The 120,838-nt window shown below is 47.7% G+C and overlaps 22 protein-coding genes across 22 annotated transcripts; 12 read left to right on the forward strand and 10 right to left on the reverse strand.

Annotated features, from left to right (window-relative positions):
* Window positions 1-1,697: 1,697 nt before the first annotated feature.
* On the forward strand, window positions 1,698-4,992 carry PtA15_5A118 (uncharacterized protein; the record flags this gene model as incomplete). Its single annotated transcript, XM_053168847.1, has 2 exons — window positions 1,698-2,139; window positions 4,958-4,992. The coding sequence occupies 2 exons, from the start codon at window positions 1,698-1,700 to the stop codon at window positions 4,990-4,992; spliced, it is 477 nt and encodes a 158-aa protein (XP_053020103.1).
* Window positions 4,993-11,993: 7,001 nt separating this feature from the next.
* Window positions 11,994-15,641, reverse strand: PtA15_5A119 (uncharacterized protein; the record flags this gene model as incomplete). Its single annotated transcript, XM_053168848.1, has 16 exons — window positions 11,994-12,096; window positions 12,210-12,350; window positions 12,418-12,524; window positions 12,656-12,769; window positions 12,881-13,070; window positions 13,144-13,342; window positions 13,438-13,573; window positions 13,654-13,752; window positions 13,855-14,023; window positions 14,136-14,321; window positions 14,516-14,805; window positions 14,884-14,980; window positions 15,046-15,209; window positions 15,278-15,396; window positions 15,469-15,557; window positions 15,625-15,641. 16 exons carry the CDS (start codon window positions 15,639-15,641, stop codon window positions 11,994-11,996), a joined length of 2,220 nt encoding a protein of 739 aa, XP_053020104.1.
* A 216-nt stretch (window positions 15,642-15,857) lies between these two features.
* PtA15_5A120 (uncharacterized protein) lies at window positions 15,858-16,572 on the forward strand (the record flags this gene model as incomplete). Its single annotated transcript, XM_053168850.1, has 4 exons — window positions 15,858-16,083; window positions 16,208-16,283; window positions 16,369-16,463; window positions 16,535-16,572. 4 exons carry the CDS (start codon window positions 15,858-15,860, stop codon window positions 16,570-16,572), a joined length of 435 nt encoding a protein of 144 aa, XP_053020105.1.
* Window positions 16,573-30,231: 13,659 nt separating this feature from the next.
* PtA15_5A121 (uncharacterized protein) lies at window positions 30,232-32,947 on the forward strand (the record flags this gene model as incomplete). The annotated part of the gene is made up of 10 exons (XM_053168851.1): window positions 30,232-30,381; window positions 30,486-30,768; window positions 30,837-30,923; window positions 31,013-31,360; window positions 31,444-31,692; window positions 31,802-31,907; window positions 31,970-32,202; window positions 32,291-32,391; window positions 32,471-32,669; window positions 32,772-32,947. 10 exons carry the CDS (start codon window positions 30,232-30,234, stop codon window positions 32,945-32,947), a joined length of 1,932 nt encoding a protein of 643 aa, XP_053020106.1.
* Window positions 32,948-33,899: 952 nt separating this feature from the next.
* On the reverse strand, window positions 33,900-37,402 carry PtA15_5A122 (uncharacterized protein; the record flags this gene model as incomplete). Its single annotated transcript, XM_053168852.1, has 9 exons — window positions 33,900-33,930; window positions 34,029-34,201; window positions 34,280-34,414; window positions 34,540-34,662; window positions 34,757-34,782; window positions 34,945-36,385; window positions 36,475-37,154; window positions 37,227-37,291; window positions 37,386-37,402. The coding sequence occupies 9 exons, from the start codon at window positions 37,400-37,402 to the stop codon at window positions 33,900-33,902; spliced, it is 2,691 nt and encodes an 896-aa protein (XP_053020107.1).
* Window positions 37,403-37,988: 586 nt separating this feature from the next.
* Window positions 37,989-38,995, forward strand: PtA15_5A123 (uncharacterized protein; the record flags this gene model as incomplete). The annotated part of the gene is made up of 3 exons (XM_053168853.1): window positions 37,989-38,435; window positions 38,517-38,636; window positions 38,732-38,995. The coding sequence occupies 3 exons, from the start codon at window positions 37,989-37,991 to the stop codon at window positions 38,993-38,995; spliced, it is 831 nt and encodes a 276-aa protein (XP_053020108.1).
* Window positions 38,996-39,537: 542 nt separating this feature from the next.
* PtA15_5A124 (uncharacterized protein) lies at window positions 39,538-39,797 on the reverse strand (the record flags this gene model as incomplete). The annotated part of the gene is made up of 2 exons (XM_053168854.1): window positions 39,538-39,585; window positions 39,663-39,797. The coding sequence occupies 2 exons, from the start codon at window positions 39,795-39,797 to the stop codon at window positions 39,538-39,540; spliced, it is 183 nt and encodes a 60-aa protein (XP_053020109.1).
* A 2,248-nt stretch (window positions 39,798-42,045) lies between these two features.
* Window positions 42,046-44,685, reverse strand: PtA15_5A125 (uncharacterized protein; the record flags this gene model as incomplete). The annotated part of the gene is made up of 6 exons (XM_053168855.1): window positions 42,046-42,702; window positions 42,776-44,051; window positions 44,146-44,208; window positions 44,298-44,347; window positions 44,413-44,434; window positions 44,510-44,685. The coding sequence occupies 6 exons, from the start codon at window positions 44,683-44,685 to the stop codon at window positions 42,046-42,048; spliced, it is 2,244 nt and encodes a 747-aa protein (XP_053020110.1).
* A 98-nt stretch (window positions 44,686-44,783) lies between these two features.
* PtA15_5A126 (uncharacterized protein) lies at window positions 44,784-46,212 on the forward strand (the record flags this gene model as incomplete). The annotated part of the gene is made up of 9 exons (XM_053168856.1): window positions 44,784-44,819; window positions 44,879-45,047; window positions 45,131-45,241; window positions 45,333-45,421; window positions 45,507-45,546; window positions 45,623-45,637; window positions 45,730-45,756; window positions 45,831-46,017; window positions 46,125-46,212. 9 exons carry the CDS (start codon window positions 44,784-44,786, stop codon window positions 46,210-46,212), a joined length of 762 nt encoding a protein of 253 aa, XP_053020111.1.
* A 471-nt stretch (window positions 46,213-46,683) lies between these two features.
* On the reverse strand, window positions 46,684-47,359 carry PtA15_5A127 (uncharacterized protein; the record flags this gene model as incomplete). The annotated part of the gene is made up of 4 exons (XM_053168857.1): window positions 46,684-46,689; window positions 46,781-47,117; window positions 47,204-47,237; window positions 47,320-47,359. The coding sequence occupies 4 exons, from the start codon at window positions 47,357-47,359 to the stop codon at window positions 46,684-46,686; spliced, it is 417 nt and encodes a 138-aa protein (XP_053020112.1).
* A 605-nt stretch (window positions 47,360-47,964) lies between these two features.
* On the reverse strand, window positions 47,965-49,437 carry PtA15_5A128 (uncharacterized protein; the record flags this gene model as incomplete). Its single annotated transcript, XM_053168858.1, has 10 exons — window positions 47,965-48,007; window positions 48,080-48,153; window positions 48,232-48,293; window positions 48,376-48,431; window positions 48,507-48,536; window positions 48,606-48,706; window positions 48,780-48,806; window positions 48,893-48,973; window positions 49,056-49,271; window positions 49,351-49,437. The coding sequence occupies 10 exons, from the start codon at window positions 49,435-49,437 to the stop codon at window positions 47,965-47,967; spliced, it is 777 nt and encodes a 258-aa protein (XP_053020113.1).
* Window positions 49,438-51,401: 1,964 nt separating this feature from the next.
* On the forward strand, window positions 51,402-52,115 carry PtA15_5A129 (uncharacterized protein; the record flags this gene model as incomplete). The annotated part of the gene is made up of 1 exon (XM_053168859.1): window positions 51,402-52,115. The coding sequence occupies one exon, from the start codon at window positions 51,402-51,404 to the stop codon at window positions 52,113-52,115; it is 714 nt and encodes a 237-aa protein (XP_053020114.1).
* Window positions 52,116-53,793: 1,678 nt separating this feature from the next.
* On the reverse strand, window positions 53,794-54,723 carry PtA15_5A130 (uncharacterized protein; the record flags this gene model as incomplete). Its single annotated transcript, XM_053168861.1, has 1 exon — window positions 53,794-54,723. One exon carries the CDS (start codon window positions 54,721-54,723, stop codon window positions 53,794-53,796), a length of 930 nt encoding a protein of 309 aa, XP_053020115.1.
* Window positions 54,724-56,616: 1,893 nt separating this feature from the next.
* PtA15_5A131 (uncharacterized protein) lies at window positions 56,617-57,917 on the reverse strand (the record flags this gene model as incomplete). The annotated part of the gene is made up of 6 exons (XM_053168862.1): window positions 56,617-56,707; window positions 56,800-57,028; window positions 57,112-57,197; window positions 57,311-57,423; window positions 57,546-57,655; window positions 57,737-57,917. The coding sequence occupies 6 exons, from the start codon at window positions 57,915-57,917 to the stop codon at window positions 56,617-56,619; spliced, it is 810 nt and encodes a 269-aa protein (XP_053020116.1).
* Window positions 57,918-58,645: 728 nt separating this feature from the next.
* On the reverse strand, window positions 58,646-60,200 carry PtA15_5A132 (uncharacterized protein; the record flags this gene model as incomplete). Its single annotated transcript, XM_053168863.1, has 9 exons — window positions 58,646-58,706; window positions 58,786-58,823; window positions 58,915-59,033; window positions 59,120-59,139; window positions 59,274-59,286; window positions 59,403-59,625; window positions 59,728-59,749; window positions 59,910-59,989; window positions 60,066-60,200. 9 exons carry the CDS (start codon window positions 60,198-60,200, stop codon window positions 58,646-58,648), a joined length of 711 nt encoding a protein of 236 aa, XP_053020117.1.
* A 6,202-nt stretch (window positions 60,201-66,402) lies between these two features.
* PtA15_5A133 (uncharacterized protein) lies at window positions 66,403-67,133 on the reverse strand (the record flags this gene model as incomplete). Its single annotated transcript, XM_053168864.1, has 2 exons — window positions 66,403-67,028; window positions 67,091-67,133. 2 exons carry the CDS (start codon window positions 67,131-67,133, stop codon window positions 66,403-66,405), a joined length of 669 nt encoding a protein of 222 aa, XP_053020118.1.
* A 1,736-nt stretch (window positions 67,134-68,869) lies between these two features.
* Window positions 68,870-69,697, forward strand: PtA15_5A134 (uncharacterized protein; the record flags this gene model as incomplete). The annotated part of the gene is made up of 3 exons (XM_053168865.1): window positions 68,870-69,146; window positions 69,205-69,427; window positions 69,517-69,697. The coding sequence occupies 3 exons, from the start codon at window positions 68,870-68,872 to the stop codon at window positions 69,695-69,697; spliced, it is 681 nt and encodes a 226-aa protein (XP_053020119.1).
* Window positions 69,698-71,088: 1,391 nt separating this feature from the next.
* On the forward strand, window positions 71,089-76,421 carry PtA15_5A135 (uncharacterized protein; the record flags this gene model as incomplete). Its single annotated transcript, XM_053168866.1, has 3 exons — window positions 71,089-71,524; window positions 71,555-75,890; window positions 76,391-76,421. The coding sequence occupies 3 exons, from the start codon at window positions 71,089-71,091 to the stop codon at window positions 76,419-76,421; spliced, it is 4,803 nt and encodes a 1,600-aa protein (XP_053020120.1).
* Window positions 76,422-97,466: 21,045 nt separating this feature from the next.
* PtA15_5A136 (uncharacterized protein) lies at window positions 97,467-98,620 on the forward strand (the record flags this gene model as incomplete). Its single annotated transcript, XM_053168867.1, has 8 exons — window positions 97,467-97,515; window positions 97,615-97,684; window positions 97,768-97,953; window positions 98,030-98,059; window positions 98,135-98,190; window positions 98,272-98,336; window positions 98,427-98,500; window positions 98,578-98,620. The coding sequence occupies 8 exons, from the start codon at window positions 97,467-97,469 to the stop codon at window positions 98,618-98,620; spliced, it is 573 nt and encodes a 190-aa protein (XP_053020121.1).
* A 522-nt stretch (window positions 98,621-99,142) lies between these two features.
* On the forward strand, window positions 99,143-100,830 carry PtA15_5A137 (uncharacterized protein; the record flags this gene model as incomplete). Its single annotated transcript, XM_053168868.1, has 6 exons — window positions 99,143-99,501; window positions 99,567-99,753; window positions 99,858-100,092; window positions 100,161-100,286; window positions 100,370-100,681; window positions 100,769-100,830. The coding sequence occupies 6 exons, from the start codon at window positions 99,143-99,145 to the stop codon at window positions 100,828-100,830; spliced, it is 1,281 nt and encodes a 426-aa protein (XP_053020122.1).
* Window positions 100,831-101,963: 1,133 nt separating this feature from the next.
* On the forward strand, window positions 101,964-104,363 carry PtA15_5A138 (uncharacterized protein; the record flags this gene model as incomplete). Its single annotated transcript, XM_053168869.1, has 8 exons — window positions 101,964-102,048; window positions 102,700-102,860; window positions 102,942-103,157; window positions 103,237-103,646; window positions 103,739-103,848; window positions 103,919-104,043; window positions 104,102-104,209; window positions 104,304-104,363. The coding sequence occupies 8 exons, from the start codon at window positions 101,964-101,966 to the stop codon at window positions 104,361-104,363; spliced, it is 1,275 nt and encodes a 424-aa protein (XP_053020123.1).
* A 12,352-nt stretch (window positions 104,364-116,715) lies between these two features.
* Window positions 116,716-118,123, forward strand: PtA15_5A139 (uncharacterized protein; the record flags this gene model as incomplete). The annotated part of the gene is made up of 7 exons (XM_053168870.1): window positions 116,716-116,938; window positions 117,004-117,210; window positions 117,313-117,526; window positions 117,607-117,739; window positions 117,812-117,838; window positions 117,918-118,008; window positions 118,089-118,123. The coding sequence occupies 7 exons, from the start codon at window positions 116,716-116,718 to the stop codon at window positions 118,121-118,123; spliced, it is 930 nt and encodes a 309-aa protein (XP_053020124.1).
* Window positions 118,124-120,838: the final 2,715 nt, after the last annotated feature.

Raw genomic sequence — 120,838 nt, forward strand, 5'->3', positions numbered from 1 at the left:
GCGCGCGCGCGGTGGGCACGAGGGCCTGTCGCGCAGTCTGTCGCATGGACTGTCACCGACCCCGAGTCTAAGTTCAGCCGAACTTAGAGGAGGGGTCGGCATGGTACCTCTTTCTGATCCAAGAAAGTATCATCAGGATTTTCGAGCTTATTTTCTGGCTGAGTTTTTGCGTGCCCGATACTTCTGAGTTTATTGATCCTATTCGAGCTTCTTTTCGCCGACACCCTTCGCGCATAGTTCCGAGACCCTTTTCCCGCATCTTTTCCAAAGAGATTCTTTCTCCCCTTTTCTTTTTTTCTCTCTTTTTCTCAAACCTCAACACCGCCGAGGGGTATTCCATCCCCCTCGTCCTCTCAAAATCCCTACCCACACGCTATCTGTCTGATTCCACGACTCACTTCCGGATCAACCCCGAGGGCAGCTTTTTCTGCACCATCCCCTCAGCCCGCTGTCTACCGCGCACAGGTAGAAGCGCCACAACGGGCATAGGGGATAGTACTGGTTTGGTAGTTTGGGTGGTGGTTGAGGGTTTCTGCGGCCTGTTCTTTGCTGACAAGCTGTTTGGAGAGGACAGTGGCCCGGTGCCTGGCGGCGGAGGTGAGTAGCTTGGTGGTTCAGGCCGGGCAGACAGAGCAGACGGGGGATCTGGCGGTGTCGCCGGTGTGGTGGAGCGGCTTGGAGGACAAGAGCGAGGAGAGCGTGAGGTAAATCTGGTGGTAGGTGGTCCTGCAGAGTAAACAACTGAGAGCTTTAGCAAGTGTGCGGTCTCTTCAGAAACCAGGGGCTCAAGACCCCGATCAATAGAATATTGGAATGCTCCGGCCAAGGGAGCAGGATGGACAACCACGGATCCGACAGGTGTTGTCCTGGCTAACAAGAGGCGCACAATCCCCTCGAGCTGTCTGATATGGGCCTCGTGTTTGCCAGAGGCGGGGAATTGGCCGGCGGGACGGGCATGTAGAGCGGACGGGATGGACATGGCCGCGCGGGTGGGTCAGAGTGAGCAAGATGAAACCGTCGGCAGAGACAGGGCTGTTGGACAAGGTGTGTTGGGTAAGAAGTATTGGCAAGAAGGAAGTCAGGGAAGATTGGTTGGTGGGAGGCAGTAGGAAGTTTGGCAGTTCAGTAGAAGGGGCTGGGTTTCAGTGGGTTCAGTGGATCAGTGGCAGTGGGCATTTCAGTTGGGCAGTGGGAAGTGCAGTAAGCAGCGGAGGCAATAGGTTCAGTGGCGGCAGTGAGGAGGGTCGGTGGGTACCGTTCCGTCCATGTGAGGTTTCTGTGATTCGTAAAATTCCGGACGCCAAGTCGAAGAATTGGCGGGTTGGGTGGAACTAGAAAAAAAAAAGTGTAAGGACTCCAGTTGGGAGTCCTTCACTGTCCGTCGAGTAGGGCACAGAGGGGGGAGACCTCGAGACGAGATCTAGTTCACGGGGCTGTGAATTGCAGATGGGGGACAATCTAGCCGGGAGAGATGGAGGAAGGCAGATCTCTGCCGGCTAGGACGTGGAAGAAAGTGCGGAATACATCCCTATCTGTGACATGTCTACATCTTAGTTGGTGAAACCCTGCAGAAGGCAGAGGCTTCACAGAATCCTATGGTGTTAGTCCAATATCTGATGTCCATGAATCAAAATACACCCTGATCTCCTATACTTGCCCCCCCCCGCAGATACATCAATCTCGCAATCCTTGCATTCATGCCCATCTTCAATGGCATAGCCACTAGAATCACAGAGAGCTATTACTACAAGCAAAACTTGTATTGGAGCCTCAGATCCAACCTGCCTGAGGATAACTCACAGATCATCGGGCTCATCGGCTTGGCCAACACCCTGCTCACCTACCAGAACATTGTCCCCATCTTCATTGAGTTGGTCCGCACCCTCCAGGCCTACTTCTTCTGGGCCAATGACGATCTCGCACTTGATGGCCGCCAAACCCTTGCCCGCTCCTGGAACCTCTCCAAAAATCTCGCTCAGATCAAATACATCTTCAGCAACAAAACTGGCACATTGACCCAGAACCTCATGCAGTTCAGAAAATGTACCATCAGTGACACCGTCTACCAAGGCTCAAGAAGTCAACCAATAGCTGTTGGCGAGGAGGAGGAGCTGCAGATGGGAAATTTGGACCCAAGAGGTCCAGCAGAAGCGATGATGTGAGCTGCGGTCCTTGCAAACTCACAAGAAGGTTCACAGAGATATCACGGACCATCACCAAGCACCCTACATAGTCCCTCCAGTCCCGCCTCTCCTAGCTTGGCAGGGAAGTACTGAGACTTCCCCCGAGCTAGGTGAGTGACCCTCCTTTCTCCTCCACTTCCATCTCCCTTCTCTCTCTCTTTCTTCCTCCAAATTGTACATAGAGGGAAGTACTGAGACTTCCCCCGAGCTAGCTCCATTTTCCCCTGCAATACAAACAGAGGTTCTAGAAGCTGCTCCGTGCCCTTGAGCCCTTGCCCTCGCCCTCGTACCCTTGTCCTCGCCCCTTGTCCCTCGCCTAGTGGGGCTCTTATTGTCGAGAGCTTACAGATGATTGCAGAATAACAAGCTGTATTTTTTGCTCCATTTGCCTTTGCTCATTCAACCATCCTTTTTTTCTTTTCCACCCCTTGATTGACAAAGTATATAGAATAATAGGATTCACAGATGAAACTTGCATGATCCAATGAAATTAATGATTAGCATGTATTGATGTTTTGTAAAAATGAGTGAACTCGATGCTTAGGTCATTGCTTGTTGTACAGCAATCAACAATGATGTTTATTGTAATTCTTTGTTTGCATAGACTCTGATATAGTTCAAATCAGGAATAGGACTCTCCATATTTTGAAAGCACTCATATCTGTTTTTTCAACTCGGTTGGTAAAAATTTTTATGACTGAGTGTGGTGTTTATAAGTGTTTAAGTCTCAAATTCTATGTTGGTACTTGTAGAAGATACAATGATTATTGGCCTTATCCTCAAGGACCGATTTCATGGTAGATTGAGAATCAAATTATGGGGAAAGAGAATATGTCAATGTGTGACACCCTGGAAGTGCGGTGACGTAGCCGCCTTGAACTCTAGTTTTACTAATTTTTTGCATGTAATACCATTTTTGGGCGCTTTCTGGGGCCAATTCTTATTTATACAATTAGTACATGAAGGAATAGGAATAAGGGGTTACTTTGAGTGGGTGACCCCCCTGAATTTATGATGAGGAATCTGATTCTGCAATAATAATTCACTAATTATTATTATTTACTAAGTTATTGCAGTCTTGTGGATACTTGATGTATCTCTAAGGCTGACACACTCCCAGAATTTGTCGGAAGTTTGAGAGTTTCCCTTGATTGGATCTGTTGAGATGAGCATCCAGCTCTTTGAGAGTTGCAAGTCCTCTTTGGGGAGCCAATTTGGAGCTCTTTTTTTTCCGTCGGTTGTTTGTTTTGCAACTCGTCAGGTGGCACTGAGGGGGTGTTTGGAGCGGTCTTCTTTGGTTTTGGTTTTGCCATATTGTGTTGAGTTTAACCTTCAAGACTTGGTGTAGGTTGTGGAATACAAAGGATCACTTCTGCTAGCCTGGGGGGATTGAGAGCTCCCTAGCCACAAGCTAGGCACGGCTAGATTTAGCTTAAGCTAGCCAGGATTCTAGCTTCTTTCTAAGATAGCCGGGTCTTAGCCGGACCCAATGCGGATGAGATGTGTGGCTAAGTGTCTTAGCTTGAGCTAACTTAGCCACCAATGCGGATGCTCTAAGGCACATGAATTACTTTTCTTTCTTCCTTTTATCAGTCCTCACCTCTTATTTTCCCTTGCATATGTTTGTTTCCCATTTGCATATCTTTGGTTTTGGAAAATTGTTGTATGAATATGTATGATCCTGTTTGCATATCAAAGGGACACATTGTAGATAGTCTAGCTAAATCCCCTCAGTTGTACCTTTTCACCAGCTAAATTCCCTCACTCTGGTCTATATAAGGAGGCCTCTGCCTGCCAGTTGTTCCCTCCTCATGCCATCTGGCAGTCTATATCCCATACTCACTTATCACCACTCATATTATTCTCAACCCCAGATTACAGTTATCAGTTCATATCACCACTCAGTTCACATATCTTTCACACTTTATCTGCAATTTATATCACCACTCAGTTCACATACCTTTCACCAGTAACCCAGTCCCTGGTTCCACTCCTGGTTGAGCTTAGCTCCCTCTATCTCTCATCACCCCTCACTTTTGAAACTTATATACCCCTAGGCCAAGGACCTAGGTTCAAGCCCCACTCAAAACATCAAGTCACCGTCACCTATCTCATACATCATTAACCCAATCAACCACTGACATTGTCAACAATCCTCTTATGTATATCATCTTTGAACATATCCTATCATAAAATAAACTGCCAAGCTTACCTTGGTGCTCTTGTTTTCTGATATACAGAAAGGCAGAGCCTGCACCTCATCCATACCTTTTGGCATTCAGCAGAAGGGTCTCACAACACCTTTTGATTCTTACACCGGGCATCAGCATACGCCTCTTCCACTATGTCTTTGCGAAATACTGGGATGTTGGGTACTGCTTCTTCCCCCTCTACCGTCACCCGGTGTGCAAATGCATTAGTCCTGAGGTGTAGGTCATACCTAAGAGCTACCATGTATCCTTCCTTCAGTTGGATCCGGTCTGTGTTGGCCTTGTGCTCCAAGAGACATCCCACCAGTGTCCGATAGTGGTAAATCACCAGTAAAGACTCATGGAAACCTCTGTGATTAAGGGTCCAGTCACCAAATGTCTGTTCCCATTTGCTTGGGTATTTCAGACCGGTGTACCTATCCTTATCGTCCAAGGATGTATCCAATTGGTGCTTCTTCTCCACAACATGAATTATTGCGGCATCCTGCCACTTCTTATTGAAGATGCTTAATGGCAAGGGGCCTGTTTGAATTTATTAAGCCTCACATTAGCTGAATTCTGCAGAGGTCTCCGTGTTTAGGGGTTTTAGTTCTAAGTAGTCTTGCTTGCCTTTTAGCTCTTTCATATTGCGGTCAAAGAATGGGAGTAAGCCCAAACCCAAGAAAGAGTTGATTCTGGACTTTACAAACACCTTCCTGTTCTCCTTAACCCTGCTCCCAGCTGGTTGGATTTCTTGGGCTCGCTTTGTTACCAACGCTGTCGTTGCCTCTGGTTCACTGGTGGTGGCTTTGGGTTTCAGCTGTATCTTTACCAAGATGCGGTCTGCTCTGGCTGAGTCTCCGGCAATCTGGGCCTCAAGAGCTTCTCTCATTAGCTTTGTCTTTGTCTCTGGGTCTATGCCTTCCAATGAGTACTCTATGTCAACTCTTCTACCCTATGCATGTATCTCTGTCATTTGAAAAGGGGAGTTCTTACTTCTTTCCATCCTCAATAACTCTAGGATCTCTGGCTTGTCTCCTTCTTTAGAGATGGAATATGGCACCCAGGTACCTGTGGCGGGTGCCGGTACCCCCCTGTTTTTTCACAAATTCCTCACACCCGCACCCCCCATGGGAGGTACCCAGGTGCAGAGGGGGAGGTACCCGGGTGCCAGGCACAGGTACCCGGGTATCACCTTCAATTGCCGGCTGAGAGGTGTTGTAGCGCCTTCAATGACTGGCTGACCGGTCATTGAGAGATTTTATCCTCCTCAATGGCTGGCTGATTGGTCATTGAGAGCCTTTATCCTTTTTGATGACCGGTCAGCCAGTCACCAAGAGGTTGTATCCCTTTTGATGACCGGTCAGCCGGTCATTGAGAGTGTAGCCTCTTTGATGACCGGTCAGCCTGTCATCAAGAGTGTAGCCTCCTTGATGACCGGTCAGCCGGTCATCAAGAGTGTAGCCTCCTTGATGACCGGACGACTGGTCATCAAGAGTGTAGCCTCCTTGATGACCGGCTGACCGTTCATTGAGAGGTTGGAGGCTCTTTGATGATTGGCTGAACGTTCATTGAGAGCTTTTATCCTGTTCAATGACCGGTCAGCCGGCCATCAAGAGGTTGTATCTCTTTTGATGACCGGTCAGCCAGAGGTTGTAGGCTCTTCGATGACTGGCTGAACGGTCTTCAAGAGGTTTTATCCTCCTTGATGGCCGGCTGACCAGTCATCAAGAGTTTAGCCTCTTCAATGACCGGCTGACCGGTCATCAAGAGGCTGTAGGCTCTTTGATAACCGGCTGAACGTTCATTGTGAGCTTTTATCCTCTTTGATGACTGGTTCAATGACCGGTTCAGTCAGTCATCAAGAGGTATCCTCTTCAATTACTGGCTGACCGGCGGGTACCCGCCGTCCTTCCCACCAGAATTCTGGGCACCCGCCGGCGGGTACCGGGTACCCGGCAAACAAGTACCCATTTGCCATCTCTATCCTTCTTCTTCATCATTGGATGGCTCAGCCCGTCTGGCGGTAGGGTTCAACTTCTCAGCTGCCATCAAAAGGCGCAACTTGATTGTCCTGCCTTGTTTCTTGCTAGGCGGATTTGCGGCGGGATTAGTGGTTGACGTGAGTTTCTCTGCAGGTGTGGTGCTGTTGGGATCTAGGCTTCAAACAGAGGAGGTGAGGTCATCTATATCAGAAATATTCTAGGTTCTTAGCGAGTAATCTCAGCTTGGTATTGGATAACTTTAATGAGTGTGGTTATGCTGCTGATTTGCTTATGGGTAGATAGTGACTTGGAACAAGTGGTGGTGCAGTTTTTTCAAAAAAGAAAGAGTCTCCTGAAAACAGCAGTGTGGTGATGGCAAGCTGATACAGAGCAGGGATAGATCCCCTGCTTCTTGAACTTGCCAACCCACCTTCCTTAAGAAGGCCGCCTGCTTTCTCATGGAGACAGTTGGCTAGGTGCCTGTGGCCTTTTGGCCTCTCTGGCATGCATTGTGATCCTATGATGTCATCAATTGTGACTGCAGCTGGCCTACTAAATTGCAGGTCTGGCTTTAGCCTGATCTTGTCCATTGACTCACTGATGAACTAGTTGGGCCCTAAACTCTGAGCTCGCTTGCTGGCTCTCTCACTCGGCAAACCCTGTCCTGTGACATGTATCTGTGGCTATGTGGACAGCGGGGACCTCCAAGCTGTGCTCTATGATCACCTAACATGATAGAATCACCAATTAATTCAATAAAAAATGCAAAATTCAACATAAAGCCTCCATTTTTTTGTAGGCAACCTACAGTGCTGGTGTGAGCTGCGGACCTCGCGGACTCACAGAAAGGATCACAGGGGTATCACAGATTGAAACCAAGCACCCTACATAGTCCCTCCAGTCCTGCCTCTCCTAGCTTGGCAGGGAAGAACTGAGACTTCCCACGAGCTAGGTGAGTGACCTTCCTTTTTCCTTTTTCTCCCTTTCTTCTCCCCCAAGTTGTATACACCAGGAAAAATCAGTAGTCATTAGATGACAACTGACATGACGCCTGCTCCAGCTGGCTATCCAGCCTCTAGTGCAATTTTCACCAGCTGCTCCTCAGCTTTGTCCCAGGCACAGCTGCTGCTCAGCCTTGGCCCGGGCCCAGCTGCTGCTCAGCCTTGGCCCGGGCCCAGCTGCTGCTCAGCCTTGGCCCGGGCCCAGCTGCTGCTCAGCCTTGGCCCGGGCCCAGCTGCTGCTCAGCCTTGGCCCGGGCCCAGCTGCTGCTCAGCCTTGGCCTGGGCCCAGCTGCTGCTCAGTCTTGGCCCGGGCCCAGCTGCTGCTCAGCCTTGGCCCGGGCCCAGCTGCTGCTCAGCCTTGGCCCGGGCCCAGCTGCCCCTCAGTTTTGGCACAGGACAAGCCACTGCTCAGCCTTTGCCTGAGCAAGAAAGGGCGTTGATAAACACACACCCGTCCCCCGGGGGCACACCCACGCCCACACCCTTTGAAAAGGGCGTGTGGGACCGCACGCCCTTTATCAAGGACGTGCACGCCCCTGTATGGGCGTGCGAGGGCGTGCACGCCCCCACATAGGCGTGCACTATGCCTGCTCGCCGGGAGCCCCTCGGCGGGCAGGTGCAAGTATACCTGCTCGCCGAGAGCCCCTCGGCGGGCAGGTCCAGATCCCACCTCGCCGAGAGCCTCTCAGAGAGCAGGTATACATGCACCTGCCCGCCAAGGGGCTCTCGGTGAGCAGGCTCGGCGGGTAGGTGTATGTATCCCTGCTCGCCGAGAGCCTTGCCTGCTCGCCGAGAGGGATAACTCTTGGCGAGCAGGTATACAAACACCTGCTTGCCAAGGGCCCCTCGGCGGGCAGGTGCATGTATACCTGCTCGCCGAGAGAAATCCTTGGCGAGCAGGCATACAAATCCCACCTCGCCGAGAGCCTCTCGGCGAGCAGGTATACATACACCTGCCCGCCGAGCTTGCTCACCGAGAGGCCCTCGGCGGGCAGGTGCATGTATACCTGCTCGCCAAGTGAAATCCTCGGCGAGCAGGCATACAGATCCCACCTCGCCGAGAGCCTCTCGGCGAGAAGGTATACATAAAACTGCCCACCGAGCCTGCTCACCGAGAGCCCCTCGGCGGGCAGGTGCATGTATACCTGCTCGCCGAGAGAAATCCTTGGCGAGCAGGCATACAGATCCCACCTCGCCAAGAGCCTCTCGGCGAGCAGGTATACTTGCACCTGCCCGCCGAGGGGCCCTTAGCGAGCAGGCTCGGCGGGCAGGTGTTTGTATACCTGCTCGCCGAGAGTTATCCTTCTCGGCGAGCAGGCAAGGCTCTCGGCGAGCGGGGATATGTATGCCTGCTCGCCGAGAGGTGTATGCCTGCTCGCCGACGATTTCTCTCGGCGAGCAGGTATACATGCACCTGCCCGCCAAGGGGCTCTCGGTGAGCAGGCTCAGTGGGCAGGTGTGTGTATACCTGCTCGCCGAGAGGCTCTCGGCGAGGTGGGATCTCTATGCCTGCTCGCCGAGGATTTCACTTGGCGAGCAGGTATACATGCACCTGCCCGCCAAGGGGCTCTGGGTGAGCAGGCTCGGCGGGCAGGTGTATGTATACCTTCTCGCCGAGAGGTTCTCGGCGAGGTGGGATCTGTATGCCTGCTCGCCGAGGATTTCTCTCGTCAAGCAGGTATACATGCACCTGCCCGCCGAGGGGCTCTCGGTGAGCAGGCTCGGCGGGCAGGTGTTTGTATACCTGCTCGCCGAGAGTCATCCTTCTCGGCGAGCAGGCAAGGCTCTCGGCGAGCAGGGATACATAAACCTACCCGCCGAGCATGCTCACCGAGAGCCCCTCGGCGAGCAGGTGCATGTATACATGCTCTCCGAGAGGTTCTTGGTGAGGTGGGATCTGTACCTGCCCGCCGAGGGGCTCTCGGCGAGCAGGTATACTTGCACCTGCCTGCCAAGGGGCTCCCGGCGAGCAGGCACGGTGTGGCGGCGTGCACGCCCTCGCACGCCCATACAGGGGCGTGCACGCCCTTTGACTCGCACGCCCTTGAAAAAGGGTGTGCGGTCCCACGCGCCCTTTTCGAAGGGCGTGGGCGTGGGCGTGCCCCCGGGGGACGGGCGTGCGTTTATCAACGCCCGTTCTTGCTCAGGCAAAGGCTGAGCAGTGGCTTGTCCTGTGCCAAGACTGAGGGGCAGCTGGGCCTGGGCCAAGGCTAAGCAGCAGCTGGGCCAAGGCTAAGCAGGAGCTGTGCCTGGGACAAAGCTGAGGAGCAGCCTGTGAAAATTCTAGAGGCTTCAGCTGTGCCAAAATGGGCACTGAGCTGTGTGCCAGCCAGCCCTGCACTAGCAGATGGAGTAGCTTGGTAGCTGAAACCAGAGCTGTGTTATGTCAGTTGTCATCAACTGACTACTTTTTTTTCCTGGTGATATAGAGGGAAGTACTGAGACTTCCCCCAAGCTAGCTCCTTTCCCCTGAAATAAACAGACAGAGGTTCTAGAACTCTTGCCCCTTGTGCCCTCGTCCTTGCCCCTCAACCTCATCTAGTGAAGTGCTCTACAGCAAGCGCGTACAGCTGGTCTCTTCAACTGTGAACTCAGAATCAACTTATCCAGCCATCTTCAGCACCATAGTACCATTATATTGCTTCATATTGGCCAAAAAGCAATATAATGGCATTATGGTGCTGAAGATGGTTGAATCAGTTGAATCTGATTTCAAAGTTGAAGAGACCAGCACTGTAGGTTACCTACAAAAATAATTTGGAGGGTTTATGTTGAATTTTGTATTTTTTATTGAATTAATCAGTGATTATACACCAGGAAAAAAATTTAGTCACTTGATGGCAAGTGACATGATGCAGCTTTGGTTTCTGCTCCAGAGGTGCTCCAGCGCTGCTCCAAGTCTGCTCCACCAGCACTTGTAGAGATTGCAGGACTGCACCAGAGCACCTAATGTGGTACAGTCAGCTCAAATTTTTCCCAGGAACAGCTGATGCTCATCAAAAGCTGAGCAGTAGGCATTGAGTGAGCCTGGGCCAAAGCTGAGCATTGGGTGAGCCTGGGCCACAGCTGAGCATTGGCTATTCCAAGCCTGATACAAAGCCAAGTGTCAGTTGGACCAAGGGCCTGTACCATAGGGCATGAAAATTGAAATTTTCCAAATTTGTTTGCCTCAAGATTTCTTGGGGCAAAAACTGAGCCTGGCCAAAATGTAGGCTGGAGCCCAAATTTGAAGAATTTCAACATTTGAACCCTCTGCTAGTCTCAAGGCAAGCTGTGACTCATGGAAGAATCAAGCACTGGTTGATTACATGCAAAGTGCATAATTCATGCAAGAGTGAGTCTAAGCTCCAAAAAACTGAGTAAAGGCTCCAAAATACTGATTTGATACCTGTGCAAATTCCCCTTTCATGTGCACATACCCCTTTCATGTGCACATACCCCTTTCATGTGCACATATCCCTTTTTATGCATTCACCCCTTTCATAATGTGTCCATACCCCTTTATGTGCACATACCCCTTTCATGTGCGTGTATCCCTTTTCCAGTGCATGTATCACTTTCACAATGTGTACATACCCCTTTCATCATGTGTTCATGAAACTTTCATGTTTACATGTCCCCTTTGAGTTTTTTACATCCCTTTCAATACCCCTTTCATGCATACATACCCCTTTCATCATGTGTAAATATCCCTTTTATGTGTTAATACACCTTTTCACATTTCCCTTTCATGCTTACATATTCATTTCTTATGTACATATCCCCAACGGTGAAACAGATGTGATATTGCACATTTATCGGTATCGCATCGTTGGGGCGATGCACCATATTGCTAATCTGCTGTATCGCATCGCAAAACCAATGCATCGCTTGATTGATACAGCGGGTGAGAAAACCTCGCATTGCATTGTAGAGACAATGTGATGCGATGCGGGCAATATATGCAGAGATATACCGATAAATATTGGTATCGCATCTATTGGCATTGCATCAGTTAAACTGATGCACATCCAACAAAAAGCCTGTATCGCAACACTCAAGTGATGCGCTTTGAATGATGCATATTGCATCGGCCTTCCAAGACAATGTGATTTGATGCACAGTATTGGGTGGTATCGTCAATGTGATATGGCCCAATATCAATGCGCGCATCGTATCTGTTTCACCGTTGATATCCCTTTCATGTGTACACACCCTTTTTATGGATTCAATGGCACATGGAGTGTTTAATAAAATAAAATAAAAGGGTGCTTAGGGGGATGCTCATTTTCAAGGTTGAACATTTGCCTCAGCCTACTGCATGATCACTACAGAATGTTCAGCATTGGGATGCTGAACAAGGTATACACTCAAGGTGCACCAGCATGGAATTTGGGTGCTTGACTCCAGCTTAAGCTGAGGCTTGATTCAAGCTTGCTGCATCTCAACTGCAAGCAGTTTCTAAAGTTTTTCTTGCAGTGTAGGTATATTGAGCAAAAAAAACATCCTTAAACTGTTGATGGGACACATGACTGATACAGATTCCTTGAGGTAATGTGAGTTAGAAGGCAAGAGTTGGCTAATTCTTTGAGGTGTCCACTCATGTGGGTCAATTAGCAGAAACTGAAGTTATGAGCGCTTAGTAAGTGAAAATATTTAGCGACGAGATCGGCTGGCAGTCTTTCGTTGGGTGGAAACTTCAATACTATCATCGCTATCGTCCGGTACAGTTTGAGTGTTACTTTGCGTGGCAGTATTGCTGAGAGAAGGAGTCCGTCGATGACAAGCAAATGAAAACAAAATGAACATCATGCTCTCCTCTTTTAGCTAGAGGGGGCGGAAGTAGATTGGGATGAAGTGATTGGAACTGACCGTTTACTGGCGCCCCGCAGCGGGGCTTGTTGAGAAAAATTGAGCGTAGTCTGCGATTGAGATCCACCAGCCTTACTTCGACTAGAAGTCGCAGTGGCTTTAGCAGCAGCTCGTTTAGGGGGTGCTTTTGCTGCCGGTGCGCTGTGGGCAATTCAAATCAATTAATCAATCATTCCCGGATGTCGGTAAGAGTATCACAAAACCTCACGCTTTCTTTGCTGGGGCTTTTTTCACCGGTGCCGCCTTTGCTGGTGCTCTCTTTTTGGGGGCGACAGGAGCAGGCATGCTGTCATCGGAATCCGATTGCTTGTCGCGCTGGGTAAGGGAGGTCACAATAAGCACGTCAACTAAGTCTTCGGAAGAGATCCTTCGGTTGATTATGTTTGCAAAGTGCTTATGACCTTCAAGAATGTATTATTGGTTCTAGAAAATTAAAATCAACTCACGTCGTCATCATCATCAGAATTGGCAGCGTACTGGACATCGGACATTTTCCCAAAATCACTTTCATCGGAATCGTCGTCGTTTCGCTTTACCTTGCGAACAGCTTTTCCTTTGCCCTAAATCACACATCTCAGGAGACGATGAGCAACAGAATACATATATAAACAGCGATATGGCAGCCAAGGGAGATACTGCTTTAAAATGAGACCAATGGTCACAATACTCACTTTCTGTGTTCCAGGTTCGTTTTTTTGTTTTTTTTCCCACGCGTCGGCATAGATTTCTTTTGCTTTTGTCAGCTCCTCAAGAAGCTCGTCGTCCTCACTCTCAGGGTTTCTATCCTGCCGGCTACTTCCAATATCAGCTTTAGAACCCTTCACGTGGGCCTGAGTCGCTTCAAGCGCGCTGTGGTAAAACCTAATGATCCAAGTAGTAAGTTTTCATGCAGGTAGAGAAATTGCCGATCCTCGGAATCAGCCGGTTGGCTCACTCTTTGATAGCATCCTTATCATCTTTCTCGACGAACAACGTCACCGCTCTTTGCATTCCATTTTCTGCTAGCACACCCAAATTCTGAGCCTCCAAGTATTGATGTACCAACGTTGCGACCTGAACCTTTTCAGATACGTTTCCTTGAGAGTCTTGAAGGGGCTCTTCCTCGGGTAAGTCGATATCATTTTTCGGTTTGCCTGTTCCAATCAATTCAAGAGGATCCGATCGGGTGTTGGTTTAGTTGACGGGAACTGCTGAATCTTCGAGATAGCAGTCGCTGAAATGAACATACGAATTCCTATCTTTCTGCGTCGATGAAATTGTACCAAGTCTTTTGGATTAGCCACTTTGCCCAGGAAATCTTGCCCAAATCGTTGAGGGTTACCGACATCGTAGGCCGTCTGGCCGTCTGGGCGGGTATATTCAACCTGTGTCATGGAGTAAAACAAGAGGTATTGTTTAGTCCCTTGGTGATCGGAAGAATTGAGTAGTAGTAAAATTTACCGACTCGGAGTCTTATCAAGGGTAACATCATTGGAGGAGGATCAGGATCATTATCATGTTCCTTGTGCCATTCCACTTCGGCTCGCTCGATCAATTCCTCTACCTAACATGAATATACCGAAATAAATTAGACTGCCAAAACAAGGCCAATACACACTTTGTAGTAGCAAAGTTTTCTTGGATTGATATACTATTGTATACTAACCAATGACTTGAGGTATCGAACAACTTTGGGCTTTTCGTCAAGCTTAAGCTTTTTTTCTTCTTCGTGTTCAGCTAGAGCGATGTCTTCGAAGATGAATGGTCTAACAGTTTTCAGAGGTATTGGAAGCAAAGAGAAGTCCTTGTCTTGAATTTCTAGTATCCCGACATGTCTACCGAATGCAATAATTTCACATATACCAAGTGGTCATTCAGTTCATGCTCAGTCACCAATCAAGAAGAAATGTAAGATCGACTTTGATGCTGAGCAAGAGGTGGCTTCACTTTTTGATAGACTCGCCCCTGGCCAAACTTGTTGCAACGCTAGATCCGGGCTGAGTGATAAAGTAACCCTTCCCGGGAACTTCTTGAGGAGTAATCAGACAATCATGTTCGTGGCCCCAGATTACCAAATCTATGTCGTCGCCAAAGCCGTCTTCTGGGACCGAGTTTTTTGGTCCGTGTGCGACGCTGAGGAGGAAAAGTATGGTAGGATGAGTATCTGAGGGGCGCGACGAGGATGGCGTGACATGATAGAAATACTCTTGTGCGACGATGGGTTTGAAATTTGCATGGGTCGTAAAGATCATGGCTAGTATGTGTCGTAACGCCCACATTGTACTGCCTCGATTGCTGAATTCTGGTGCTTACAACGATCTGCTTACCGATTTTGATGGACCAGCATGAGGTTGAACCACTGATCCTTGAACTCGGCCGGCCTCGACATCCGAATCCGATTGCTCCGCATCTCATAGTTAAATCTTTCGTCTCGAATGTTCCCAATTCCGTACATCGCCAAACGTGTCCTTCCTTTCTGTATTAGTACTGGCTGTATATGTAAGCCTTCCTCCGACGCTTCTTCATCTCGTGTAGCGGCCCCAGGTAGCTCTTGACGGCCAAAGTAATTGATCAGTCCAGATGCCGACAAAACATCTAATGCACAAAGAGCGCCTTCCTTGAGTTTTTGTACCAAAAAAGTGCCGTCAATAAACACAATGGAGATTGCAGCAGCTTGAGAATAACAGGTTCTTACCGGTCCCATTCCCTGTGGGTCATCGTGATTACCATGAATTGAGAACACGGGCAAGCCAACGTTGATGTTTTTGTCTTCGTAGTTTACAGGAGGAAAGCTGAAAATAAAAAGGGGTACTTCGTTGATGGGCTGTAATTGGCTTCATGGGATCGAAGAGCTTACTTGAAGCTGTGCGGTATTCCGATGCCAGCATCTCCGACTAGTTCAATTTGAACCGGGCGATCATTCAAGCAGTACTCTCTCAGAGATGCTGTTGTTGAATACATGGAAGCTCTCGAAGGTCGGTTTTCGTGAAATAGATCACCAGCCAATAAAAGCATGTCGACCTGTGTACAGATAAAAGGCTCGGATGAGCTCGCGTGATGTCTGTTGAATCAAACCAGTTTCTGCTTACTTCATGGTCAACAGCCAATTGTAAAATTTCCCGGAATGTGTTGATAGAATCTTGACCTCTGATAGGATCAGACTCTGCGTAACCTATGTGATTATCGGTGGCGACTAAGATCTTGATAGCTGAGGACCAAACACATGAAGAAGATTCCCGTCAGCTCGAGTTTAACTGTTTTGCAGAATGGAGTTATCTACAATTGGCTTCCTCCTTGTTGGTGATACTTTGAGTAGAGAGACGTGCGTTGGTCCGATTGGTTGGATCGGGGGTCCCGTTTAACGGCTGTCTGCGTGAGTTGTTGCTCAGAGCTCATGTGTTATTTGGTAATGTTGATCCAAGCTGGACCGGCTTACTCGTCTTCATCGGACATGGTGTTCAAGATGGTCGTTATTGCCGGTCTAAAGTTACCTCAATCATATGCTGCAATTTTCTCTTCATGGTGTACACATGTCTTCAAGCTTTCACCAGCCGGGGAAGGGGTTTCACACGTTACCACGAGCGCTGCGGCCGCCAGCTGCTGCTGCTCATCTTGCCGGTCTGGCATGAGCACGGTTGCGGGTGACCAGCAATTCGACCAACAAGCACAATGTCAGCCCCACTATCCAGAGGTATATCTCGCAAGATTGGACACGTCCTAAAGAAGAATCCGCTCAGCGCCGTATCGACCCGCAACTACGCGAGAATAACGTTGATCGGTAACTTAGTCCAGGATGCAAGAGTGATCGAGCGGGGCGGAGACAAAGAACCGATGGTGGCATTGAAGGTGGCCACTGCTGATCCTCTAGGCCGTGAAGCCAGGGAAGCCGGAAAAGGTACGGCACTCTTCTTCGCATTTTCAACAGAACATTCCGCCCATATTAATTTTCCACTCTGACGAAGCAAGCTGTCAACTAACATGATCATACTCTATTTCTTGGTTTCTAACTCGTCACATAGAGCCTACTAGTTCGTTCCACGATGTTCTCTCCTTCAACGCAGGACTGAATAAATACTTAGCTGAGTTTAAGAAAGGGTTTGTCAATGATCCATCGGATTGATCGTTAATTTCGCCGTTTGATCAAGTCTAAGCTTTCTCCATTTCGGGATCTCCTTCACAGTTCTCTGGTTCATGTCCAAGCCGATGTCAGAATGCAACCCCAGGAGCAGAATGACCCCCAAAACTACCAACCTGCTGTTGTCCGACTCACTTTGCGTCAGTGATTTCGCTGATTAATCGAAACCTTGAAAACAATAGTTTTACTAATTAAGAGTTTCCTCCTACAGGCGAAATCAACAAACTTCGGAATCCGAAGTCGGATTAGCTATACCGTATACCATTCACATCACTTTTAGGCATCAACCATAAACGGAATGTTGAATAAAATTCGAAACATTTTGAATTTGCAAAAGAAATCAAAAGAATTTCAAAAACATCTGGAAGCAAGCTCACAACTAACGGGTGCAGAGCATCCCGATGCAAAGCATTGCCCATTCTCAATGGGAGGCTTATTGGTTATCAATGTTCACCTGTGTGAGAGCTTGGCCAGCTTTGTGGGTTTTGAGTTTGACCCAAACTTTGAAAGAAAGTGAGATTACAAAGTGCACACTCATCTTGAGACAAAGGGGTGAAAAGCGTTGGCCAGCTGAGCATTTCAGATTTAAGGTAGTATCAATTTTGCAAAAGCTGTACTTATTGGGGAGTGCTGCCCTTGCCAGCAATGGGTAGTTACAATACACTACAAAAACAGCCATTGTGCACACAGCATGACACGTGCTGTTACTACACTCAGATGTTATCAGTATTAAACTCCTTAAATTCACCGGAACTGTGTCTGGTACAAATTTTGGGCAGCGGTTCCCCCTGTACAGGGTTCAATGCCACGCCCAAAACCCGCACCACACTCAGGTCTGGCAAACTCAAGAGCTTGATAGCCAAACATGGGATGGATGATTATTAGGCCTAGCCATCAATACCACCCCACGGGCTTTGACCGCTTCCCTTTCCACCCCCCTCCTCCTTTTATATTCCAACCCCCTCCGCCCACACCCCAAAGAAATTATCACGGCCGACGCGCATTCAGCTGCCAGACTATTCCGCCCTCAATAACATTGCCATTTTTGGGCATTGACGCAAACATGTTCTAATATCTTTTCGCACAATTCTCACGGCCGGCGGCAATTATTTTGCCTGACTATTCCGGCACCAATAGCATTGCTATTCCCAAACATTGTTCCAAATCCTAATTGGTCAATTTTTATTCCCAAACATTCAGTGAACAAATATGTTGCATCCTTTACTCGCACAATTCTCACACCCGAAGTTGGCAAACTATTCCGCCAGCAATAAAATTACTATTTCCGATCATAAGCCAAATGTGTTGCAAAGATTTACTCACACATTTTCCACGTTCGACGTGCATTTGGCTGGAAGACTATTCCCCCGCCAATCCCTTTGCTATTCCCAAACCAATACATACCTGCCGCAAACAGTTACTCATATTACTTGTATTGCCAAATTTTGTAAACACCCTCACTTTGATCCGTTCCCATACCCGACTATTTATCCCCCCTGCTCCACAGCCAATGCCGCATAGCGGTATAGTATGTCTACCGACGCACATTCTTTGATTTCCTTTTTCCACCACGAAACCATAGCGGACACTCCTGTTCCGCTCATAACAAATCTAAACATTTTTGTGTGTGACCCGACGGCCAGGCCTACACATAGACAGCTGGATATTTCTATCCCTGGGACGGGGCGTCCTTGGCAGTTCACCTCTTCAATATTGTGTAGCCGGATGATGAAGAAGTTGCCATGGCATCAAGACTGGACATTCTCCATGGACGGAAAATCTATCTCCCTACCGTTGAGACTGTACAGTCAGGGTGTAAATGGGTCGGGCCAACCCAAGACCCATCAGGTTTTGGGTTGGGATCGGGCACGTTCTGTACAGTCTTTGTAGGAATACAGGCCCAACAGATCCAGAGCCTCAGCAAAAGCTTGCGCGGTTCCAGATATTACCAACAGACCCAGACCCGCAGCAAAATCTTGCACGGTTCCAGAACTTAGCTGATGAGAAAGGTAAGCCCTTTCTACAGTCCAGACCCCAGACCAAAGCTGACAGGGGTAACACCCGCTGCTTGCAGATGCGAGAACCAATACGGTTGACGCTGAAGGTCAAGAAAGAAATGAAAGCAGACTAGAGTACACACCAGCACAAAAGACTTGTAGATGAAAGTGAAAACTAATCAAAACATCACCGTATGTCTCAGTCCCAAGACATCGGACTTGCTCCTAGACAGGATTTTGGAGAACTTACTTACGGTAAGTTTTTCCTTTCCACAAAAAAGGAAAAAAGACCTCGGATAGATTGCTTTAAGCTAACTTATGCAAACAACGTTTGACAAGTAGATCAAAGCGCTATTCAGCCGTATAGACAGGACAAACTCAAGCTGAGTGTGTACTGTATTGGTAAGCAGAACAAGACAATAACAATACATCAGGAAGATAAAGAAGACTGATTGGGGCCTGATAACTTGCAGATGTTATCTCTTAAAATCAACAAAGGCCTCTCTCTCTATCTCTCTTCAATCCCATATTCCAACTCAATCTTAGAAAAATCACTTGACGTAACCTAGGATAAAGCAATATCCCCAGACAGTTAGGCAAGATCCTGGACTGCTTTCAGGTATCATTCCCAGAACAACTAGATCATACTTGTATTCTCTCTCTAGCTTTGGTTACAAGTTCTGATAAGAAACATCACTTTCAGTTGCTCTAAATCTTTGTAAGGGTCAGGTTCTGGGGGGGGGGGGGGGGAAGGAGACGGGTTCTGGGTCTTCAGTCTGGGTTTCTAGCTATGAGATAAATTGCTAGATGGGGAGAGTATAGAGATCTCCCCCTGGCTCCTCTTTATGATGAGGAGCTGTGACATGTATGTGTAGCTACAAGACATGTCTAGGGATAGGCTATGGCGCGCGGGCGCGGCTCATAACATTATCCCGCCTTTAACGCCCAAGCCCCCGGCTCTGCGTCCTCGTCCCCGGGCAGCATTAAAAAACCCCGTGGGGAAAAAGCTTAACCCTCATCTGAATCTCCTTGACCTGGTGTGCCTCTTCTCCGCCTCTGGGAATTTGATGTCGAAATCCTTGAGTAGCTGTTGACAGTGAGTGAGGTTGACTGCTGGTTCCCATGAGTTGTCCTCCGGCCCATATCCTTTCCACGCAATCAGATATTCCCGTTTCCCTCTCTTTCTCCGGCAATCCAAAATTTCCGCCACCTCCCACTCCTCTTCGCCCTCGATCACTACCGGTTCCGGCTCCTCCCTGGTGCGCCCGTTAATGGTGTCCTGAAGGTGTTTTTTGAGCACTGAAACATGAAATGTTGGGTGTATCCCTTTCATAGAGAGGGGAAGCGTCAGCTTATACACTGACTGCGAGATTTTAGCGCAAATAGGGAATGGGCCTAGCCACCGGTGCCCTAGTTTGGGACTTGGCCTTGTAGTCGAGATATTTTTGCTATTGAGCCACACGTAGTCGCCCACATTCCACTCTGGAGTTGATCTGACATTCCGGTCGAATTGTTTTTTCATCGATTGTTGTGCTTCCTCCAATGATGCGGTTAACTCCTCTTGTACCGTTGCCAACGTCTTGAGCCTTCTTTCCACTGACGGTAAACACTGTTCAGAAGACGGTATCCCTCCTATTGTCACATCAAAGCCGTAATTTGCCTTAAAGGGAGAAATTCCCGTTGATGCGTGTCTGTTGTTATTGTGAGAGAATTCGGCCAACGCAAGCAACGGTTCCCAATCGTCTTGATGGTAGCCGATAAAGTGCCTCAAGTATGTTTCGACAGATTTGTTGGCGATTTCTGATTGGCCGTCCGTTCGAGGGTGATAAGCTGTCGAAGGCTGTAGTCGGATGCCTAATCTCTGACTGAGCTCCTTGGTGATTTGAGATACAAAAACGCTTCCCCTGTCGGACACTATAGACTTTGGTGTTCCATGGAGTTTCCAAACATACCGGAGCATAAGATCGGCTAAATCATCGGCAGTCGTGGACTTCTTACAAGGTATAAAATGGGCCATTTTTGTGAGATGGTCCACGACTGTGAGTATACTGTTGCTGCCGTTAGATTCAGGTAAGTCGGTAATGAGATCATAGGATATGTCCGTCCAAGGGCCCGCTGGTATCGGTAGCGGCTCTAGCGTTCCAAAAGGTTTCTGCGTCGACGACTTGACTCGTTGGCACGATTCGCATCCGTCAACATACCGGTTGACAAACTTCTTCTGTGACGGCCAATTGAAACATCGCCGTACCAACGCCAGTGTCCTGGCTCTCCCCGGATGCCCCGCCGTACGACAGTCATGACGGCTCTGCACAATTGCAGTCCTGATTGTCTCGTCTGCCGGGACTTCTATCAGACCTCTCCGGTAGAGTACGCCGTCCTTGAAGCACCACTCCTCTGTCCCACCCGATGTGTCCTGACACTGTCCAATCAACTGAATTAGTCTTTGGTCTTTTAGAGTGGCTTTGCGGATGGAATTTATCAACTCTACGTCCGTTGGAATTAATTCTCTGTTGTCCTCCTCATGCGTGACCCCCAGTACATCCACTTCGAACCACCGGTCCGCGTCTTGGAGGTCAATTGAGTCGTCAATGAAGCAGTCGTCCACCTCGACGTAGTCGGGCCCCATCTCTGCTATTGCAGTGAACGTCTCCGGAATGATGTTTTCCGGCTTCAACAATTGGCCGAATGTGAGCTTCTCCTCCCCCGTAGGGGCTAGGTCCGGGCGTCTCGATAGTGCGTCAGGCTTAGCACTTTGGCGTCCTGGTCGAAAAACGATCTCGAAGTCGAAGTTGCCCAATGTTTCTGCCCATCGGACCTGGCGGCGAGTGAGGCTTTTGGTCGTCATAAAGCTTTCTAAATTTCGGTGATCCGTGTACACGATAGCTTTCAGTCGATTCGGATTTCCCTCTAAGTAGTGTCGCCACTCCTTAAACGCCGCCACAATAGCCAAAAGTTCTTTATCAAATATTTCGTAGTTCCTTTCAGCTTGTATGAGGGACCGAGAGAGGTACGCTACGGGATGCAATTCGTTGTCCTTATCACAGACTTGCGATAGTACTGCTCCTAGTGCGAAATCGGAGCAATCGCACTCCAGCAGGAATGGTTTGTATGGGTCGGCTATTTTCAAGATTGGCGCCGTGGTAAAAGCGGTTTTCAACGTCTCAAACGCCTCCTGGCACCGTCCGTCCCACAAGAATCGTATGTCCGCGCGTGTTAAATCATGCAGAGGCCTGGTGATCTTGGAGAAATCGCCTATGAAACGTCGGTAGAAGTTGGCAAATCCTATAAACCTTTGCAATTCGGTCACTGTCACTGGGGCTGGCCATTCGGACACCGCAGTCACTTTTGCCGGGTCCATGCGCACTCGGTTGCATGATATCAGTAGGCCTAAGTACTCGACCTCCGAGCGCGAGAATTCACACTTTTCCGGTTTGAGCCAAAGTTGATGTTTGCTGAGAGTATCTAAGACACTACTAACCGCTGCCTCATGCTCCACGCCCTTCTGGGTGTAGATCATGATGTCGTCCAAGTACGCCGCAACGTCCTTCCCAATCCTTCCCAATAGAATATCTTGCATGAAGAACTGAAAGAAGCCCGGCGCCCCTGTGGGCCCGAATGGCATTGTCAACGGCGCGAATTGTCCGGCCCGGCAAACAAACGCTAATTTTTCTTCGTCGCCTTCTGCCACCCGTAGATTACCGTAAGCGTTGCGTAGGTCTAGCTTAGTGAACTTGTCAGCGTCGAGCAAACTATCCACAAGGTCCATTGTAAGAGGTAGTGGATACTTGTTTTTGACTGTCACTGCATTTAATTTGCGGTAGTCGAAACATGGCCTTAGGTTGCCATCTTTCTTCCCAGTGAATAGTACCGGTGCCGCCCAAGGGGAAGTTGTCCGTCTTATGGTGCCGCTTTCCAAGCCTTCTTTAATGAGTGTGTCGAGTGCTTCATTCTCGGCTGGGGATAGGGGGATGATTCTGCTGGTCTGTGGGAGCGTTCCTGGAAGTAACTCTACTCTGAAATCATACTTTCGACGGGGGGGTAGCCGCAGAGCATTCGACTTGTGAAACATATGCAAGTAGCTGTGGTAGCATTTGGGCACTAGCTCTTCTGCCGTCAATGCTGGTGTCGAGGATTTCGCCTCTGCCGCTAATCGAGCCGATGTGGACCACGAAGCCTTGGCCGCCCATACATCCGGCGCCGCTCCGCTGTTTGTCTGTGATAATCTTAGAAAGTGTACCCGCTTGCCAGTTGTTCCTAATTGGTACAGTGGGTAATGAGGGATAGTGGACTCACATCGCGGGGGTGTAATCACGCACGAAACGTGCACCCCCTCGTCATTTAACCTAGCGGACCTCACGGGCTCCTCCCCGTCTCTTGAGGTGTTTGGCGGTGTAGACGAAACCTGTGCGGTTGCGATGCTGTCTTCCACTGAGCCTAGTGTGGCGCCCGCGGTGCGATCCAGGTGGTCTGGTTGTGGTAGTTCTAAAAGGAGATCCTGTTTGCCAGTTGTCCCTACCACATCTGATGAAAGAGAATGGAAATTGGGCTCACATTGCGGGGGCGTTATCACACTAAAAGTGTGCACCCCCTCGTCAATTGTCCTCGCTTTCCCCGCTACAGGCTCCTCCCCGTCCTGCGAGGATTTTTTCGGACAAGACGACACCGCGTCAGCGGTGGCAACCCCTGATGAATCCGTCCGGAACCGGCGTCCACGCCAGTTGATAAGGTGTCCATGCTTCTTGATCCACGGCATGCCGAGGATGCCGTCATAGGAGTCTTTGAGTCTGGTTACTATGAAAGTTGAATGCGTTGGGTCATTGTCGAGAATTAGGTCTATTTCGCGGGATGAAAGACTTTGGGACCCGTCGAATCCGGTGATAGTCCGCTCAATCCCTGCGGGTCTAGTGGTGAGGCCCAGCCTCTTGGTGAATGATTCACTCAAGACATCGTGAGTGGCTCCTGAGTCAATAAGAAATGTAGCGTGTGGGGCGGTTGTGGCACTGGGATGGTGTAGAGGAAGAAAGGAGAGGCATACGAAAAGCCTCGGATCGATTGCATGGGGTACTACAAATCTACAAGCTCCAATCTGAGAAACTACATCCACCCTACCGCTCGGGGGAGGCACAACCTTCACACCCGAGCGTCGCCATTTTTTGATCCCTCCGCCCTCCCCACCTCCTCGGTCGTCCTCCCTTTCTCCGATAATCGTCGTACTTCGTCCTCCAACTCCGCAATCCTGGCCGCTGCCTTGCCTTTCCCCTTCGGTCTCGACGGGCACTCCCTCGCGATGTGGCCTTGGTCGCCGCATCGAAAACACAATCCCGCTCTCATCATGTCAGTCTTCTCCTTGACTGACAGGTGTCCTTTCATCGCCGAGAGGTCCATGGCATTTGGGTCCGGCGTGGGGGGTAGCGTCAATGGGAGCGGAATCAGTGCCGTTGATTTCGTTGTTGATCTTCAATGCGAGGTTGGCGAGGTCGGAGAGCGCCGTGAATTGGGCCCTCGCGATAACTAAGGCAAGCCGAACATCCTTCTTGAGTCCTTGCTGGTATTGGCTCATGAGGGTCGCGGTCTCCCATCCTGTATCCGGGGCATACTGGTTGAACTGGAAGGTGTAGTGGGCGACCGATTTGGTCTGTTTGAGCTGGCGAAGCGCCTTCTCCGCGCGTGGTCGTCGTTCGGTGTCGTAGTACATCATTTGAAAGGCGGTGGAGAATTCGACGTACGAGATTGGCTGACCCGCGAATAACTTTGCCGTGTAGGGTTGCGCCCAGGTGCTAGCTTGGCCGGTCAAGTAGGAGATGGAAAAGATAACCTTGCTGCGGTTGTCCGGGAACAAGCGAGGGTTGGATATGACATAGAGGCCGATCTGAGTCACGTAGACCTCGGCCTTGGCGCCCCTCGTGCCATCAAACTTATCCGGAACGCCTATCTTCGGTCCTTTCGCCGGGACTTTGACCGGGTTCTGATTAGCGGGTTGTTCAGGGATCACTGGAACAACGACCGGGGCGACCATTCCAGCTCGAGCCGCCGCCAATTCTGCCTCAGCTCGTTGACGAAGGCCGCGTTCTTCCTGAATCGTTGTCGACAATTCGTCCAGCCGGGCTCGGAGTGCCGCCATTTCGTCGGCCATGTCAGTGTAAGGATGTGGGGTTTTCTGTTGTCGATCTGTTCGGTCTTTGTTTCTGTGTCAGTTTGTAGTTCAGTGTTCTGGTTCGTTTGCCCGGTTCTGTTGGTGTTCTGGTTCTGTTCTGGTGTTTGGTTCTGGCCTCGTTCCCCGTATGGTGATCTAGCAATATGTAAGGGTCAGGTTCTGGGGGGGGGGGGGGGGGGGGGGGAAGGAGACGGGTTCTGGGTCTTCAGTCTGGGTTTCTAGCTATGAGATAAATTGCTAGATGGGGAGAGTATAGAGATCTCCCCCCGGCTCCTCTTTATGATGAGGAGCTGTGACATGTATGTGTAGCTACAAGACATGTCTAGGGATAGGCTATGGCGCGCGGGCGCGGCTCATAACAATCTTTTAGTCTTGACCCCTGGAAGATGATGTCATTGAGTCAGTACAGGCTTGATGGCCAGAAGATGCCTCCAGCCATCAAGAGCTGCAAGTGTTATGACCTCTCACCCGTCAAGACTCTACAATCTTGAAGGCTGGGAGATAATCTCTGTATTAGACAGAAAGTCTTAAGAGTTTGAGGAGCTCGTGAGCAATAAAGCAGACAGCGGCGGCGACAGGAGCACAACAGACAAATCTTAAACGTTTGAGGAGCTTGTGAGCAAGCAAGGGGACAGCGGCGGCGACAGGAGCACAACAGACAAACCTTAGGATTTTGAGGAGCTCGTGAGCAAGCAAGGGGACAGCCACAGCAACAGGAGCACAACAGACAAACATAAGCAGTTTGCAGTTGAGGCGTGAGTAGAGCAAAAAGGTTTTGAAACAATGTTGAATGAATTTCTTTTATAATAACATTGAGAGTTTGAGGAGCTTGTGAGCAAGCAAGCAGACAGCGGCGGCGACAGGAGCACAACAGACAAACCTAGAAACAAGAGATATTATAAAGGAAAGAAATAAGGACTTGAGAGTTTAGAGAAATAGTGAAACTAGGAAACGGATCTAAGCAGTTTGCAGTTGAGGCATGAGCAAAGGGAACAGGTTTTGAAACAATGTTGAATTAGTAAAACAGTAACAGGAACAGGAACTGGATTAAGCACAATCAACTAGGTTTTGGAGACTGCTGTGTACTACAAACTGTGACTATAACTGGGATATGCTACTACAACAATGAGATGAGAAATCTGCTAATACTCTGCAAGGTCTCGGTGGCCAAGAGGATTTCTTCCGGCCATCAACTTTCCATAAATACTTGATGGCCAAGGAAGCTTTACCCACCCGTCAATGTTGTATATTCTCAAAATCCCAGAGGGAACTATTCCCAAGATCAAGAATTTTCAATCTCCATGGCCGGAAGGAATCCTCTTAGCCACTGAGAGTGCCATCAATGGCCAATAGTATGCCCTCCCAAGCATCAAGACTTTAAAGCCTTGCCCTGAGAAATCCTCTGGTAAAAATCAAGAGGCCAATTCGGCCGCCAAGATGGTGAAATCTTGATGTCCAAGATATTTCCCCAGCCTGGGTGTGCAAGTACTGAGGTGCCCAAGGAGCTGTTGGCCCCCAAAATGGGCGTGAAAAGGGTGCACACACCCAAAGGCTGTAATTTTTGCGACCTGTAACTGCAATAAATATGTTGTATAAACATCAACTGTGGTCAATGTAGATGTAATTGGAGCTGCTGTTTTGGGAATCATGTAAATAGCTGGATTAGTTTTGTTGGTTGATATGAAAAGTTTGAGTCTGTTCCAGTGGTGTGTAGAGCCAGAGGTGGTCTAGGGTAATGGCTGTTCTATAAGAGAAACAGTGTCTCCGGGCATGGCGAAGCCGTGTTGTTCCCTAGTTAGTATGTAATGGATGTCCAAAAAAAATTCCTTGAGGTGCAATATAGTAACGCACTTCCATTACTGTTAGAACTTAGCAGTTACAGTAAGGAGCAGAAAAATGTTGCAATATTGGACCAGGTATGTTACCAATAACCATCCCATTCCACCCCCTCACTGCCCTTCCCCAGCAGGTGAGGTGGATGGAGCCTATGATTCTGTCTTTCAATTGAGTCTATATGGAATAGGGGGTTCACGTTAGCCTGATTTCAACTGCTACTCACGGATGATTTCAAATCTCATGCACACTTCCTGCATAAACTTAAAAAAAAAACACTGGCATAAGCATTCCCTTCAGCAAGGCCTTTACAGGTGAGGCCTGGCTGATAACTCAATTGCTTTTCCAGAATATCCTTGCATTGACCTGCATGAGCAGCCATCAAATTTTTAGCATGGTTTGTAGACTGATTTGAAAATCAGGCTAATGTGAACTCCCCTAATGTTTAGAGAAAATATTTTCATCGTTGTTTTTAAACCAGCAAAGCTTTATAATACTTTCATGGGGATTTCATTTTCCAATTGATTATAAGTGGCTTTGTTATATGACTCTATGACCAATCAAAGCAGAGGTAGATACCTGTGGATTGGCTGGTGCAAAAAAGGCTGTTCTGTCAGGGCATGTAACTTATAAACACATAAAGAGGCTGATGTGAAAAAATGACCTGTTCTGAATGAATGTCACCAAAAACCAATTCTGGCATTGCAATTGTATAATTATCTGCTGATGCGTGCAGAAGTTTACATTTTTATAGAATACATAAACGAATTCACTTCTAACCCTTGACACTTCTGTGATTGAGAAGAACCCTTCTTATTTTCTCTTTTGCCATCACCCAGGTCCCGAGTCTGACATTGAACTTAGTGATCAAGGGTCGAAAACGATGTGAAGAGTGAAACGGTTTTGATCTGATTGGTCTCAGTGTCTCTTGCCATCTGAGGTGTAGCAGTTAGACATAACCCAGGACATATGCCTATATACCCCTTTCTAATATGAAAAAGATACACATCAATTTTTTGATCAAATTTTGCAGGACAAATAGCAGTAGATGGAAAACATACACTCGGTAGCTTTGGACAACACCATCTGTGCAGGGGGTTAAAGGCGGCCAGCGTAACATGAGCGCAGGTAAAGTGTAGTCGCTTGGTTGTTGGATGGGCCAGAAACACTAGATGATCGAATAATTGAGGGGGGGAGGTTCGAGTACAGCAGTTCTCAGTATTAAGATGTGGTTGTTCCCGCAGTAAAAAATGGCTCACAGCTGCTACCGCCGTCTTGATATGGATATACACAATACCCGACGTCCCTGCCAATTTTGGCTCCTTCCCTGCAACCGAACGGGGAATAAGCAGCTTGACTCTGCATCAAGAGCAGAGCAAAAAGGCTGCGAAGATTCCAGTACTGCATGGGTTAGGCGCAGGTGGGGTTTGAAGTAGTAGAGGGTATTTTTGGCCGTAGTACTTGCGATTTAAAACAACATAAATATGTATCGGTGCTGGATGATGGATGGAGGAGCTTGGCTGGTGGGGGCAGGCACTGAACTGGGGATGTAGAGAGCCACATGATTATGTACCTGCAAGGCCTGAAGGGGAGTATGGTGAAGATTTCTTTAAGATAACGAGAGTTAACGGCAAGGCTTGTCGTGCTCAACGGGGCATATCGCCACCGCTGATAGAGAGCAGTCCATATATATGTAACAGCGCGATCGGGCAAAAAAGGTTGGCACGTCGCTGAGGCGCACCAGCCGTACAGGCGCCACCCTTACAAGCTGGTGGCGCAACGGGACGCAAGACAAGTGCGCCACCTTGATCTCATCATGAAGACTGGGGAAAGTCTGTGCGTCAAGGACTCAAGTGTGAACCGGACACGTCGGCCGAGCCGGCGGCCAAGATGCGCGGGATGCAGAGCCGCTCCATTCTCATCTGACACACCGATCACCGCGAACGTATGAAATAGCCCGTGAGCACTGCCGGGACTGGGTGGCGTTGCGGAGGTGCAAGCGAGGGAAACATCGCAATGCGATAGATCTCGACCAGGCCAGACAGGTACTGTCCCCGCCAAAGCAGGTGATTAGTTCGCGGTCACCGGGGTGAACTTAGCCGAGTCCCCAAAGTGGAGGCGCGAACGAAGCCGGGGCGGATGGACGGTTCCGTGCGGCTGCATCGGCGCTGCAGGGCTGCCCAAATGCCCCGGGACCCCCCATCGCCCGGGTGGTTTTCTTCTTGTCGAAATGTTTACATATTTACCACCAGAGTGCAAAGGCATTCGTGTGAGACCATACCCAAACAGACCCGGACCCAGCCGGGTTGCTCGAGTTTCCTTTCTTTCCCCGCTTAAAGGGCTAAATCCTTTAAATGATAAACACATTGTTTGTCTGATGACAGAGAACATTTTCGTCTTGGCTGTTAAACCAGCAAAGTTTTATGAATACTTGCAAGGGGATCTCACTTCCAAATTGATTTATAATCGGCTTCGCCATATGACTCTATGACCGATCGAAGCAGAGGTGGATACTTCAGATGTGGATTGGCTGGTGCAAGCGAAAAGGCTGCAGTTGTGTCATCCCGAAGAGACTTGGCCGAGGATGTCTGGACTCTCGTGTACCCCTGAATTATGACGGGATGGACGCGAGGATCATGGGTTAACTGGACGAGCCCCACATTATCGACGATTTCATAGTGATGATGGTGGCTCTCCACAATGACCATCCAAGAAAATGAAATCCATTCAGGATGGCACTCTGGGATGTTCTTCGGCCGGCCAAACACCTCCAAGTCAAGAAGCCGTTCAGGCCGCGTCGACCAGATTCAGCAGTCTGCGCTCAGTGTCACTCATAACTGAAGCATTTTCACCATGAAACCCATCGAAAGTCGAAATGGGGAAGATCGCCACGCCGAGATCACACAGAATATTTAGATTGGCATTAGAAATTCCTTGCAAGTTTCTTTCACAGATCCACCCTCCAACGGCCAGGAGATGGCCGGTTGTCTTAGCTAAGGGCTGGTCAGTCTGAAATCATCATTCCTTTCAACAACACCCGGCACCCGGCCGTTGGTTTCAAGCGATCGGCCTCAGTCAGCCACAAGCTGTCCAGACAGCTTGTGTTTCGCTCGACTCTCGAATGAGCTGGGCTCGACTCACTGTCGTCTCGCTTTTCACAAGAGCCGAAGACGAATTTCAGAAGACAGCCAGACTAGGTTTTTCCTCATCTCGCTCTCGCTCTTTCTCTCTCTCTCTCAGACGAGCTCAGACGGCTGACTGATCCTCCTTCCCCAGGAAATTCATCTATTTATCGGCTGCGCGTAATGCATCCTCAAACGTGATTGACGCGATGGAAAACCGCAAGCAGAGTTTCGCGGAAACGGGGCCAAGCGATCCTTTCCAATCCAACCAATCGTCATCATCAGCACAATGCGAAGTGAGACGAAGAAAAAAAAAGTTTCCTGCTTTCGTATATAATAAGCGGCTTCGCCCTGCCACAGGCCTTCTTCCTCCTATCCGCCATCCGCTGTCAGTCTACATTTTTATTGGACCGAACCATTATCCCCAAACCAACCCATTCAGACTACCAGTAACGTAAGTACCTCACTGCCCCCTGTTGTGGTGAGAAGCATCTCGCCATTGCTTTGGTGCCTTGTTACTGGTTACTAGAATCATCGTTGTTGGTATCGCTTAAGAAACCGCCTCCCTGCTCGCTTCTTTGGCGCCTCTGTTCTTGGGTCTTTCTGCGTGCATGAATGCAGCTTGTATTTTGCTTGCATGTGTCCACCACAACGTCTTGTTCGAGACCTGCCTCTCGTTGTTTTCTTGCTATCACCATTGGCTTGCATTTGCGCAACCTGCTTTGACTGCTCTTCGATGTGACCTGAACCGATCGATGAATTGACATGGCGCGTGCGACCTTGTTTTTATTCAGTCACCAACATGAAGATCCCCACGATGGACGAGGCCTTGGAGCACTCCAGAACGGACCGTGATGAGTTGCCCGAGGATTGCCCATTCAGGTATCATGATTCCAAACAATGGAAACAAATGAGTAAGGGCGGCGACGACGAGAAGGCCTACTACTTGAATGTGAGCTCGCTTGACTTCCCTCTTATCATTCTGTCTGGCTCTCAACTGTAGAGAATGAAATCATTGGCTCGACGCTGACATTATTCTCCGCTGCGTCCCCAAAGATCTGGAATTCACTTTCCCAACTTCAAAAAGTCGTGCTCTCCCAACACGCCACCGACATCATTCGTGCCAGCAAGAAGCGCCAAACCTTCAGCGCCCAGATCAAGGCCACCCAAACCTACTGCCTGGTCGAATCTGCCGTCTCGCTCGGATGGTCTTCATTCGTCCTTCTCTGTGGCGCTCCATTTGCGTTGATCACTAGACCCTTCAATGTCTTCTACATGGTTGCCTATTTCGGATCCGTCTATTCGTTCTTGTTTGTGGCCAATGTGGCCTTCTTGATCGGTGAGTCGATCTTCTTGTTGAGATTCAGGCTGTGATATAGCAGACGTTAACCACATCTCTGCATTCAGCACACGTCATGGGCGTCGGAAAGTTTATACGCATGCTTGGTGATCGACAAGGAGCCGGATGGAGCCCGATCAATTGGCTCAATATCAGTACGTCTAATTCCTTTCCTTCTCATCTGTCGAGCACTCCATTCGACGTTGCTAATGAGAGCCTGCTCAACTTATCAACTGCACTTCAGACATATTCAACCGCAAGCAAAGGATTATCAAGCACGCTCGCGAAGCGTTTTGCAGCGAACTGCCGAGTTTCGAGCCGGCCACGAAAATCGACGACCTTCACAGTAAACGCCGCAAACTCCAGTTCAACGTTGATGTTGCCCGATCGATCCTGTTGATGTGTACGATCGTCTACGAGAGGGATGTCAGATTTGTCGAAAAGGCTGCCAGCGGTGCCATTTCCAGACCATCACTTGGCGACAGCGACAATCCTTCGGAACCCAACGAGGGTGTCTTGTACTTGTTGAAGAGCGAAGAGTACATGTACCGGGCTGGCTACCTTTGGAACTTGAGATTTGTCTCCATGGCCGGTAAGTCATCAGGGCCTGTGCTGATATTCTGTCCATTTCCTTGGGCTTGGAGATGAAGCTAACGCCCTCACCGATCCAATCAGATTTCCGTAAGCTCACTGGACCATTTGCTGGAGCCTTCTACGATTACGAGAATGTCGGCCCCGATGAGAATCCTTTTATCGTGATTGTCATGAAGGGGACTAGTCCAGACAACTTTTCCGAATGGCTCATGGACTGCGCTTGCAAGTTCGAGTCCGCCGGCGACTTCCTTGCCACTGGTCTTGCTCACAACGGCTTTTACAACACCTTGTTCCCCTCCAAGACCTCTGATGCCCACGTTCTTCCTTACAGTGAGCGTTCCTCTTTCATCATCATCCGGTCGAAGTGATCCTCAAATTATATTCCAAGTTACGATTAATTGACCCCGTGCATTACCCTTATTTAATCTCTTTCAATCAGTGCGCATCGTCGAAACCATCAAGATGATTGCTGGCCAAGCCGCCGAGCACACCCAACAAAAGTATGGAAGGGCCAAGAAGACCAACTTATACGTGGGAGGACACTCGTCAGTAGCCCACTTGACGAACCCCGCAAAGTTGCCAATGCTTACCTATCCTCTTCCTGTAGACTCGGAGCAGGTATCGCCCAATTGTTATATGCAAGGTTTTTGGAATCTCCGGATGACTTGGGAGACCAGGTAGTCTTAAGAGATGGATATGTATTCGGAACTCCTCGTGCATGCGACTTCAAACTGGCATCCCGAGTCGATTTCAACATGAACAAGCCGATGAATCAAGGTAGACAACTCTGGCGTGTAGCTAACCGGGCCCAATCCCCCATTATTGGTGATATCGTCACTCGTGAGTGATTTGGTCGAAGTTGACTACTAGGATGATCTTAGTGCCACGTCCTTATCCACAATTTTCGATTCCTCTTCTTCCGCTACAGGCGTCCCCCCTGGATTTGCTGACAAGAGAGAAATCAGGTGCGGTCTTCAGGAAGGCAGTTACTACGCTTATGCTGCCATTGGAACCCGTGTCGACCTAACTGTAAGTGGCCGGTCTTTAGAACTCGCTATGCCGGACTTGCATTGTATTCACTAAATGTCTTTCCCCACCTCCGCGATAGCCCAACGCATTAGGCCCACCGTTCTACAGCATCGAAGACGCCCCCGTTGGTCACAATATCGAAGTCTACAAGAAGGCCGACGAATCTGAGAACGAGTTTGCTCGCGCGAGAGAGACCTCCAAGTTCATCATTCCCCGAGACATTGTGCAGCTCAGCATGTGGGTTGTCACGCACGTCGTACCGATCTTACACGATCATTGTAAGCTCTTTTCCCGATGGCTATGTGCGAGTTTTACTGGTGGAAGAAATTTCTAACAAGTTGTTGTTACCGAATTAACTATTATTTCTAACTCGATCGTAGTCCCTGCAAGTTACATGGATTCTTTATATAAGGTCCAAGCCAAGACCGCCTACGGCAAACTCAAGGGTAACAAAATCAAGTCCAAGCAGGATCAACACAGCGCCCAGCATTTCAAAGGCGGCCAACACCCTACTGCTGCCGCCCCTACCAGCACCACCCCCGGTCGAGACAAGTGATCTTGTTGAGAGCGTTGTTGATGTTAACCTTTTCAAAACACGAAAATCTGATGCATCGTTGCTGTAGACCTTTAAAAATGTCCTCTTCGTACGAGCGACTTGTCATTCCTTCATTGTACCAACTTTATTCCGTCCGATACAATTATGTACGATAACCATCATAGTACACTTACACAATATCTTATTTTTGTTGTCAAAGCGACTGTAGTTCTTCCTTTCTCAGGGTTCTGAACAAAAAGCAAATATCACCAACATTTCTACCACAAAAAATTGACATTGATGTAATCACCTTGGTCTGATGTACCGCCATTCTTGACACTACGGGTTGATATAACCTCTTTGCCCATCCAGTACTTTGAACCTCAGCGCAAGCATCCCCAGGCTTAGCAGGTGACCTTCGGCCCGATGATAGAGACGAAGAGACCTGCATGCGATGGGGAGCCTGGAGGAGCCGACAGCATGGGCGGAGAGTAATACGAAGTGTATGGAAGTTGGAGAAGCCACTCTGGCAAGTTCTGGGCTCTTGATACCATCAATTGGACGTGATCCAACATGGATGCCTCTGGCGCCAGATCCAGGGTTTCAAGGTGCGACCGTAACGCCAGACCATCATCAAAAGCCAAGACTGTTTGAGGGGACATGTATTTCGTCCAGATTTGCCTTCTGAAAATAAACCATTCCTGCCTTAATTTGATCCAAGACTAACAAGACCTCACAATGCATGAAATGTCCATGATGATTTTCAAGAGTCGTGGATCAATCCAAGCATTTTCTTAACAAGAAAGCAAGAAAAAATGCAGAAATGGTATCCAATTAAGACACGATGATATATGTTTGGACGGTGTAACCGTAGGTATGTTTCCTTATTCCCTCAAGCAAATAAAGAAAATGGACATTAAAAAAGTACACTGGACAGTAAATGAAATATATCTCTTTTTCTGGAACCCAATTTTCAAGATTTCCTAGTGCGGGGACGAAGTTCACTACAAGGATAAATCGGTTAGCAGGGAACAAGCAATCAGTGAGCCAGAAAAATCGGGAAGTAATTGGACGATAGGTGAAGATAGGAGAACAACCATACCGCACAGGGTGAGCAGCAGCTTCGGGGCGATGGTCGGAGGCCGTGTGGTGGAAATGAGAAGTAGGATCGTCGTCGTCGGCTTCTTTTTGACTGCTATCGAGGGCTCTAGCCGGGGGCTGTTTCTTGGCCGACTTTTTGGAGCGAGGCGGCTGGTTTTTTGGCTCCTTACAGTCCTGTCCCGAAAACGCGCAACGCCGTCAATCCATGCCCGAAAACTGGCCCCAAAAGTCGGTCTCGGGTCTGGTACTCACATCGGCTGCATCCTCGGTTGGCGTATCATCTGCATCGTCTGCGTGCAGGCCTTCAGAACTCGATTGGCTTAAATGCTGGGTGGCTCGGTTGAAGATGTCGATCTTCCTGTCTGCCTTGAGTTCCGCCTCTTTAGCCTAATGCCAGCATGGTTTCCGCCGTTGGATTGATTGACAACCAAAGAGGATTATCTCAAAGTCAGTATTTTCCTCTTTTCTGATAGGAAGAGTATATTTGATCAGTGTGCATGGTTGGAGCTGACCTCATTGGCCATGTTTTGCGTGAACAAAGCTTCCATGTCCAACATTTTTTGGTTGTACTCTTGCATGAGTTGTTCTCGGACCTCAGCTTCGATCATTGCCGAGCGGATTTCTGCTTCGACCAGCTTGATTGGATTGAGTAGAGATAATTGTGGGACCAGTCGCGATATTAGAAAAAAAAAACTCCACTAATGTGCTAAGGAAAAAAAATCGACTTACTTTTACACGGAGTGAAGACACTTGTTCTAGCAAGTGGTCCACAAACGCATCGTTGCTATCGTCTGTCAGATCTCCAGCTCCGTCTTCGTTTTCGACGTCATCGTCATCGTCTTCATCCTCTGTGATGCGCAAGAATAATGAATAATGTGAGGGTTAAGATGGCGAGGATCTGGTGAATATCAACTGACCCAAAATAAAGCTCGTCTCATCCAAGACTGGGGGCGCGACTGCGGCTTTGGCTTGGTCCTGAAGAAAGGCGTAGGGGTTTTGATGTTGCTCCTCACGAACCGTGACGACTTCGCTGGCCACTGCCGAGAACTTCATCACGTGAGAGTTCTCATCGAAGCCGGTATCGCAAGGGTTAACGTTCACAATCATCACGGTTTTGCCCTCTCCGGTGAAGAAGCTTTGGAAGAGCTCCGTCAGCTTGGAATGCCGGAACGGAACGATGGTCATTTTGCGGTTTTTCTCCTTCTGCTCTTGGTTCTTGCGCAGCGTTTCCATGCACTGTCCCAAAACCATGAGCGACTTGTTAATGTTTCCGGCCTCCTTCAATCGTTGGCCGGTCGTTTGAGTATTCCGCGTCCGTTCCGAGCCCGCCAAATCAACAATCGAGAGCCTTGAAACCGTCGCTGCGGATAACATGCTTTCTGAAAGCTGCATGTTTTTTGGCAACTTGATCACTTTGATAGTAAAAATTCCGTGGCTACGCGAGCTTGTTCTGTTAGCATAAGTCGAAAACACGGTCCGATTGACCTGGCCGTGACGTAGTAGAATCTTGGCTTCCTCGGCAGTCCTCACTCTGATCTCTGTGAGGCCATGGATATATTTGTTGCCGTTGGCTTTGTCATGTTTCAGTGTGAGCGGTTTCCGTTTGATGACCCCGCCAGAATGAGATGCCTTCGTATGTAATAGATGCGCCGCATTCTTGACTTGGTCGGCCAGATTGGCGGTAAACGACTGGAAAGTGGCGCCAGAACTGGATGAAGATTCAAGTAACGTATCGAGTAAATCGTAAACCTTTTCGTTGTAGACTTCGGCGTATGAAATCCAAATTCCATACTCGCAGTTGGTATCGATGGGTAGAACGGTTTGATCTGTTAGCAACATTGGAGGTGATCGTGGGGAGGAAGGGTCCGAGAAGCTATTGCGGTTCATGAGTCTCAATGGTTCTGGGACGAAGGGCGTGATTTCAACGCCGGTCAGTCTGGCCGGTTTGATTGGCAGTTCGGTCAGATTAGATCCGATAGAATTGAACAAGACGTCCATTGTTCGAGGCAACAAGCCTGGGTCCACCGATCCACCACCTCTGACAGTATCCAATCCGCCCTGAACGGTATAAGTTTTTCCAGAAGCGGTCACGCCATACGCAAAGCAGAGACTGCTTTTACCATCCAACAGATCGCCCACTAGCGGCAACCCGGTCCCTTGAAAAAACTCCCGCTGCGTTGCCTCCGGCCCGTACACGCGTGTGAACTTGTATTTGGCATTCACACTCTCTTGGGCCGCAAAACCAGTAGCCGAGGATTGAGGAGGTGGAGCCAGCAGAACTTCAGTCTCATTGAGGATTGAGATGTATGGCGGCGTCCGCGTCGAAGATGTATTGGGTGGCCTGATTCTCAAGTAAGCCTGCCAAGCAATCAAGGAGGACAGAGAAAAAAAGGAGTCAGCCACCAATATTTAAGGCTCATGGTTAAAAATCAATGAATGGAGCTGACCTTCAGTGGTTCTTTTTTTGGGTCATATCCACCGATATGCCTTTCATCAGACTTGAGGCCAGTATTTCGAGATTTGTCTGGAGAGACGCCGGGCGTGGTAGGGAGGACGGGAGATTTGATTTGGTTGCCGATTCGAGAGAAGCCTAGACCGGCGAGGATGGAAGATTGGTGTGATTTGAACTCTTTGGGCTTGGCCGAAGATGGAGGCGGCTGATTTTCGTCAATCCCACTTGCGGCACTGACGAATGTGACATTCATGAGCGAGCTATCCATCGAGTCGTGTCCGTTACTGACCGGTTTCGCCGATGGTTGGCGGGTAGGCGACGATCTTCCTGGAATTGGATTTGCGATGTTGAGACCTAGCCCAGCCTCAGCTCTTCCATTCGGCCAAAGAGACGTGCGAGTAGGGCTGGCGTGGGTGTTGGTAGGAGGTTTACTATTCTGTTTGAAGGCAGAGGCTTTGGTAGGCGAGGTTGCTCTTGAGGTGGACGAAAATGTAGGTCTGGAGCTGGGTCTGGGAGGTGGTTGGGTCAGAGGCTGTCCGCGCTTGACGGGTGACGGATTCCTGGTTACCGGCGAGAAGGGCGTGTTCTGGGAGCTTGCTCGTGATTCTCTGACTCTGGAGTGGCTTTGGGGTTGCTGCTGCGTGCGAGAAGGGCTCATGGGCGGGTAGGCAGGAGCTAACGAAGTTTAAATCAACATTCAGTTTACCGATCCAGATCATTCTAATTCCAAATTCTACAGTCACGAACTACCAGAGTTCTTCATGGGTAAGTTCTGGCTGAGCCGAGAAGCAGGGACGTTCGGTTTTCCGGCGCTTTGAGCAAAAAGGGAGTACAATCGGATTGATTATCAGCCTCACATGAATCAATCCAGATAGGAAGTGAAAGATGGTAAAAGAAGTACTCAACTGTCTCTCTTCGGCCATGCTTAATAGTCCTATGGGTGTTTTGACGAGTGAAGAGCAATCCTGACCTGTCGAAGCCACCGAGGCTGCTTAGGGTATACGCGTCGTGAAGCCAGATCAAGTTGGCGCGTGTGCTGCAGCGGATGCCGGCGGAAATTCAGACGAGTTTTTCAGAAACTGACAGCCAAGGGAATGCACGCGTGTACTTGCCGAGTGAAGACTGGCGAGCTGGATGGCGGTGTTGTGTTCTCCTTGTGATTTTTTTTGAGTTTGTTCTCATAGCGGATGCTCGGGTTTACATATCACAGGAAGGTCCCCCGAGGGATGGGCATGTCACATGACAAGGCCGAGGCCCTTTCACAGATGTCCCCACTTCCCTCATCATATGTACGCGCGCGGCCGCCGCGAGTCAATTCGCCGGCGAAGTGGCTATTTCACTTCTTTCACATTTTCCAGCAGGTCCGTTGGCAAAGTGGACACCTTTTGAAGGGTTTACCCACTGTTCCTCTGGAAATCCGGAGGTTTTTCTCAGTTCCACCATCTCACGCCCAGCAGCTCCACTACGCCTTTGGATACCACCGGTCCAGGGAAACATATTATTTCGACTATGCCAAACAATCATCACATCCCCAAAGGCGCTGCTGGAAAATGGAACGACGATGCGGATATCCTGAACGACTCGATCTCGATGAACATGGACGACGATAGTTTCGATGGAAATGAATCGACCTTAATCCTTCCCTCGAATCCAGCTGGTCCTTCATCATCTAACAACCCGAGATCGATCCCAGCAGGTTCCAGCCAATCAGTCCCATCAGGCTCAAAGAACCCATTCAATCCTCATCCGTTCTCGTCTCCGCCTGAGAAAGAAGAGCAAGAGGAGGAGGAGGGGCCTAGTCGTAGAAAACCTAATAAAAGCTCCAAGGACGAATGGATCCGTCGGGAAACTGAACGTAATCGAGAACTGGAAAATGAACGGGACTGGCTAAGGGAGATTAATCAATTATTGGAAAAGTCGGCAGACGAAATGGAAAATATCAAGGAAAAACTCGGGGTAAATTTCCCATTTGTTTTCCCCAAATTTTGCCCCAATTCAATTGATTGCTATTGACATGACACTTTTGTTTGTTTCTAGAACTTTCAATCCGCAACTGAAACTTCTCACGAGCTATTAGATCTGTACTCCAAAATTTTGACCCAAACGGAACATACAAAGGACTTGTTATCTAACCCGAATTGGGAGGGCCTGACTGCTGTAAGTCGAATCTTCTTCAACATTCCTTCGCATTGAACATGCAAGCATTTGTCGCACAAGGGTTGATTGCGGACACCTATCTCTTGGCCGAAAAGGATATAAAAAGGAGGACAGAGATTCGCCAAGCGGAGAAGATAAGACGGGCCGAAGAACGGGAGCGGGAACGCGAGGAAGAATTAATCCGGGAACGGAAGCAGCAACAGCTCGAGGCCGAAGCGGCAGCCGAAGCAGCCCGGAAACAGAGCCAATTGCACCGGTCCACCCGCGGCTCGAGCTCTGCTACCCGCGGCCGTGGCGCCGGAACAAGCGCCGGTCGGACCGCCAGAGGAAAAAGTAGGATCGGCAGGATGACTCGATAAGCCGAATCCACCTCACCCAAGGAACCCCACGAGCATCTTCAACTTGATGCCACGGGATTCCTGGCTGCGTTCGACGCGATCATCCATAGAAAGCCTACCACCATCAGACCTCTCGAACACATCCACTCAACACATCTATTCAAGGTGCTTCGTGGTGATTGGGGATGGGGCACGAATGGGACCCAGGCAAAGAAGAGAATGATGATACTATACAGTGCTTTTTCTCTTGATAAAAATCTAAGATATAGGTCCCATTCAAGAATGAGGTACTAGCTACATAATGTCTTACTGCAAGTCGTGTAAAATTAGCCCAAGTATACCGGGCGCAATGTGTTATGGCATATTATGGTCCGGGATGGCCATCGTGCAAACCGTTGTAACATGTATTTCTCACCCACATTTCCCTTACTCATGTCAACCTTGCCATGTAGCTGGTCATTTTTGATCGACGGTTGCCTGTTTTCTCAGACAATATTTGTGCAGACTGATCCCAAAGAATTGACAATCCTCCAAGCTAGCATTCACTCGTCCCAAAGGGAAGCTCACTGCTCTTCATCTAAGGTGGCTGTGGTGCGGGGTTCTTTCTTGGTCTGTGTTGTCTCAGTTGTGGTGGGTGGATGGCTGTTGACCGTCTGACGTGTTGCAGGCCCACCGCAGCGCCGCTGACCCGCAATGGGCCAGCCATGATGCCCGCTGCCGGTTCCCCAGTCACTCCCGCTCCCGGTACGCCCATGGTTCCCGCTAGTAAGTCGATAGTCTGCTTCGTCCCTCCAGGCCTCAGGCTGAAGCGTCCATACTCCATGGCGCGCGCGAAACAGCCGGCGGTACCCCGATGATTCCCCCCAGTGAGTCCTCCCCACTTCCTCGTTCATCGCTCGAGGCCCCAAGCTGATAATATTCCCCCAGCCCCAACCCACGGGCACCATGGCGCGAGCGAACCAGGAGGGCCAGGCCCCATCCGCCATACCCCGACTCGTCCCAGCCCAGGCCCCTACCACCCCCACCACGGCCGCCGCGCCGACACTGATCCTCAGCCCCCAACGGACCAAACGCGCACACCTGGACCCATCCGCCAAGGCCACTGCCAGCCGACGGGTCCCGCATCCACCTGCAGTCGAGCCCCCGCGGAGGCGCCCCCCTCGGCAGCTAGCGGCTGGAACTCGGGCCGCCACGGCCAATCTACGAGCTCGGTACGCCCGGATACGCTCGCTTTTGTCCGCGAAAACATCGGATTGCTTCGAGCCAACCTCAGCAACACCGAGGATTTCCTCAGGGTGGCGAGCCCGGTGCTTGATGTGAGTGCACCCGCGGCTGCTCCAGTCCAACGAATCAACCCAGGATGACACGCCCCCTTCGTTCCGAGTAGATCCCCGAGCACGAGAAATGGCCCGCTACCATGGTCATGATCCTCGCCGGTCTGGAGCACATGCAAGCTGAGATGATAAAGAAATTGGTCGCTGAATTGAAGCCCCATCCCCCGGAGCTCAGTCAGCAACAGACAAGCAACGTCCTCTTGGCCGCCAAAACCGACGCCTCAGCAACACTCAAGACTTTGGTCCGATCAAACATCCGAATCTTGTTACTCCAAGGGAATCTGGACGCTTATGGCCGGATTCGGGGTCGCCGAACACAGGGTGCCGTCACCCCTTTTTCGGCCATGAAAGTGCGTTTTTTTTTTTTTTTTTTTCTTCACTGGCGTTGTATGTAACAAACAAGGAATTTCTGATGGCTCCCGGAAGCAGGCCTTGATTCAGAAGCAGGACAGGACAATTCTTGCCCAGTTCCCACCCAACTACCAAGACGATGACAGTTGGAACGCGCAACTGGATACCCTTATCACGGACGTCCTGAAGGCCGACAAGCACAAGCTGGTGTGTCTGATCCAGTCAAACCTGCCCACGACCGGCAGTCCCCTTGCACCGGTGCCAACCCTTTTCGACCTTGTTGAGAGTGTCTACTCGGGCCTGCTTCCGCGCTACAAGGACGTCTGCCCCACGAAGATCAACGCCGAAGTGAAGCCTGCTGCCAAAGCACGGCTTGCATACCTGCGGCTCGTCTTCAATCTCAACCGCATCGAACGAGAGCGGGGTAGCAAGCTCACCTTCTGGCACCAGCTCGACAACGACCTCTACCCGCGCATCGGCAAATCGCCGCTGTACAAGGTCGCCTTTGCTCGGCTCATCCTGCGCAAGGATGCAGCTCTCTGGGATGGAGAAACCAAAACAGTCAGCTCTGTCGGGCCGACTGACATCGCTCTGCCAACCGAGCAAGACATCGAGGCCGAATGTGCGCTCGTCCTTCGTTTGCGCGCAGCACGAGAATCTGACCCAGCGGCATCGCTTCCTGAAGAAACATTGGAGCTTGATGACATGTAGGATTCTACTTTTCAGATCGGCGGGCTACTATTTCATATTACATATATCATTGGTCTTTCTTGTATGCGTGAAACAAAACTACATCCAAGAAGGTATTCTGATCCGCTAGTATCTGCTTTCCCTCCTCATGATATGATTGGCTCGCCACTATTTTATACTATTTGTAAATATGTATGTACGAATTGGAAAGGCTTCGAAACCAATGTCAATACCACCTGCAAACGTAGCCGTGGTGTACATATACTTCCGGGACCTATCAGCAGCGGAGCGGGTCCGGCTGTCTTGTCCCCGGAGCCGCACCTTGATTGCCACAACGGGCTACTGCATGTGAGTTGTGTCACAATTAATCAAACTCTCAGTATTTAATCTTCTTTTGGTTTCTTTACATCCCGGCAGACACACAGTTTTGGATAAACACACAAAAATAGGGGAAAAGACACAACACAACTAGTCGTTTCTATGTATCTATCTTTCATCTTTTTTTTCTCTTCTAAAAATAAAAAAAGAAGGGAAAAAATTTTGTGTTAGATGTTTGAAGTTTTTCACGTTTATAAAAAAAAAAAGGAATGCAGGTAGTTGAGAGAGAAAGAGGAGAAACATAAAAGTGATAGAAAGATGGAAGCGATAATGGAAAGTGAATGGGAAAGGTATGTAAGTGAAGAAAGCGCAGTTCAATTATCCAAAAGCGGCCATAGGTTGACCGCTCTTATCAGAATGTGAAACATTGGGGTCCGGATTTGAGAAGGCTTTAGAGCATTGGGCCATAGTGATAGAGTTTCTGGAGATGGGATCGGTGAAGTAGAAGTCTTTGATGGGCAAGCCCAAGGCGCCGGTTTTGAGGGAAGCTTTCGAGCGGTGAGAGGGTGCTTGAGTAGAGGCGATGGATTGGACGGCTTCGAGGGCAGTCGAGCTCGGGACCAACTCGTCGTATCGAATGAGACTTGGACAGACCTCCCACATCCGATTCTTCAGCTGGATCGGATCCTCATAGGGCAACGCGACATTCAAGACCTCCGAGACCGCCCGGACGATCTTCCAATCCTCTCGTGACGAGCCGGGCGAGGAGACCGCGGTGCGTCCCAACTGACTCCGCCCTTCGGTGTTGACCCAGGTGGCTGATTTTTCCGTGTAAGCTGTGCCAGGTAAACAGACATCGGCATAACTCGCTCCCAGGTCTCCGTGATGGCCTTGGTAGACAACAAATGCATCCTTCGGGATCCTGCTGGGATCGAAATCATCCGCGTTCAAGAGGTAGATGAATTTCGCTTGGGCTTGACTGGCCGAGTTCGTCGGAACAAATCCAACATCGTAAGCCGCCGTGCTTGATGCCGTCTGTAATCATCAGAAGGGTCATCAATTTTGTGTCTTGGGTGAAGACAAACGAAAAGGGGGAACTTGGGCTCACGCGCTGGAGAACATTAAAGCCGTTCCATTCCGGTGTTAAGAATTGTGCTTGGTGAGCTTCAACAAAACCGGCCAATGACCTGAAAATCTCATGACCATCCGCATGATCATTAACCGCACTTCCGACGATGATCATCGGCTTCTTAGCATTCTTGAAAGATTGAGCAAATTTCCCATTTCCTGAGACGAATTCCTTGACGGCCCGAAGGTCGGCACCAAGATGATCGAATTCGAATACACTGTCGAATTTCTGTCCAATCAAGCCAACTCGTAAGCCCTTGTTCAACCAAGATCTTCGGAATCGACTGTTCAGTACGGCTGCCTCGTGACGTGGGTTAGTTCCCACTAGCAAGACGAAATCAGCTTCATCGGCGCCAACGATGGTCGAATTGAAAGCGTAATTCTGTCTGAAATCGACACCATGCGCTGGAGAAGTATCGCCCGAAGGGTTTTCTAGAGCGGTATTGTCCGATCCTAACTTGTTGAGAAGATCCTTCAGGGCTACCAGAGATTCGGTATCAGCCAGCGCACCAGCAATGGCCTTGATTTCGTTATTCTTGGCACCGGATTCCTTAAAGCCTTCGGCGACGGCGGTCAAGGCTTCAGCCCAAGTAGCCGGTTGGAACTTGCCATCAGTCTTGATCAAGGGGACCGTGAGCCGCTGAGTTTTCAAGCCATCGTAGGCGTAACGGGTTTTGTCATGGATCCACTCTTCGTTGACATCCTCATTGATTCTAGGCTGGATTCTCATGACTTGCAAACCTCGGGAGTCGATTCGAATGTTGCTACCCAAGCCGTCCATGACATCGATCGATTCGGTTAGTTTGAGCTCCCAGGGACGGGCAGTGAAAGCATATGGTTTTGAAGTCAGGGCGCCAACTGGACATAAATCGATAATGTTCCCGCTGAGTTCACTGTTAAGAGTTTTTTCGATGTAGGTCCCGATCTGCATGTCATTCCCACGACCGGTCGTCCCGAATTCGTCGACACCGGCGACTTCATTCGCGAACCGAACGCAACGGGTGCATTGGATACATCTTGTCATGACTGTCTTGACGATCGGGCCTAGGTTTTTGTTCTCGACAGCACGTTTGCCAGTGTACTCTTTGAATCTCGAGCGATCCGAGCCGTAACGCATCGATTGATCTTGAAGATCACATTCACCTCCTTGGTCGCAAATCGGGCAATCAAGCGGGTGGTTTGCCAGTAAGAATTCCATCACGCCTTCTCTGGCCTTGTGTACCAAAGGTGTATTTGTGAATACTTTGGACCCTGGCCTGAGTGACGATAGAAAAGGAGACAGTTGTTGTAAGTTGCATGGAGAATCCAAGGAGGTGCAAGTGGGTTCCATAGAGAAATCAAATCACTTACATGGCTGGCATCGCGCATGATGCCACAGGTTTAGGTGATTTCTCTACCTCAACCAGACACATCCTATCAAAGGTGGTAAGTGATTTGAATCAGAGAGGGGACCTTTCTTGCCACAATGAGAAATCAGGCTGGATGAATCACTGCCTGCAAACCTGCAATTTCCTGCGATAGCCAACCGATCATGATAACAAAACCTTGGGATCTGTGTGAAGAACAGTTCAGCCGATTGAACTATGTGCTTTGATACCAATTTGACCAGGAACTCACGGTCGCACCGGCTTTCTCGCATCTACATCCACACACCAGCAAGAAGAGGTAGAGTTAGAAGGCGAAGGATTTATTCTTATTTGAATTTCTGACTTACGCCTGAATGAGAGCGCTCCCTTGTTCGACAGTCACCTTTTTGCCATCGATTTCCAGTTCGATTTCAGCCTGTTGTCGAGCGGTCGAGCTGAAGTGATTCGGATGAAGGATGGCTGATGGTCTGGCGATAGGCTGTCGATTCAAGATTGAGATTGGCTTGCTGCTTGCTCGGATCATGATGGCAGTTTTTCTGGGCAGTTATTTTTGGGCAGAGAGGCTGGTCAAGGTGTTCGACAGGGCGTGGTCAACAGGCTCAACTTCTCAAGGTGCGCCAAATGACGGGGGAGAGGGGAAATCCCGGGGACAGGCGAGTGACAGCCAAGTGACTGCCGGCTGGCATCGATCGAGCCTGATTACGTCAGCACACCAGCCCAGCTGTTTGACCAATCAGCTCTCGCCAGTCTCCGGCCAGCCCGGGAGACTCCCACCGGGCCATGCTCGGATCCGGAGACGCGCCCGTGATACTGCCGACCAGCAACCGAACCGAACACCTCACCATCTCGTCGCCGGCAGGAAAATGACATTACCCCTCAAACTAGGTGGGCCTGCTGCAATATAATTTATTCTTTAGAAAAGTAGCCGAGATGGACAAATGTGTTGATTCTACATCTGCCTGTCATAGTGTTTGTCACCGGGAATGCGAACAAGTTACGAGAGGTCAAAAAGATCCTGTGTGCCGACGTCTCATCCGAAAATTCCTTGAAGATCGAAGTCGAATCCAAGGCGCTCGACCGTCAGTCAAATTGATCAGAATCCTTCTACATGCGTCCGAAGAACACCCAAGCAGGTCGGCTGACGGGCGGTGTCCTCAAACCAAAAAATAGTCCCTGAGGTCCAAGGATCGACTCAGGACGTGGCAAGAGAAAAATCTAAAGCAGCTGCAAAATTGATCGGTGGACCATGTATCACCGAGGTGAGTTGGATTATTTTCAGCTACCACAACTGATCTACTCCGCCAGTTTCCTTATTGTTTCCTACGATCTCGTCTATGTATTCAGGATACGGCATTGTGCTTCAAGGCCATGGACGGCTTGCCAGGTGAGTTCGATTTATCTTCTTTACTCAAAAGACGTCTTGGAACTGATTAGAAACACGCGGGGTTGGATCAAGAAAGGTCCATATATTAAATGTAAGCCCCGTCTGGACTAACTAGTGAAATTGCAGCAGATTTATGAAGGCTTTGGATATCGCTATGGGGCACAACTGGCTATATTATCCTAGGGTTTTTAGAAAAGCTAGGATTGGATGGTATGTAAAGATACCCTGACAGTTGGACCACCGTTGCCCAATGATGTATTCACGTTTTTCTTAATAATTTGTAGGACTGAATAAGATGCTCCAGGGGTTCGCGAGCACTGAAGCCACAGCCTTGTGTACATTTGCGTACTGTGAACCAGGAAAAGAGCCTATTCTATTCGAAGGAGCTACCGAAGGGAACATCGTACCCGCTCGAGGGCTGGCAAATTTCGGTTGGGACCCGATCTTCGAGGTGACTGGAACTGGAATGACGTCGGTGACCTGCTTTGCTCAATCCACTTGTTTCCTTGTTTCTTTAAACCGACTTTCCTTTTCTCTTGCTTTTGGTCTTGGTCCCTTTGTTCACATCTTTGATACAGATACGCGGAAATGTCGGCCGAACAGAAAAACAGCCTTTCCCATCGTTCGAAAGCCTTGGACAAACTTCGCAATCACTTCTCAAACTGATGATTCCACCCGAAACCGTATTCAAAGCATTCAAGAAGTTTCATATCTCACAGCGTATTTGGAGCTGTTACGTGATATACCCCTAGATAGGGAATTACCCAGTTGTTTTCAGAGTAGAGCGCAAAACAGAATGTGCTCAATGAAATCATATTTGGCCGATCAAAAAGCTAATCATACAGTTAAGATATTGTACAACTTCACCTCTACATTGTACAATTCAAGGGCGACCTGGATAGTGTCATGAGCTATGAGTTACAGAGATTCTGATTGCGGTCAGAAAAAAATGATGTCTGCTAAAGATCTAGAGTGTCAAAATGTGGTCCACTATGGGTATCGGTATTTATGCAAGATTTCACCGGTCGAGGGATCAAGGAGCATTTGTGCCGCCGTGATTACAGCACACAATATCCTGACAGGGCCTGATCTGAGAACAGTAGCTATTTAGCCAAGCACGAGATTGAGAGAGAGTTTTCAAGCCTGGTCAAGATGGTTGGATGTGAGTCCACAGTCAGTACGAGATCGCATGGACCAAGTAAAAATTGAGGGCAAGTCCTATGAATAAACTCACCGGTGTGCCCTCATACTCCTCAATATCGAACAAATTTCGCAGTTTCTTCGTCTCTTGATTAGCCACTTGGAGGTTCCGATGGACTGGAGTGGCGATGGAGTCCGGGAGAGGCGTGCCGAGACTGTTTTGGGTGCGAGGAAGCTGCTGGTTGGGTTTAGAGAGCTCGAGATGTTCGAGATAGGCGACCCTTGCCTTGACTGCCCTCAGACGACTGTACTCTGACTGTGTCCGCATCCATGTCGTCACCTTGAGCACCGTGAAGATTAAGGCTAGACCCAGCAGAATCAGTGAGACCGTCGTGGCTGCGGTGATAATAGTGGACGTGTTATTATGATCACTGGATTTGAGATATCGATGATATACATAAACACATATTAGCGACAGTTAACAGAAATCTTGGTTGGAAAAAAATCATAAACTCACTCAAGAGGTTGTCCACTCGAATCAAGAGGGATGCCTGGGGACAAGACGATCGATCAGTCCCGCCTAAGAAACACAACCTACATGGAGAGATGGTGACCACCAGGCCTCAAACCAACCCCAGTTGATGGCCTGCTGGTTATCGCTCGACGAGGACATTCTTTAGTTTGATGGTGATCCCGGATTGCAGTAGAAGTGTTTCGAGAGGTGGCTGGAATCCTGGCGGGGCTCGACTCGAGTCATGGCATCTTGAATCGACAGTGAAACAAATGTGATCTTTCAATCCTTGTCAAGCTCTCCGCCTGGCGTAAGTTTGACTACACCCCTCGAACATCTACGCGGCCCGCGGTGCTCCTCGCGTCAAACACACAATGCATGGATGTATTCCTGTCTTAACCTCACTGAAGAGTAATTTGAAGACCTGTTGATACACCTTACACAACACTTGGTTTCCGCAGTGAATGGGTTGTGCGGTGTGGTGGGTGGTAAGGAAATTACATATACCTGGCTCTTGTCTCTATACTGCTCTCCTGGCTCTCACTGGGCCAGCTTCATCTGGAAAAAAATTGACAAGTATCTACATTTGCATTGATTGATATGCTGTATACTGGACGGCTAAAAAATGTCCTATCTACACTGGGATTCTACCAAAAGGCTGGAGTATTTACACAAGGGCGAAAAAAGAAAGAAACTGAGGGCAAGAGGCGGCGAAGAATGTGCAGTCAAGGTGAACGGTACTGGGAATACGGACGGTCTCATGCTGCTTAGGCCGCGGAAGACTCCGGTTTGCTACCGTCAAGGCTGTTACTGTGTAGAAAAAGATCAGATTATCAGAATGCGGTCGAGATAATTTTCTGGAAAGTAGGAAGCTTGACAAACAAATCCCAAGTGAATCCTCCATACATCTTGCCATCCTGCTTTTCTTTTTCGCTGGGTTTGAATAGGTTGAAGAGCTGATCAAGTAGATGGATTAGCAAGTTGAGAAGAATTGGGATAACATCGCGTTGACAGGCGAGAATAAAAAAACTTACCGCAAGAGTGACAGCAATGTCGAAGCATCCGGGATCAGGCGTCTTGACACCGAAACTACAGCCTACAAAATTATCAAATCGTTAAATGTGGCCTAGAATTTAATCGACACGAATCAAGTTTGTTATGTCCAGCAATCGACTTACCATCGAGAACCTTGACGTATTGTACGGTATGGGGTTGCCCTTTCCGTTGGATATATCTATAGCCGAAGGCGGTTTGCGGTCATCTACATCAGCTACCAAGAGCAAAATCGAACTCAAAGAGACTGCCTGACATTTGCTTCCCGCAGTTGGCTTTTTGAGCACTGGCATGGGGTAGTTCAGGCATTAGTTCTTTGGATTATTCATTCAGATTGAAAACATCCAAGGCTTACCCATTGAGCCATCCAGCAGTTTCTTTGGTCGGGTTGTCTTGCTCCGGCCCGTTCCAGAGGCACACGCCGGGCTCAGAGGTGGTATTGTAAAAACCACAAGTCTGCAAATCACACGAAATCAAGTGCATGAGACCAAAGTGTTATAGGATGCAAAGAAAGACTGATGCAACCCACACCATCACCACCGGCGACAAAGAAGCTCTTTTAACCAATCATCACAAAGTGGAGAAAACAGTAAGTGATCTGCGCTCTGGCACTCTGCGCAACGAAGATAAGAAGAAACTAACGGGTCGAGTGGTGTCATATCGGCGCTCCAAGCCCTGAATTTCGCTCCGCTTGGCATTTTGGACACCGGGATTCATGGTGAACTGAGTCACAATATGGTGAACCGTGGCCAAATGTTAGATGCAATATTAACTTTGAGTTTTCAAAAAACATTGAGCTGCTTACCGCCTTGACTGGCTCCGAGTGGTCCTTAGCTTGGCATCTGTCGAGCGTCGATGCCGAAGAGTGGACACAGTGATCCTTGTTCAAGAAGTAGTCGTAGCACATAGTGTGCTCCGCGGCCCTGACAACAGAGAGCGATAACGCGAGGAGGATTGCGGATGTGGTAGATTTCATTTTGGACACGCTTTGTACACGGGTATTGGGCGGTAGAAAGATAGGCTGGGGTGGGTGGGATGAGTGAGCAAAAGGACACGAAGTACTCCCAATTTATGTCTTTCTCAACCTTGATTGAGCTTACCTGTGCACCCCTCATTGGGTCCCGATTTCCCCATCCATGCTCGCGACAGGTGAGATCCACCATCCCAACAGCACTATATGTGCCCATGCGGATTGGCGGACGCAATCCATTGTCACATCGCGTCCTGCTCTTGCCATCAGAAAAAGGAGAGCAATCGCAAGCAAATGATGAGTACAGCCTTAGGTGATGACCCCATGCTTGCACTAAATCTCAGGACGCTATGGGGTCAAGCCAAATCGGCGGTTGTTGCGCACGCCAGCGATCCTTGTATCGCGGCTGAGCCTGGAACCTGGGTTGCGCAGTTTAAATATCTATCGTCTTGAAGCTGTGCCAGCTTGTTGAAGTCCACTCCACAAGTATTCCCTCGGATGACTTCGCCCGATCAGCTGTCGACGAGCTCGGCAACCCGGTCAGCAAATTGCAGAATGCGTCGGACAAAGTCTGTCCGAAAATTGCTGGGTCAAGGCTGCCCGCGCAGTTAATTTCCGCAGGGCGTGGAGCCCTTCGGCGGCGAGTAACGGATGTGTTATAATCTCGTAAACAGGATCCCACGAAGAGCCGGATCCAACTGTGCCAACCGCCGAATGAGAGACGTTGGCCCCGGTGGACTGATAGAAGCTGTGGCAGTCAGCGAAGATGATTCATCCCCAATCAGCTGGGCGGACAGCTGGCCTTACTGCAGTGCTGTTATGTATCAACAAACTGATAGAGGGGGCACGGGAGCGACTGACTGGAAACAAAGAATGAAAGATGATCAGATCAGATCAGGAAAAAGGAAAGATGGAAAGATGGGACAACAAATATCTAGCATGTGAATGAAAACTGTCCCGCCATGACATAATACTCGAATACTTTTTTTTAGTGAAATTTGGCCTACGGCAATATTGCACACTATGAATCTAAGTGACATCTTTGTGAAAGAAAAGAAAACAACATTTTTAAACAACCACATAAAACACAACAACGCTAAGTGAAATGGAATAAAATCTGAGGAATGAGAACATCTAGAGAAAAGAGAAAGAAAATAAATATACAACGATGAATATGAGGGGAGGGATGGGAGAGGTTCATCAAGGGAGGTGTTCCGAAAATCAATTCGTGTCTTGAAGGAAAACTGCATGGCCGCCTCAGCTTTCGGATTGCTGGAGAGGACTACACACTCGAATACAATCAGCCATCATCTGCCGCCCGATGGACCTTCAACTACCCGATGTCACATGCTTACCCGGGCCATTCTCAACACAGAAGTAAGGTGAAGTACGCGCGTAATAGGGCTATTTGATATTTGCACGGAAGGTGGAATAGATGAAACTGAACAAACTAAAAAATTCTGATCCTTATAAAAAGTTTCCATCGTCTTGGCACAATCTAACGTGGTCAGAGTACTGGATGATTGTGGACAGTTTTCAGAGCTCTGTCTACCATCCATTGATTGATTTCGGCTGACTGCCCCAGCAGAGTGTGAAGTAACAACTGAGCATCTTGAGGAGTTGGTGACGGCGTTGTGGAACTTCTCTAGCGGGGACAAGAGGATAGAATCCCCAAATCATGAAGCTCTAAGCACTACTCACTAGTCAAGTGGAGTAAGACTAGAATCGATCGCCCTTTCGCCAAGTAGAGATCCCTAGTGTTAGATTCCTGTTCAACAGAAAAAAAATCCCGTTCCCGCTTCAGGTAGAGCCTGACTCGAGGACGAAAAATGATCCTAAAGCTTGTCTAATGCTACTGTATGCAACTGTTGACTGAGTCTTCCTGTGCAAAATAAACTACAGATATATCTGATGGCTTCGAAAATCACTGTGACTGAGGTAAGCTTAAGTCAGATAGTTTCCTCCCTCACTGTCTGTAACTGGATTCCCCCTTATTTATGGTTGAACAAGCCCGAGCCTGACTCCCAAACTGAGGCACTCCTTCACTTGAAAAACTGGCCCTTTCGACGCAGCGCTTTATTCCAACACCTCTCCAATCCGTTTTAACGCAGCACTTCATTCCATCAGGCACCTCTCGATTCCCCTTTAACGCGGCGCTATATTCCATCTGACACCCTTCCAATGACGTACCCCAGTGCTTCTCTAGCCTTTTCTTCCAACAGCGCCGCGCCAACCCTCGCGCCTCAGAAACCAAGTCAGACACATAGTGAAGCAGTAAATCCACCACTTACTACCATCAACTATGTGACCACGATCGAGAAGACCGTGGTACTCCAATCACCAACGGGCGTCGCGCAGGCTGCCAGTGCAGCAGCCTATGCAAAGGTCAACCCCGGTACATGGGTGCCCCTTTTGGTCTTTGTAACCATCTTGCTTTGCGGAGCGATAGTGTTCGGGTGGATTACCATCAAAAGATGGCGAGCAAATGGTTTCAGAATTTTGTCTTCCAGGAAATTTCGGAAGCACCAGAGACAAGAAGACGGAGTTCTCGTCCTGAATTCGATCTCATCGGTCCGCGCAACCGGAGAAAGCTTCGACTTGAACAATTTTGCAATCAAAAATCGTGCTGCTCCTAGTATACCGGTCGAAGGACAAAATCTGCGCTGCGAAAAATTCCCAATTAAAGACCGACCCACACCTCCTATCCTGGTCGAAGAACGTCAAGGCCCGCGCTGCAAGAATGCCCCCGGCATAACGCGTCCTGCTCCTACCCTCACGGTCGAAGAACAAAATCAGCGCTGCGAAAAGGTTGAAAGGACTCTTTTGATCCTCGAGGGAAAAGCTAAACGTCCACCCCCCAGCCCTTTGAAGCCATTGCCCCCTGGAATAGTGTGAAAACTGCCGGATAATACCCAATCGCGTGGGTCCGCGCAAACGGAGAAAGCTTCGACTGCGACGATTTTGCAATTAACAATCGTCCTGCTGCTGTATCCCGGTCGAAGTACAAACTCCGAGCTGCCAAAAGTCTTCAATCAAATATCGACCCATTTCTCCTATCCTGGTCGAAGAACGGCAAAATCTGCGCTGCGAATATAACGCCCCTGTGATAACCCGTCCCACTCCCACTCTCACGGTTGAAGAACACATCAGCGCTACCAAAGGGTTGAAAGGACTCTTTTGATCCTCAAGGGAAGAGCCAACCGTCCACCCCCAGCCCTTTCCAGCCATTACCCTCTTCAATAGTCTGAAACGTGGCCGGATAATCTGATAATATAGTCCTTTTCACTCTTTTCATATTGCGCTTCCATCTTCACCTCGATGAGATCCAATAAGCTTGTGATATCTCCATCCGCCCAAAAACCAACTTTCAACTAATTCACTCCTTTGATAAATGTTTAATGCATCTGTTTCGGGCTACGGCGGCGGAGGGCTTGTTTTTTTAATTCCTTCTTGAATCCGGTAGTGTTTATATTCGAAAAAGTAATACTGATAGTAATATCCTTGCAAGAATCTTGAGATTCATCGTAATGGTCAACAACTTGCAAATGTTTTAACTTTGAGGTTAAGGTGGATGAAAAGATGAAACAGTGGATTGAAAGCAGGCGGGAATCATATATGTTATGCAAGAGAGCACTTGGTGTCTCCAAGCGGCCTCCTCATGATTTGATAATACTCAACTTCAAGAGTGACAAATTGTAAAAACAAGTTAAAAAAGAGAGCTTCTAAAACATTCACCTTTTCAATGAATCCGAGTAACTGCTTTCAAATTTGTTGCTATTTATGCTGCATATTATTATCCCGACATAGGTCAGCATCCCATATGTGAATCTTGAATATTGCCACCTGCAATCATGACAAAAGAACGTGTGGATCTGCACGATCAAATACACTCGATAGAGTAGCCTTATATCCTGTGATAAAAATGGGTATTTGTTGAAGCACGATCTAGCACGATGGAAAAGAGTTTATCGAGTGGAAACAAGGTGAAAACTTGGAGCAAAGACATCAGGATGAAGGTCACTGAAGTCTGGATAATTCACATGGCTAACATGATGCAGCAAGCTAAATATTGATTGGCAGGAAGACCTTTGAGAGAAATCTAAAGCAGAAAAAGAAACCCAACAGAATCATGTTCGCATCGTGCTCAAGCCAAACACATGTGTTCAATCAGCAATAATCACAGTCATTCATTTCCGCAGAACTTCTCGTTTCTTATAGTTATTCATATGGTCAGAAAACTGGTTCAATGAGCCTCTCAAATCTTGTGAAACGGTAGGAGTGATGGTGTGAATTTATAAGATCCAGCGGTGAAGACATAGATTGAAGATATACCCAGCAATAAAGGTTAGGAGGGATACCCGCCACGGTTCTTCGGGATTTTATAATCCCCTTGTCAAAAGAAAAAAGGAATGAACGTGAGTTTATAGATAAGCCTGTGTTAATAAAATAGTCATTCATGGAGCTCATGGAGCGGAAAGAAAGAAATAAACCGTCCGAGAGGCCTTGTGCCCACCTTGTGTGTTCGAGCTTGATTTCTTTTGAATTTGGATCGGAATCCCAAGGCGACTAGAAATCAAGCATTTGACCATTCGACGAATGCGATCTGGTGGCTAGTATGAAAGCGCTTGACGGCCATATTGAAAAGCGTATTCCAATGAGCAGACCAGTCGCGAAATCCACGGCGATCCAAGACCCGCTGAGAACCTTCCTGCAGGTCAAAGTACTGACTCAAAACCTTCATCGCTTGAGTGACGGTGCCAGCGACAGGACCCGCTGGGGCAATGCGAAACCCAGGATTTGTAAGGATGCTGGTCATATCAGCTAAAAGAGAACTGAGGCCTTTTGAAAACGTCGACGTTGCTTTGAGGAGGGCCACATGCTGATTGGGGGGCATTTGCGCAAGTTCCTTATTGTCCGCCCTCGTCAACTTTCTCATGAAGATCGTCAACAGCTTCAAAACCAGGATACAGTCAGAGTAGGTTTGTCTAAACATCGTCAGATTCCTATCCATTTTTTGAATTTCTTGACCGAATGTCTCCGGTAGGGTCTGAAGCGCCTTGTGAAGTTCGTTGACTGTGGACTGCCAAACATTTTGAAGGATTTTGAAATCGGATAGATCCAACCATTCGATGAGCCTCTGGATATTGTCTCTCGCACGACTGGTAGCTTTGAACGACCTCATTCTGAGAGATTCGACGACCGTTCCATCGACGTGTTTGAAAATTCCACAGACAGGGAAGAGCTTTGTATACGCGCCAAACAGAATCTCTATGCTTTTCCACATGCTAATAATCCTTTTTTCGGTGAATCGACTTCGAAAGCGGGACAAATCTTGTGTATTTTGATCTTCTTCTTTAGAAGTCCAGAGCGGAACCATCAAATCGTGGATTTCTTCGATGGTCTGCTCAGCGTCTAGCAATGTCCGTAAAGCGAGTTGAAACAGATAGGACGGTTCATCCGCTCGATCGGAGGCGCAAAACAATATATCATTCAATTGGGTCATATTCTCGAGCAATGTTGGCAAAAGATTTGTCTTGAGTTGATGAACGTAAAGTGGGACTGCCGATCTGGGGCTTCTGGATACATCAATTGCGCCAGAATATTTGCGGATTGCTCCATTTAAGGACTGGAATTTGGCGGTGAGAATTCCTTGGGAGACGATAAATGAGGATCAGAATGCAAGTTATCTGCTTATGTCGAACTACGGACTCACGGTGGTAGTGGAGTGAGTCTTTCGGCTGCCCAATTGACAACTTTTCGTTATCTTCCGCAGGTGTGACGAGGCTGTTCTGGACCGAAAGAAGCGAAGGTTCACTGGCCATGAGGTACGAATGATGTAGGGAGAGCGACTTCTGCTTTTTTATTCCTGTTTCTTTCGCACTTGAACGAAACGTTGCCGAAGTTCAGAACGCCAGTTTCCGTTGATTGAAGTTTAATGGTACAGGAAGTAAACAGGTGAGCAAGTGTTGATGCACAGTGTGACAGTTGGCCGCGCGTGTCAAACTCATATCAGCCAAACTTCAAAATCAAATTGTTCATATTTATTTTTGCATTTCATATGTTTTATCGACCAATTGTCTCCTATCACCATGGTGCTTAAGCATTGCATTTCCATGTTACTACGGATCAAAAGGTGTGTTATCTTACTTTTATCCTACTTACGAAGTTCTGGCGAAAATATATTCAAGATCATGATTTGTTATGAATATAAACAGTTATTGGAGGACTTCCCGTCAATCTGGGAACCCAGATTTTTCCAGATTTTGCGGGGAAATCTGGGCTCAATCTTCCCAGATCCTAGATCTGCCTAGATTTCCCTGCAAAATCTGGGAAAATCTGGGTTTCCAGATCGGCGGGAAGTCCTCCATTGTAATCTCCCTTGTTTTGTTTTCCCTTTCCTGATTAAGAGACTTTATTTTGTCACTTTGCATGTGTCATTCCAAAAACACTGCAAATCCAACTTTTCCAGGCACGATTTGATCCATTAGAACAATAAGCTGTCATCTCATCGTTACCTCTGCAATCTACATAGACAAACAAAGAACAAAGCAGCACAAGTATAACATATTACATTGTGTGTTTCCGAGTAACTGATCGACTGTTACCTTTTGCAAGCTAATAGATAGATTAATAGGTTTGATGCTTGATGGGATCAAGTCCCCACTACAACTGTGATATAACTATCAACACCACCCCCGATGCCATGCATGTTGACCAGCTCTAGATTCCCACCAAAGTATCGACAATACAATCTGGCCATTGGTAATCTAGGTAATCAGGAAGAGGCCATCAATTCAGGGTAGATTTAGAAGCAGCTTGCAGGTTTACAATGAGAATATAGACTTACCCAAATCCCAATCCGGCAATTCGCCCTAAGCTTGACTTCAGCGCCTCTTGGCCATATGAAATTCGGCCAAAATCAGCTTGGTTGGGCATGCCATTTTGGGCTTTTTCTTCTGATCCCACCGTACTAAAAGCGTATGAGAATACATGAGGAAGATCCTTCGGGTCGATCCCACCACCACGATCCCGTATTCGGATGCAGAGAATCGATTGAGATACTTGAGCGGCAGCGTCGTTCGAGTTTAGTGCAACTGGTGAAGGTCGCTCAATCGCGAGGGTGACTTCAATCGGTGGTAAGGGTGGGTTGGTACTTTTGGTTACTTCGCGATGGTGTTCAATAGTTGCTCTGAGCGCACTGATGATTGACGAAAAAGTTACATCGTGCCAGGTGGGGATAGGAATGAAAACTTACTTTTTGATCACCTCTATCAAAATGTATCTGATGGAGTTTTTCGCTTCAGTAAGATCCGCGCAATAGCAAACGAACCAAGTCATTAAACTCACTGCAGCTAATGAGGAACATAATGAATACATCGGTAGATGAATGCTTCTATTAATTTTGTAAAATACTGACATGCATTTCCACGAAACACACTTCAGCTTCCACTTCACCCAATATCGTCCATTCAGGTGCGATTCCAAATCTTTTCAATTCGGGATAATACAAAAAGCATCCAAAAAATAAGCTGGCTGGTGTTAGGAAAAATAAATTTCTTATTATTGACCCTGTACTTACGTTCCTTCACAGAGCTCCCCAGCGAACTCCAAAACACTTTCCAGTGTTTTTTTGAGTTTCACTTTTCTGTCAACAATCCCCAATCTACTACCATTAGGCGAATGCTCAGCCTTCGAAAGTGATAAATGTTGCTCAGCAATCAACCTGATCGATATGCGGCTTTGAATTGCTCGGTCTAAAAAGGAGGTGATTTGCTCTTCTGACAGGTATCGCTTGGATTCCTTGAATCCTGTGACGCAAGTTAGAGGGATCAGCTATTTCGCCCAGCATTTTAGTTGGTATCCTGAGAAGAAGGGCAGACATCGAACGGACCGGTAGCAAACATTCCGATCACATCAGCCGCATCATCAACCATTGTTACGAGTGCCTGGAGCAATGCGGCATTATCTGCGACAGTCCTGATGGTAATATGAAGAAGTACTCAGTTGTCGTACTTAACACTCAAAGACACTACAAGAGCTCCAAAAGCAAGTGCCATTTGCCATAATACAAGGCAAAGTGAGCCACATACCTGATTGGTGGCAAGGAGTTGATTTCTTCGAGCGAGTGACGATAGATAGACATAACCTCTTTGATATGAGGATTTGATGCCGGAAGATATGGCAAACTGAGATGGGCGTTGACCTGCAACGTTTGAAGAAAACATCAACACTGAAAGACTCAATCAGGAATTTATCGATAGGGCCAAACTGGATCATTGTCTAGGATCTATGTCACTGCATACGAATGGTCCAGTGGCAATTTACCCTTCGCTGAAGTCGCTGACTCAATTCATACCTGGTCAACTCTGCAGACTCTACGATCTTCGATGGAGATAGCGGTGGTGGACCAAACCGCATGAGTCGATCCAGTGAAACTAGTGAGCAAAAAGAATCGTGCGAAAAATTAAGCCGGTTTGAGTAGAATCGAACAGTTTTGCAGATAAATATCGGATTACCTCTCTTGAGGGATTGGCCAGCCAAGGAGTGAGCATAGTCAGTAGAGCTCACTGTGTGGGGGATGTGACGCTTAGTAAAGGTCGTAATTGGACGGCGAGGCTTGACAGGCAGGCGGAGTCGATGGCCATTATGAGGGGAGACTGTTGACCACAACTTTAGGTGGAAGTCGGACCTGGCCATTGTTCCAAGCGAACCCTGCCTGTAAGTGGATGGAGTGAATCAGAGTGAATCCAGATTCCAAACGGGATGAATCATGACGTCGGTTTGCTGCTGTATGCCTTGAGTGGTGGCGGGCCGGGCCGGGCTAGATGCGGCAAGTATCGAGGGCCCCTTCGAGTGACATCCGGAGGATTGTAATGTTTCTCCAAGCTGCTCTTTCATGCCTTAACTAGTTATTGCAACAATTGTGAAGTCATCATGCTGTCTTGTGACTCAGATGACTTGCGCTTCAGGGTCTTCTGTCCATATTGACGTAGGTTTTCCTGGCTCAATGTTAGATTTTATTGTGTTCTTATTTAAAGAGGTATTGTCTAAGAAAACAGAAAGGCCCGTCGAAAGGGAGCTTTCAGATTATGCACTCAACAATCGAGAGAAGGTGCCGGGCTAGTCAAAAGAAAAATTTAAGGAAGGTAAGGAGAAGTATATGTACTCTTGAATTTACAGGATGGGGATTCGTTAAGAATAGGAAAAGAGACTGATGAGAGGTATGCAAGCTTCACGGTCAAAAAGAAATATGCAGAAAAAAAGAACAATCCAAAAGCAAACGTGAGAGAATGAAAGAAAGAACTCAGCGTGAAAAGAAAAGAGAAACGCCCGGAAACATTGTGATAACATAGAGAAGGTTGGCTTGACAAAGAAAGTATTGCAAAAACAGGTTCAAGACAATTGGATGCAGAACATGGGGTCTTTTAAGTCGAAGCATAACTCAGAAAGATCGTCCAAACTATTCCGCAAAGAGCTGAAAAGGGACTGAAAATGAAAGGAACAGTGAGCAGATATTAACGATTGGCAAATAAATGATCAATGAAGTGATGGATATGGACTCAACACTCTCAATCTTAGTGGCATGAATTTGAAGTTGATTAGCTAGTGAGTTTTTTAAAGTGAAATATCAAGTCAATTACGATGAACCGGTTGGCACTGGGATGCAATAGAAGTAGATAGACTGGGAAATCACCTGAATGATTGGCCACACTTGCCAGTTTGCCAAGAGCAGCTTTAAGAACAACCGATGGAGCCTAGCATAAATAAATTCCCAGGTTTTGCCCTCTGTGAAGCCCATGAAGCAGATAAAGTCTGGACAAAGTAGGTGTTAGCGAAAAGCATTGTGGAGAAATCAGGAAAGATTAACAACTCCATCATCAGGAATCAGGCAAACTTACAAACTAGTGAAAGTGGTGCCCTAGTTGTTGAGATCGAGCGAGATTGGGATTATTGACAAGGCGTATTGTTCAGTCTTGCATCCTAAAGGGGTTTACAGTCTCTCTCTCTCCACTCAAAGAAGCTCAAAAGAAGCTAAACGTAACGAAAACTCACATCACTAATTGGTCTGCCGTGATGTTATCAGTCGGAAGATGATCAACATTAAAGCAAATCAAATAGAATCAGCTGAGCGTCAGAGGAAAAATATAGGATTGCGAATGAGAAATGATGAGAATAACCGACCGGTGATGACCATTTTCAGGATAGTAATCAAGTCCAATGAGCTCCCGCTTGAATCTGTTTTGGGTAGGGATGGGGACTCGGCGAATGATTTTAAACCATCTTCATGATCTGAAGGTATGGTTGCATTGACCTCTAGTAATTCAATTGGACTAGGCGGTTTCTCGTTCAAGATATTCGAATGATTTGATCTGTGAGTTCGAGCTGGAAACTGTCTCTCTAGAAACTGGAAGAGAAGAATTAATGACATTAGTAAAAACTGACTGCAGACAAACTTTTACCAGACACTGTTAGATTGAAAGATGAAAAGTAAAGTTTCCATTCCTACTTCATTCCATTTTCCACTGATTCTAAGCGTATTCAAATGAAAGCGACGTTTTTCCCGGAACCGATGGATGAACACGTATAAATAGCATAAGTGTGATGTTGGATTGATGAGGGGCTCGGAACAGGTGAATTTCGAGGCAAAATAAAATCAATCTAACCAGTTTCAATGATCATAGCACTTACGGTCCCATATTTATACCGTATAAGAGGTATCTCATTAGTCTACCATAGTTGAAGTTGACGATAGCGTTCGGATCAGCATTCTACAAGACAAAAATTCCACAGATGTCAGATTGGGAGATTCAAGAACCGTAGCATAGCGAATAAATTATGACATGCCCAAAGACTGATAAACTGAGCGGCCGAATCACCCATAACTGAACAAATACCGTTGGCAAACGCCAGTGTCAGAAGAGGACTCCTACGGAACCAACGGTCGTACTGATGCCCGACTGAACGAAGTAATGAGATCATGCTCGATTGTGGAAGCAGTAGACTGGATGGGCGAAAGGCGAAATTGTCAGGTTGAAAAGTCTGGTTTTTTGCGCTGTTCGGTAGTTTCTAGAAGGGTCTTGTGTTTGCCTGTAGACCTTGTTGACGGCACCACGAAAAATGTAGGAAAGCGTGGACGGAATCCGGATAGATATGTGGATGGGAAGTTTCATGACTACATGGTTAACATGTATTCATGTCATCTGTCACACAGCATACACATGTATTTCATCCGCAGTCGCGCGGGGCGCGGTAAATATCAACGAAGGGTACACCACGGAGCGCGGTCGACTGTGGCTCAACGCGAAAATTGGGGTTGGGCCGACCCTCCCGCGTCCCGCCAGATATTTGGGCGGGCTTCGTAGCGGGAAAAGATGGCACCCGCGGTTGGCTTCACTGCCAGCGTAGGGTTGGCGTAAAACCACTCCGTCAGCCCGCGGTCAAGTAAACTCCCAACACCGGTCTGACGTTGGTGCACCGCTGTCAGCCCTGCATCCAATGTTGGCCTCCCGTAGGCGCCGCAGTCAGGATTGGGTCAAGAGACCTGAGGGCGACTTGCCAAAAGTATTTTCTCCTGGCGGCTTGAACCCATGATGGCCAGCTCATGATCAGCACTTGAGTCCAGGCATCAATCATGACCACTAGACCATGGCAGAATTTCTAAAAATAGGACGCAGTAATATGCACTATATTTTTTGAATCCAGGGTTTACTGAGTATTGTGAGCAAAGCAGACGCTCTCATTCTTCTCAAGACCTCACTTTTGTTTTCATTTTTTTTGTAATTTCTCTCCTATGTAGCCTTTTTCCTTACATGGAAACAGGCACGGAAAACCTAATGAACAATCATTTTCTTTTTTTCTTTTGGCTGGCTGGCTTGACATTGGCTTGCTCAGTTGGGTAAGAGCATTTCCACCGCGGGCGGTAGTTTTGGGGCGCTAAAATTTGATCTCTGGCAGTGCGCAGCCAGTTTTAGCGCCCCAAACTGCTGCGGCATACACCGCAAGAGTCTCTAAATAGTCATGAAAGGCATACATCGCCCCCGGTCCACTCCCCCGTCGAATCCACCCGGTTATTGAATTAGGGAGTTCTCTTGTTGATGATTGGAACAAAGCAGGTCGTTCCGGCCATCATGGGAAGTATATACCCCTCTCGATACCTGGAACGAACCGGCCATCGAGGGGAGTAAATATGCACCTCCCTCAATGAGGTCGTAACAATCCGGGTTATTCCGGTCATCGTGAGGAGTATATGCTCCCCGCAATCATTGGAACGAACCGGCCATCAAGGGGAGCATGTACTCCCCTCGATGATCAGAACAGACCAGTTTGTTCCGGTCATCATGGGGAGTAACCTCTTGATGACCGGAAGGAACCAGACATCAAAGGGAGTATGTACTCCTCTCGATGACCGGAAGGAACCAGCCATCAAGGGGAGTATGTACTACTCTTGATGACCAAAAGGAACTGGCCATCAAGGGGAGTACCTCTTGATGGCCGGCCTGCCTTGGTCATCATGTGAAGGGATTTTACATTCGGGGGTGTGAGCTGCAGTTTCACGAGGACTTTGGTGTGTGAAAGGGAGTTGAGGTGGGGATGAATGAGTCCCTAGTGAGTCCCTACATGTAGGGACTCGAGGTCGATATTTAGGGACGGCCGTAAATTTTTGACGCAAATAGCGCTTGCGGTGGGTTGGGTTGAGGCGGTAAACTCCTGAAATTTCCAACTAGGGCCCCAATTTAGGGCCCGCGGTGGGAATGCTCTAAGCCCTGTTGGACTTGCGCTTGACCAACTGGTTAAGCCAACGAGTCCCTCAGGCTGGCCCTACCAGCTGAGGTCGTCGGCCTGCCCGCCGAGGCTGCCTCATGTTGGTTGGGTAAGTTGGGTTACCCCCGCTTGACCCAAGTGCAATGCCAATGTAGTGGTTGGCAGGGTTGGCATATTACACTTGGGTCAGATGGGTCAGACCAACGTACATCTGACCCATTGCTGCGGTTGACCTCCCCCGCTGTCAGATGCAAGGCGGACAGGTCAAGCCTGCCCTGTTTTAGACCCCGCAGCCGGGCCAACGCAGTGCATTCCAGGAAACAAACTCGTGGTGTAGTTACGTTACATTGCGTTATCCGCGTGATTTTGGTAATGTAACTACTCCCGTTATCTGGGCCCCCCCGTTACTTTAATAGTAACGGGGACATTTCAGGCCCCGCGCGTAACGTAACAGGCCTCATTTTTTAGGCCCGTTATTGCGTTATCCCCCGGATAACGCAATAACAGACCATTTAAGGATTTTTTAGCCTCATTTTTTTCCCGTTCTCAGGGGCTCCGCGCGCCCGGATAACGCAATGAGTATAAAAAAAAGGGCTTAATGTGGTGCACTAATGTAATTGCACCGCCGTTACGCGTAACACGTAGATAACGACAAAAATTCCGTTACGTTACCATTATCTACGCTGTGGTGATCTTTTTTGTGGCGCCCGTGGCGCAGAGGATTTCTCAAGTTTTCAGCTGTCAAGACATCAACTCATGGGACGTCAAGACCAATCAGTGCGCTTCACGTGCGGTGGAATCATCAAGATGTTTCAGGATCAAGGACCCCGGTTTCTTTTGTGCTTGTTTTGTTTCTTTTTCTTTTTTCCTGTCTTATGTTCTTTTGTTTCTAAATGCGCGCATTGGAGAGGTTTAGTTATGCGGAGGGTTGGTTTTGTTTCTTTCTGTCTCAGGTGGTTTTCTTTTGTTGGTGTTGTTTCTTTCTTTTTTTTCACTGTTGTTGCGCGCTTGTACGCGCGGGTGTATGATGACCTGTCCACATATGTCACCAACTCCAAGGTTTGAGTTCAGTCTGAATTCAGGCTTTGGAGTGGCATGGACTTTGTCTGAACCATAATTTTCATCTCAGATCATCCATCACAGCCCCAAATCCCAGCAGTTAGATATCAAAAGCTTATTGATCACTTCCCTGCGTGCCTTCTGAGTTTCAAGCTCTCAGCCGCCGAGTCCCGAGTCGCGAAAAACTTTCCCTGATCACTACTTCCGGCCCCTTTTCGCCAACTCCCTTCCTGAATCACTTCTTTTCTCCTGATCTCTCAAAACAAACCACCGCCGACAAGGATCTAACCCCCGTTGCCTCTCAATATAAATCCCCCCCTCTCAAAGCTATAATTTGAATCCCCACGACTCTTTTCTGGATCACTGCGAAGGCAGCGCAGAGCGCACTCTCCCTTCAAGTAACTGCCGACGGCCCAGCACCGGTCAGAGTTCCACAACACGTTATGCGTAGCGTAACTACCCTTTGTTGAAAATATGAGAGCGTGCCATCGGGATCCGGATGCCTTTTGTTTTCCAAGAAGCTTGGACTGGGACGTTGCCGACACAAGTCGCAATCGAACTTAACCCAAGTCCCTCGCTGCTGCGGCGTCTGGTCTTGCAAAGCAAGCCTCCAATAGCCCTTGGCAGGAGGGACTTGCACGCTATCACCCCCTTTTGCAGAGCCCAGAATCCCAGTTTGGCTGGGTGGTTTATTCAATCCATCACAGTTTCCTGCTTTCAACATGTTTAACCTTAAAAATTTGCTTGGCATAAAGCCTTGCTTCTTGCCTATCATCTCATACAATCTGAGTTATGTTAGACCTTTTCTTCTGGTACAAATAAATTATCCAAGAAAATCAAACCTTGGAGTTTACTGAAGTCGAGTAACAGAGATCATCTGTGCTCAATGAAATCTACATGTAGTTTTTTTTCAACTTACAGTATACCATACAACGGCATACACCCCACTCGGTGGGTCATCCAATGGAGTGTGCTACAATTGAGTAGAGTCCAAACTCCATCCAATGACCCGGCTCCACTCGACGAACGGTGTAAAGCTCAAAAGTGTTCCTGAGAACCTTTTGCTGAGTGCGGAAAGGGATGTATGAGGAAACCTCTGCCTTTCCTGGTTCACTAGACACTAAAACAAGCCCACCAATCTCAGATTGGCAGGTTTAATGTAGTGATAGTGGAGTGTTATCAAAAGATAACTGTTGTTATAAAGTGGGTGCGATGAAGTTGCTAAAATGTGTTATGAGTGAGGAGTCTGGACTTCAACCAGATGATAGTTGGTCAAAGAGGACCCCTCAGAGGTTTGTGTTATGTAATGTGAGTGTTGTGTAGAGTTGTTATTTCGTGTGTAAGTGTTCTGTAATATGTGTAAAACCAAAATATAGGGTGACTGATATATTGTGGAGTGAGCAGTTGTGTACTTTGTTATAGGGGAAACTGAGTGCAGGTAGTCTGCTAGTAGTCTGCTGCGGGGAAAGTTACAACAGGGGAGGAGAGCCTCTTTTTATAGACAACAGTGAGGGATTTTAGCTCCAGAGGAGCTCCACATGAGAGATTTTAGCTAGGTACATGAGGGTTTTTGGCTAGTACATATGTTGAATGGGTGAATGTGATTGGTCAGGACTGAGTCTGTACAGGTGATTATGGGTTATGACATGCAGGCTGAATCAGGAGGTGTGATTGGTCAGGACTGTATGTTAGTGTAGTCATGCTGTAACCAGGTCACCTGCTGTTGTTATGCAACAAAGATCCACTAGCGCATGCAGCTTAGTGCATGCAGCTATCACATGCAGCTAGCACCTGCATGAGTGCCTGCATGTGTACACTGTATGTATGTAAGTGATGATGCAGCTATGTGTAAATGTGTATGTAGCTATGTATGTAACCATGTGTGTAACTAAGTGTTGTAAATGTGGATTGTGTAACTGTTTGAGGTTGTAAGGGGTATTGTGAGTGTGTAAGAGTATGTAACTTCTGAGTGAGTGCCCTTATGAGTGTTCTGTAAGGCAAGACTAGGGGTGAATTTGTCCCTAGAAACTGAATCTTGAGGAATATTAAGTGATTGATAAGAGGAAAAGGGAGATTAAGAGTAAAACTAATAGAAATAAGAAAGAAAAGCAGAAAATTTTGATTTTAGCATATAGGATACCATAAAGCATACCACACCGGTCATCGGATGGAGTCCCACTCCACTCAACAACCACTTATTGGATGGGGATCACGGGTCATCAAGTGGAGTGGTGCTCCATCCAATGACCGCGAAGTGGCACTCCACCCAATGACCGGTCGGGTGGGGTATACACCCTACTCAATGACCGGTCATCGGAATGGATGGAGTGTGGACTGAGCACACCCCACTCGATGACCGGTCATCGAGTGGGGTGTATACCCCACGCAACCGGTCATCGGGTGGAGTGCCACGTTGGATCCGGTCATTGGATGGAGTGCTACTGCACTCGATAACTCGACATTGAGTGGAGTGTACACCTAATGGCTGGTCGGGTGGGGATCCCGTAATGAACCGGCCATTGAATGGTTGTGTTGTCCAGCTACATTGCCACTTATGAGCACGGTCCTCAAATGAGGGTCTGTGCTCTAATCTCACAATGAATGTCTGCAAATCTGGGTTACAGAGTCAGTAACATTCATGAGGTTTGTTTCTCTTCTATAATTTCTCAGGATACATATGAGCCAGTACAAAGAGAAAAAAAATACCAGAATTAGCGGTAGCATGTTGGGCTGATCTGGAGCAAAAAATAACAACAAAAAGTCGTGGTATGCGAGATGTACAACGAAGAAAAGGAAAAAAAACCTGAAAACCCCATTCTCCGTGCGCCAGAATGGGGAGGTACGGCATAAGTCCCTCCTGACGAAGGCTCGCTTCGCGAGTTCAGCCTACCCCCCGGGGGCCCGGAGTCTCGAGGGACTTTGCTAAGTTCGGGAGTGATGTCCAGCTGACTTGATGCAAGCTTAGAATTAACCAGTGCAGCCAATCGTCGCTTGGAGTATGTTGGAGTCACCAAGGCTTTGCATTGTTGACACTCAAGGCAACCGATGACATCCACAACACACACATTGTTGACGTCTTACCAAGGGGTCATTGGTTAGGACCCATTGGACTCGTACAGGTTTGTGTATCTCTGCAGGCTTTCCCATTGCGCTACGAAGTACGTAGATTGATATGTATGTTGAAGATTATTTACATTATTTACAGAATGGCAAGTGATTGTGTTTATTGAAGGAAACAATAAGGAAATGGAATAATGTAGACCTCGGAAGCGGCTACTACAAAACAGGTGGAAGTGGACAGATCGTCAGAACCTTTTGTCATTTTCGTGCTCAAGAATCTTAACACTTACCTCATGGCGGTTTACAGTAAACCACCAAGACTGTCCAATCCGGGAATTCCGCCAGAGCCTAGTACATTGCCAAGGACGGGAAGGGAGTTCAATGAGGGGATTGGAAGTGAGTCCATCGATGGCAGGCTGCTGAGGCCAGGAAGGGAGCTCATCGATGAGAGACTGTCGAGCCCAGGAAGAGAGCCGATTATGGGGAGACCACCGCCGAATTGAGGGTCACGCTTGATAATCGAAGAAAGAAGACCGCCGACGGGTAAGCCGGAGGCGACGTTCTGGACATCAGGGAGACCACTGGTAAGACCGTTCAGTCCGGAGACTGCGGGCGCGACGTTATCGGTAAGGCCTGCGATGGGAAGTCCACCAGTTAGACCAGTGATGTCGCTAGTAACAGGGGCGAGAGTTTGAGTGACACCGCCGAGCTTCGAGGTAACAGGGGCGAGATCGCCCGTCAAGCCGGAAGCAAGCGGAGTGACGGTGTGAGTCAAGCCGCCAACCTTCGAGGTGAGGCCGGAAGTCAGAGGAGCAGCGACATTGCCCAAGCCGCCCGCCAAGGGGAGCCCTGCGAGGCCGTTGGTAAGACCGCCGACAAGAGGCAGTTCGGGAAGTCCTAAAATGGGGAGAGATTGGGAGTTTCCAGCTGAAAAAAGCACGGCAATAAGTTAAACGATTTACAAGGCTGTTGTAACTCGATGGGCTTACCGAAGAGGACGGCGACGGAAACGAAAATACAGGTAACATGCATGATGAAGATAGTTACGAGTGGCTTAAATAAAATATATAGTAATAGAAAATCGAAAGCTGTCGAGGCCGATTGATTTACAGTGGAGTTGACTAAGGGTTAGCCGTGAAAAGTTCAAGGGTATAATTTATTCTTCGGAGGACGGACGAGTGGTTGAAATGCTTGAGAGGATGAGGATGGGAAAGCGCTGGTGGTCCGCAGAGAGGCCATATTTATACCCCGACTTCGCGAAAGTGCACCCTTCCAAGGCAGCTGAACATGCCACGCCAAATTTGTTGCCCATGCATGCTGGCCTAAGGTGAGTGGGTTGGTTGACCAGACAGGTGCATCAGCCCGGCCGTTGTACCTTGGTATGGTCCAGCCAAAATGACTGATAGCTGGACCGGACTGCCCTCTGGTAAGCTCTCGTCATGCACTTGTAGGAATAGCAGTGGTTCGATCACCATGAATCACCCGAAGAGTGCGGTTGGAGGGTTATGGGCACCAAGCTGTCGAAATGCTCGCCTCTCCTCTATTATCTAGGAACAAGGGGCTTTTTCAGCCGGGACAAGAGCAGTTAACCCTGATCTGCCGGCCCGTGGTACGTTTGATGAAACTTCAGGCGACCGGTCAGCTCTTGTTGCATGTTGCTCCACTTGGTAGGGCCCCGGGAGAGGTAAGCCATGTTGCTCGCGCTAACGTGTTGGCCGTTCTTAGTATAAGCACTGATTGCAAAGTCTTACCATTCAGATTTTAATATTGTTGACTGGCATCTTTTCATCAGATGTCCTTTTGCTGTAGTGTAAGGGCCCGCGCGTTCGCCCGCGCGCGAGATCGAGATACATGTGGTTTTCTGTCACGATTTTGATCTTGGGGATATGCTTTATATTTACATCACGGGTGCTTCTCTGGAGTTGGTCGACGTCAAGCCTCAGTATTACCCTCGTGGCAGATTCGAGTCCGGCCAAGTATGTGTGGCAGACTTGCCGGTCTGTGCAACCTCAGTCATCCCGCTGGTTAAACTTATAAGCTCTATGGTCGACATGGTGGCTGGACACAGTCGTCAGCCAACCCTGTCCACTCCTTCAGACAGCAGCTTCCTTCGGCTGCCCTTTAGCCTTCAGGTGGCCGATAGAGACTCTGGCTGATATGTGGAGCCGACTCCTCGGGCGATTTGTGAACGCCTGGTCAATAAGTCTAACCAGCTGACAAAAAAAAGAGTCCTCCTCGGTCATGCAACATGACATGACCCATGACCACCATTCGTCACCCAGATGAAAAAGGCAGTCAGACCAACACTCCCGGTATTAGTTGGGGCATTGTTGGACTGGGCCGGTAGTCAAGCTACGAGTATCCATTAGATGCGCCGCAAAATGTCAGACGAGTAGGGATTCTAACAACGTGGCGGCGAGAGTCCAGTTCAGGCTAAGCAGTAGACAGGACAAATTATGATATGATTGATCGTGTTTTCTATTTAACCTCCGTCCATTCCCCAGCCAAGGAGATACCCCTCTGCCTTGCACACACATCTCACCTGATATCATTGTCATTAGACTCCATTAACCGAAACGCCGGTCTTTTTGCCATTTATTTTTCTTTCAATAGAAACGCCGGTCATTTCTTTTTCTTTTTTAATTTCTAAATTCAATATTTACACATTTGGATCGACATAAACAGGTTTTCTTTATTATTTATTCTCTCTTGTCCCGTCATTACACCTTTTCAACCCCATATCACCTACAAAAAAATCGCACAAAGCCATGAAAACAAGCTCCTTCATCCAATTCGTCGTAGGGATCATCTGCCTTCTCCAATTTACATGGGGGCATTCGTTCATTTTGGCTATTGATGGAGGGAACAGACGTCGATCCACGGGATTCGGTACTCGATTGACATCCCGAGGAAACCTAGTCCAGAACACGGGCATCATCTTACAAAAGGAAATCACATCGGGGGCTACGACACCCTGCGGAAGGATATTCGGCGGTGATGGGTTAAAGCCTTTTGTGATCGATGTTGCGCAAGAGTTGGCCTTTGGTAAGCATCTTCCGGCCCTCACTTTGTGAATTCAGCTGACTTTCTCAAGTCTTCACAGCTGAAGAAGATGGAGTTCCATCGGCAACGGAGGATGGTTCTATTTCTATGAGCGTCTATGTTCATAACCCAGATGGTGGGGGCCCCTACACCTGCGAGTATTCTTCCGATGCTACGCTTCAGCAGCTCCAGCCCATGGTAATTACAACCCAGATTGAAGGAGACAAAGGGACCAACCCGGCTGCCAAAGACTTCGCATATCCCCTAGTGGCAAACCTACCCAAGTGAGTCGCTGTCTACGTTTCGCCCAGAAAAACCCAGAGTCAATATTTTTCCCCTTTGCTCATAGCTTCTTGACATTCCTCGCTCTCAGTGACGCGATTTGCAGGGGCGGTACGAGAGGGGACACATGTATAATGCGCTGCATCAATTCCTTGGGGTTTGGCTCCTGCGCTGCCATCAAACCCTTTTCACCACCCAATCAACCCGGAATGCCAATGATGAACCAGTTCAGAAGGCGATCCATGATTCTGGGTGGACTGTGGGGACAATGAGCCAAAATTATGTATACTTGTAGCTTCCAAGAAAGGCCAACCATATTGCCCAAGGATTGTAATTCAAACAAAAAAATTGACTTGTTGGCCGAGTATGTCTAGCTTAACTGATTCCCATAAGCTTGTTGTTGCATTGAATTTGCGCTAACCAGAGAATTGAAGATTTTGGTGGGGACTCTCACACCTAGCTTCCTCAATGAATCTCCATTTTTTTCTTTCTGGGATCTCCGAAGTTTTGCCCATGAAGGAAAGCCATCTTCTTTGTTAACGATTTTCCTGTTTGTATTATGTATAGGTGTGAAAGTTGGATTCCGTACAGCACACGGTGTTTGACAACAAAGCGGAAGAAACAAAAATCAGCAAAAATAAATTCAAGGCGCAATCAAGGCCCTAGAAACAAAAAACACCTGAACATCCTGTTGTGACACTGCAGCATACCTCGACTGCGACACCTGTCACAGAGTTTTGTACATAGACTATTTAGGTTGTTCCTCTCTCTATATGATGCAAGTATCGATTATCAGAGTTCTCCATCCAACAGGTTATGAGCCTCTCGCCAGAGTAACTCAGAAATCGTATCATTTCTTCATTTCCCATCAGTAGCCGGCGACGAGAAGATTCACCCAATCGTAGTTTCTTCAAGAAACGAGTTCCGTAGTCACCATCGACGAGCATCAGTAATCGGCCGGCGAGCATTTTTTTTATCCTCCTTAACCGAACGATTTAAAATCAAACAACATATCCCGTAGCCGGCACCAGGACGAGCCTCCCTCAGTAGTTCCTTCAAGAACGAGCATAGTAGTCACCCCAGACAAGCCACAGTAGTCCGCCGGCGAGCCTTTTTTTTTCTGTCTCTCTTATCTCTACCCGATAACGCTCGCATTTCCTTTTCCTTCTTCCCTATCTGCGCCCAACTACCCTATAATAATAACAAATTTCGATTAAATATAAAAATTAAAAATAAAAAAAAAATAAAAAAAATAAAAATAGAACACTTACATATAACAACCTAGAAACTCCATTTCCTCTTCTCTCCCTGATTATCCGACCAAACTCGACCGTTGAAGAGCTAGTTCCCTATAATCCCTACTCTTGTCCGGTTACACTTGCAAGCAGATTCTGAGTTTACCGATCCCCAAAGCGAGCTCGTGGTGAATATCCTGCAGATATTTGCGTTGGACTGATCATCCATAGCTATGACGCCGCTGAAGGAGAGGTAGATTAGGTTTAAGCTTAGTAAGACGACCCAACAAGAGAGGTTTGGTCTGCTCTGCCTCGGGACGCCTACGCCGACCGTGGACAACTTCCCTTTTTTTTTTTTCTCTCTCCTTCATCCCTCTTTTCTCGAACCCTACCCATCCGACAACACTTCCTCATCGCTTCCAGTCAAGATGTTGGATAACAAACCCCCTTCTGGACGCCTACATCCGAAACCACGTCTAGGAGCAATACCCGGTCTGAGGACGATCGATCGCGCAACGCCCAAAAACCCGACAATGCGAAACGTCCTGGGCCCCCAACTCTTGTCGAACGATTTTTTCACCAGACGGCTAGGCCGCATTCCCTCCAATAACTCCCGAGACGAAGGACCGTCGACACTGGCCGCCAACAAAGGCAAGGACCGCGCTCTCTCGGACGACATGCCGGAAGAAACCACCTTCCAACCCAGATTGACCGGACGTGTACTTGGGTCTTCATCGACAAACTGGCGCCGCACCGAATCAGCGCCACACCTCAATGACAGCATCCCACCCGCTCCACCCACCAATCCTCAACATATTGCTCAATCAGACATGGCCAGCCTGATCGCCGAAATGAGGTTCCAACGTGAGCTTGAACAGGCTTGACTCCACGAAGATCGCGCCCGCAGGGAAGAAGATCGTGCACGCCGCGAGGCAGACGAGGAATCCACACGACGTCACCGTGAATTGGATGATGAAGCAAAAGTCTCCACGATCGTCAACGCGGCCGTAAAAAAACTCAATCCACAGGACATTCTCAAACCAGACGGTTCCAACATTTGCCGCTGGGAAGATGCACTCCGGATGACCGCCTTCGAACGCTTCCATAATAAGGACTTCTTCAATCCCAAGGAGAACGAAGTCATTGACTCCCACCACGAGATGATCGCACGCGGCATCATCCACTCTTTGGTTCATGCGGATCTCACGTACGACCTGATTGACTTTAACAACTCAGCTGAAGTCTACGACCACCTCGTTTCAAAATTTCGGGTCATCAATCGCGCCAAACAGATGGGCACGTGGGAAAATTTGAAGAAGATTTCACTATCTGACTACAGCAGCGCAGCCGAGGCAATTGCGGCAGTCAATCAGTGTGCCAGGAGCTTCCGCGAGCAGGGAGTCGATTTCACCTGGGACAACGTCATAGGGTTCATCTTCCAAGGGAACATTCGGGACCACCTCGCCAGCTCCGTGGACCACAAGGTGGAACTGTTCATGGAGACGCACGACTTTGAACTACCAACATCCGGCGATATTCTGCGATTTTGGGATGCAGCGCGAACCGAACACCGACTAGCCGCGGAAACAGGACGATCAGATTCATCCGCTCTAGCGCTGACTCTAGCTAGCCGAGATAGTTCTAGCGTTTCAGGATCAAACACCAGCACCGTTTCAGGGACCGTCTCAGGAGCCCCGGACGATCCATCAGTCTCCGCGATGGCACTGAACAAGCCACCGACATGTTACATATGCCGACAACCAGGACATTTCTCCTCCAACTGTCCCTCCAGCCGAAAAAACAACGGGCCCCGAGCCACTGTTGCCCGCCCTACCACTCAACCCAATTTCCCACCCTGCTCGATCACGTACAACTACGATCGCGTACCGTACATCAAGCCTACCCAGCCAGACCAAAGAACCACTGCCCTGTCCCGCCCATCGGGACAACTCCCTGCGGCCTCTCGCCAATCTGCACCACCAGCCAGCAGAACCTCTTCGTCAACCCTCCAAACCAAAAGCGTCGAGACGAGACAGATCAATCCGGACCTGTTCGCCGAGGAGCAGGAAGAGGAAGCTGAGTACGTCTTCGAGAGCAAAAAGCTGTCCGCCGAACCATCAGGCCTCCGCTTCAATCTTCGAGAAATGACTATAGAGCGCAATGGCCAAGAAGTCCTGTGGGACACAGGCGCATCTGACAACGTAACAGGCGACAGGTACGCGTTACATGACTTCACCCCGCTAGAACGACCAATAGCCGTGAAGGTAGCAACTGACTCAGCTTGTGATTTCATCACAGGCATGGGTACCTTGAAATTTGTCGGGACGAACAGGGCGACCATCGTAGTTAAGAAAGTTTACTACTGTGAGCGCGCTCGTTCCACACTACTGTCTCTAGCGGCGTTCAAGAAGTCTAATGCTATTTTCAGGGTTCAGGGAAACTTCGATGCGATCGATCTAGTATTGAAAACGGGTCTGCTACTTCTGCGCAGTGTTTTCGATCCCAAAAACAACACTTGGCCGTTACCTCTTCCTCTCCGAGCTCCCATTGTTTCTCCCCAAGTTTCGTCACCATATGAAGCCTGTAATACTCTGCCGCAAGCAATTGAAACCAACTCCTTTTTCAAGTCCCCTAATCTTGTCGAGCATAGTCAGTTCACGTGGAACCCGAATGACTTGACACCTGACGAGAAAACTCTCCTATTCTGGCATCGCCTTTTTGGACATGCCAGCTTGAGAAAAATCAGGAGATTGGTTAAGATGCAATTAGGTTACGGCCTCCCTCATACGATGCCCACCGGCTCCATCAAGTGTCCGGTATGTTCCATTTGCAAAGCAACAAGAACCTCCGCACTCGGCCCTACAAAACGCTGCATTGAGAAACTTTCTGTTATATGCGTTGATCTCATGGGTCCTTTTGATACTCCCACCATGACAGGCGGCAAATACGCGCTTACCATACGTGATGTTTTCACCTCATACAGCGAAGTACAGATCCTGAAAGCTAAGAGTGAAGCAGCAGAGATGTTGATGCAAACAATCTCACGGTGGGAAACTCAACTCGGGTCCAAGGTGAAGATTCTTCGGTCAGATAACGGCGGCGAGTTTGATTCTAAGCTCTTTGGTAAGTACCTTGCCGAGAAAGGCATCATAGCGGAGCGCTCACTGCCGTACCATCATTTTCAGAATGGAGCAGCGGAAAGATACAACCGGACCGTTTCTGACATGGGGAGGAGTATTCTCTACGACAGCGAACTCGGGAAAGAATTCTGGGGATACGCCTTCATGTGGGCAGCATGGACATTGAACAGAATACCAAACCGTATCACCAAGGAGAAGACGCCATACAAATTCTTTTTTGGCGACAAACCGCAGCTTGACAGAACAAGAGTGTTTGGATCACGTGCATTTGTCCTGGTGGCACCTGAAAAACGGAAGAAACTAGATGACCGAGCAATAGAAGGACTGGTGGTCGGCCACCTGCCCGAGTCCAAAGGTTGGACGTTCTGGTTACCACAGTCGAAAAAACTCGTCTCATCGGCGTGGGCTGATTTCGGCAGAAACGCATTGCCAACGGCGGCAGAAGCTTCTAGCGGGAATAAACAAAATATGACTTCGGCCGGACTTCCAAACGCAGGACCAGCAACTCAAGCCAACCACCTTGTGTTCAACGACTTCACTCAAGAAAAACTAGTCGACGAACAAGAACGGCTAGTTGATACCTGCTTGAAGACTTGCGCGGACGATTCAGGTAAGGTTCCTCTCACATTCAAGGAGGCCATGCGCTCCCCGGAAGCGGCTAAATGGAAAATAGCTATAGACACTGAGCTAGACAACATGAAGAGGAAGAATGTCTGGAAAGTGCGACGCCTCCCCGCCAACCGTCGCAAGTTAGGAGCGCGCTGGGTCTTTGCGAGGAAATCAAACGCTGACGGCTCTATCAGATACAAAGCCAGATATGTTGCGAAAGGGTTCAATCAAAAAGAAGGCACCGATTTTGCCCACACCTTTGCGCCTACAGCTACTTTCACCTCAATGAGGATTTTACTTTCCATTGCAGCCCGCAATAATTGGCCCATCTACAACTTTGACTTTGTTGCGGCGTATCTCAACGCACCCATCAACAAAGAAGTGTGGGTCCAAGCCCCTGAAGGGCTTGACGTGAACCTTGGCAAAGCGTGCTTACTTCAACGCGCACTCTATGGGACGAAGCAAGCAGCCCGATGTTGGTGGAAACACCTGAGCGGGACTTTAGCCGACCTTGGATATGTCTCTAGCTATTACGACTCAAGCGTGTATACACTCAGCAACAAAGCGGACAAGTCCATCATTTGGGTACATGTTGACGATGGCATTGTCACAGGATCATCTGACAAGGCTTTGAAGTTGCTCGAAACACAACTGAAAGGGTGCCTCGAAATCAAATGGTGCGAAGGACTGACTAGTATGGTTGGCGTCAAGATCGCAAGGACAACCAACGGCTTCGAACTAACACAGCCTAATCTGATAGAGAAGATCCTCAAGGAGCACTGGGACGGTGTCACTGTCCACTCGTCGCCGCTCCCCGAAGGATACTCCGCAAATTCGGAGCCAGACGAATGTGGCTCCAACGGCAACACTTTCCTCTCAACCATTGGAAGCCTTAGCTATGTAGCGGTAGGAACACGTCTCGACATAGTATACAGTGTTAACTACCTAGCCAGATTCTCCAGCAGACCTTTGGCGGTTCACTGGAAGGGACTCAAGCACTTACTTGGTTATCTGGCGGGGTCAAGGACAACTCCGCTGCGCATCCACCCCGATAAATCCCAAGCGACCCCGGTGGAGTGCTACGTTGACGCAAACTGGGGCGGCCCCAACTCCAGATCAACGTACGGAGTCGTCATCCGCTTGTATGGTGCGCCTGTCATGTGGGTCTCCCAAAGACTAGTCACAGTGGCTAGTTCAACTTGCCAAGCTGAATACATGGCGCTTGGGCATGCGACACGTCACACCCTTTGGATCCGAAACCTGCTGTATGACATCATTGGGACCCAGTTTCCGGTGACAATTTACTGCGACAACCAATCTGCGGTCAAGATTGGCTGTGAGGACGCGTCTAACAAGCGTACCCATCACATCGAACGCGAGTTCTATGTTACGAATCAAGCACTCTACGAGAAGAAGACTTCTCTGAAATGGATCCCCGGAACAGATCAGATTGCGGATGTCCTCACCAAAGCGCTGGGCAAGTCAGCACATTCAAAATACAGCGCTATAATCCAAGGCTTCAATCCCTAGTTTTTTTTTCATCTCTTGCATCATTTCTTGTTATTTACATTGTTTTTTATCTATGGAGTTCCGGTTTCTTGTCGAGGGGGGGGATGTTGTGACACTGCAGCAGTCCTCGACTGCAACACCTGTCACAGAGTTTTGTACATAGACTATTTAGGTTGTTCCTCTCTCTATATGATGCAAGTATTGATTGTCAGAGTTCTCCATCCAACACATCCGGTTGACTTGTCTGACATGGCATCGGATAGAAATGTCCGATGTTGTCTTTTTCTTTCAGTGGTGGAGGGGCAGGGAAAGCTAGACTACTCTATTGTTCTGGGTTGGGATTGGGAAGCCTTCCTCAGGACTAAAGTTAACCTAGCTTGAAGGTATCCCTGTCTATGACCTGGGAGAAACTACTGAGGGAATAATGGGGCTCAATCATGAAAAACAGTTGCTTTGTTGTATTCTACATCAGAAGTGGTAACCAGAGCAGCTTCATTTGTTGAAATTTCCCACCACTGCAAGAAAAACTCTAGAAATTGCTTGCAGTTGAGATGCAAGAGCTCAAGGCAAGCTGTGCCTCATGCAAGAATCAAGCACTGGTTGATTCCATTCACATTGCATAATTTATGCAAGAGTGAGTCTAAGGTACAAAAAACTGAGTACAGGCTCCAAAATACTGAGTTGATACCTGTTAGAGATTGCCAAGTGGACCCGGGTACCCGTGGCGGGTGCGGGTACCTACGGTCATTTTGGGCATATTTAGATACCCGGACTCGGACCCGGCACCCGTAGGGCGGGTACCGGCGGTACCCGTGGCGGGTATCACGGGTACCGCCTACAATTCAACCCTCTAGCCGGTCTATGCCGGCTCCAAGGGCAACAGTGGGTCACTACTTTACGGTTATTGGTAAAGTAGCGTTATCGTAGCGATTTTTGGTCACTCTACGATAACCGGACTGGTCACCACTGTGAAATCTGGTGTGATATTGATAACGCACTCAGGGAGAGTTTTTTTTTCAAGGAAGCTACGATATCTATGTGCAGAGCAGCAGTTATCGAGCAAGATATTGAGCAATAAAAGGCCATATTAGGGCAAATTTGGCCTTTCATTGCTCATCAATGTGTTCATTTACCAGTAACAGCTGTATGAAAGGGCCATTCTAGGGCAAAATTGGCCTTTCATTACAATAACTTGTTAATTTACCAGTAACAGCCTTATGAAGAAAGGCCAGTTACGATAACCGTGACACTGCTATCTGCGCGCTAGCAATAACGATAACCGTGAAAAACATAACTGAAGGTTGCTACTTTACTCTCCTGGCCTGGTTATCGTAGAGTAAAGTAGCGACCCACCGTTGCCGAGGGTCATCAAGGGTGTATATACCTTCTCGATGCCTGACCTGGGCCGGGTACCAAGAGGGTGTATGTATACCCTCTCGATGTCCGGTCTGTGCTGGACACCAAGAGGGCATACAGTCTTGATGACCGGCACAGACCAGACATCAAGAGGGTGTGTGCATACCCTCCCAATGTCCGGTCTTAGCCGGTCATCAAGAGTTTACACCACCCTTGAAGCTGGCATAGACCGTCATCAAGGGTGTATATACCCTCTTGGTGCCCGGTCTGGGCTGGATATCAAGAGGGTATGTCTGCGTGTGAATTCTCAATGTCCGGTCTGGGCCGGACATTGAGAGTGGATGCTCTCTTGGTGTCCAGCACATACCGGACATCAAGAGGGCATACATACACCCTCCCAATGTCCGCTCTGTGCCGGACATCAAGAGTGTATGCCCCCTTGGTGTCCAGCACATACCGGACATCAAGAAGAGGGCATACATACACCCTCCGATGTCTGCTCTGTGCCGGAAATCAAGAGTGTATGCCCTCTCGGCGTCCAGCATGTGCTGGAAACCGAGAGGGTTAGGTTAGCCGGGGCCATGATTGCGTTGAAAAAGGTTGTCCGTGACTGCTTGTCTCCAGACCTTTTGCAGCGGGTACCTGGACGGGTACCCGCCATCTAAAATTTACATACCCGGACCCGCACATGGCACCTGCAGGCGGGTACCCGCCAAGGGCTGGTGGGTACCCGCCCACGGATACCGGGTACCCACGGGCGATCTCTAATACCTGTGCAAATTCCCCTTTCATATGCATGTACCCCTTTCATGTGCACAGATCCCTTTTGTATGCATTGACCCCTTTCATCATGTGTACATACATCTTTATGTGCACAAACCTAGGGTTGAAAGTGGGTTGGGTTGACCCACCGGGTATCCAACCCGTGTTGTGTCGGCTTTTGTCTCAAAAACTGGTTTTTGACCCGACCCGCTAGATTTTTGGTTTGGGTTTGGGCAGCCTATTTTCTAATTGGGTTGGACTGCAACCCAACTACAACACCCCCAACAGTAAATTTGGGGGTTTTTGGCGCCTAATAGGTCAGTTCAACCCAAGACCTGTCGGGTCAGAAACCAACCCAACCCAAAACAGTAAGACGTTGGGTTGAGTTTGGGCAGCATATTTTCAAATCTGACCCAAACCAAACCAACCCACACTAAATTCCGGTCAGGTTTGGGTACTTTTTTCTGACCCAAACCTGAACCGGTTTCATCCCTACACATACCCCTTTCATGTGCATGTATCCCTTTCACAATGTCTACATACCCCTTTCATCATGCGTTCATGACCCTTTCGTGTTGACATGTCCCCTTTGAGTTTTTTACATCCCTTTCAATACCCCTTCTATCATTCAGTTACATACCCCTTGGATGTTTACATATCCCTTTCATGTGAAAATAACCCTTACTGCACATACCCCTTTCAGGCCTACATACCCCTTTCAGGCTTACATACCCCTTTCAGGCCTATATACCCCTTTCATCATGTTTACATATCCCTTTTAGGTGTTAATACACCTTCTCACATTCACCTTTCATGTGTAAATACCCTTTTTATGTTATTCTGGCTGGATTGAATGGCACATGGAGTGTTTAGGGTAACACACAGGTCTTTGGCAGCCAAGAGACAGATCCAAACAGAGCTGCTATGGCAGGCTAGATCCTTCCCCAGCCCGGGCCTCCCTCAACCATGAGGGGTCTCGAGGAGGTGAACTTTATCCACAAGGACCACCTGCCATGGAAGGCAGGGAGAAAAATAGATTTGGTGGTTGACAGGGTTGAAAAACAGGAGGCTAAGAGAACCGTAGCATCTTTTCTGGAAACCTTGGACCCTTCAACTGACTTAGTGATTTTTACTGATGGATCTGCCCACCCGGAGGAAGGATTAGGGGCTGCCGCGGTCTCAGGTGACATAAGACAAACCAAACTTGCCTACTTGGGACCACCAGGGATGGCCTTGAACTTTGGATGTGAACTGGTTGGCATCCAACTCGGCCTGGAGATGGGAGGCAAGGCCAGGCTGCCAGCAGGCGGCACTTGGATAATTATCTTGATGGACAGTCAAAAAGCTATTTTCAGGCTTAATTTTCCAAGGGCCCCTAAGCTGGGGCAGTACTGCTGGAGTGGTAGCTCGCAGGAATGATGATTTTATAATTACTATGTAATAAAATCAGAACAAAACTATCTACAAAATATCTGTGACAGTTAACACTGTCAAGTACTAAATACATGTCACAACATCCCCCCCCTTGACAAGAAACTGGCAAACGGTAAAAAGAAAGAGAAAAAAGGAAAAAAAGGAAAAAAACAAACAAACAAACAAAAAAGAACTAAAAGGAAAAGAAAGAAAAAAAATATCAGCTGCGGAAACCTAAGATTATCTTACTGCATTTATTGTGCGCTGATTTCCCCAGCGCCTTGGTCAACACATCTGCCACTTGATCCTTGCCGGGGATCCATTCCAGGGAAGTCTTCTTTTCGAAAAGAGCCTGGTTTGTCACATAGAAGTCGCGTTCTATGTGGTGTGTCCTCTTGTTGGAAGCATCCTTGCAGCCAATCTTCACCGCTGATTGGTTGTTGCAGAGGATACACACTCTGAATTCCGCTCCAATGATGTTGCACAGTAGGTTCCTAATCCACAGTGCATGGTGTGTTGCATGTCCTAACGCCATGTATTCAGCTTGACAATTCAAGCTTGCTACGGTGACTAAACACCGTGAAACCCACATGATGGGCGCGCCGTACAGGCGCAGGATGTAGAGACTGTAAAATGAAGATGTGTCTGGTGAGAGTCGAACTCACGACCTCAGCTATGCTGAGACACATACTAGAGTGCTGCCTTTACCAACTAGGCTACAGACGCTCGTGGCTGCCAGCTGGGTGGTTGGTTGGTAGTGCTCATGGGTCGATCCGACAGCCCTCCATACTGTGGTGATACATCATGGTAGCAGACTAACAGACAACTCAACACCCCCCCTTGCTACATGATGGGAAGTGGGGATTGACTCCAAGAGAGAGTGGGAATGAGACCCAGGAAAGATGATCAGCGTAGGGATTGAACCCGTGATCTAGATGTAGGCTTATAGGGGTTTGCGTGGTCTTACAAGTAAGCATTCACAAATTCATCAAGTCTCTATTGTAAGCGAGTAGCGCTCAGGTAGCTCTGGGCTCATAACCTGTAGAGACTGTAAAATGAAGTGTGTCTGGTGAGAGTCGAACTCACGACCTCAGCTATGCTGAGACACATACTAGAGTGCTGCCTTTACCAACTAGGCTACAGACGCTTGTGGCTGCCAGCTGGGTGGTTGGTTGGTAGTGCTCATGGGTCGATCCGACAGCCCTCCATACTGTGGTGATACATCATGGTAGCAGACTAACAGACAACTCAACACCCCCCCTTGCTACATGATGGGAAGTGGGGATTGACCCCAAGAGAGAGTGGGAATGAGACCCAGGAAAGATGATCAGTGTAGGGATTGAACCCGTGATCTAGATGTAGGCTTATAGGGGTTTGCGTGGTCTTACAAGTAAGCATTCACAAATTCATCAAGTCTCTATTGTAAGCGAGTAGCGCTCAGGTAGCTCTGGGCTCATAACCTGTAGAGACTGTAAAATGAAGATGTGTCTGGTGAGAGTCGAACTCACGACCTCAGCTATGCTGAGACACATACTAGAGTGCTGCCTTTACCAGCTAGGCTACAGACGCTTGTGGCTGCCAGCTGGGTGGTTGGTTGGTAGTGCTCATGGGTCAATCCGACAGCCCTCCATACTGTGGTGATACATCATGGTAGCAGACTAACAGACAACTCAACACAGGAGAACCCCGTAGGATGATCTGGAGCTGGGGCCGCCCCAGTTAGCATCAACAAAACAGTCCACTGGCACCTTGTCATCGCCAGTTGGGTTGATGAGTAGAGGTGTGTCTTTTGTGCGTGCTAGGTATCTGAGTAGGTGTCACAAAACTTTCCAGTGAAGCGTGGAGGGTTTGGTTGAGAAACGTGCCAAGTAATTGACACATTACGCAATGTCAGGAAGTGTACCAACTGCTACATAGCTCAGGCTGCCAATAGTCAAGAAATAGTCAGTGCTGTTCAATCCTTCACTATTGTCGTCGGTGTTGGCGGTGTAGCCTTCAGGCAGCGGGTTGGAATAATTTGTTGTGCCATCCCATCGATCTCTCAGTATCTTCTCAATCAGATTTTGTTGTGTCAGTTTGAAACCGTCAGTGGTCCGCTTGATTTTGACTCCAACCATGCTTGTAAGGCCCTCTTCCCACTTGATTTCCAAAGAACCCTTCAATTGTAGTTCCAATAACTTCAGTGTGAGCCCGCCCCCCGCGACCTCACCAAAGGAGTCACAAGCATGTCACAAAACCGCCTCTGACCGAACTCTTAGACCTCGTCGGCCCGCACCCTCCTAGTCCAGCAGGGAAGTACTAACACTTCCCCTGGACTAGGTGAGCATTCAACCCTTCCTCCTTGTCCCTTCCCATTTCCTATTCCCTCTCCATTGTATATACAGCAGGGAAGTACTAACACTTCCCCTGGACTAGGTTGCAATTTATCCAGAGTTAGGTTCCAGAAGTGTCCCTCCAAGGTCTTGACCTTGTACCACGCCCCCCTTGAGCCTCATAGCTCCTCATGATCAGTGAAGCTCGATTGGAGAGCTTACATTCAGAGCTTTGTTGGATGACCCGGTAACAATCCCATCATCTACGTGGACCCAGATGATAGATTGGTCCGCCTTATTGCTCAAGGTGTATACACTTGAGTCGTAGTAGCTAGACGTGTAACCAAGATCCGCTAGAGTTTTGCTGAGATGTTTCCACCAGCAAAGGGCTGCTTGTTTTGTGCCGTAGAGTGCCCGTTGCAAAAGGCAAGCTTCTCCAATGTTGATGTCAAGCCCTTCTGGTGCCTGCACCCACACTTCCTCATTGATGGGGGCGTTGAGGTATGCAGCCACAAAATCAAAGTTGTAAATGGGCCAGTTATTCTTAGCGGCAATTGTGAGCAGGACTCTCATCAAGGTGAAAGTAGCGGTAGGTGCAAAAGTATGGGCGAAATCTGTGCCTTGTTTTTGATTAAAACCTTCTGCTACGTATCTAGCTTTATACTTGATTGATCCGTCATTATTTGTCTTCTTGGCAAAGACCCAACAGGCGCCAAGTTTACAATGCTGTTTTGGCAGTTTGTGGACTGTCCACACCTTTTTTTGACGGAGGTTCTTGAGCTTGGTGTTGACCGCCTTTTTCCAAAATTTGGCCTCCTTGGAGCGCATGGCGGCTTTAAAGGTTGCTGGCACTGAAAACAAATCATCAGTGCAGTTCTCTTTGGCCTTGTCAACCGCTGCCTCCTGTGAGACCACTTTGGTTTCTTCCTTGAAGTCGTTCAGTTGTAGCTGGTGGGATTCTGAGACCTTGTTCTCATTGGTTGATGCTGAAGCAGTAGCAGTAGGATTTTTCATTTTCACAGACGGTAACACATTTTTGCCAAAATCAGCCCAAGCGGACAAGACGAGCTTTTTTGTAGCGGGTAACCAGAATGTCCAGCATTTGGATTATGGGAGGCGGCCAACCACAAGGCGTTCGACCGCACAATTGTCGAGCTTCTTCTTTTTCTCAGGTGCAACATGAGAAAACCAGACAGCGTGCTGTGAGCTATGGGGGCGATGATGGGAGGCCGACAACAAACAATGATGAGAGATAAATGAACTAAGCACCTATTCAGGTGCGCAGGGAATGACTCGGAGAAAGATGAGTGATCACATTGCAAAGGGAGCATGAAGCAGGGGAGAAAGGAACAGGGAGAAACATGAAAAGAACAAGCAAACCTGAGAAAACCAGACAGCCTGCTGTGAGCTATGGAAGCCGATGATGGGAGGCCAACAACGATTGATGATGAGAGAGAAATGAACTAAGCACCTATTGAGGTGCGCGGGGAATGACTCGGAGAAAGATGAGTGGAGAAAAAGAAAAGGAAATGGTACAACAATACTACAACTAGATACATGCTTCTAAACCTAATGTAGTGATGAATAAGGTTGTACCGGGGCCCGCTCCACCTAACTGACTTTCTGCAGTCATCCGCCTGGTCCTACTCTCTGGACTGTATCACAACTGCCCCCCCTGCTCCCTATGCAGTGGGAGCCTCCTTGATGTCAATGGCTTTCAGGGTCACTTGCGAGACCGCCGCTTGGGTTTTCTGTAGATTCAGCGGTTTCGTGAGGAAATCAGCAGGGTTGTTGGTAGTCCCAACATAAAGGACCTCAAAGTTCCCTGCCGTGTAGATGTGAAAACAAAGCCAGTGATGCCTAACATTCACGTGCCTTGTAAGATGTTGATAGACGGAGTCTTTCCGCAAGGCTCGCGCGCCTTGATTGTCGCAGTATAGCTTGACAGGAGAGGATTTGATGTGAAGAAGAGGGTAAACTTGGTCCAAAAGTTGTTGAGCCCACCGGAGATCTTGACCAGTCAAAGCGCATGACTGATATTCTGCTTCTGTCGTTGATAAGGATGGCGCATCGTTGTCTTGTTTCTGACACCGCCAGCCGACCACCCCTTTATGTTGAAGAATGCTGCCAGCGAAGGACGCCGCACCGACGCCAGATGCGTAACTTGCATCCGCATAACCAACCAACCAATTTGCTGTATCGCCAACGCGCCCCAAGGTCAACCCAAAGTTCTTCGAATGCTGAATGTACCACATGGTACAGAGGAGTTGTTCTTGGTGAATCTTGTCCGGCGAGCTCAAAAACTGCGACAGGTAGCTGACAGCAAAGGCTAGGTCCGGTCGAGTGCACTGAACAAGGTATTAAAGCAGGCCCACCCCCCGGCAATAGTTGAAGCCAAGATTGACTGGTTGATTCTTGAGTGGGCAGGTTAGTGAATTGCCAGGAAGAGGAGTTGACGCCAGCTTGAATTTGAGAGACCGAATTCCTCGAGGATCTCCCTGGAGTAGCGGTCTTGACTGAGAGTGATGATCCTGTTGGTCCTGTCACGAGTGACTTGCATGCCAAGGACCCATTTTCACTGCCCCATGTCTTTTATCTCAAACCGTGCTTTGATCTTTTCTTTAAGAAACAAGACATTGGGTCCCATAATGACCAAATCATCCACATGAACAAAAACAAAGCACGGCCTGGACAAATCTTGATGGAGGAACAAAAATGGATTGACAACGGCCAGGAGAAAATTGATGGAATCAAAGAAATCACTTAGGGCTTTGTACCAACAACGCGGACTTTGCTTCAAGCCATAGAGGGATTTCTGTAGCTTGAGACCGTGGCCGGGGGGAAGTTCGACGCCGAGTCCTTCTGGAACCTTGATGAAAATCTCTTCCTCCGGAACACTGTTGAGGAAGGCGCACTTAACATCCATCTGGTGGATTTCGAAGTCCAATTCAGCCGAAATGCCAAGTAAGATCCGGAGGGTCGCTGTTTGACCTGTTGGAGCAAAGTTGCAGTTGTAGTTCACCCCTTTGACCTGACAAAAGCCCCGAACGCACAGACGAGCCTTGTACTTGAGTAGCTCCCCGTTAGTGTCAAACTTGTGCTTAAACACCCAGGTAGTGTCCAATTTGCGATGTGGTAAGCCAATCCTGATCTACCCAGAAAACCAGCAACCATCAATTACAAGGCTGTAACACCTCAAGACTAAATCCCATACCTCTGGCCCCCTTGTCAGCAAAGCCCAAGGCCCTCAACATCCTCACTCAATGGTCATACCCTGGATAATAGTATTCCCTCTTCCCACACTCCCCCTCTCTTGGATAAACCCTCTCCCTAGTCTCAAACATCTACCCAGATCACATGTTACCCCCTTCTTCTAGTGTTTCCTTAGAACCATGTGCTCAAAGATTTATAAGCACCCTTGAAACCCTTCACCCTCCAAACCCAACATGGTACACATTATACTAGACATAGCCCCAAGCCTCACCTACATTATTACTTCCTGAAACAATTCCTGAAACACCTGACTCCTCCTATCTTAGATCCCTAGATTATTACTTCCTGAAACACTTCCTGAAACACCTAAATCCTCCTATCTTAGATCATAGAATATTCTACCCCTGTTATGTCTCACATATCCCCTCCTCCAACTAGGAAGATTGCACCATAGCCCCCAGAAGATGGCATCATCCCCACCCACTATTACACCATCATGTGACTCCTTGACCCACTACTCTGACCACATGGCTGTTTCATCCTATAGAAGTAGAATGTTCTATGCTTCCCTTCAGGTTATCCTTGTTTCCTCATGGCTCCTCTTTCTTGTGTATATAAACTGGGTTGTTTTCCTCTTCATTTGTTCCCCATCAGATCCTGTCAAAGTAATTCAGATGACTGGTCACCTATCATTAGCCTTGCTTATGCCAATAAATCAGATTGGACAAGCTTGATATCTGTGTACAAAATATTAGATTAGTAGAAAAGTAACCCTCAAGACATATCTCAAGAATCCTCCATAGCCACACCTTTCCATGAGAGTCCACACTCTTATATCTTTTTCTTGTTCCCAGAGAGGCAGCCCATTAAAGCACCATTCCCTCTCCAGCTCTATTCATCCCAAAGAGTAGTTCCACAGCGACATCCTGGGGTTTTGGGAGCCACCCCCATACTTCGCGGCGTCAAATGTTGTTGATTTTGACCTCCACTGCCATCAGCCACTTGTTTTCATCAATTCGCCCAAGTATCTCGCCGTAGGTTTTGGGGTCCTTGTGCAAAGTGGGTTTGCCAACAATAACAAGCGCACGGTGACGTATGGAACCGGCGATGATGTTGCCCTGGTTGATGTCTGAAGAGATATCCCGGGGCGCGATGTCATAATGAGGAACATACGCGTACCCCTTTCTTGGAGGGAGTGATGGGGTGAAAGGGGGGTTGAGCGCTGGTGCTGCAGTGGAGGGATCAGCTAGGGGAGGCTTGGGTGCTGGCTCTGGTGGGGGCCGTTCCTGTACCTCATGTGGCACAGGGACTTTGTCGACTGGGGTTTCAGCTGGAGGTGGTGGCGGTGGCGCCAGAACTGGGCGTGCTTTGGGTTTGTTGAAGTCAAAGAGAACCGGAGGGGGAGTGGGAGCGTCTAAAGGTGAGAGGAAAGGGAAGGTTTTTGGGAAGAGCCTCACGTGGTGAGATCCCACAATCTTGTTTGTTTTGGGGACCCACACCTTGAATGAGTGATGGTGACCATCATACCCGATGAACACAGCCTCGGCGCCGGAAGCGGAGAATTTGGAGTCTCTCTACTTCTTCTCCTCGTAAAGCACTGCCCGGAAACCAAATGGAACAAGGCTGGAGAGGTCTGGCTGCTTCCCATGCCATTTTTCATATGGCAATGCAAAGCCTAAGGAGCTGTTGGGAGATCGATTTTTGAGATAAACCGACAGCACTACTGCCTCCCCCCACCAGTCGAGAGAAAGTCCGCACGTCATGAGCATTGCCCAAGTCTTCTCAATGGTTGTTTGATTGCCTCGCTCTGCAAGGGGATTTTGTTGTGGGGTGTATGGGGCCGAGGTCAGATGCTGAATCCCACAATCCTCAAACAGAGTCTTGAATTTATTGTTACAGAACTCCCCACCATTGTTGGAAACAACTAATTTCAATTTAAGGCCGGAAAATGTCTCAGCCTGGTTGAGGAAGACACAAAAGAGATTTAAAGTGTCTGACTTACATCTCATGGGGTAGATGAATTGGTACTTGGTGAAGCCATTGATTATCTTCAGGAATTGTTTGTTTCCTCCCCAAGATGTAGGTGACATGGGAACACAGAGGTCCATGTGGATGCAATTGAGTGGAGCGTTGAATGTTGGTAAGCGTCCACCAAAAGGTTGATGATGCATCTTTGGGAGATCACACACGTCACATTTGAGAGATTTCACGTCAAGGTCGGGATAGGACTTCTTGAGGTAGGCCAGACTTGGGTAACCAAGGGCTCAATGGAGATCGAGTGGCGAGAGGGAATCAATGGACAGAGCTTTCAGCGGATTCATGTTGATGATGAGCACGTTCTCCTTGGTCAACCCCATGAAGATAAGATCGGCTCCCTTCCGGCATTCGAAGCGACGACCGTTAGAGACAGGAAGTAATGAGTAACCCAACCAAATAAAATGGGTTAGAGAAACCAGAGAGTTTGAGAGATTGGGCGCATAATACGCCAGGCTGAGTTCTAACGGTCCAGTTGCTGTTTGAATGATAGCTGGCCCAAAACCAAGTATTGGGATGGCCGCCCCATTGGCACCAAAAACTGAGGAAGACAACGGAGAGAATGAGACAAAATAAGCTTTGTGTTTGAGGGAATGCCCTGAGGCTCCACTGTCCAAGACAATGGCATCCCTGAGGTCTCTGGTGGAGCTGAGATTGGCTTTTGAGGAAGATTTACCGGATATTTGGTCAATTGCCGCCTGATAATAGGCAATGGCCTTGTCCGAGTGTACCTGGAAGCATTTGGACTCAGGGTGGGGCGCGTCCGGATGGTGCTTGCCGTCCCGGCATAGATTACGTCAACTCTTCTTCTTGGGGGCGTCTGAGGAGTTATGTGGATGGGAAACGGCCAGAGCGGTGGAGAATGAGGGGGCTTGAGGTAGTGACTCTTTCTGTCGTCAAACCTCCATCTCGAGTGATCCAAGAAAAGTCTCCATCTTAATCTTGTCGCCCTCCTTGAACTGAAGAGTGCGGAAGGTGGAGAAAGACCCAGGGAGTTTTTGGAGGGCAAATACAATGGCCATGGCGGTCAGGCCAGTTTTGCCAAACTTGGCGGCGGCAACTTTGCAAAGGTGACAGTAGGTGTGACGGATCTAGGTGATCAATTTATCCATGTTGCCTTTGTCAAAATGGATGTTGAAGTACTCATCCATAGCGCTGGCCGCTTTTTCCATGGTTTTGGCCATGAAGTGTGCTTTGATGTTGTCCCATAGTTTCTTGGCGTCGTACACTCTCACATCAGAGACGAAGCGTTCCAGATTGTTGGTGGAGAGGTGCATGCAAATGAAGTTGGTTTTCATTTTGTTGAGTTGCTGGTACTCAGGCTTCTTCTTCATTCCATCTATCTGGTCGATGAGGATGTAGTTGTCGAGACCCTTTTATCCAAGAGTGGTGGTGATAGCCCATTGCCAACTAGTGAAGCTGTCTTTCTCCAGTTTCTCGGTGACGAGTTTGATGTTCAAGGTGTCAACAAAGCTCATGATGTTAGAGGAGAGAGAAGCCGGAATGATTGGTTTTGCGGGCAAGGGGGATGTAGGAATGAGTGAGTCCTTAATTTGGTTGTCGGACTCGGAATCGATGGATTGAAATGAGACGCTACTCAACGCCAGCGGAGTTGTATCTTCCGGCTTGAAGCAAGGCTCCGCCTGGTTCTCTAATGGCGGGGAAAGATCTGGACTGGGTTGTTCACAGTTTTTATCCGCCACAGTGCTGATGAAGTTTGATCAGAAGGAAGGAAGGGGGTAGTCAAGTCGGGGACTCCTAGGACTCAATAGCTTGTTTACGCTGGGCTCATAACCTGAGAAAACCAGACAGCATGCTGTGAGCTATGGAGGAATGATGGGAGGCCGACGACAAACGATGATGAGAGAGAAATGAACTAAGCACCTATTGAGGTGCGCGGGGAATGACTCGGAGAAAGATGAGTGATCACATTGCAAAGGGAGCATGAAGCAGGAGAGAAAGGAACAGAGAGAAACATGAAAAGAACAAGCAAACCTGAGAAAACCAGACAGCGTGCTGTGAGCTATGGAGGCCGATGATGGGAGGCCAACAACAAAAGATGATGAGAGAGAAATGAACTAAGCACCTATTGAGATGCGCGGGGAATGACTCGGAGAAAGATGAGTGGAGAAAAAGAAAAGGAAACAGTACAACAATACTACAACTAGATACATGCTTCTAAACCTAATGTAGTGATGAATAAGGTTGTACCGGGGCCTGCTCCACCTAACTGACTTGCCGCAGTCATCCGCCTGGTCCTACTCTCTGGACTGTATCGCAACACAACAAGCAAGTAGGATTTGGAGCCAAAAACTCTGGTTCTGTCCAGCTGGGGTTTCTCGCCAAAAAAACATTTGTAGGGTTTCCTTTCCTTTGTCACGCGGTTTGAGATCCTGTTGATTGTCCAAGCTGCCCATAGGAATGCATAGCCCCAAAATTCGCGGCCCAGTTTGCTGTCATGTAACACGCTTTGACCCATGTCCAAGACTGTGCGGTTGTAAAGTTCAGCCGCCCCGTTCTGAAAATGGTGGTAAGGTAGTGCGCGTTTGGCAATAATGCCCTTATTGGCGAGGAATTTCCCCAGGACCTTTGAGTCAAATTCTCCACCATTGTTTGATCAGAGGATCTTCAATTTCGTTTTGGTCTGAGTCTCCCAGCGAGTGATAGTCTCCATCAGGACCGCTGCCGCGTCTGCCTTGCTTTTCAGTATCTTGACCTCACTATAAGACGTAAAAATATTGCGGATTGTGAGCGCATATGTACTGCCAGTCAGTGTTGCAGTATCAAAAGGTCCCATTAGATCATTACAGACCACAGACAATCTTGCGAGTACACATTTTGATGGCCCTAGTGCAGAAGTTCTAGTCGCCTTGCAGATGGAACATACCGGACATTTTATCGAACTTTCAGGCATTGAGGTGGGCAGACTATATCCCAGCTGCAACTTCACTAACCTACGTATTTTCCTAAGGCTTGCATGTCCAAAGAGGGGGTGCCAGAAAAGTAGTGTCTTTTTGTCAGCCGTAAGGTCCTCAGCGGACCAGGTGAACTGGCTATGCTCAATGACAGCTGGTGATTTAAAAACGGTATTTGCTTTAATTTCAACAGATGGGTGAGGAAAACAATTGGCAGCAATACAAGAAATTGGTGCAACAAGCGCTCTCTTTGGTCTATGTAAGGGCCACATGTTCTTTTCAGAGTCAAACTTGCTGTGGAGAAGTAGTTGGCCGTTGCTAGAAATCAAATCAATAGCGTCAAAATTTCTGCTGACTCTGAAGCGCGCGCCTGCTTGCTTGAAGGCTGCAATTGACAGAAGGGTCGAGCTAGCTTGCTCACAGTAATAGACATTCTTAACAGCAACCGTCACCCCGCTCATCCCGCAGAATCTCAAAGTACCTGTGCCTGTGATAAAATCGCACGCGGTGTCAGTCGCCACTTTGACGGCAATAGGATGCTCTAGAGATTTGAAGTCAAATAGCGCATACCTATCACCAGTCACATTATCTGAGGCGCCAGAGTCCCATATGACTTCTTGGCCATCCCAATCAACAGTCATTTTGCAAAGGTTGAAGCGGTGACTGGAGGGTTCAGCGGACAGATTTTTGTTCTCAAAAACGTATTCCACATCTTCTTCCTCTTCCGCAAACAAGTCGGCATTGATTTGTCTTGCGTTGACTTGTTTGGTGGTTTGGGGTGGGTTGGCGGTTTCCGATTGGGACAAGTGAGGCGGGCAATATGGTCCTGGTGGTGCACTGGCAGGCCTGGGGTCTGGCTGTATTGGCATGATATAGGGTAACCTGTTGAAGTTGTAGGTCACAGAACACGGTGGGAAGCTAGGAGCTGGGGCAGGGCGTTGGGAAGGCTGACATGTATCAGGATTGTTCTTCCTGCTTGTTGGACAGCTGGAAGACATGTGGCCGAGCTTTTTGCATATGTAGCAGCGGGGGGTTTTGTTGAGTGCCATCGCTGAGACGTCAGCTGTATCTTGAGGTGAGCTAGCTCCTGAGACGGGTCCTGAAGCACTAGTGTCGGCTCGGCTAGCTAGGGTCACGTTCAAAGTCGATGTTGAGCTTTGTCCTGTCTCCTCCGCGAGTTGGTGTTTGGTGTGTGCCGCATCCCAATAGCAGAGGACGTCCACGGGGCCTGGCGCTAGGGAGTCATGAGTCTCCATGAACAGATTGACGGCTGGCCAGAGATGGTCACAGAGATTGCCTTGAAGGACAAAGCTTCGTATTGTGTCCCATGTGAGGTCAATCCCTTGTTCAACAAAATTCCGCGCACATTGATCAAATTCCGCAAGGACTTATGCGGCACTGTTGTAGTCGGACAGAGAGATGCTTTTCAGCTTTTCCCACGCCTGTAGCTGCCTGGCCTGGTTGACAATTTGGAATTTTGAAACCAGGTGGTCAAAAACATCGGCTGAGTTGTTGAAATCCAGTAAATCAAATGACAGCTCACTGTGTACCAAGGACTGGATGATACCAAGCGCTATCTTCTCATGGTAGGGAACCACAACCTCTTTGTCTCCTGGGGTGAAGAAATCGGTGTTGCGGAAGCGTTTGGCTGCAGTAGCTTGAAGGGCTTGCTCCCATTGCCAAATGTTGGATCCATTGGGCTTGAGCAAGTCTTCTGCTGCAAAATCCTTTATTGCTGCAGATATGATGGAGGAGATCTTGGAGTCTTCATTGAGATTCCATTGAGCTTGTGTTTGTGCCTCCTCGGCGTCCTTCCGGGCGCGGTCGTCCTGTCGCCTAGCCTCATCAGATTGATGTTGGAGGCGGAGCTCGTTGACTAGGCTGGTGAGGTCTAGCTGTCCATTGGATTTGGGCTTGTTAGCACCGTTCTCCGGTGCTGAGGATTGGCTATTGGCGAACGAGTCCATGTGGGGAACTGGTTCAGTACGTCGCGAATTAGCCGCCAACAAGCCAATGGTACGGCCGGTGAGACGAGGTTGGAAGGTGGTCTCTTCGGGCAGTTACTCGGAGAGTTTGCGGCCCTTGCCTTTGTTGAGACCAAAAAAAGGAAGACGGACCGTTGTTGCGACTGGGTCCCGCAGGTGCTTGCAACAGTCTTCTTTTGAAGTAATTGTTGGTCGAGATTTGAGGTCTAAGAACCAATTTCATTCTTGGGGTTGTCCTTTCCAGTGTTTGAAGACCAGGGATCGAACGATTGGAAGGTCAAGGTACGAAACGGCCAGAAGGGGGCTTATTGTCGGACATTGGGTGGGATTGGGCAAGAGTATTGGGGAGAAAAAAGAGAAAAAAGATGGTGGGAGGTGAGGATGAGGGTAATGAAGTAGGGTTTTTGGATGATGTCGGGAAATTGAGAAACCACAAAAAAAAATGGGGGAGGTGAGGGTCTGGCCGGGTTGATCGTCGAGGTTGAGGTCTTGATGGATAAACAGGCCCCAGCTGACTCTTCAGTCCTTATTGTTAAGCTTAGAGTTTTTCTGAACCTTACCTTGTTTGTGCGGTTATGGTTGATCAGACCAGCATAAACACTTGCAGGGTGTTCGCCGCACAATACAGGGTTCAGATCTTCTAGCTCTGGATCAACTCAAAACTCCTGAGTGGTAGTTACGGCACCTGTTTATAGCCAATTGTGTTGATAGGATGTGTGAGTTGTTGACTAGTGGCGTTTGGAGGTTGACAATCCGGATATTCAGGTAAGGAAAGATAGAGGAGATGAAGAGAAAAAAAACGCTCGCCGGTGTAGGACTCGTGTGGGACACTAAATATAATTTGGTGAAATATCCTCTGAGGGGGAAATAAATTGCTTAATAGGTTGAAAGGCTATTACAACTTACGGGTGGTTTGAAAGACCTGCCCCTCTAATAATACTATGCAAATACCTAAGAGTCTTGTAATCAATATTTATAAAGATATGGCTGATTCCAAGATAGATCTTACTTTCATATAGTAATCTCTATCAGACCTAGATCACTTGATTCAACAGGCTAGCAAATCTGTTATAACTTCTTTGCTCGCAGGCAATATACTTACTTTTTTATACTTGTGCTACACGTTACTAATATGATGTTTAACGCGAACTTGTTGTTGTGTAATGCTTGGTTCTACTTCTGCCAAAACACTAATACTGCTACTAAACTTCTACGCTACTTTTACTAACCACTAATACCGCTAATAACAGAACTGCTGACTAAACTACCGTATGTGACCAAACCTCTGTAGGCTGATCCTAACTAAACTAACTAACCACTTGTGACCAAACCTCTGTAGGCTGATGGGGAAACATCTGATGAGGGGAGAAAGGGCCTCCTTATATATTGAAGGGTGAGGGATTTTTGCTCCAGGGAAGCTCCTCATGAGGGATTATTGCTGCAGGGGATCTCAACTACACAGCCTCTCATGCATGTACTGCGCTGCATGTACAAACAACGAGGGGTTTATGCTGCAGGAGACACTCAACTACACAGCATCTGCATGCATGTGCTGCACTGCCTTACAAACAATGAGGGATTTATGCTGCAGGAGACACTTCCTGTACAGCTTATCTGCCTGCATATGCTGTGCTACATGTACAAACAATGAGGGATTTATGCTGCGGGAGACACTTCCTGTACAGCTTATCTACCTGCATATGCTGTACTATGCGTACAAACAATGAGGAATATATACTGCATGAGGTGCTTGAGCTACACAGCACTTTCATACATGTACTGAGCTGCATGATGTCATGTGTTGCTATGCAACCAAGCCATCTTCCATGCTCTTCCACACACTCTGCATCCATTTTCTAACCTGTTCCATTCCCAATGCTGGGGGTCAAGGCCTCTCCTCCCATCTTGCTCCTTCTTCCCTTCTTCCCCCGCACTGTATTACACACTCCCTCCACTATAATATCTCTGCAATGGGCTTTTGGCATTGTCACGCATATGGAACACCACACTGGCGGACGATTGATGCTTGTCAGGGTTTGACTACTAGGCTCGTCCAGTTGGCGGACTACAGTGTTGGTTGTTTGTCCTTTCGCCGGTTACTGATGATATTAAAATAAAAAACAAGATAGGCTCATAACCTGTTGGAGTGGTAGCTCGCAGGAATTATGATTTTATTACTATGTAATAAAATTGGAACAAAACTATCTACAAAATATCTGTGAAAGTTAATGCTGTCAAGTACTAAATACATGTCACAACAAGTACATCTTATCTCAGATTCAGGAAGCCGCTGATGCAATTCCACCCACAACGCAGATCATGATCTGGTGGTGCCCGGGACACGTGGGGGTTGAAGGCAACGAGCTGGCAGATAGGAGTGCGGCAGAGGCCCGGAAGCCATCCCTCATTGACAAGTCAATCAAGGGAAGTGTGACTGCGATGAAAATGGCTTTGATCAGAAAAGAAAAATTGTGGAAGGGGTCGCCGCGAGTGGCCTTTGCTGTTCAATCTGCATTCCACCAACTCCAATCAGGTCATTTCCCTTTGAATGCTTTTCAATTCAAGATCAAAAAGGCTCCATACCCAATTTTCTCAGCATGTGGAGTTAGGGAATCAGTTGAACATTATCTTGTTTCCTGCTCTAGGTTTGACGGGGCTAGGGCAACAGCTAGAAGGATTCTGCACAATGAGAGAATCACTGAGATCACGGCCAGGACACTCCTCCACAACCCCAAGGCATTCAAGGCAATCAAGAGATTCATCCAGATCTCGGCTCAACTCCCTCAATCTTGAAGGGGAGAGGACACCAAAGGAACCCACCAATGACCCCCAGATCTATCTGAGTCTTGCCCCCACCCGGATCTTTCTTTCTTTTCATTTGCCTCAACCTTTTTTTTTCTTTCTTTTTTTCCTTTTTCTTCTCTCCCTTTCCGCTTCTTTACTCTTTTTCCCTCTCAAAACCTATCCTGCATATGTCCCCATTACAGAAATTTTGTTACTTCTCCTCCCTTCTATTTTACATAAATTGTGGTTGTCCCCCGCAACATTTTTGTCTTCTAGATGAATATGCATAGTGCGCAATGTTAAATCAAACCTCCACTTAAAAAAAAAAGGAGTGTTTACTAAAAAAACAAAAGGGTGCTCAGGGGGAAGCTCATTTGCCAGGTTAAAAATCTGCCTCAGCCTACTGCATGAGCACTACAGCATGTTCAGCATTGAGATTCTGCACAAGGTACAGCTAATGCGGAAAAGCTTGCGGCCAGCTTTTAAACCGCTGATTTCAGCCTCAAAGCCTGTATGGCTCCTGTACGTCAGGAATGCCATCAGAAGAAAAACCCTATCTTCTTTGTTTTCCACTTTGGGGCCTTGAGGGCCCCACCATTGTATTCCTGGAGCAATTTTATGCCGATCCGGCCCTTCGCCGCTCTTGCCTCCCTTACCCCTTGCCCAGCCCGGCACCCATGTCAAGCACAAACGGGTTTTGACTGCATGTACAGTGAAGCTGTACAGGCCTGTGGCTGAAATGCAGAAGTCACTTCAGCCACAAAATTTGGCAAGCTTTCCCGCATTAGCTGTACACACTCAAGGTGCACCAGCACAGAATTTAGTCAACTGCAAGCAGTTTCTTAGAGTTTTTCTTGCAGTGCACTTAGGCCAAAACTGTGTTTGGGTAATGGTCAAATCTGGTTCCACAACATTTGGGGATACGTATGTAACATGCTGAAAATTTCAATTTGCGTATGCATGTCACTTGTGGTGCTGTTGGGCAAAATGTGAGGCCCTAATTATAAACACTTTTTTGAGATATTTTTGAAAAGTTTTGAAACTTTTCTGAAAATGGAAATGAACTTTTTTTGGAATCTATCTCATTTCAAAAATACTGCAAAACAAATCAAGACACGCAGGAGACATGTTTAAACTTTCAAATATGAAAGAAGTACATTTTCATTTCTTTTTCTTTTCAAAATCTCATTAGTTCATTTTCAACAAAATCTTGAATTTTTGTTTATAATTGTTGCCTCATCACTCTGAAGAAAAAATCAAAGATGATCTCAAACTGGAAAAGTTTCTTGAGCCTTTTTGGTCCTTGTTTGCCTGACAAGTGAGACGACAAGTTGCGTACGTTAATCAGAAATATAAGCATATGATAGCTCGAAGCCGCTCCACTTTTTGTAAGAAAAGCGGTAGCGTAGCGGCTCTTTTTTCGACCACTGAGCATGTAACGTTAGTGACTTGTAAGTTGTTAGCCGTTTTCTCCTACGCTACGCCGCGTTACAGCGTGTTGAGCCGGAGCGGCAGAAACCCGCGACAAAGAGCTGTGAAGCAGCGTAGCGGGCTGCGTGCGCAGCGCTAGCGCCAAACCGATAACCGCTTGCGTTACGCTACACTACGCTAACGCCAATGTTAGCGCAGCTGGCCCAGTAGTGCCCGTTGCTCATCATTTCCTCCCATTTTGGGGATGTATTTATTGCTGCATGCCTCGGGTTCCGTCTATTGAGGCACAGCTCGGAGCTGCGGACCTGGATCATCTAGGTTAGGGTTAGATGATGATACAGCAGAGATGTATATAGTTCAAACACTTCCGCCCCCACGTTGTTTTCTCTATTCATCTCATTACTCATATTATCATCCTCGTAACTCATTCCATTCTCACTCCGCGGTCCTCCAGGTATGCCTCATATATTCCTCTCATTGTCTTTCCTCACTTGTTTCTCACCACACTCCACTTGATTGTCCCTTAGGTGTGCCTCCACCATCTCCGCTGTCTCTGTTCGTCGTGTCACTCACACAGCATCGTCGCTGTTATAGGTTAGTATCGCTGCGTTGTTTCCTCCCCATTCATCTCATTACTCATATTATCATCCTTGTAACTCATTCCATTCTCACTCCGCGGTCCTCCAGGTGTGCCTCCACCATCTCCGCTGTCTCTGTTCGTCGTGTCACTCACACAGCATCGTCGCTGTTATAGGTGTGCCTCCACCATCTCCGCTGTCTCTGTTCGTCGTGTCACTCACACAGCATCGTCGCTGTTATAGGTCCCCCACTTTGGTGTCCATTACCGTCTACCAGCAGTGCTCATCGAGCTGGCTCATGTTGCCTATGGCTCCCTTGACAGTCAAGGTTTGGTTGTCAAGCCAGTCTCTTTCTTTGGAAAAATTACGTTTCACTGTCAAGGTTTCACTGTTTTCGTAATGGACTGGTTATGATTATGTAGAGAAGTGCTACTCCGTCTCTCCCCCGAGACCGAGAGCACAAACGCGACCAAGACCAGTAGGGAAGTCTATTATAAATGAGGACTCCATCAAGCCTGCACCACGTACTCCTCTAAGCCAGCGTGTCTGTTGTACATAGCGTAACAAATAACCAACTCAATCACTTATCAAATCTGAAATCTATTCCACAATGAAAGCTACTGCATCTCTGATCTGCCTTGTTGCACTTTCCTTATCTGTGGTGACGGCTTTTGCTGATCCTCCTAAGCCTCACACGACGTGCTACGATCACTTTCTGCATACAGGTAAAAAATGTGTTTATGCTTCCGCCAACCCGAATGAACGATGCCCTCCGCCACCCGATCCTCCCAAAGCCCCTGCGACAGTTCCCCAGGTGAGTTGGATTCGTTTTCGTGAGTTGGCCATCGAGAGTGTTGTGCTAATGATGCACCCGCATACGTATTCTTTTCTCTGTCATCGGTGTAGTTCACAGTGCAACAGGCTAGAAAGACTAAGCGCAGCGAAGACACCTTTTGGAACGCCGATATGACACCACCATACCGGTCAGCCACTCAACTATTTTTCAGCGCTCCCCCGGGGAAGACAGCTGACTCGATTTTTGGTTTAACTTTTTTTCCTCTTGTAGGTCACCAAAGCCGTCAGGATGGTATATGTATGTTCTCTCGACCTTATTCTTGGGTCGAATTGAATCATATCAGCTGTCTGATGAAAATAATTTTCAGACCTGCCCTGAGTCTAGTAACCCAGGAGATGGATTAGGTGTATGTCTCTGGGCCGGAGCTGGCGGTAATTCTAACGGTTGGGTCAACCAGTACGTCCAAGCAGCTCTGAACATAGGTAAATGAGCGTGCTAATCTGTCCATTGCTACCACATTTTCAATATATAGGGAAAACAAATCCAACTGCGGGAAACAAATGTAAGTGTCCTCCACTGTTAGAAAGTTTTCACTTACTGTACTTTATCCAGACGACTAATTGATAGAGAAATTCAGATACATTCAAAGGAAAGGTGATGCAAAAAATCCTCATTATGCCAAAGTAATTGGTGGTAAGTCAAACACTTGTGGCCAAACCGTCTTTAAAATTCAGAATGTAAGGATAACGACTGATACTGATCTTTTAATCGTAGGCTGTGACTTTGGACCAAACATCGATGAAACAGTGGGGTGCTTCAATATTGCAGTCAATGAAGCGGTGAGCAGATTGAGTGACTCACTTCCCTTCAAGCCAACGAGCAAGTGGATTTATGAAGGTCAATTGATCAATGGTGATCCGTCTTGGTAGCTCTTTGAGAAACTCAACCCCACCGAGGCGGAACGTAAGGATGGCGCCCTTTGCGATGTCACCACTTGGGATTTGTGCGTCAATAGCCTTGTCCTCCTTCCTCCACATTTATCTCTTCGTTCGCTAATCTTCCCTTATCTTTCTTGAATAGCAACAACCTTAAGGGCACTAAGCCAGAGAACGCTTCATACTGAGAGATTTCTTCCGTGTAGTCAGCCTTTCTCCTGTTCACATCTCTGTACCTTCCCCTGTTAGTTTTGTTTCCCGGTAGGAACCGATGAAATAAATCGCGTTTCTTTTTCCTCTGTTGGAAAATTTTGCATTTCTGAAACTCAAATTACTGCACCACAACTATGTTCCAATTATCACGTGAAGCAATCCATGAATTCCATGTACAGATGGCCTCGAAGAGAAGCTTAGCTAGGATTCAGGTAGCTGGGGAATTAATTAGTAACTTCTGCTTTGAGCTATGGAGGGAAATGAGTACTGTCAATGACTTCCAATTCCTAAGACAGGAGTAGAATTTAAGCTGTATGGATAATTTTCTCAACGAGGACTGTTTGCGTCCTCATTTCATTTACATGTTGATTGACAACTGATTGGTGAAACTCAACCCTTCTTCAAAATCATAAGATTATGGGCCTGTTATTGTTCCAGAGTTTCCCAACGAAATAGTTGGGCAAAATCTGCGTTGATGTGCTGCTGAGCCTGCACCCATGTGTTCTCTGGCTCTGCCGACGCCGGCACACAAGAGCTTTGCACTTTTCGTGGTCCGCCCGGGGGATGGATGCGGGGTCCATCCGCGACACAGCCTCGGCTTCTTCAGCCTGATCAACCTCAATCCATCCCACAACCGCGCAGCCCCCATGGCCGGTCCAGATCCACCGCGCACAATCGATCTACCTCCATTGACACCGACTGTTCTCCGAGCGTGTTCCTTCCAAAACTGGTATCCGTCACTCTGTCGGCATTCGTTCCGATCGACGATCATCAATCTGAACCAATCGTTCATCGATTACCTCCGCGATTCCTGTCATGGCCTCCATTTACCCGAAGAATTAGCCCCAGGCTCGAGGTACTTCTGTCTGTATCGCCTCCTCACTGTGTCACTCCTCACTTATTGGCCCACCTTCCTCGAAGCTACGAGAGCCAGCTGAGTGACTCAGAAGATGACACTGCAGAAGTTTCGTCACCTGGCTCCTCATCTTCGAGATCATCCAGCCCACCCCCGCGCTATTCTTTTCCGGAACTGACGAGGACGATTAGTGAGACGATTGAACTATACGGGGGTTCAGTGTTTCCGAAGCTGAATTGGTCAGCTCCTCAAGTTGCGCCTCATTAAAGAGCTGTAGATTCTCATGAAATCGCCTTCGAAAGCAGAAATGAGATCCAGGGATCTGATAGTTATGTCGAACTCCCTTCTTGAAACAGGACGCAGGCTTTTTGTTAGTTTCGGGCGACGGTCCACTGAGATGTCGCACCCCGATGGATGTGTACATACTGTTAAAAGGCAGTGATTGCGTTTTCCACGACCTTGATCTGCACGACAAGATCCCTCAAGCTCCGCCCGAGGATCCCTTGCCCGCCGTGCTAGTTTTACGGGAGTGGTTTAACCTCAACCCATCCCACGAATTCCGATGCTTTGTGCGAGGGCGGAAGTTGATTGGCAAGTCTTTCCTTAAAATCCATTCGAGTGCCCCCCAGCATACCGATGCTAACATTGCGACGGTTTAGCCATCTCCGCTAGATCCTCGACGTTTTATGACTTCTTGCTTCCTCAGGGAGTAAGAAAATCAATTCTTGAAAGAATTCGCGCATTTTTTGAGGCAGTGATCTGTCCTGAATTCCACCTATCGGACTGTTAGTTTTCATCCGTGTCTCCTAAGATTGGACCCGAAGCTGAAAATCCTGACGTGCTTATCTCTGATCGTGTTTTTCATCAGTTATTTTTGATGTCTACCTAAAGAACCCCACCAAACTCGCTCCACCGTCGTCGACTTCTAAACCAAATTTAAAATTGGTCGACATCAATCCATTTGCAACCTACATTGACCCTTGTTTATTTTCGTATGAGGAACTTGAGCAATGTTGTTCAAACGCGTCTGGTGCAGCTGGCGAGCAGAAACAATCGACACAGCTGCACCAGACGACACCCTTGCTTAAACTTGTTGAATCTGAAGATCCTCATCAAAACTTTCGAGCTTCCAAGTTTCAAACGTCGAAACTCCCAGCGGAATTCGTCAACTTTTCTCAAGGTCAGTTTCTCAACCCCTCACCCACCCTCGCGATGTTAATAGCAAAAATGACTGACTTTCTTCCGTCCTTCCTATCATTTCATTTAGATCAAGGCGTCGACCAATTATCTGATGGATTTAAGAAAATGCTAGATGCTGAGAAGCAATAGCAAGAAAAAGTTGTGTATTGTCTTAGATCGGATTGCTTCTCGGGGCAATTGCAATCATATTTGAGGTGACCAACCTCTACCAGCACCAGATGTGTCCACTCAACTATTGAACACCCTGATGTAGTTATGTTATCAGCATGAACACATACACAATTCTGATTCAGGGATGTTTATCTACGGCCCTCTACTCCTCACCAATGGCTACAAAATATACCTCTACAATTCATCCTAATTACCACAGTTTTGTTTTTTGAACCTTAGGATCTTATTTCATCGTGCAAAATTTACATGATAAACATTATAACTGTCAGAATGTGACATCACAATGTCACAGTTCTCTTGGACTTCTGCTATGCAAGGTATGATTGCTGAGTTGCATGAATGTTTAGCTTGTGAATTCATAAGCCATTTCACCTAGCTTGAAGTTGAAGTTACAATTGAGATCTACTGCAGTTTGTGAGTTTTATGAATTAAAAAGTTGTAAGTTTCTCTTGCCCAATTTCCAATAACTGAGCTGAACTATTTTTTTTTGAACATCATGATCACCACCCAATGTCTGTTGGGACGTTAACAACATGGAGTTCTCCATTTGATTCCTGGCCTGTTGTGAATGATTTCTTAATGGGTTGTTTTTCTTGCACCGTGAATGATATCTTGTATCAATAAGGTGTCAACTGGATTGATTGGTATAATCTAGATCACCAGGTTTCATACAAGCTGCCAGGTCAAAAGGGACAAGTGATGTACTCCAATTTTTCCCATCAACAACTTGTGCTAAACTTCGGCAGGTCTACATAGGTTTCGGCAAGAAGCCATCCCAGTTGGGATAGGAAGCCAAGAGGTAGTATTTGGATAGAAAAATCTCATCAGATAGTGCCAGCCAATACAAGCCTATGATTAGATTGAAAACTTGATGGACCCGGGCCAGGCGATGGGCCTGTTACCCGATGACACCATCACCCACCACCCGGGGTGCCGGGTGCTGAACAGCGGGTGACGAGGGCGGTGAAGCAGAGGGGGTGTCTTCGAGTCTCCTGCTGTCTCTTGACCATCTCACATCGGCGGTCGACTCAGACAACTCCGACAAGCTCAACATTCAACTCTTCGCTCCGCACTTTCCAACAGAAATCGAGATGACCTCCTCCTCTCAGAACGATTCCCAACGCGTCCAGGACTCGAACGATCCCGCCGACAACCAAGAACACCATGGTCAACCGGGTTCGCGTCTTTTTTTTCCTGATGGTTGTCGTCTGCACTCAATCTACACACCCCTTCTTGGTGGGCAAGAACCCACGAGGCAGTGCGAAGGTATCAAACGCCTGCCGTAAGAAGAACCGTCCAAAGGACTTTGATTCATCGCGCACTTATCCCCTTCCCATATCTCAACCCAAGGGTCGAATCTAGTCTTCTAGTCCAAGGTCTCGATCGAATTTATCCAGGGTAGAATTGGCAAGACCCACTGCAGCCTCTGAAATCAATTAATTTCAAACAAATCAGAAATTCTCTATGGGCATCACAAAGTAGTTCGACTGGGACAAGAGACATCCACCCTTCCGTGTTTGGCTTCTTATTTATATTGGAGCTCAAACCCATACTGTTACGAGCTAGAAGCTCAAAGCTCTCTTGGTCAATGCATATCCAGCCCAAATCTCCGGTCTTACCGAGAGCTCTCTGGACCAATAGATATCCTATCCAGTGCCAATCTCAGTATTTAAGCATAGGAGCTCATTACAATCAATCACCTTCGCGGTTATTCATATGAATTTACAGTAATATTAATTCAGAATTTCTCACTGGTTTTCTGATTTCGGACGTTATAACATTACTAACCCACATGAAACATTTCTTCAAAAAAATCAAAAACTGCAGAACGAGAGGGCACGCCTCCTCCCGTTCAATCCCCTGTTGCCACGACCCACTCCACAAAAGATGAGACCACAGCCGCTACCTCCCGGCGGCAACCGACTAGTCCGGACGCCAAGAGTGCCCAAGTGACTCAACTAAGGGCAGGAGAAAAATTCGTACCAGGAGTAAGTTATTTTCCCCGACTTGTTGAATTAAACGATGTGTTGAGTCATTAACCTCGATTTTCCTTATCGCCCTTTCTTTAGACGACCAATCAACATCCTCCCGTCGGCTCTTCCGCAGGCCAATCCTTCAAAGTTGGTGTTTCGGAAGATAGGAATCGCAAGTGTAGGAGAACGATGGAAGATTCTCACTCCTTCTTGTATAGCTACGGGGGCGTCGACGGTCAAGGCTACTTTGCTGTGTTTGATGGACATGCTGGCAAGCACGCTGCTGAATGGTGCGGCCAATGGTTCCATGAAGTAAGCCATTGTCAATCTTTCTCCACATCGTCCGAAGATCGCCAGGATGGCTGATGGATCTCATCTTTCTAACCTGCAGTATCTGCTTCACGAATTGATCAATACCCCAAGAACAACGCCAGTCCCAGATTTATTGAACTCAACGTTCCACATCGTCGACACCAAATTGTCGCAGGTCGCCGCCGAAGTTGGCACTCATTCAGGTTGCACAGCCGTTACCGCTTTCCTCAGGCTAGAATATCAGAATGGGGAGCCCGTCGGGCCAGTAGGAGCGGGCATTTCCGAGAAAGCCGTCAGTCATGTTGATCCGCATGACATAGTCGATCAACCGTGGAAACACGAGGCGATCGCGCTCTCAGAGGCACGTGATAGCACTCAAAAGGCCGCTGAACAGCGAAAATCTACATTGGAGGAATCACAGCAGTCGAAAGGTGCTATCAAGCGAACTTTATACACTGCGAATGTAGGAGATGCAAGAGCTGTACTCTGGTTGGTACTTTTCTTTAGCTCGTTTATCAGTGATCTCAATCGGTCTTTTATACTTGCTGACGTATTTCTTGGTCGGGTTTTTTTTTCTCTAGTCGGGGCACGAAGGCGGTCAGGTTAACATATGATCATAAAGGCTCAGATCAACAAGAAGCTCAAAGAATCACCGATGCTGGTGGATACGTCATGAACAATAGGGTCAACGGTTGGTCCCTTCAGGTTGTTGTTTCCCGAAATTCATTCTCATTTACCCACCTCACAACCTCCCTTGTTAGGCGTATTGGCGGTAACAAGATCTCTAGGCGATTCGTCCATGAAAGAGTTTGTTGTTGGATCTCCCTACACGACTGAAACGACACTCACCGCGGAAGACCAATTCTTGATCATTGCATGTGATGGGGTACGATTTGCTATTCTTCTATCAAGTCAACAGAGTCTCATATAAAATTCCTGTTCAGTTATGGGACGTATGTGAAGATCAGGATGCAGTCAACTTGATTTTGGACGTGAAAGATCCACAGGAAGCTAGTAGAGCCCTCTTAGACCACGCACTTTCACAATTCTCAGTGAGTTTTTCTTTCGCAATACTTAAGTACCTCTCACTCCGGTTTCACTTTGGAACAAAACACTGATAATATGATATCTCTTGCGTACTATCAGACAGACAACCTGAGCGTGATGGTTGTTAGTTTGAGACCGGTTTCATTTTTCGATGTTTGAAATGCAAACAGAAACGAAAAGAAAACAGGTCCATGAAAACCCCCTCCCTTCATTCTTCCCTCTGCCCATCCAAAATAAAATAAATAGCAAAAAGTAAAACACAACAGACAAGAGACAATGGTCGTGATGAAGTGCATTTTTTCGCATATCCAATGAAGTGATCGACTTTTCATTTCGTTTTCTTTCTGTCTTCTAAAAGTCATTTTAACTTCTGATCACTTCATAATCGGGCGCGCCTTTTATCTCTATCCAAGTCATGACTAATCAGAAGGTAGCATTTGGTCAGGATACCGAGTTTTGAACTCTTTTGCCTCGTTCTATCCGTCTGACATTTGTATCTTCTCTTTATTTCTTAAAATTCTATGTTTTTTCTCAATAAAACTGGGAAACTCTATCCCCCCTCTCAAACATAAAAATACGTGGTAGATGTTTTTTTTCTCTAGCTTTTACACTGTCCTGACTGTTATATACGGTTGTTCATGTCATTGATTACTAGTTGGGGATGACGGTAATCATCTTAATATCTTAATAACTGATCTGCCAAAAATGCAAGTTACAATAGGGGGGTTCACATAGGATTTTAATAAAATTTTAAAGCTCATTTTAAGGCCTTATGAACAATATTTTGGAAATTTTTTCGGCCCCGTTTGGAGCCGATATAATTGCGCGATATAATCTGGAAACTTGGGACATCTGATCAAGTTTTGGCGGACCTGATCAGATGTCACATAGGATGTCATGCAAAAAAACTCATGTATTGCCTGGATTGTATTGGCTCCAATCGGGGCCTTAAGCTGTTCACATTTGGGTGTTCCTTGGCAATCAGAACAACTTCTATGTTTGCTAAAAATTGGTTCACAAAGTCCTTAAAATGGGCTCTAAAGTTTTATTAAAATCCTATTGTGAACCCCCCTAATATACTGGTCCGTCACTTTTGAATAAATCTGGAATTTCGGATTTTGCAGGGAAATCTAAACTTTGGAACTCTGGATCACTTTGGGATCTTTGGGGACCTAGATTTCCCTGCAAAATCTGAAATCTGGCGGCTCAGATCTGACAGGAAGTCATCCACTAGGCAGGAAAATTCATGGCTGCAGCCCTCCATTCATAAAATTTGAACACCCATGGGCTGACCTGGCTACATTACTCGGAGCCCATGGGCCAACCCAAGCCCAGCCTGAATACAGCTTTCTGGGCCATTGGCTGGGCAGAGCTTTGGCTCATTTTGAACCAGCCCACCTTTCAAAATGGGCTGGGTCCGGACAGTGATTTTGGGCCCAAGCCCGGCCCACTTGCAACCTGAGCATGAGTAGACAAAATCAGCAGTCAATTTTTGCCAATGCAAACCTCCCTATTGTATTTGGTTTGAAATAGGACAAGACGAGCTGGGCCAGCTGTACCCACAGTGTGGGTTTAGTTCCATGGATGGTTTAGGCTTGGGTTTGCGGTGAATGGTGTTGGAATTGCAGGTTGGGGGAGCATTGGGATTAAGGAGCAAATTGGGCTTATATTTCACACCAGCCATTTGTGTTTACTTTCCCAGCCAAGATTTTGACTTTGAGGCAATTCTCTCCCTGTAGAGATGGCCATTGGGTACCTGGCACCGCTTGGCGGGTACCCGCCACTGCTCTCCAGTACCCGTTGGCGGGTGCCGGGTACGTGATTTTGGCTGAAAAACCATAGGGTACCCGTCTTTTTCAGGCGTAGTCATGCACTGCGCGCAGGGCCAAGCGCACCTCAGGGCTTCCCCATGCACAGCACCAACCCCCGGTCCATGCACCCAGGTCCCAGACTCCCAGCCACCACCGCTACCGGCAGCCCAAAGACAACTACTGCAATGAAACAGCCACAAAAGAGACCACACCAACGTTTGAATTCACACTCCCCTCCGCCGCAGGAATCTTTGAATTCTAAGACGCAATCAACCCAAGATGCCAAAGTTGTTGACTTGGAAATTGAGACCATCAACCCCACTTCTGATAAGTCAAAAGCCCCTCCAAATAGCAAGCCTAATTCCAGTGTGCCTCGGGAACTCACTGACAAGGAGGAGCTTTGTAAGCTTGCGTCTCTTTAATTAATCTTCCTTGTATATCTCCATCTGAAATTCTCCCTCATAGGTTGAGCACAAAGGACGGCCACAATTGGCACCAGCCCGGCTTATGCCAGCTATGACACACCAGAACTCTCAAACCAACTCGACAAAAGGGGATGGTGCATGATTGCATATCCATGCAAGAAGTGAGACTTCATTTCATAATACTCAGCACCATGAACTATTTTGCTGACAGTTATTCCTGAACTCAACACAGTTGCAGCTCAAAAATCAACCGGCCGACTTATGATTTGTCTTGCAGCAACCTATTGAAGCACGCAGCAGGATGCATGAATAAGCTCTGTGAGACCGCTAGCAATCACACTCTGGCCAGTCTTGGTGTCTCTGGAACAGGAGATATAGACCCAAAAGAGATGAGATTCTTTGTCAATCTCTTTCATTATTTCTAATCATTCATTATTTTGTCTTTTGGCTATCCAGGTACACCAACTCTGTGCAATTTGGTGTGCTGAGGCAGAACATCCCTTTTCAGTGTTTTCAGAAAAGTCTCACAAGCAGATTCTTCATCCGGTGATTGTTAAAAACTTGCCTTCTCCAAAGGTAGTTTCCCAATGTGGTAGACGGAAAAGTGAAAAATCAACAGTTTTTTCTCATACATATATTTACCCACCCTAGGCCTCAAGATACCACCAAATGGACCTCAGAAATGGATTCTAAGGCCAATTTTACCCCTAGTCACCACTGGAAGCGCCACTGGAACCCTGCTGGATTGGAAGTTACACCCTCTTGGACCCTCCTGGACATGGCCAGCCCCAGTCATCAACCTGTCACACCCCTCAAGTCACCTTTCCCAGGTATACACATAATCAGCCCCAGCCAAACACATACTCTTTTCTATCCCTCTTATCTCCACTGCATATGCAGGGGACCAACCCCATTTCTTCTGTATTTGACATGTCCCCGCTTCATTTATGCACCCCTTGCAGCTGCATGCAGTCTTCTGACCCCATTTCTGCACTCCTTGCATTATTCTGACACCACTCCTGCACCCCTTGCATGAGGTGCCCCTTTATTTGACATTTCCCCACTTTGTTTATGCGCTCCTTGCATTAGTATGACATCATCTTTCATTTCTCACCCCACTTTTTGCCTGTATTTAGTATCTTCTGACACCACTTGTAGGCAGCCCACCAGCTAAAATCCCTCATCCAGGGTCCCCCTTGTAGCTAAAATCCCTCACATTTTATTTACATACCACCTTGTAAACCCCCCTCCTCCCTTGGGGTTCACAAGGAGTCACAGATGACTCCCACATGTCACATAGTCAGATATAGCCCGGTTCACTTCCTTCCCTGGTTCAGCAGAGAACTGACTAGCAGTCTCTCTGAACCAGGTAAGTCTCTTTCTTTCATCTCTTGTGTTTCTCTCTTCTCATCCTTCTAGTAGAGAGAACTTACTAGCAGTCTCTCTGAACCAGTGCAATCCAAACTCCCCCCTTTGGTTGGTCCTAGAACTCATCTTCAGTGCCCTTTGAGCTCTCCTCTCCGGTTCATCTGCCTCAACCAGTGAAGGGGATTCTCACCCCTTACACACCTTCACACTTACCATCACATCTATACCTCACCACAACCCTCATATTTGCAAATAACTACTGAACTCACTCTCAACTCTCACATACCTGTCATTGAACAACTTCATCTGGAACTAGACCAGACCTATCACTTGATTAAAGCTTGCCAAGCTTAGCTTGGTGGGTCTTGTTATCTGATAGCAGAAGGACAGAGTTTTGCACCTCCATCATCCCCTTCACCATTCAGCAAAAGGGCTATACAACCACTTTTGAGTCTTACACCAATCAATTAACATGCTCTGCTATTCAAGACTGCTACCGGGAGGTTTTAAACGTGAGAAACTTTCTTACACTCCATTTTTTTGAATTATCCTCTAATACTGACTTGGAAATTCATATCTGTTCCTGTTCAGAAACATACCAATGTGTTGTACCTTGGGGCTGACGTGTGGCAGTCACCCAATGGTCATGATATCCTTGTGATTGCTATTTATTGTTTGGTTGAGGACAACGGTGGCAAATTTGAGCTGGAGTCTATGCCCTTAGATTTAGTTTGGCTCACTAAGAGTCACACTGGTAAGTATCTGGCTGAAACCATGCAATTGGTTGTGAAAAGTTTGAAGTTCAGCATAAAGTAGGATCAATTAAGTATATTCCCCCTCTCCTCACATTTATTTTGGCTGACTGCTCATTTTTTCTCTCAGATTTGTGGCATTATGACAGACAATGCTTCAAACAACTTGTCAATGGTGGCCGAGATTAAAAAGTTCAAATGGTGTCGATTGAAAGGTGACTCTCAGTGGATCAGGTGTTATGCACATATCTTTAACTTGATTGCACAATCAATATTGAAAACATTTTGTAAATCAAATAATAAAACCAAGAGCAACCAAAATTCAGGTGAAGAATTCAAATCAGAAGATGAAGAACCTGCAATTCAGATCCGCAGGCAAGTGCAGGCAAAACTTGTTATTGATTGCTCAATCTTATCTTTCCCATTCCCACCTAGATACAACAAAGATACATCCATTGATGACACAGAATCTACTGCCAAAAGCATGCTATCAGAAGGATATGCTGACGATGATGAGAGTGAGCCTGAATTATCATTGCAGGACATCCATGAATTGAGCAATGAGGATGAGGACATCAATCTTTACACCTCAGCTTCATGCAAACAAAGTTTGGCTAAGGTACGTCCAGTTATTCCTGCCCCCCACTTGATCAACCGTTCTCCACTGAGACATTATTTATGTTTTTAATCCTAGTTTCGCGCTATTGCTTGCAAACTTTGAAAATCACCCAATTCAAAGGCCGATTTTGTCGAATTATGCGGCAAAATGAGTTGTGATAAGCCCCACAACATCGAGAGAGACATCCAGACATGACGGAACTCCACCTTCAAAAACAGGACTGACAATTATTTGAGTGTCAGTATGATTTGGCAAAAAGACAAAAAATATGGATTAGCTTGGCAATATCATATCAACCAGACCAACATCCATTTGGCACGGGACCTGGTTTCCCTACTTGAGTTGTTCTATGAAGAAACTCTTCAGGTATCTACTCATGGATCGGCTTGCTTAACTAATGTCATTGTGTTCATAGATGAGATCACCAAGCATCTTTCAAATGCAATTAAAGGATCCGGAAAAAAATACCTGCCTGCTCTGCAAAATGCCTGCAGATTTGGTCTCCAGCTCACAAACAAGTATTACACCCTCACTGACTGCTTGCCTTTATATCAGATTGCCATGGGTATGTTTCTCTTTGATATCATTCCACTCTGTATCAGTTAGATTACCGCTCAATGTACTGATCATCCTTTTTGATCAGTACTGCACCCATCCTTCAAAGACAAGTACTTCCAGATCGCAGGTTGGGAAAGAGATTGGATTATCAAAGCGGTTTGGCTTACACATGAAATTATTGAATGTTTTTACAAACCTGAAACCGAACTTCTGATGTCCAGTCAGCCAACCAAATCAATCAAGGTGGGCGTGTGTTGTTAAATACATTGGTAATTTGGAATCTTGGCTGACAATGTATCTTTTTAGCCCAAGACCGGAAATATTGCACAGCTTGCCATGGCTGCCCAAACCCAATCTTCAAGTGATCCCATTGACATCTGGCTATCTTGTGGCCTGCTACTCAATGATGGCTCCTGTATAAACTGTTGTAGGGTGGGGTGGACAAACTCCACATTTGGAGTGTGGAGGGCATAGTGCGCGGGCAGGATGGAGCAATAGATCTTCAGACATTCAGGACACAACATAAACGCACTCAAGTGGTGGATGCAGCAAAAAAGAGCTGGAAATTCACATGGAGGGCTGGCACAAATGGCTCTTGATGTCCTGAGCTGCCCAGGTGTGGATCCATATAATAACAGGGAAATTATTTCACTTGCTTAGCTGATATGTCTGAACTTTATGCAATCTAGCTATGGTGTTGCAAGCCTGTCTGGGCACTCACCAAAGTTTGGCCAAAAAAAGGCCAAGCGCGCATGGCCAACCCTAAAGCCCGCTTGGCCAATCCTCAAGCCCGCCTGGCACACTCCCAACCCCCGCTTGGCATATTGCAAAGTGGGCGGGGTTCGGCACAAAGCCCCGCTGGGCCGATTTCAAGCGAGGGTGCCACGCACGCCAAACGCTGTGCCGGCCATCAAGGAGAGAAGTTTCCCTCCTTGATGGTTGGTCTACAAACCGGACAGTGAGAAGGGAAGACTCCCTTCTTGATGATCAATACAAGTATCACCCACCGCGAAGGGAGTCTTTCCTCCCCGATGACCAGCCTACAGAACGACCATCGAGAAGGCAAAGCTCCCTTGTCGATGTCCAATGTGCGATGTTGAGAAGGGAGAACGTTTCCCCTCCTCAAGGGCACGTTGTTCTTGCCTTTTGAGGCAGAGACGAGGGCTGGCGTCTCATGACCGGCGTGTTGCCATTGGCCCAGAGCTTGATCTCGGCCAAGCGGGACTTGGCTGTGTGCCAAGCTCTGCCCCCCGCGCAAGCTGCCCAATCAAGCCCGCTGGGCACATACCCAACCTCCGGAGGCACTCGGCCAAGCGGGAGTTGGGTATGTGCCCAGATGCGCTTGCAACACCATACTTTGGTTGATGTTGAATGTGCTTTTTCCTTTGGACGTGATTATGTATCAGAAAAGCGACACCGTCTCAATGCTGTATTGATCAGTAGGGGAATGGCTGTAGCCTTTTACTCAAAAAACAAGTTAATCAAACCCGGTCTCCTCAATGAGTGGAAGAACAGTCTTGTGGAGGAAAAAAAATAAAAATACAAAGGGAAAAGGTAGAAAAAAGTGATACTCGTTTTACATAGGATTGGAGATTGTTTTTCTTTTATTTTAGTATATAAAGATTGGAATGAACAACAAAAAAGTCTTTCAAAGTATAGTGGCGGTACCCGCTCACGGGTGCCGGGTCTGGGTCCGGGTGTCTGATTTGAGCCAAATTTGCAGGCGGTACCCGTACCCGGGTCCCAATGGCCATCTCTATCTCCCTGCAGGAGGGTGTTGACTCTTGAGTGCAGAAAAACCTAGCTTAAGTTTAACTAAGCCTCTCAAACAGAGAGTACGGGAGACCCTGCCCAGAGGGTGCTCTGTAGGAGAGGCTTATAAATAACGTCTGCAGGATTGCAGACAAAGAAAGGATTTTTAATCCCAAAAACACAAAAACATAATTTACAAATCAATGACATATCTAAGTATATTAAATCCACACTTTTGTGGAAATTTGGTTCATGGGTTCACCCTCCCCCTTTCCAAAAAGGCCCCAAAAGGGGGCTGCCAGTGTGGCAGTGGCCAACTTGGCAATGTTTCCCACATTTCCCATCTTTTCAGGCAGAAGTATGTTTGACTTTGCTGCTGTGAAAATTAAATTTAAAGTCCCCAAACATTAATGCCTCGGACTGATCCCCCAATTCATGAAACATGAATGAAAAGGGACCGGATTCTCCCTCCTCTGCCTGTTGCAAATGCAAGGGGAGAGAGGCGGGCAAATGGTTGGTTTCAAATGAATTGCTCAGCCTGCACAAGCGCAACAGGGGAGGTTTTTTTTGTGTGTTCTTTTTTTTTTTTTGACCAGCCTGTGCAAGTGCAGCAGGGGGGCAGAATAATACATTTTTCCTGGGGCAATTGCAAGTGCAAAGGCGGAGGGGTTTCTATCAGCCTGCGCAAGTGCGACAGGGGAGAGAGAAATAAGATTAACCCCCTCGGGCCCCTACAAAGGCAAGGGTGGAGAGGGTTATCGACCGACGGATTGTGTTCTACCTCCGCAAGTGCGAGAGGGGAACTGGATCCGTGGAGGATAGGACACGGCCAGGACGCCTTTTTATGTTCACCCCATCAAGTCAAACCCCTCATTTTCGCGGACGACCTGAAACAGCAGCCCTGATACATCGTCCGCAACAGTCCGCACCCTTTCGGAGCAATCAAAACAAGAAACTGCTTGCGGGTTGGTGGCGCCTCCAACATTCGCACCCTTGCGACGCTGCGCCATTTAAACCCGAATTAGGAGCCCGTCTACTCGCCTAGCTCACTCTACATACTTGTCCCCCACGAGCGTTAATCCCCCCCCCGGCTTCGACGGAGGCGGCGGTGGCGGCCAGTCAAGCCACCCGGACCTCCCCGACAGTCCGCGCACCTTCCCCGCTGGCCTGGTCTCTCCGGACACACCACCATCCAGCAAGCCCTTATCAGATGAGCCCGGCGGGTCCAAGCCGTGCTACTCGCCCCGCACACGCGGCCCTTCGATTCCCGTCGCCGCTGGCGTCTCCGGCCCGCGCGCCAGCGGCGAGGCTCGCACCACCCATGCCGGCGCCTTCAGACACTTCCCCCCCATCATCAGCCTCAACGGGGTGCGCTACTTTATCTTCCAGTTCCCGAAGCTGCGGGCCAATCCCAGGGTGACACCTCCAAAGCCAGTGGTGCCAGGCCTCATGACCATTTGATGGCCCCAGCCGGTGGTGTCCAAGTTATTGGGCTCATGCAACAACCCCAACTGATATATCTTGTTTTATTGGGAGTACAACTTGGTGCTGAACTTGAGTCTTGAGCTCAGACCTACCCCAACATGAAATTATGCTGTTTGTGAAGCTTTTAAGGTCAAACAAACTTTGAATATTGTAAAAGGTCAAGTGAATTGAGTCCTGGACTCAATATATTTGCAGCCCAACAATCATGAATCATCAGACAAAAGGGAAAAAAACAATCCTGAAACTGGACAGAATTTTGACTGGAATGGAGGCTCATTTTTATAAGCTGCTGAATTTTCTGTCAATGTGAATTACAACTGGTTCCACTGAAAAAGTGAGGATAGGTTTCTGCAACACTTGATGAATGACAAAAAGACCAATGTGGCTGTAGCACATCTGAAAATTTGTATCTTTTGAGCAGTACTTTACATGCAGGCAGTGAAACAAGAAGGTTATTCACAGTCAAATTTTACAAAACTTTGGAGCTAGATTTAAGACCTATATGACCAGAATTCAAGAATTTTGGTAAGATGGAAAGCAGCAGGTGATACTGATCAATCAATGCAATTAATCAACTTTTGAAAAAAATGTTCATGAATACCTTAAAATGTGTCCTACAAATTTCAATTGTGAAACCCCCTAATTATGAAACACTCATGCTTGTATTTACCTTGATATCTGTGAGCCTGTGTCTCTAAAGTGACAACATGACAAAAGTAAGTTGGGTGGGCACTGATTGAATTTTTTGGGATAAAGAAATACAAGCAGTAGAGAGAGATGATCTTTTATTAAGATTTAATATGGGCCAAGCTCTAACTGGAAATGTAGGCTGCCAACTGTGCTGAAAGAGTGCAACAGTCTCCACTCACACCAAGGAAACGGTGGTGGGAATCAGAAGTAGGGTTTCTACTCTGCTCTGGTTTTTAAGGTCTTAACAAGAGATAACCTGATTGATCTTTGAGGGTTGGAAGAAGGGAAGAGAAGTCAAGAGCAACAGGGTTTCCTCTGATATAAACAAGGTCAGTGAAAGAGGGTACTTACTGTCAATTAGAGATCGCTGAGTGGACCCGGGTACTCGTGGCGGGTGCGGGTACCTGCGGTCATTTTGGGCATATTTGCGGGGCATTGCCAGATGGCTGATTAAAATGAGCGTAAAGCCTGCGGGGGTGTCCGTTGCGCGGGTGGCAACCTTGGCCCTTGTGCCTTTGGCCGCTGGGCTTGGGCCTTGGGCCGGCGGTGGGCTGTGGAGTTGACGCCCTGGGGTTGCGGCGGCGTAGCCGCCTTGTACTCTAGTTTATAAAGAAATCTGAATATAAATTTTTCTTGACAGTACTGATGCACTCTCACCTGAATCTTTGAGGCCAAATCTTCAAAACCAATTGAAGGGATCTGTTTTGAAGGTCAAAGGAATCCTGAAGGATATTACATACTTATTACACGGATGACGATTGGGATTGAAAGGATGAGACCAGCATCAAATGAAAGGGGCTGAGGGGGCTGGCTGAGGTTTGATATTTTCACTCCAGCCATTTGCAATTTCTTTGTCACTCAAATTTGTGACCTTGTGCAGAAGTCCCCCCCCCCCCCCCGCGCGAGGAATGGCTTCGCCGCCAGTCACAGGGTTAAGTTAGCAGAAGAACCATCCAAATGTCACGGGTCTTGTGATATTTCCATACTTGATCAATGCATTCAATTCCGGCAGGCGCGAGGGACCGGTTGCGCGACTTGAGGCCACTCGCCCCGCAAGATGATGCTTTGCTTGCCCACCCAGTCCCAGAGCAAGAGTACGAGGGGGCTTGCAATCCGCATCGTTCAGGGGTCTTTTCCGGCAAAAATTCAGACCAGGGAAGATCAGTCGATGTCAGAACTGACGCACCTCAAGGCTCGACAGGCGCGTTAGCATTGTCCGATACTAAAGGGCAATCCGTCAGCAGAATGTGCTGAAGGTGAATGTCTGGTGGTGTCGCGCATGAGGGGAACTAGAGATATGACCAAACATGCAAATATCGCAGCTGGCATAACCGCCGGGTGGTGAGGATGGTTGATCAAGCGATAAACATGGATTCATCCCCAAGTTTGCTCAATAATGGTAAATTTATCTCATCCCTGAGGCTGGAGGCCGTATAAAAATTTTCGTCGGGCGTAAGTAGCTAGAGCAAAAGAGATCGCAGAGGACTACTCCATCACATCAGCTGGCGACTGCTCTCAACTTCTCACTGGCACCTTCTCGAATGACTTTACTTTCTCGAGCTTTGTTGTCGGAGTTACTCTCAATTTTGCCCTATGATCATCAGTCCCATACCGTGTTAAGCCCTTGATGGCATTGTTCTTCGCGCTGTAGCCGAGCATGAATCTGGTGTATACATAGATATACAGATTTAAGTACTCCTGATGAAGAGGATAAAGGGGCAAAATTTCGCGGTGTGACTGTGCCAAAGCCTTTAACTACACAATTTATTCATATTTACACAAATTCATGCCTGCCAGCTCGGTCAATGCCTGAAGACCTGCAAAATTCGGCTCATGCTTTGGTCCAGCTTTGCTTAACCCTTCAACTGAAAAGGGTACAGTGCTCCACCGAGATTACATGTTGATGTTTCCTGCGGAATGTCCTTCTGGAATCTGGGTGCGTGCAAGTGGAGTCATCTCAACCACAGAACCACGTGCCCATCTTGTAGAACGGATTTTGTCGGGATGAAGGTCGGGCTTGGGCCTGCTTGGGCATGATTGGATTACATATTCATGAATAATACGGTTCATAACTTCATTCTGTATTACATAGAGATCCCAATTGCTCATTCAAAGAAAATGCTCCTACGAGCATACATAGGAGAAAGCAAGTCTACAGCGATAAAACTGTGCCGGGTTGATGGCGGAATCAGCAAGCCAAGTTAAGGGTTAGCGTGGGCCGTTCCTAGAACTGCCATGGGCTTATCGGCGTGAATCTTGGTTTTACCCTGTTGTACAACTCGGGCTCCAGAGCACCCCGCGCGACATGATCCATAGATCGACACATGCGATGCCTGCCTTGTCAGATATGGTTATACAGTAAACATCATGATCCACTCAAATGATAAATCTGGCAAGTTGGGGAGATTTTCAACTCCTTTCAAGCAGCAATGCTGCCCCTATGTTGCAGACGCTCTTTGTAAGACAAATGCATACATGCACCACATGTAGAGCCTAAGTCCCGCGCGGCTGTGAGGCCCAAGTTTGCCCTCAAGGATCCATGCTTTGTTTGTACCTTTCTACAACCGAGATGATTTAACTGCGTGCCATCCATTCCTTTCGCCTGTCGTCATCCCTTCCCAAATCCCTGATCTTACCTGACGCACGTTGCCTGTGTGGCTCAAGAGATCAAACTTAGTACTACATTCTTTCTAAATCACGTCAAGGCGCCTTGGGTTCTATCCTTTAAAGAAAGCTGAATTTTTCCTTAATCCTTACATAAAAACAAGCACTCCCTTTGCTACCACTGCCGTTCAACCTTCTTCCACCGATTGTCGATCAACCCAATTTCTTAACCTCTATCACAGCATTGACCGTACTCAACTCATAACCCCCCTCCATCTTCAACTGGACGGATTCAAACAAAGTTAATCAATCAAGTAAGTACTCTTCGGGCCCTGACTTGTATGTTAATAATGCCATAGGCGTACCTTGATTCAAATTACCTTACCAAAACTCCATTCACTTATTCCCCCTGAAAAACAAAGGAGGTCCCCTTCCAGCCCACCCAATATGAGGTCGTCGACCATCACACTAGCCGTGACACTGGCTCTCTCATCCTCATCCTCAGTCTCGGGTATGCCACACTACCTTGATTTGGCATCCGACGTCTCGCCTTCTGCCCGAGCCCCTAGCTATTTGATCAAGCGGTCTCTGTTTGACGGTCAATCATCTGATAACGCGCCTAACGATCTTCTCAAACGGGGAAATGAGAAAAGAAAATCGAGCTACAACTGTAAGCCCAGTGAAATGCCCTCATCCTTAAAGCTTCAAGCTGAGTTTTTACGTTGCTTTTTCAAGCCTCTGATAGCGATGAGACGGCGGGAAGTGGCGACGAAGATGATGATGATGACTGTGAGGAGTCGTCAGATTCAGATGGAGCAGTTCACGACCTCACTGAGCAGTACTACAAGATTGGGAGCAATGCTACGGGCGCTCGCGCATCAAGCTCTTCCTCCACTCAATCAAATTCGTATAAATTTCCTTCCGGATATTCATCGCCTCCCGGTAAGTTTCCTATATTTATACCTGAGTGAATAAAACGCAAGCTCTCAATCACCGTACTTAACCAAACCTCCTGGTCTGATTTTCACGAACTCAAATTTGTAGAGGAAAAGAAGCCAAGCGTAGTCAAATCTGGGATTTCGAAGGAATGGTCCAAGCCAGAAATGAACCCATCGAACGTAGAGAAACCTCCTTCACACGAAGAGTCATCGTCTTCCACAAGCTATAGTTCTTCCAGCCACGTGCATTACGGTGAAAGTGGGGGGAAGACCTCCAACCGTGCTGGATTGGAAGGAATTTATCATGGAAAAGCCACTTTGTACGTCGCCTTTATAATGCAGGAGGTTTCGGTAGTAAGGATTTCGATAATAATTACTCATGGCACCCGTCCATCCATAGCTATTCTCAAGACGGCAACCCAGGTGCTTGCGGTGCAACCCACCAGGACACTGATTACATTGTGGCCATTCAAAGTCAAATTTATGATGGAGGGAAATTCTGCGGCAAAACTATTGTCGTTACACGAAAATCGGTGCGAACAGTAACACTCAATTCTTTAACTTGTTCGCTTGCTAAAATTTAAATTTATTTGGCTTATTGATAGACTGGTCAGAGTATCAATTGTATTGCCGTGAGTGAGATTTGAGTATTCTCCGAATTTTTATGAAATGTATCAGCTCACAAGTTATCTGCTCACTTTTTATTGGAAGGCTGATGAATGCCCCGGATGTCCAACCGACCACAGTCTAGACTTATCAGAGGGTGCCTTCAAAGCCCTCGGGAACCCAGATGAAGGTCTTTGTAAGTCAGAAGAACCACGAGTTGACTCGTGAAATTATCTGCATATGCTTACAGTCACTCAAAATCCTTTCATCCAACAGTTGACATTTCGTGGCAAGTTATGGAGGAAAACTGAGCCCAGGCCCGAAGCAGTCCTATTAATTGAACTATCAGCACTGTTCCATATGTGGCAGCCCACCAGCACAGTAAATGTGTTTGGCGATATCATCAGCTTTTATTTATATTTTCCGTTCATTCTTAACGACCCTGATTCCTGATACACGGCTCAATGGTTATTAACAATATTACATCATCCCTTTAGGACCGTTTTTGACTTCATTATCATTTCGCGAAGCCCTTGTTGATCAATTTGTAGCATATCATGCGTTTTTTTTTTCTTGCGAGACAACATGTGGTATATCCGAAAATTTTCAAGCGACTCGCAATGGCTTGAGTGTGAATTATTGGCCAGAATTCCTCCTGTATTCCTTATCATTACGTCTTGAATCTGTTCAGAAAATAAAACAGACTTGGTATTTTTGGGTCGTGGGAGGTGGTGGGTTATCTACCCTCAACGTCTTAACTATTTGTGTGGTTCAATTGGGAATCGTTGTACATTTAAGAGGTTTCCTGCTCTTCATGTTATGTAATTTGGAAGGAAGGGCTGAACTTTCCTGGCTGGTAAACATTGATTGGGGACAAGTTCTCACCACCAAACCAGGTTTGGAGCCTCCCCTTCAATGAAGCCATTTAGGTGATTTCAAGTCTTCCTAAATCCAATATGAAAGCCATGATTTAAATTTGTCAGAACTCCACCTGTTGCTCTAGGCCCTAGGGGAGGCTCTTTGGTGTACTGGGCCACATTAATTTTCCCTTATCCTCTTAGTGGAAAAACTGAAATGGTGAACATGGACAAGTATCATTAACAAATTTGAGAATCTAGGCCCCGTTTGGCACCGATATAATCAGGGAGTTGAAAAATCGACTCCTGTAAATTAATTTATCGACTCCCAAAACGTGTTTACGTCGCAGGGACCGTCTCACGACGTCCACCCCGGGTCCGCGGGACCAAATTTTGACGCGCGCGGATTTTGGGAGTCGGAAAATTAATTCTTCTACCCAGAATGCGAGTCAGAATTTTAACATCACAACAAATGCCCAAAAATAAAGAAAAACTTATACCTCCTCACTGGGGCGCCCAAAGCCCCCCAAAATTTTACAGCAGTCAGAAAGTTCTCTTAAGAGCACATGGTGAGCTGCATGGCAGTAGAAAACCCCAGGAAATGGGTGTGCTACTGTGGCTCTAATTTTGGGGATTTCCTACTAAGGAAATCCGCCAAAGCATTAGCTATGGTGCCCCAAAGCCCCCCAAAATTTTACAGTGGGCAGAAATACCGCTTAAAAGCACCTTGTGAGCTTGTTGGCAGTAGCACACCCCAGGCAAGTCATGTGCAACTGGGGGTCTAATTTGGTGGATTTCCTACTAAGGAAATCCGCCAGAACCAGCTATGCCCCAAAGCCCCCCAAAGTTTTACAGTGGGCAGAAATACCGCTGAAAAGCACCTTTTGAGCTTCTTGGCAGTATCACACCCCAGTCAAGTCACGTGCAACTTGTTGGAATTCGACTTCTGGATTGTTAAATTACCTAGGTGAGTTGTACGAGGAGTACAAACTCACAAGGTTTAGAATAAATGATTAATCATCATTTATGTTGTAGATTCAAAATGTTCTGATGTAGAACACTTGATTGGCAACAATAAAAGAGCGAAGTGCTCTCAGCAGAGTGAAGTCATCGTCTATGATGATCGTCGGCAATCATCGAACTCAAAGTGAGTTCATGATAGAGTTTTTGCACATGGAATAAGAGAACTAACATTCTCTAATCACCCAAACTGCAACTCTCAACAGCTAAGTAATACTCGCCAAAAGTAAACGCTCTGGTCTCATTGATCGTATAAGCTCACCCAATAGTGAGTGAGACTAAATATTCAGATACAGATTAGTTCTGTTCACTAATGAATAGTGATAATTAATTTCTAATCAGTTGTTACTCAGGAAGAGAAACGTTAACTTACTGATTAAAGCTCTAGCGAGTAGAACTTGTATTATTATCAAGTAAAGCATCTTGAAATCTATTCAGTCATTGTTTACGCTAAACCAAAGCTGACTGAATCTTTATCATTTCTTTTAAAAGGAATCCTTATTTTAACCACATTGTATTTCAACTCTTAAATACAGAATAAGATAGCTAGCAGATATTATCTGCCTTTAAGGTATAACTAAATCTCTTTTATCACTATTGCTATTACTACAAATTGTATATAAAAGAGAAACTTATTCTAAGAAATAAAACTTTAAGTTATCTGAATTGTTTCACAACTGAGGGCCTAATTTGGCGGATTTCCTACTAAGGATATCCACCAGAACCAGCTACTGTGCTGCAAAGTGCACCAAATTTTTCATCATCAAGTTAAATCATCTGCACTAAATGTTTAGCTGCAAGGCATTAACCCACCAACAGGAATAATTTTGAGTCAGCTGGGGCTTTTGGTCATATCTACGACTAATTGCCTCCGCCATAGTTATTAGTCCCTCTGCCACAGTTGTTGGTCCCTCTGCCACAGTAATTTGTCCCTCTGCCACAGTTATTAGTCCCTCCACCAAATTGAATAGTGCATCTGACACAGTTATTAGTCCCTCAGCCACAGTTATTAGTCCCTCCGCCACAGTTATTAGTCCCTAAACCACAGTTAATAGTGTGTCTGCCACAGATAACAGTCCCTCTGCCACATTTAATAGGCAGAGGGACTAATAGCTGGTGGAGGGACCAATAACTGTGGCGGGGGGACTG

This window comes from Puccinia triticina, chromosome 5A, assembly GCF_026914185.1.
Source record: "Puccinia triticina chromosome 5A, complete sequence".
In the NCBI taxonomy this organism is placed as follows: domain Eukaryota; kingdom Fungi; phylum Basidiomycota; class Pucciniomycetes; order Pucciniales; family Pucciniaceae; genus Puccinia; species Puccinia triticina.